Source organism: Castor canadensis, chromosome 10 (genome assembly GCF_047511655.1).
Source record: "Castor canadensis chromosome 10, mCasCan1.hap1v2, whole genome shotgun sequence".
NCBI classification, from domain to species: Eukaryota; Metazoa; Chordata; class Mammalia; order Rodentia; family Castoridae; genus Castor; species Castor canadensis.
The window spans coordinates 63600706-63744884 of NC_133395.1; the positions used below are offsets into that span (position 1 = coordinate 63600706).

The following is a 144179-nucleotide window of genomic DNA, read 5'->3' on the forward strand; positions in this document are numbered from 1 at the left end:
CAAAAGAAAAGCAATATGTTTACCTTTCATCCTCAGATTCTGGGAAAAAACATTTGGAATCAGCTAGGATCACAATATGTGGGATTAAAAAGTCTTTGATTACTACTAGCACTTTTTTTTAGATAGGAGAGGTGGCCCCACTCCACAAATCCAGTTTGTAATTCTGTTAGAAAACAAACTGTGGAGTCTTTTGCTCCTATTTCCTGTGGGGGGAACAAGAAATGTTTCTCTCTCTTTTTCTCTCCCCCCGCCTTGTCTATATACTAAAAAAATCCTTGCTAAAACTGCAAAAAAAAAAAAAAGCTGTACATATACACAATAATCTCCTAAATACGCTGCTGTTTCTATTATAAACTTTTAAGGGAGAAGCAGCATTACACTTTATTTTGGTTCTCAAACCAGTCATCACTGAACAACAGGAAACAGTTTTCCCTAAATATGTGAAGATCATTGTTGCAAAAAATAAAATCACCTTATTTTTTCCCAGCTCTAAATGTCTAAATGTTCAGGGAAACCTGCCAGAATACCCACTTCCTCCTTTTTTTCACAAGACTTTGCTACTGCAGTCAGAATATTTAGAAACAGTAAGAAGAGCTAGACAATTCTACATGAGACTTTAATAATACTGTACTTTGAATTTACATACCATATAGCCTTGGCACATCATAGCTCATTATCATTTTAAATTTACAAATCAGAATAGGAAAGCACAAGGTTTAGAAGCAACACATCCTGCCCAGCAGTTTGGAACTCATAATTTCTGAAACACGTGATCCTGCAACTAAAGATAATCTCATAGCCGAGAGTGAAGAGCCCAGCGAGTAGAAAATGTTAATAAGGTCCCATTTATTCAAATGATGTTTAAGAACCATGGGGCTTTAATCGTATAAATAACCATATTAAACTTTATAGTCTACATTAATATGAATATAGATTAAGGTATCATTCCACCAAAACTAATAACATGAAGTATATACATATATAATCAAATCAATGTCACAAAATGAAATATATTTCAATCAAAAAGTCAGCAAGTAGGTCAACATACTTAAAAAATGAGAACTACAGCTTTAAATTTTTTTTTTTTTTTTTTTTTCCCACTAACATGCTGTAATTACGGAGGCTACAGTTGCCACTGGTGGGTCTGCTACATGTGCTATCAAGTCTCCTTGTCGAGAATGAAAACATCCATTGTCTGTTGATTCAATCAGGAAGGTATGGTATGCAGTTCTCTTAACAGTGCCAACTGTGGCTTTACTCCCAATGTCTTTCACACTCATGTGTCTGGGAGATTCTGTAAAATCTGTCTCAAAGACGCACAGGCCACCACGTGGGCATCTGAAGGAAGATTAGCGAGTGACTGAATCAGCTTCTTAACTATGGTCTTCAAACACTGGTGAGCAGCATTCAAGTCTCTGTCAAACTGCTGTCCTTCGATTTGTAGAGCCAAATGACTGCAGATGTTTCTAAACTCAACACTATCCTGAAAGGAATTGCAAACAGACAGGAAATCAGATAAGTGACTGGAACATTTGCTGTGTTTTGCTTACCTGGATTCCAGATTTTTCTCAGAGAACCACTCCCCTTCATCCTCAGCCCACTTGGTTTGACCAAAGCTGACCCCACCCACACCTTCAGGAATCAGGCCCATCAGAGCATATCATCACCCAGTGGTTGGTCAAGAATGGACAGGTGATGGAAACCATGGGCCACAAGCCCACATCTGCAAGTCTGGGAAAGAGAAGCCTTCCTTAGCTTGGGCTTTTGGGAAAACATTTTGCCACCAGGACAGAATGCTAATGATGATGGAGCCAGCACAGAAAAAAAATAGAAGCAAGAGATTAAGAGACAGATGCTAATTACCTTTCCTGAGCATGTAAATCTAGCTATACTTGAACGATAGACCCCAGGATTTTTTAGTTGCGTTAATATCCTTTTTTAAAAAATTAAGCCAATTGAAGTTGAGTTTCTGTTACTTGTTTCTAAAAGAACTTCCATAAATACACAAATAGCCTTTGTTCCTAATATTTCATATGTGCTGCTTTGAAGATTCCAATACAAAACTCATTACTTAATGGACATGGTCTCAAGAAATTTCCAATGCAAATTTAGAAAGAATAGCTCCCAGGTAGTTTAAAGGAGTGAAATCATTCAATAGATTTTAAATCCTCAAATCCATTGCAAATAAATAGTATACTGAAATTCTTCCACGTTAGAGAAAATGTTGAATATATGGTTGCTTTTAAATACAGGAAAATTATTTTCCCCAGCCTTCTGCTTCTGGCAACACAACACAATTAGTTTCCTTAGGAGCTCAAGTGGTAGAGCGCCTGCCTAGCAAGTGTAAGGCCTTTAATCCAAACCCCAGGACTGCCCAAACAAAAACAAAAACAGAACCTTGCTACCAGATTCTTAGAATTCTAAAATAGAATAAACATCCTGCCTGAGATTGCAAAAAAAAAAAAAAGAGAGAGAAATGCCCCAAGGTCCAGAATAAAGGAAAGATTATTTTCGCTGCCTACTAGTACCATCAAGAGAAGAAAGTCTCTCTTGTGCTGGGTTTGGAGTGGAAGTTAGAGCTGTCCCTGAGAATGTGTTACTGTGGATCTATAGTACACAGTAGTTTCAGTTTGGAGTCACCCTCTAGACCATTCTCATATTCCTCTGGGAACACCCATGCTAACAAATTAATGTAAAACTTGGAACTGGGCTGAAATATGCCATATGGTCACATGGCAAAAGCAAATAAAAACCTATTCCTGGGGAATAGGTCTAAAACCCATGTCCCAAACATAGTATTCCCATAAAGTTCTGTCAAAGATGAAGTCAAAGCCGGGTGCTGGTGGCTCACGCCTGTAATACTAGCTAGTTAGGAGGCAGAGAACAAGAAGATTGTGGTTCAAAGTCAGCCCCAGGTAAATAGTTCACTAGACCTTATCTTTAAAAAACCCATCATAAAAGGGCTGGTGAAGTGGCTCAAGGTGTAGGCCGTGAGTTCAAGCTCCAGTACTGCAAAAAAGAAGTCAGAAATATGAAATTTAAAATATACTCAAACACGAGATGGCAAGATTAAATTTCAAGAACTTGTGATAACGACTATAAAAATGTTTAAAATGATGACGATACAAAGAAGTAATAAAAAAGTAAGGAAAAACAGCTTATAAAAGAAAATCAAATACCACTTTTAGAAATCAGAACTACAGCAACCAGTTTAAAGCTTAACATGCAATTTAATCACTTGATTAGCTATATCTGAAGTAAAAATTAGTACACTGGATGATAAATATGAGAAAATTATACAGAATGCAAGACAAAAAGTTAAAGGCATGAGGAATATGAATGAGAGGTTAAGCAACATGCACGACAGGATGATAAGGTTTAATAAACATATTTCCAGGAGAGACAGGAGAGAGAAGGGGCAGAGGAGATGTTTAAAGAGAATAATGGATGACAATTACACAGAATTGATCCAAAGCACGAATCCTTAGAGTCAAGCAGTAAAACAAGCCTAGTGCAGAGTAAGTTAAATGAGATCTAAGTCTAAACTCATTGAAGCAAAGTTCTTTTTAAAAGCAACCAGGAAAAAGATGGGTTCCAAGAAATGACAAGACAGAGGAGCCGACTTCAACAACTGAAGATACAAGATATTTTAGACTAGTTGTCAACCTAGTTTTTTTAAACCTACCAAATTAACATTTAAAACTCTAAGCAAAATAAATACAACCTCACTTAACAGGACAGAAAGAGCTTACTATCAATGTTAAGTCTTTCTAAAGATAATTCAAAAGAAGACATTCAATTTAGAAGGAAAGCATGAGATGCAAACAGAATGAGCAATAAACCTGAAAACATGGTATAAATCTTAAAAATTTATTAACTAACTTGCAGCATAGAAAAGCAAAATGGTTCTAAAACGCAGACATGTAGTGGAGTGTGGAATTCTAAGCACTGTATTTTTTTTTTTAAGATAAAGACAACAGCTGGTGGAGTGGCTCAAGTGGTACAGAGCCTGCCTACCAAGCATGAGGTGCTGAGTTCAAACCCAGTGCCACAAAAAATTAAAAAAGCTGCAAAACTGATAAATTCTTCATACATGTATGAAGAATGTAAGGATTATCACTAAAAGTAGAGAAATAATACATAAAACTTTAAAACCAGCAGAGGGGAAAAAGGTACGTTAAAATTCTTTTGATCTAATCTGTAGAAAGATAAAAATGGAGAAATAAAGGCACACAAATAGAGCAAGGTAAGTAGAAAACAAATAGGATGGTAGAAATGCTTATCAGAAAGCACAATAAATGCAGATAGTGGTTACCAGACTAGGTTTTTCAGTTTTTAGTTGCTTGTTATTTCAAGCAACAGTTTTGAAGCTAAAAACATGCAAATAAATGGATATACTAAAATATATACCAAGCAAAGAGAAGCCAAAATAAAGCTGGAAAAAATTATTATTAGGGATGAAATAAACTGCAATTACTAAAAAGGATGATGTCCTCCCCCTAAAGATATGCGATTTTGTACTTGTATGTACCTAATAAGATAACTGTAATATGCATTCACACTGTAAAAATAAGAGCCCAATTTAACCCACTTTCTCCAAAACTGATAGGTCAATCAACAAAACAATCAGCATACATAGAAAAGACTGGAAACTCTAATCTCAAGTTTAAGCCAATGGAAACAAGAAAATATATATTATTTCCAAACATGGACGGAATATTTATTAAATCTATATTACAACATTGCAAAGAAATTCTCAATAAATGTCAGAAAGTCTGTATCTCACAAATCACAATGCTAGTTAACAAGAAGTCAATAACACATTTACCTTCTCAAAATAGGTACATCTTTAAAGCTCCACTTCTAAATAATTTATGGGACAGCAAAAAACAACTGAAAATTTAAAATATTCTATACTGAACAATAATGGAAATATTATGTCAAAATGTGTGGAATGTAGGGAAATGTGTAACTTAAATGCTTATATAAGGAAGGAATAATCACTGAAAATCCATTAGCTAAAACTGAAACTCAATCATTTAGGAAAAGTAAAACAGATAATCCCAAAGAAAGTGAAAGGAAGAACTAGAAGTTGAACCAAAATTTGGTCAGGGGTAGAGCTTTCTTCCTAATTTTGTACAGAAGGCTATTTTTCCCCCTATGCAAAACCTTGTCACCTGAATGAGGACTTGGGTTTCCCACCACGTGCTTATTTGACATCTCCCCAAGAAACAAAGCAAAACAAACGTTTAGCAAATAATAACAGCAGGGCAGTATGGGAGTCAGCTGCTGAGACAGAAGAACCTATAGTCCCTGAACTCTAGTATTCCTGGGCATGGTACTTATTTTTGCTTGTTTTTTTCTCTTTAAAGCATTCGTGCTTCTCTACCTCCAGGTGTCAAGAGACTCCTTACATAATCTCCCCCGTAGTTTATGGGGTAATCTGCATTGCTGAAATATATTTCTTGGGAATAGAAAATAGAGAGAAAATCACTCTGAACTATTTTTCTCCAAATTCACATACAGGGAAATTGTCTGCTTGGTTTATAGAAGGAATCCAACTCTGAGTACAAAGAGGAAGGATCAAAGAAAACATGCTAAGAGAAACTCAAAATAGAAGGCACTATTGAAACTTGTGCTGACGTGTGTGTTCGCCAGTCTGCAAAGGCATTCATCACCCAACGAAGTTTAAAATGCCTTTAAAAATATATTCGTGGGCCTAAAATCTGAAGTCAATTTCACGTTTACTGTAAAGAATCAAAGGAGGCGTCGTTTGGGGAAATTACACGTATAATAAAATTCAACTGCTGGGCTGTACGGCTCCCTGAGGCCCTGGGCAAACTTCAGATCTCTGGCAAGCTTTGCAAAGTCTATTTTACTATTCTAGTACAGAATTTCCTTTTAATCCTTTCTCAAATATATTAACAGTCAAAGAAAACAAATTAATAGGAATAGACTTTCCATGGGACTCTTAAGCCAAGGGAGGAAAAAATAAAGCAGGTGATTGCTTCTCTTCCTTTCTAGAAGGTCTGAAGGCCAACTGTGAATCCAATAATCATTATCTCCAACCAAACCTCTGCTGCTACTGTTGGGGAAGGTGGGGGTCACAAGTCACAAGGTCAAGGTAACAGTCTATTAAGTGGTCCATGTCTTTCAGTAGACACATAATCAATACTGGCGATGATTTTACTTACAACGCTTTCCAGTCAATGACAGAGCATCCTCCCTTTGACTGCTATTAGTTAAGTCCCAGATGCTCCCAGAAATGATGTAATATCCTATATGGAGCTTTGAACACTTTGCCAGAATTACAACTATGTGGTTGAGCAATCTAAAGCAGGTTTTGGAACTTCTAAAACCTTGTGTAATTTCAGACTCTGGATATGAAAGGTATTGATTGCTACAGTGATCCAAATTTATGGCTAGCATTTACTTTTTAAAGGGAATTAAAATTCTCTCCTAGAACTTGGTTAATCTACTGGGATAATGGCCTCCGTCTATTTAACTTAGTTAATGAATTAAATTTGTTTCACACATGTATCAAGCTACATAACTGACTACATTGGATAAAAGGCAGTAATACATGGTACCTGATCTCTAAAGAGTTTGTAACCCAGTAGGAAGAATAAAACACGTAGATCATTCATCTAAACTTCCCATGAAATATGATGCAGCCCATGGTAAAATTCCAAAGATATAATCCTATGGAAGAATAGGCATTTACATACTCATAACCTAAACCCAGCATAGGTCCCCACAAAGCTCATTCTGATGTGTGTATCCTTTTATAGCCTGCCTGATGTGTTCCTGTCCAAAATCTACTTGGATGTAATAGAGAAACTCATGTACTTAAGACGTAGTTGGTTCAAAGAGCTAGCTCTAGTTTTTAAAACATTTCTTCCTATTTTTGCTAAAATCAACCCTGTGGTAAGCAGAAAAATAGCCTCCCCAAGAGGAGCACATCCTAACTCCAGAACCTGTGAATTCGTTACCCTACATGGCAAACTGGACTTTCAAATGTTCCTTAGGATGGGCAGCCCTCAGGGCAGCCCTCAGAGCAGCCACAAAGACAGGAGATAACATACAGCTCATTCTTTCCAGAGCAATGCACCTGCCGTCAGCGTGCTGGTTCTGCCTCTTTAGTAAGCCATCCTTGGACAAGCCATTTTAGCTATGGAAAACTCAGTTTTCACATCTGTAAAATGTAATCAACAACAAGCTGCCACATGAAGAGATTGCAAGAGTCAAGTTAGCTCACGGTAGGAAAGCTCCTTGTATTTGCAATTCACTCTGTCAATCTCCAATTATGAATAAGTAATCTGCCAGATGCTGGGAGCTGAGTAGAAAGAGAGAAGGGGACGGGAAGGAAGAAAGGAAAGGAAAGAAAAGAATAAAAAAAACCAAAATGCTCTGTAGAAACCTAGAATCTAATTGGTGAAGTGAAATCTACTTGAGTGTTTCTTAGCAATGTGACACAGAATAAGACTCAAGTTGACAAAGAATGGCTAAAGTCCTGTAGGTGCTACCCCTGGCCTCTGTAGAAGAGAATGAAGGCTTGGAGGAGGCATAAGAGAAGCAATACAGGCAAGACTACAGTGGATACTACAGACAGGCAGTGTTGAGGAAGGCAGTTATTGACTCCTAGGGAAAAGAGATGACCTCTGTAATGAGAATGAGGAACACAAGCACAGGTCTAGAGTCAAGAAGGGGCTGGGATTGGGTGTGGGGGACGGGCAGATATCGGTCTTATTTTGTGGAACAAGATATAAGGCTGCATGGAAAGCCTTCCAGAGTGATGTCCCCAGACACTTCCAACAATGGGAGTGACATGACAAACTGGCATGTTAAGGACACTGGCTTTGAACCTGAGCACCTAGTAGGAGCCACACAGCGAGCTCACACTCAATGCTCACAATAATCCATAACAGATAGATAAAAAGAAATGTGTTTGGGGACAGTAAATGATGGCCCTTAGTCGTGCAGCAAGTGAGAGGCAGCACTGGAATTAACCTCTATTCCAGTGCTCAACTGTTCATCTTCTATGGTCTTCCCCAAAAATCAAGTTGGGCTGGTGATATGATCACTCACAGAGCAGAGCTCACCGCCCAGTGTTGGGTACAAGACTGGCAGGCAGAAATTACAGAGCTGTAGATGGGCAGAAAGAGGCAATAAGCTAGCTTTGGGGGTGGAACTAAAATGCCTGCAAGGCAACCAATCATTTCATGTCTCTTTCTTGACCTTGACCATGTTTCTTCTTCTTCAGGAGAGAGATTTTTCTTAAGATTCAGTGCTCTGAGCATTTTGAAGCTCCAATTGGCAATGACAGACTTCAAACTGAAGACAGGCCTGCTAGCTCATCCCTCCCGCCTGCAGTATAATCATGAGACCTTGGCCATTTGAAAGTTGTTCAAGACATGGAACCGTCTACATGCCCAAGTAAAGCCACCCACCTAGCTAATCAGAGACCTATCCATGAGAGAGCTCTCTTAACTCTCTTTTCTCCTACTCCAGGCACAGAAGTCTCTTAGTATTTTTCTGCATTAAAAAAAAAAAACAACTCTTTAAGTTCTTTGTACCTGCACTGTCCAAAAAAGGGAGGAAAAGTTAAGCCCATTTTTAGTTTCTTACTGAAAATAAACTTTCCCATCAGAATCAAAGACTTGAGGACAAAAGGAATCTGGCAGTGGCAGTCAGTTTCAAAGCTTGTTTTCTGAAAGCAGCACCAATGGCTAATAAAGTCAGAAATATACTGTGACATGCCTGTACAGTACAGGTAATGTTTGAACAACCCACAAGTGGTTTTTTTTTTTTTTTATTTCTTTCTCATTGCATCACCTTCAAAACCACTACTAGATCTACATAAACTATAAATCAGTTCATACTCACTTAACTACACATGGCTTTAAAGTTCTCTTTCTTCCACAGTCACATCTCGAGCTATTGCCTCCAGCTTGGCCTCAAAAGCTTGTTTCTTTCATTTTCCCCTCCAGCTCTCCCTAAAAGTGTCTATAGGGAGAAAAAAAAGAAAGGAAGAGAGAGAGAGAGAGAGAGAGCGCTTTGCCCCAGTTGTCTGGGACAAGGCCTGGTCTTATACTCCTGCCTGGCCAGAACACTGTTTTTTACCTCAGTAACCCAGTACAGAGCCCAGCAAAGGAACACAAATCCCCTTCCTAGATGAGTTAGGATCCTCCACACTGTAGTGTCCTTGAAATGGGGATGATATTTGTCTGTTTTAGAGGGACACTGTGAACAACATGCTATCACAAACTAGGAACTGCCCCTACTTCCTCTGGCCCATCAACATCCTGCTTTGAGCTGGGAATTCGCTGGGTGCAGAGGAGTCACTGGTTACCTGAGCTCAAGGTCAGTCTCAAATAGATATGTAACTGTGTACTAATAAAACACCCAATGAAGAACCAAAGTATGTGCCAGTCACTGTAAAAAGTCTATCGTCCACAGGAAATTAAACATTTTTACTTGTGGTGGACCCAGTGGAAAAGCTCACAAATAACTACAGTTCCTTATGCTTTTGCTTGGGGTATGGAACCACTTTCAGTTGAAAAGTCCAGTGAAAAGCACTTTTGTGATGAGTACAAGCACTTGATTCAAAGATGCTCACACGGCAAACCCCCAAATTGTAAAATAAAACACTGCAATATTTCCTCCAAGCTGACAAATGTACATAGTTTTGTCTCAGAGACTTTCTAGAATCACCTTCCAAATTTTTATCTCACAAAGCTTTCATGTCTTGATTTTCATGTCATTTACACTGCAGGACATTACAAGCTATAAATAAGCTATTTCTAGAGCAGTCTCCATATCTGTGGAGTGGAGTGAACAACAGAAATTCTATGACTAGTCACTGAACCTGAAGGTACAATATTGTCCCAAATAATAAGCAATCCCCTAGATATGGCTACTGATAAGATAACCATAAGTATTTATGTCTTCAATAGTATGTGAGTAATTTTTGAAGACACAATTTCTGAATTTACAGAAATTGGCTTCACTAACTGATGCTGATAGGGAAAAATAGCACTCATCCTCAATATTCACACTTGGAGTTTGTAAGGAGCATTAGCAATGACTGTGAAGCCAAAGCCAACAGTTTTATGGCTGCTGCTCTTGCTCTGTAAAATGAGAAAACCAGCAAGGACTACTGAACGTGACAGAATAATTGATACCAGAATGAGCTCACTGAATGGGTGAGCTCACAGGCAAGATTAATCGGTGATGATGAGAAAGTTCTTCTGCCTCTGAAAGTTGGCATCAGCTGTAGTTTCCATGTGACTTGCTTTAGAACAGAATTCTTGGAAACTATAAATGTTTTTAATCCTCAAAAGAAGACAGACAAAACTCAGAATAACTTTATAATTGGCTTGGCTAATAACCCCTATATAAAATGATCATTTTGAGCAGTTCAAAAAATTCTACATGAGCTTCCTTTTGGTGTTCTAGACACTTCTATGTTCCCTCTGTGTGTCAAATGGCTAACACACTCTCACTAGTATTACTAGTTTGAAGGATTTCCTGATTTTACCTGGTGCCTTTGGTCACCATGTAAGGAGACCTTCACAGAAAGAGACACACAGATCACCCACTGTTATGAACTCAAATGCCCCCTTCCAAAAAAATTCATATAAATTCATATGCTGAAGCCTTAATCCCCAATGTGACTATTTTGGGAGTATCAGCCTAAAGGAAGGTAATTAATGAGAAAAGAGGCACCAAAGAGCTCTCCCTATCTGCATGCACGCAATGAAGAAAAAGCTTTGTGAGGACAGTGAGAAGGTGATCATCTGTGAGCCAGGAAGGAAGTCCTCACAAGAAATCAATTTGTTGGCACCTTGATTTTGGACTTCATCCTCCAGATCAGGGAGAAAATGAATATTTGTGTGTGAGCCACCCAGTCTATGGTATTTTGTTATAGCAGCTGAGCTGACTAATATATTCACTCTATGATGTTAGCTATCACAACCTGACTAACGTGCAGTGCACAGCACGCACAACTGTGGCTCTATTTACCATATATTATAACATACATTATATTAGCACCATGTTCACAATACCCCTGTGTGAGAGAAAGCTTGTGTTGTAAGTAGCTTGAAAGTAGGATAAGCTGGATAAAACTCATTTCCTGGCCTCAGGGTCTCAAGCTGAGTCCTAACTTCCTCTGAGCCTCAGTTTCCATTTGTTAGCAATATTTTCTAAGCTGGTTAACTCCATTTTCTGCACTAAGTTTAAGAAGACTCAGTTTTGACAATCATTTTTATCTACCATGAAGAAATTCGTTTTCATGTTTTTTGCATGTGTTTGACAAGTTCTAAATGTTCAAAAGGAATATTAAGTTTTAATTTCTTTTTTGGCACAAAATACTATAAAAATGTCTGTTACTATTGTGGTGAAGGTGTCTGTGCCTTTGAACCTAAACATTTCTCTTCCTTAAGCCTGAAGTGGTTTGATCCATGAGTCACTTGACAATGACACACAAAGTCACTCATGGGGCACTGGGCCAAGTGACCTCTGTAGAGAGGTCATCATCCTAACTCTAATTTTTATTAACAGCCCCAATAAAGGAAACACAGTTCATGGATCAGATTCACTCATATCAAGAATGGAACTCAAAAAACAATAGTCAAAGGGAGTGAATATGGTCAAAGTATGTTACATGCATGTATGGAAATATCACAATGAAACACCTTTGTACAATCAATGTACACCAAAAAGCAAATAAATAAAAACAGTCAGCCAGACAAGGTGGCTCACCCCTGTAATCCTAGCTACTCAGGAGGCAGAGATCAGAAGGATGGTGATATGAGGCCAGCCTGGGCAAAAAGTTCTTGAGACCCTATCCCAACAAAAATCTGAGTGTGGTGGCATGCACTTGTCAAAGCAGCTAATTAGAAAGTGTGACCTGGCCATAAATGACAAGATTATATTTTTAAAAATACCAAAAGCATAAAGGACTTTAGGTAGAGTGTCTGCCTAGCAAGTGCAGGGCGTTGAGGTCAAATCCCAGTACTGCCAAAACCAAAAAAAGTCAGTAAGAATTCCTGAGCAATCAAACTCATTAATAGTAATAATGATAACAGCTAAAATACATGGAGACTTACTGTGGGAGCCATTGACTAAGATTTTATGTGCACTGTCTCAGTGACCTTCTATATCAGATACCACTTACAGAAGAGGAGACTGGGGCACAGGAAAGTTAAGTAACTCACACCAGGGCAGGAAGGGGAAGAGAGGTTTGATATGCATCATGGGACTAGACTGCTGTGTTGTACTGTCTCCCATTCAGGATCCCTAATGCCTATCTTCCAGGCCTTGGCTTTAGTTAAGGTGAGTCCCTCTCCTATCTTCTGTAACAAGTGACCTGATATGGAAGGTTTCCACACACTTCTAAGTGACTCCCAAGTATTCTTTCTATGAGCAGAATTCCTTCTGAAGCCATGCTGGTGTAGAAAAACAATTTACATGTTCTTAACTTAAAAAGAGAGAAAATACCCTTCCAAATCATTTGAATCAACACTAGTATAATGAAGCCAAGTCTGCACAGCCAGCACCTTGGAAAGAGAACACTGTCTTCTCAAGTCTATACTACAGAAATATTCAGCTAGAAGCCAAATGGAGATACCGCCTTTTCTCCAAACAGTGTGCCAACCAAACTTTCTAGACACTAGCTGCTCCTGCTCTTCGCCCTTCCAAAGGCACTGGCTGTCCCTGGGGACCCTGAAACTCATCACTTGTGCAGGTGAGAAGCAGCCTCCAGCAGTGGGAGTGCTGAAGATCCATGTTTCTTCTGAGTACTCTGGATACTTCTAGAAAGTAGCAGCAACACATCCAGAAGTTTGCAAAGTTTGCTCAAGACAAGGAAGGACAAGACTGTGACTCAGGAGGATGGATAGGCAAAGGACATTTTGAGCTTGTTTACAGACTCAGAGGCATTGGCAGGGAAGATGCAGTAGCATATACGGTGGTGTCCTCCTTTTTCCAAGGTTTTACTTTTTCCAGTTTTAGTTACCTGTTGTCAACCAGGGTCCAAAAATATTAAATGGAGAATTCAGAAATACATCATCTGTAAGTTTTAAATTATGCACAGTTTTGAGTAGTGAGATGAAATCTCACACTGTCCCACTCCATCCTGCCCAAGACACGAATCATCCCTTGGCCCAGCGATTCACACTAAATACACTACTCATCCGTTAGTCATTTAGTAGCTGTCTTGGTTATCAGATTGGCTGTTGCTATATAGCAGAGCTTTTGTTAAAAAAAAAAAATGTAGTAGCCAATGCTAAGTCACAATGCCTAAGGTCTTTTATCTCATCTCATCATACAGATATTGTATCATTTCACATCATCTCAAGAAGAAGGATGAGGGGCTGGTGGAGTGGCTCAAGTGGTAGTACCTAGGAAGCATGAGGCCCCCAGTACTGCCAGAAAAAAAAGATTAAAAAAACTTTTTAAAGAAAGAAGGGTGAATACAGTACAATAAAATGTTTTGAGAGAGATCACAGTCACATAACTTTTATTATAACATATTATTATAACTGGTCTATTTTGTTATTAGTTATTGCTATTAATCTCTTACTATGCCTAATTTATAAATTGAATTTTACTACAGGTATGTACATAGGAAAAAGCAGTGTGTTTAATAGGGCTCAGTACTGCCCTTTGTTCCAGCCATCCACTAGGGGGTCTTGGAACATATCTGCAGAGAACAAGAGATGACCCTACTGCATAAGGAGAGAGGAGGAAATTGATAGAAAAAAGTCTGGGGGAAAGTGAAGGATTTGCCTCAGTGCTTAAAAGAAAGAATTCAGCCAGACACTAGAAGCTCATACCTGTAATCTGAGCTACTTGGGAGTCTGAGCTTGGAAGGATCACCATTCCAGGGCAGTCTAAGCACCTGTCATTCTAGCTACAGCAGGAAGCATAAAATAGGAGGATAGCAGTCCTTGCTGACCTGGGCAAAAAACAAGACCCTATCTCCAAAATAGCCAGAGTAAAAAGGGCTGGAGGTGTGACTCAAGCAGTAGAGCACTGCCTACTAAATGGGAAGCCCTGAGTTCAAACCCCTGTACTATCACTCACATGGGAGAAGTACACCGCGTATTTATTTATTTATTAGAGACAAGAATAACGATGAGTGGAAATACACTTGTTCAGGAGGAGAGGAAGATATTTATGTCAGGTAGTTTAATCTCAGAAAGAAAGAGAGGGTTGAAGTTTGGATAAAGAAAGCTTAGAGAGGATGGAAAGTGTTTAGGACCACAAGTCAACAAGAACAGGCTAAATGGATCACCAAACAGAAGTTACTGCTGCGTTAAGCAAAAGGCATCCTTTCAGCTACAATGACTATTAGAAAATAGTCACCAAGGCAGAGGACACAGGTTCACACCCTCACCACTGACCTGTGTCAAGCCCCCCACTCCAACTTGTCTTCTGATCTCTCAAACTGAAACCTAGTCATCCTGTGGTTTCTGTGACCTTGGCTTGCAAGACAATCCAAGGTCCTTAGCATGCCAGGAAGGTGTTTCCCCAGCTGACCCCACTTAAGGCTCCAGGGTCATTATTTGCCTTCTGCCATACTGAACTAACTGCAGTTCTCGAAGGGTCCTAGAACTTTCTGATGCTCTGGCCCTTGGATCGATCACACGGTTCCCATTGTATGTTTTTTCCTTTCAATGTCTGGAGAGCAAGCACTCATTTTTTTAAAGGTTGTTTCCTCCAGGAAGAAGCAACCGAAGGCCGGGCGCCCATGGTTCACACCTGTAATCCTAGCTATTCTGGAGGCAGAGATCAGAAAGAGTGAGGTTAGAAGCCAGCCAGGGCAAATAGTCCATGAGACCCTATCTCAAAAAAAAAAATAACCCTCACAATAAAGGGCTGGTGGAGTGGCTTAAGGTATAGGCCCTGAGTTCAAACCCCAGTACCACAAGAAAAAAAAAAAAAAAAAAACAACCGAGCACTTCAGATTTCATCAATTCTAACTAAAACGCACATTTTTTCACATCCTAAAAAAACCCACAACATTAGAATGTCACTTACAATCAACAGTTTGTCACCATTGAATTGACAGGATTTTAAAATTTCTTGGTACCCCCATTAGGCAAATATCTGGAGACGTTTTTGCTTGTGTTAACTTGCGGGAGGAGTGTACTACTACTTTCCAAATGACAGAGACTAGAGATGCTACTAAGCATCCTACAGTGCACAGGACAACCCACTAACAAAAATTAGCCAGCCACAAATGTCAGCGGTGCTGAGGTTGAGAAACCCTGGTGTAAAAAAGCAATACTTATTTGGATGTATAACATACTTCATTATGTTTGATTGAGATTAATCTTGTACAGTACATAATGTCACTTAATACATAGCATTTTTTTCCCCCAAACCTTGGCTGGCAAAGCAAAAATAGCAACTCTGAAGATTGCTCCAAGCCTTCTTCAACACCTCTCCCTGTCTTCCTCCTCTAACCCCCAAGGGAAGGACTGGGGCAGAGCTCCTGCTCAAAATCTGAAAGCCAGAAGGTCTCCAAGAGACTTGATTAGCTGATGGCAAGACTAGGACTAGAACCCAGACCCAGGGTTTCCAAATTCCAGTCAATTCTGGCTAACAAACACAGTTTGGTGCCATATATGGAAACTGCCCTACAATTAGGAGCTGGGTGACTTAGCAGGAGCTCCTATTAGTATTCAAGCTTCAACATCTGGGACCCACCCAACCCTCACCCCATTTCATGAGAATGCAGGTTAACTCTTTAAGTCTCTTTGGGGAATTGGATTTATGCAATAATTGTGGTTCATAAGTGTGAAGAAACTTTAAATAAAAGTAGATGGTTTCATCATACAAAAAAAATGCAGAAGGGGCTTGAGATGTATATTTAAGGCTCTGAAGGAAGGGTCATTAGTTTGGAGGGGGAGAGGGCCCCGTGGGTCCAGCCCCCAGCTGCCCAAGTCCCCAGAGTGTTGTTCTTCCTGGAGGCTTAACAACACTGGGCACCCCGCCTCTCCCCCGCCCTCGCCCCCGCTATCCCGACCCCGTCTCCATTCTGGGGACCCTCCCTTGGCGCCCCAGGGGATCGCGAGACCAATTCACCTTCAGATGGATGGGGAAGGACCGCTCCTGCTCCAGAGGCCCCAGCAGCGTCTGCTCCACGCTCACCAGCTCTGAGGTCGAGTCCACCACGCGGGCCAGCGCGCTGCGCATCGCCATCCGAGCCAGGGTGCAGGGCCCGCGATCCCGGGGGAAGGGCAGCAGCTCCGCGCCCCCCTCAGCACCCCGCACCACCTCCACCTCAGGAGAGCTCGCCCGAGCCCTGGCTGCCCTATTCCTGACCCCTCCGTCCCCGCCCCGATCCTCGCATCGGGGTCCTGGCCGGGCCCTCATCGGGCCTGAGCGACAGGCGGGGGCGGAAGGCACGTGGTCCGGGCTTCGCGGGCTCCCGGGGGCCCCAGGACCGTCCCCCCAGCCCCGCTCCTGTTGCAGCAGCTGTAGGGTCTGCAGAGCCACCATTTGGTGGCTGATGGAGGCCACTAAGGGCGCGGGGCTGGCCATCGCCTCTGTTGGCAGCTTAGCGCGGCTCAGCGAGCAGGTGGAGCAGGAGCGAGGGAGGCGGGGGCGTTTGGAGTCACCAGGGTCACATTTCCTAACTCAGATCCTGGGATCCGAGTCTCTCAGCGTGTGTGGCCAGCCCTGGCCCGGCCTGCAGTCGGTGACCCGCGCTGGCCCCTGCATTCGTTTCAAGTCCGATGGGCTTTTTTTTTTTTTTTCTGACCTAGGGCTGCTTGAAGCGCTGCACGCTGTGCAGTTGGATATCAGCCAAATGCTGAGCGCTGCTTCTTCCTTCTCTCCAAGGATTTAATAGGAAAGCGTGCTGCTTTGTGTGGATGCATCCATCAGCAGAGATACCCACCCCCTTCTCCTGTGAAGGATGTCTGTCAAGGACTACTTAAACCTGGGATGGGGGATGTAAAAGATCCATCCACGAGTGAAAATGCAAAGGACCCAGCAAAACTAGCAGAAGGAAGTTGCTGGATCCTCCTCCCTTCCCGTCCCAAACCTAAGGGCATTTTCAGAAACTTATGAGTAGCCTTCAAGATCTTGCATCCCCCCAAACAAAAGAGGTGGATTTGTGTGTCTCAAAGTTCTGCCCTTCTTCGGTTTTGTTACATCCCCGGTGGGCACCAATGGCCAGTCTGCAGAAGTGACATCATTGTGCAGCAGGCAAGACCAGTCCCTGAAGCCCAGGCCTGGCACTGTCCAGATGAGAAGCCTGAATAGTTTTGTATGAAATTCCCAAAGGACTCAAGCACAAGGTTGAAATAAATCCTTTTATGAGCCATGAACCCGGGGACAGCTGTACAAATAGTTGCTGTTTTTAATTAAACCTAATATGGCCACTTCCTTATGTTAGGGGAAAGAACTGGCAATTTTATGCTTTAGAGATTCCAAACCAATGGTGGATGATCACACTTAAAAAAAAAAAAAAGAAGAAGGGTTGGGCATGGTGATTCAACCCTGTAATCCCAGCTAGGTGAGGTCAAAGTAGAAAGATCATGGGCCCAGGTGGGGCTGAGAAAAAAAATGCAATACCCTATGTGAAAAATAACTAAAGCAAAAAGGGCTGTGGGCATGTCTCAAGTTTTATGGTGCCTGCCTAACAAGCACAATGCCCTGTCTTCAAACCTGGGTACCAGCTCCCCATGCCTCCAGGGAAACAAAAAGACATTTGAGGGGAAGAGTATGAAGATCTTCCCATGAGGAAAACCATTTAGAGATCCCCCACAGCCCAGTAAATGGGTGAGGGTGAGAGAAGGTGCTGAAGCAAGAGATGAGTGGGCCGTGGTAGACCTGTGGGTAGGACTTCATTCTTTCTTTAGAAGTGAGAGTCCAGTGGAGTCGGATCTGGAATCAGACATGGGACTCTTTGAATGGAAGAGCCACTCCAGTGTACCTACTGAAACTCTTCTGTACTAACTGGAAGAGATAAGGGTAGGGACTCAGGGTCCCTTAAGGTTTCTCTCACTCTGGAATAGAATGACCCCACATAATCATCCCCACCCTCCAGCAAAGGTTCCTTCTCATTCTCAGTGTTTTCTTCGCCTATGAAAACAAATCAGAATGCCAAAGTAAAGAAAACCTTTCTTAAGCAAAAACGGGTAAGTTCACACTAATTATAACTGAGTAAAAATGCATGGCTGTGCATTGACAGAGGAAATTACTTTGGAGGGAAGTAAATAGTTTAATGTTGATTAGGATCTGTAGCCATAAAGTCACTTAAGTTCATAATAAAAATACAGTAATTCTTCCTTTTTCATTTATTTTTTTTTAATCCTCAAATGTTGAAGTACGTTGGGTTCAGCAGAGACTCACTAGGGTTGGTTCGGCACAAACTAACCCTTAATTTTCACAGAGCATGTCGGATCTCCAGGGCTGCTCCTCTTTCCAGATACACAGGAAATCCAGTTTCATGGGCTAACCCTTCCACTATCAAATGGCTGACTGCAAAACTTTCTTGACAGATGGAATTGCAGCCAACAGCAGAATTGAAATCATTACACAGAGCCTGCCTGACCTGAGGCCCCCCCCTTCTACATAGTATGCTCATCCTGAGAGCCATGAGACCAACTGAACTTCAAGGGGGGGGGGGCGGGTGAGAGATGAGGGCCAGGAAAACCATGGGGCTGGAGGGATGGTACATATTGTTTAAAGGATCAGCCTGATTGGTCCAATGTCCTTAGGAAGCACTGGATCATCCAGCAATTCAATGCTTTATCTGTCTTAACCATGGGGTCACATTCTTATTTGCAGTAACTGCAAAATGGCTTGTGGCCCAAAGCTGGAGACATGAGAATCTGAGGGGAACTGAGATATTTCAATAGCATAGCACATCTGCCTTTGGTCTAAAAACACCTTCAAAGTTACATGTGCTGGACCAAGTAACAAATTACTCACCTCTTACCCAAAATCTGAGGCCACTGTAGTGTAACAAAAGGCTTATTCATATGGACAAAGTATTGCAAATCTGATATTTGTGCTTCACAGCCTCTATCTCACTATCTTATGGAAACATTCTCATTACCCAGTGAATAGTCCTCATCCACCACACTCAGTCCATGGGGTCATATGGGATGAACCCACTCCACTCCAGAAGGGCCCTGGGTCTTCCAGGCTGAGGTCAATCACACATCACATCTCCACAATGAATGGCCAAGATTTGGTCCCATGAACCAACTAGAGCTGGCAAGACACCATTGTTTAAGATGATTTCAGCTGGATGTATTGTAAAATAGAACTAAAGAATGTAGGATAAGAGCACAGCAAAAAGAGATCAAATTTTCATTCAAAAAGAAAACTTCAACATAAAATCATTTAGTTAATAACAATAACGTACTGTCCCACACCACAAAAAGTCTGAAGGCAGGGTGGCTCCTGGATTGGTTAATATTGCTGCTCAACAATGTCATGAAAGCCCTTGGTTTCTCCCATACTTCTGCTTTGCTATTCCCAGCACGTCAACTTGGTCCTTGATCCTTGGGCTAGTAGTTCTCCTATGGCCACCAGATAGTGGCAGTAACTCTTGATATCACATCTGAACAATAGCCTCTAGAAGAGGTCATCTTGTCCTTAGTGTTCCTTCGCAAGAGCAAAGAGACATTTCCCAACTCTTCAGCCCACATTGCCTTGGCCAAAATTATACAGCATGTTTGAATTGATTCAATCATAGTCAGAGGAAAGGGACTGCCACAGGAGCCTTAGGTGACCGAGAATTCAATCCAGGCGGTAGGGCTGTATCTATCTTCCCCTGAAACACATGGAGGATGGAGAGCACTTCATATGAATCAAGGTTCAGTAACCAGAAATGGCAACAATCGAGCACAATGGGGCTTTGGCAGGAGCTCTGGGTAAAGAACACCTCATATCTCCAAGGTTGTTCCTTTTTCCAGATCCACAAGAAATTCAGTTTTGTGAGGCTAATCCTTCCACTATAAATGCTATTGTAATGACTCGTGTGCAAGTGAAACAGAAGATACAAGTTTAAGTTCAGGAGCCTTTGTAGCCATATTCTGAGTTTGAGTGGAGAGTCTTCCTATAAGCGAGCCAGAGAGAGAGAGAAAGAGAGAAAGAGAGAGAGAGAGAAGCCAGTCTTCATATAGCACCATTTGAGCTCAAAAAGACAGCCCACCTCTGAACTTCTCAGTTATACAAGTCAATAAAATTCTTTTTGTTTGAGCTGCTTGGGATTGGGCTACTGCCCCTTGCAACAGAATCGAAATGGAAATAGCATGGCATATATCACAGGAAAGATAGCATGTTAATGGAGTGACCCTGTGAACCAGTGTCCCTTAGGCAAAGCACTTCTAAGTCCCTCCAACAAACCACTTCCAACAATACTTTTTGCCATTCATCTAACCTTTCTACTCTTTCAACCACTGCCTTAAAAGCACTTTGAGTGACTCTGGTCACTTCTGACAGTTTGTGGGAATATTTAAAACTGAGCATCAGAAACATTTAGACCCTGTGTGGTGGGGAAGGGAAATAGAAGGGGGTAGAAATCTCAGTGAAGTGAGAAACAACTTTCCACCTGTGAATGGACAAGGTAGAGTGTCATTAGATAAACAAGGATTCTGGCACTTCTCTTAGTCCAAAGGTTCCTTTTCCACATGAGCAAAAGATGTGAGGCCTTGTGTGGAATGGTTGAGAAGGCGGGCATGGCAAGAATAGAAGGGATCTGGCAGGAGGCACAGCTATGTGGAGCCTTCCTCAAAGGATTTGGCAGAGCCCAGATACATTTGAGCCCTGCTTATATTCTTTGGCACTTTTCTCCAAAAGGGATCCAAGAGAATTCCAGAAATGGAGCTGTTAGCCTTCAACACACCCTGGTGAAGTTCATGGGTGGGAGCAATACAAAACATGTCCAAAGAGTTATTATTCTTGAATAAAAATTAGGATTGAAGAGAAAAAGATGCCGAAGAGATAAAGTACTGTAAAAGAGAAAACAATTGAGCTTGGAAAAGATATGGGCCCAGAGAAGAAAAAGCAAAAATGATCAAATTCCCTTTTTCTAAACATACAATTGTAATGTTTGAATATGCCAAGTCATAAAAATGTATATGAAGTTCTAACTTTGGCCTAAACATTTGCTTTTCAGAAAAAAAAAATGATGCAACCCTGCCATGAAACTTCTGAATTGCCAAAAACAATTGTTTACATAGGACAGTGTGCTTTCAGGATATCATATGTGTACTGCCTTCCCAGACTTTATTAAGCTGGTGAAACTAAGTGAAGCTTTGTGAAGCTAGTGAAGAAAAATAGGAAATCGTAGGTAAAGAGAGGCTTTAGAATATGAAATGTCCTTCATAAGGCTCACATTTTAAAGGCTTGGTCCCCAGCTGATGGATCCAATCATTGAAACATGGATGGATCATGAGGGCTCTGATCTAACCAATGGATTAATCCATTGATGAATTCATAATTGAATGGTAGACATTGTGGAAGGTGGGACCTAATTGGACGATGTAGGTAGCTGTGTGTGTTCTTGGGGCTTATTTCTTGTCCTTTCCCCCGTCCCCTTCCCTACCCTCTGCTTGCTGGCCCCCATGAGGTGAGCAACTTTGCTGTGCCACAACTTTCTGCCATGATGTTCTACCTCAACACAGGCCCAGAAGGACAAAGCCAAGTGACCTTGCATTGAAACCAAAGCCAAAATAAATCCTCCCTTAAGTTGTTTCTCTCACACATTTTATCACAGCAACAAAAGTCTGACTAACAATAGCGGGGAAAGAAAAGTTGGAAATGTTGAGCCCCACCTGCCTGCCCAGACATGATCTGATGTGCATTTGCCACACTGCAATTTGCCTTCTCAACACAGAATGCAATTCTTTCTGGACATAAAAATCATTTTTATTTGGTTCCATTTTAAAGAATTATTTCTGGAAGTGATTCTTAATGTTGGCAGAAAAAAGTCAGAAACAAATTCTGAAAAAGTACATGTAAATTTTTTTGTAATTATTGCAGCTTTGGTAGATGAGTTAGTTTTTTTGTTGTTTTTTTTTTTTAACTTTTATTTGCGTTTACTTTATGCTGAATTTATTCCTGTGAGGCAAGTTTCTGTTTCTTCAGTTTTTTTCTGGGATATCCTTTTCTTTTAGGCAACTTCCTCTTCTGGTTTGCTCCTTTTCAGTGAGGATCATCTCAATTGGCAGGGTTTTCTCATGTTTGGGTTGATCTGATAATGACCTCTGTAAGTACAGTGGCACATCTTGAGTGTTCTGCTCACCTGGATATGTTTAATAACCAGAGAATCGACATCTATACCCTTAAGTTCAGCACTACTTTCTGCATTTTAAAGGCATGTGCAGGCAACAAAATTCAGTACTCTTTTTGGGCCACAAAACGTATCTCCAACACCACTGTTTGGCCTTGACACACCCACCAACTCCACCATTGTAACATCGGAATGAAACATATTGCTTCTTTAAATTGACATCTTTCAGATACCTGGTGGTTTGGGGGTGTGCATACCCTTGATGGCCTGGGCAGTTTCTTGGGTGTTCTTAACGTGAACACAAAGATATGAACCTCTTAATTTGCTTGATTTTGTGGGATTTTCTGCATCGAGAGTAGTGAACCATTTTCACAGGTTACCCCAGGTCCCTTACAAGAAGAAGATGATGATTTATTTTTAAGAGCAAGTGGATGGCCCTGAATTCTCAAGCTGCCTCTACCTCCCTTCAACAGGATAACCTTGCTGAACTTGCCCCTCCATTACTTATTACAAAATGTCACCCTGAAGAATAACTTCTTCCTCAGAGGGAAAAATTAAAGGGTTGCTTTATTTCCTAAACCATTTTGATTCTATGTATATATGGCTTATAATACTGACATGTCAAAAGAAATTTTGAAGTAATGATAAAAAATGGGGAAAGGACAAGACAATTTGTGCTTGTAATCTCAGCACTGGGGAGGCTGAAACAAGAAGATTGCCAGTTTGAGGTCAGTCTGGGCTACATAGTGAGACCCAGTCTCCAAAAGGAGGTGTTGGAAAGAGACAAAGAGAAATGTACAAGTGGTGTCAACTGGATCCCAGGATCTTTAACCTTAGTGGAAAAAGAATGTGAACACCCTTATCAATTTCTAGGATCACCTTGTATTTTCCAGTTCCAGTAGATACCATTTTAATGCAATTGAATAAATACTTGACTTGGGTAGACATATTAAATTTTTTTTCTAATCTTCCCAGTTCCTTTCCTTACATTCATTGTGATTCCCTTACATACTTTCCCCCACCTAAAGGATTTTCTATTCTTATTGCTGATGTTTTTTCTGTTAGGCTCTACGGTTGAACAGGCACAGTGTTCTATCTACTTCTCCTCCTTTCTATTTTTCCAGAACTTTCTTTCCTATGGTAATAGTAATGAAAAAGGGAGGGAGAGCTGGGGGGCACACAGTTATTCTGCTTAGCTTTTGCTACCCTATGGGTATGATTCAATGAAGTCAAAGCTTCATACTGAAACTCTGAGTGCAGCACAAAAGATCTAAACCTGTTTTGAGACCTATGCCAGTTTTTTTTTCCCCTCTTTGGCTCTCTGTGCTAAGAAAACAAGAGAAGCCAACAGATATGCTTATTTTATTTGTTTGGTCATTTTAATCACTCTTGTTTCAAAATATTATTGAGAATTGTCTTAAGAGTTGAAATGAGGCAAAAGATGTTTTAAAAATAAAGATTTGTTGAACATGACCAAAGTTAGGGGGGAGAGGGAGGGGGTGGAGTGGATGGTAAGGGAAGGGTTGGGGGCAGGGGGGAGAAATGACCCAAGCCTTGTATGCACATATGAATAATAAAACAATAAAAAAAGTTACCCTTTTCTCCCCTTGGAGGAAAAAATGCAAAATATTATTAAATTTATGTTTATGAAAAATTATACTACATAAATTACATAAATAATTAAATGTGACACTTTAAAATCTCTACTGTTTCTCTACTGTTCACTGTTTGTTCATTAGTAAATGGTATTTACAAAAGCCGATTTGACTATAAAGACCAAATGGTCCATAGAAGTGATCAAATTTCAATTTGATCAAGCTTTTATTCAAAAAGTCATATGTAAATTTTATTTGGTCTGTACTTCTCAGGATGGACTGAAATCTCTGCAACCATGACCCAAAAAAAAATCCATCCTTCTTTAAATTATTTCTCTCAGGTATTTGGTCACATTGACAAAAAACTAATGAATTCAGAAGCATGGTACCAGAGAAGTGGGGCTATTCCTGTGACTGTGGCTCAGAAGCATTTTGAGCTGGGTTGTGGGAACAAATGTGGAAGAGTTTGGAAATCAGACTAGATAAGCCCTAGAATACTGTAAGAAGAGCTTAACAGGTAGCTCTGGTGGGAGCTCAGAAGACGAGAATGCTGAAAGGAATGCACACAGTAAATATTATGCTCATGAAGTTTCAAATACAAATGATAACTCTATTGGGAACTGGACTAGAGGCCATTAATGTTATATTCTGGGAAATAACTTGTCTACATTTTGTTTGTACCCTGAGACTTTGAGGGAGGCTGAGTTTAAAGGTGATGGACTGATTAACTTGGTGCACAGAATTTCAAGGAAACTCAGCATTCAGATGATAGCATAATTATTAGTAGCTGCTTTTAGCCACATTTACTGTGAAAATCAGGAGAAAAAGGTAGAGCAGGAAGAGTTGAAAAACCTTCAGTTTGACCAGAAATGGAGCAGGTTTGAAGTTGGGGCCAAGGAAGGCATGAATGTTAAAATCATTAGCACCATTAAAAAGAAGCTGAGTATTTCTACACAAGGACAATATGATAGAGTCTTTGAGAGCATATCAAGAATGGGCCAGAACCCACCTGTCACAGGCTAAAGGGGGTAAAAGTATAAATTCATTTGAAATATTTTCCCTTGAGAAGAGAGCACCAGTGTAACACCCTGTATGCACAGGGCCACTTAAGAAGTTATTTCCCCAGGATTCATTTCATTGTACTCAACTGCTCAGGCACTCAGAGACTGCTGCAGCCCTGGTTTAAAAGGCCTGAACACTGCTCAAGCTGGTGGCAGACCTTATCATCCATGTAATGCTGTTTCTTCAGGCCTGCAAAATGCAAGAATTGTGAAGTCATCAAAGGGAAGCATAGGAAGCCAGTATGAAGGAGGATCAGGTTTCCTATAGGCAGCCATGAGAGGGCAATGCATGAAGCTGTGAGAGTGAAGCTGAAAATGCAATGGAGATCCCAGGAAGTTAGAGATACCAGGTACATGGAACATCTGCCAAGGAAGGCCATTGGAAGTGAGCAGAGTCAGCCCTAGAGAGAAGCCACCTGAACTGCAACCAACAAGACCAAAAGGACAGGGCTGCCCAAGTCCTTGGAAACTCACATCCGGCCACCGTGTGCCACAGATGCTGGACATGGAGCTACAGGATTTAATGTTTGCTCTGCTGGGTTTCTGTCTTGCTTTGCTCTCATTCCTCCTTCCTCCAACTTCATTCCTCCCTTTTTGAATGGGAATTTTCACTCTATGACATTGAGTTTTGTAAGTTTGCCTTAAGTCTCAGAGGAGATTTTGAACTTGGACTTTTGAACAATGTTGACAGTTTTAAGATTTAGGGTATCTTTGGAGATAGACTAAATGAATTTTGCATTATGAGATGGACATGATCCTTTGGGGGGCAAGGCATGGAATGTTATAGTTTAAGGAGATATGTTTGGGAGTGAAGTTGACAAGGGGTAGACTTCCAGTGTTTAATCTTGATTAATAAATTGATTAGATTGAGAGATGCCTAAGAGATTAGTAAAGCACATTTCTGAGTGTGCCTGTGTGGGCATTTTCAAACAGGATTAACTAAGTTCTGCTGCTCTAAATGTCAGCAAGACTATTCAATAAGCTGGTGTCTGAGTACAATAAAATGGTAAGAAAAAGGGAGCCTATTAGCATAGGTATTCTCTCTCTGTCTCCTGCTCACCATAAGGCGAGCTGTTTTGTCCTGCCATACCCTCCCCACTATAATGAACTGAAACCATTAGCTAAAATAAATCTTTCTGCCCTTGTTTTGGTCAGGTTTTATGTCACAGCAATGAAAAACTGGCTAACACATGTTCTATAAGCTATCATCATTTTAAATATGTAGAAATGGTACAAAAAATAGTCAAATAGATCAGTGGTCTGTACATATATGTATGATTTTATTTATGTCAGATAGTGAAAAATAATAATCAGTGATATGATAATTAAAATAGAAAGTTATTTCTCACAGTCTGGAGGCTAGGACTACAAGGCCAATCTGTTAGTAAGTTTGATGTATGCTAAGTACTGCTCTCTCTGTTTCCAAGATAGCACCTCATTGCTCTAAAAGGAAAAACCCTTCTGCCATGTGAAAAAAGGACAAACTCCCCCTATTAGGCTATTTTATAAGGACCCCTAATCTCATTCAAATGAGAGCAGAACCTTTATTACTCAATTACCTCCCAAGTCCACACCACCCAAAATTGTAGCTTTGGGGGTTAAGTCTCAGCAGCTATCAATTTGAATAAAAATAAGGTTACTTGTGTTCTCACTCCATGGGCAAACATAAATAATGGATGGACTAAATAGCTAAATTTAAAATATCAAGACTATAAAAGTACCAGAAGAAAATAATGTGGGGTACATTTATAATCATTGAGTATGGAAGCATTTCTGAATAAGATACAGTATCAAGACACTGTGAAGGAAAAGCTGGATAAATTTTACTACATAAAGCATTAAAACTTTGTCTTGATGGAATATGGTATAAGTAACATTAAAAAAACAAGTGGCAGTCTGAAAAAAACATTTGCAAGACGTATAGAAAAAGGCATGTGAGTATATAAAGAACAACCATAAACGTTGTAAATGGCATGGATTTTAATTGAGTATAGGCAAAATAGTATAGAGGAAAACAAACATTCAACAAACATATAAAAAGATATGTAAGCTCAGTAGTAATCAAGGAAATATAAATGGAAGCAACATGCAATATGGCCCTCCCAACCCCACCCTCTCACTGGCAGAAATGAGAGCTGATTAATATGCTATTTGTCAACAGCACCTGCATGTAATCGGTCAGCTTTCCAAGAAGAAAAGAACAGAAAGAAAAAAAAAATACAAGAACAGTGGAGTTCTTATTACATGTCTTTGGACAGATGCTATCATATGACCATCCTGAACTGGAAAAATATCTGTGAAATTGGTCTTTGAAGCTTGCTGGTTTAGGGTGCTTGTCTAGCATACAGGAGGCCTTGGGTTTGATCTTTATTACCAGGAAGAAAAAAAAAAAAACATTACAAGTATAGGAAGACCAAAATAAGAGTCAAAAATGGAAGTTAAGTCAACCATGCTACATTATCTGCCACACAGAGTAAGAGAATAGAAAGTGATGGGAACGTTTTGTTAGATAGCTTGGGCAGGGCAGTGACCCTTGAGCAGAGAACTATGGGAAGTGGGGGAATGAGTAAGGTAGATGTTAGGACCTGAGGGCAGGGCTAATATGAGAATGTGTTTATGGTATTTGGGGACCCATAGCAGAGTGGTCAGAGCAGAATGAATGCTGGGGAAGTGGACACAGAAAAAGTGCTATAGCAGTCACATATAGGGCCTTCTATAAGGGCAGTGGAATTTTTTTTAACTTTTCATTTTGAGAAAAGCAAAACAGAAAAGTTGCAAGAATACTATAAAGGGTTCCCATACATGCTTCATCTAGTATCTTGTTCACTGCTTAGCATTTTGTCACATTTGTTTCATCTCTCCATCAATCTCTCTTTTACACCAAACCTTTTTTAAACCTACTTGAGAGTAAATTGTGGACATCCTGACCCTTAATCCCCAAAGACTTTTTGTGTCTTTTCAATATAGGGACATTACTATGGTTTCCCCAAAGGCTCATGAGTTAAAGGCTTGGTCTCAGTTAATAGCGCTATTGGGAGGTAGTGGAACCTTTAGGAGGAGTGGCCTGGGAAAGGAAGTTGTTAGGTCCTGAAGGCATGCCCTTGAGGATGATATTCTCTCTTTCTCTCTCCTCTCTCCCCCATCTATCTGGCAGAGATATGAGTAGCTTTTGTCCACCACATCCCTGTCATGATGTTCTCCCTCATCACGGGCTCAGAAACAATGGAGTCAATGGACCACGGACTAATCTTCTGAAGCCATGAACCAAAATAAACCTTTACTCCTTAGGTTGCTTACCTTAGGCATTTTGTCACAGTGATGGAAAGCTAACACAGATATGCTCTTACATACCCATGGTATATAGTTATCAAATTCAGGAATTAGAACATTGACAAAATACCACCAATATATTCAGTTTTCACCAATTGCCCCATACTGTTCTTCAGAGACTACCCCCCCCTCCACCCGCCCTTTCTTTCAGGGATTAACTCCTGGTTTACATGTTACATTTAGTTGTCATGTGCTTCTAGTCTTTTCTAAACTGGAGTTGTTCCTTGGTCTTTATTTTCCATGACATTAATTTTTATTTTAGATAATGGGGATTGAACCCGGGGCCTCCTCCTTGCTCAGGAAGCACTCTGCCACTTGAGCCATGTGCCCAGCCCTTTGGCTTTTTGTTTATTTTCTGGATAGGTATCCTGTTTTTGCCAGGCTGGCCCCAGACCACCATCCTCCTACCTCTTCCTTCCAAATAGCTGGGATTACAGGTATGCAACACCAAACCACTTTTAGGGCGATATTTTGAGACAGTATGAGTATCCAGTTCCCCCAGTAAACTTTGACCCAAGGTCCTAAGGACTTTGGATTTTAATGATGGGAAGCTTCTGGAAAGGTAGTAGTGTGATTCAAATATTTTTTTGGAAATTACCTATGTATCTAGGGAATAGAAGCCAAATGATGGTGACCTTCTACATTATTGAGGTATTTTATAAGAAAAGCATGTCCTTGAATTTCTAAAATGTAATTTTTTTTGAGACGGTGTCATGCAATGTAGCCAAGATGGGCCTCAAACTCATGACCCTCTTGCCTCAGGCTCCTGAATGTTGGGATTACAGGTGTGCACTACCATGCCCACCTTCTAAAACCACTTTTTTTTGTGGTAGTGATAAGGAAACCCAGAGAAAGATCAAAGCTGGGAAAAGAACCAAAGATGAGTAAAGCCCTTCCCCTTAGCCCGGGCCCCTGCATCCAGCTATCTCATTAGAAACTATGGATGGACTTCGTCCACAGCTGTGCTGACATGATATATTGTAACCTTGAACAGCTAACTGCCAAGTCTGCTTCTGCACTCCCTGCTTGCTTGCTGCTGCTTTTCTCAGTATAAAAACCTCAACCTCCCTGAACTTGGGTCCTGTGCCATTTTGGAGATATCCAGGTGCTGGCCCACTAGCATAATAAACCTTCCTTTCCTCCAACCACCTGGGTTTGAGAATTATTCTCGCTGGTCAGTCATACTTTCTGTACCGTTCCTGTAACAGTAGTACTGGGGTTTGATTTCAGGGACTCACGCTTGCTAGGCAGGCACTCTACAACTTGGGCCATGCCCTCAGCCCTTTTTGCTTTAGTTAGTTTTCAAACAGGGTTTCATGTTCTTTCTGGGGTCATCCTAGACCACAATCTTCCTTTATACCTACTGCATAGCTAGGATGTGGGTTACCTTGTCCAGCTTATTGGTTGAGATGGGGTTTTGTTAACTCTTTTGCACAGGATGACCTCATCTCTGCCTTCTGAGTAACTGGGATTATAAGCATGAGACGCTGCACCTACGTTCTAAAACCATTTTAAAACACATAAGTAAGTTCTGTGCCAGACAGACATGGGGTTTAGTCCTACAACATCTATTCCTAGCTGTGAAAACTGAACATTTTACTCATGCTGACCGAGATTCAAGTTCCTCATCTCTAAACTGGGGATAAATATTAATATTACACAAACTAAATAAGAAGACATGTATAAAGCGCTTGGCACACAAAAGAGTTGCTGCCTTTCTTTTTAAAGATATTTCCTTTTCATTAGTTTGCAACTACACTCTTTATACTGGCTTCCTTCAAATATATTTCTTATTTTTCACAGATTAAAAATTCCACCTTCCCTCAATCCAGATTGCTTCCATCCTCCACTCAGAAGACCTACCTATCCCCCTTGTGCTCACTACCACACTTCTAATTATATTCTCATCCTCTATCCCCTCTCTGCTCCAAAGGGCTCTTCTTGAGATCCAGGCAACCTCTTTCTTGCAGATTCAGTGGATTCTTGTCAGTCTCAGCCATTCCATTCTTAAAAAGCTCTTTTTTCTACACACAAATACAAACATGATCATACACACAGACACACCCAGACACACACACACACACACACACACACACACACACACACAGAGAGAGAGAGAGAGAGAGAGAGAGAGACAGAGAGACAGAGAGAGAGAGAGACAGAGAACATGTTTGTAATAGTGGGACTGTTGAGGGGACCAGGTGGAGGAGGGAGAGGAAAAGAGAAGGCTAGAGAGTGAGTAATATAGGATCATCCTGTATAGGATGATGGCATAATGAAAGATGTTGAATAATAGGGGCGGGGGAAAAGGACAAAGATGAGTAATGGGGGGTTAGACTGATTAATGTATAATATATTTATGAGTGAAATACCGTGGCAAAACCCCTTTGGACAATAAATATACACTTCAAAAATAAAGATCAGGAATATGAAACAGGATCTGTTAAGGGTGGGTACTAGTGGGAGAGAGGAGGGTGAATGGAGAGGTGAAGGAAGATAAGCATGGTCTATGTGCTTTATATATTTGTGTGAAAATAAAACAATAAAACTTGTTGAAATCATTTTAAGTAGCGGGAGGGATATGAAATAGAATGATGGTGGGTTGAACATAACTAATGTATACTGTAAGCTTATATGGAAATGTCACAAAGAAAGCCCCCTGTACAGCTAATATATGCTAATAAAAATGTTAGATAAGAAAAGTAAAGCTCTCTTCCCATGACTTTTGCTCCCTTTGTCTATGAGTTTTTCTCCCAGCTTCCTGGCTAGTCCTTTGTGAGATCCTTTTTCTCTTTGGCCAGTCTTCCTCTAGTTCCAAGTGTAGCATGAAGCAAAGAGTGCATTTGGAATATTTCCATGGTGTTTTTGAAAGTTACTATTAACAACTAAGATGTGCTATTAAGAACATCAAATATATTGACAATATTAGAATCTGGGAAATGCGCACATTGGAAATTCCTTATACTATTCTCTCTTATTTTGTATATATTTTTAAACACTGACAAAAATTAAATTAAGAGTTAAGTATATGGGATTACTAGAAAGAAAAATGTGCATTATTATCTATAAATTCAAAGCTTAAAAGTGTATGTTCCAGTTTGGTTCAGTGGTTGTTGATCTCAGGCTGATTTCAACTCCTCTGATATGTGTGGCTCCTGCCCTCGTGAGGGGACCAAGCACAAGAGGGACTATGGGATGTCTCCAAGAATAGAAACCGGTTCCCTTGGGTTATTATGACCATTGAAAGAGTTAAGATAAGTAGAAGTATGAAAACAATTCCTGTCACAGAACAGTTCTCTATGTTGGCTAATACTATGGCTTCTAAAAAATTCCCAGATCTACCTGTTCCATTTTTAGTCTCTTGTGCTTACATGCATTCCAAGATCAACTCCTCTGGCTGCAACATCTCCAACCTGTGACATGGAAGAAAATATTGGCAAATCAAATATCAGATAAGGGGTAAATATAAAACATATATTTAAAAAACAACAAGTCAACCACAAAAAATCAAATAACCCATTTACAAAACGGGTAAAAGATTTGAAAGACATTGATCCAAAGATAATATGTAAATTGCCAACAAGCATGAAAAGATGCAAATTAAAATTATAATGAGACATTACCTCATACCAACTAGGATGGTTACTATTTTAAATATATATATATATGGATAGAGACATTGAAATCCTTGGGATTATAAAAAGGCATAACTGCTCTTGAAAACACTGTGAAGTTTCCTCAACAAATTAAAAATAGAATTACCATGCAGTCCGGCTCTTCTACTTCTGCATATATTTCTAGGAGATTTGAAATCAGTTTGTCAAAGAGTTACTTGTACTTCCATATTCATAACAGAAATATTCTCAATAGCTAAAAGGCAGAATCAACCCACATGTCTGTCAGCAGATGAATGGATAAACAAAATGTGGAATAGTCATACAATGGAATATTATTTAGCCTTTAAAAGGAAGGAAATTCTGCCATGTGCAATGACATGGATGAGCTTTCAAAGCATTATGCCAAGTAAAATATGCCAGTAACAAAAAGAAAAGTATTACATAATTCCATTTACATGAGTTACATAAAGTAGTCAAATTCATATAGACAGAAAGTACAATGGTGGTTACCAGAGGCTCACAACAGGGGAAAATGGACAGTCAATGAACGTAGAGATTAACTTTTGTAGGATGAAAATTGTTGAGAAATATGTTTCACAGCAATATGAATATATTTAATATTACAAAACTGTACACCTAAAATGATTAAGATGGCAAATTTTGTGTTATATGTTTTTTCCACAATAAAAAATCACTCCCAAAGAAAATGAATGAAGAGAAACAATTTTTGAATCAAGTTATCCATCATGCATGACATTCAAAAGTCAATTAGATGAATAGAAATAAACTTCCTTTACTTTGAGGCAGCACCTATCAACCACCTCAGGTGACAGGAAAATCACAGTTATGGGACCTTTTAATATCCCCAGGATCTTTGAAAGAGCCATGGGAGGAGAGCACAATTTTAAATATCAATGATGCATGCTGGTTCTAGAGACATATGAGGTGCTAGCAGATACAAAATTTTAGCTCCAACTTAACATTTTATGATCTTTATGGTTTTAGAGATGTGGCCAGGTATGTTGCTTAAGATAAAATGTTAGGTATTATCTAAAGAGTCGGGTAAAAGTTACAAACATTGTTAAGTAAAGATATAGTTATATATAACAAAGAGCAGGGGAAAATACAGCTACCCTTCTCTCTGAGGTATAAGAAGGAAAATGGTCAATGCGTAGAGATTGGCTATGAGACATTCCCCTCACTCCTCATTGCTTAGGAGTAGAGAGGCAAATGATTTTAGTACAAAAGAGCTCATGCTCTTAACAGTAAGGCTATTTTTCATGTACAAACACAGAATGGGTCTATATATACATACAATATAGATAGATATATTAGATAGAGAATATAGATATAGAAAGATAAAGTAGTATGTTGCACAAATGCCAATTAATTGTTAATTGTGTGAGTCTCGGTTATTTGTTAATTTTTTATTTGTTTGTTATTGAGACAGGGTCTGGCGATGTGACTCAAGCTGGCCTTGAACTCTTGATCCTCCTGCCTCTGTTTCCCAAGTGCTGGGATTATAGGCCTATATCACTACACCTGACTAGTAATTTGTTCATAAAGTTTATTTGCTTTAGCCTCATCTATGTAATTAGGAAGATGGGTGGATATATAAATTATAGTATATCATACTTAAGAAATACACTGAAAGCATTTAAAAAAGAATGATATTAAGTAGTGACATGGAAAAATAGCCAAGGTATTCTGTGTTTTGTTAAAAGTCACAGAACACTTTTAAGTCACAGGACTTAATACGATGATTCCAGCAATATTTTTAAATTACACAGATGATAAGTATCAAGTGCTACTTCTGGTAACAACAGAGAAGTGAAGTGATCACATGAACCCTGTCTTTAAATACCATTTATAAAAACTGGAAAATAGTGTAAACATATTTTAAGACAGTAGAACTGTCTTAAAAGTGTGTCTGACTGAAGCTGCAGAAGAGTTTAAGCTCAGAAACTGCAATTAGAAGAGGTAAAAATTATAAGTTTGTGGCTTTATGGCTCAAGGGTATTGCCAATCCCTGTGGCTATGACTGTGGAAAATTGTGGAAGAAAACCACATCTTTATTAGTTAAAGGTGCCAGAGATAAGAGTTGAGGGATAGAAAAGCAGCTGGAAATTTAAAAAGAAAATCTTGGCACAGAGAGAACCAGAGAAAGAGTAAAACACAAATTCTTCCCAAACCCGAACAACTGAACTCCAAAGACATGAAGGGCAGCCTAGGGGTCCAACAAGTAAGCATGCAGGGGGAAATCTACTTTCAAAAGACAAAGTCACATGAGACCAGATCTATGAGTTGGCCATTATTTTTCTTTTTTAAGTTAGTGCATTTCTCAACTATGCAACAACTTGGGCAGCAGAATGGTGAATCCTTATAGGCCTAAAATGTAAGAAAAGAGCGTACAGTCAGCAGAGCAGCTACAAATTAGAGGGAATTCCAGAAACAAAGAAACCACGGAGGGGATGAGCCTCATTTTGTGCCTAAGGACTTGACTCACTGACAAATAATGCATACACGGAAGAGACCAGACTAGAAAGTAGCTGTGGAAAGCCTAAGAACTGAGGAAGCTATCAGCTATCAACTGCTGTATTCATGGGGGAAAGTGTGCAGGTCAGTCATACCAGTTAACTGCCTAAGAGAAAAAACAAAACAAAACAAAAACCAGATTATCTTCAAAAGAACTCCACTGAACCTAGCGTTCCTACAATGTATTAAAGAAAGTGTCCAAAGGGTGCTAAACAGAAAAGTATGACCATACTAAGGCGATAAAGGTAATCCATGGAATAATATTGTGTTCATTGGTCAAAAGAGTCAAAATCAAATATTGTTAAAATGCCAATCTCATTCGAAGTATCATATAAATTGACCAGCTGACAATAAAATTCATCTGGAAATGTGATGAACCTAGAAGAGCCAACACAGCTTTAAAAAAGAATGATGTTGATTTCAAGACTGTATAAGCTGCAGTAATCAAGACAGTTTAGCATTGTAATAAGCTAGACAAACAGATCAATGAGACAGAATACAGTCCAGAAGTAGTCCAAGATACATGTGGTCAATTGACTTTTGATGAAGTACTATTAACTGGGGAAATAAAATCTTTTCAAAAGTAGTGCTGGAATAATCACAAAAGATTTAAATTAGCCAGAGCCATTCTGAAAAAGAGCAATGAAACTAGGGAACCTATATTACACGTATATAGTCAGCTGAGTTTTTGACAAATATGTCAAGCCAATTCCAAGGGGAAAGGAAATTCTTTTTAATAAATAATGCTGGAAATGTTATAGCTCTTTTAGAATTTATCATTAGAAATGTAAAAATAATAAATGTTGCTAGAAAAAAATGGGTATCTATGTTAAAAATAAACTTCAGGATAGGTGCAGAGGCTGAAGCCTGTAATCTTAGCTGCTTTGGAGGCAGAGATCAGGAGGACCATGGTTGGAGGCCTGCCTTGGTAAATAGTTTGTGATACTCCACTTCAAGCAATGAAAGATGGGTGTGGTGGTGTGCACTTATCATTCCAGCTACCTGGGGAAGCACAAAAGAAGGAATGTGATTTAGGATGGTCTAGGCATAAAACAAGACCCTCTCTCAAAAATGAACAGCACAAAAGGCACTGCTTAAGTGATAGAGCACCTACCTAGCAAGTGAGAGACCCTGAGTTCAAATCCCAGTACTACCAAAAAATAAAATAAAATAAAAATAAACCTCAACCCTTATCCCAGTCAGTAGAGAAGATTAATTTGATATTTATCATAGCCTTAAATGTAAACAAGTTATAACTGTACAGCTTTGACAAAGATAGGTAAAATAATTTTATATGTGATTCCAAAACTACTAAACATAATAAAATAACTGATAGATTGAACTTCATAAAAATTAAATTTTTTTCTGCTATTTAAGAGCCATCTTTGAGAAAATGAATAGGAAATTCAGACTAGAGAAAATATTCCCAATATATATCTGACAAGGGACTTTATCCTGATATATGCGAATTAATAAATTTTGAATTCTGATATTTAAAATGGTCAAAAAATTTGAAAAGGTTTGTGAACAGCCAACAAGTGCAAGAAAAGTAGCTGAATATCATTAGTCATCTGGAAAATGCAAATTAAAACCACAATGTGATATGACTTCACACCCACTAGAATGCCAAAAAAAAAAAGGCTGACAACTGACGACCACAAATGACAAACGCGGGGAGAACATGGGGCTATTGAAGCTCTGACACATTGCTGCTGGGAGTGCAAAAACTGGTACAAGCAACTTGGAGAAATGTTTGGCAGTTCCTTATACAATTAAACATACATGTCCCCTCTGACAAAGCAATTACATTCCTAGGTACTTACCAAGAGAAACACAAACATATGTTCACAAAAGACTTGTAAAAGAATACTCATAGCACTCTCGCGCACAAAAGCCAAAAACTAGAAAAACACACATGTCAGTCCACTAGGAGAATGAATAAACAAACTGCGACACAGTCATAGCATAAAATTCTTCTTCAGAAAAAAAAGTTTAAAGCTACTCATACTTGCAAAAATATGCTTGAATCTTACAGATGTTAATCTGATTGAAGCAAATGAATGAAAGAATATTTACTATAGATTTTAAAACTGTCCTTACAGCCTTCGCCATGTTGTAATGCCTGTGAATATGCTACGCCATGTGGCAAAAGGGACTTTGTAGATAAAGTTACCTATCAGTTGATTTTTAGATATGGAGATTATTCAGGATTATTTTAATCATGGGAGATTTTAAGAGCAGACACAGAAGGGGTAGTTCAATGGATTCAAAGTTTGGAAAGAACTTAGACTAGCCTGAAGATGGAAGGGTCCATGTGGAAAAAGTGAGAAAGAGATTCTGTCAACAACTACTGCTTAGAAGAGGACTCTGACGCCCCCATTGAGGACCTCAGCTCAGTCAGCATCTTGATTTTGGCCTTGTGAGACCCCGAACAGAGAATTCAGCCCTGCTCTGCCAAATTTCTGACCTATGGAAACTGTCGGATAATCAATGGCTGTTGTTTTAAGCCACTAAATTTGTGGCGACTCATTATGCAGAAATAGATAACATACATGTTGGATGAGTGCATTTGCTTGAATTAGCAGAACAGGCAGAATTCCATAATGATCTCAGTCAGAAAGTAGTGGCTTCTCAAAAGGGAGAAAGAATTAAAAGAGGAACACTGGACATTTCTGAGGTAATAGAAAAGTTGTATGGGTTGTTTTACATGATGATTCCTTGGTTTCATAAAATGGTAAAAACTCATAAATTTTATGTCTTGGGTAATGACACACATGCACACAGAGAGAAAGAGGGAGGGACACAGAGAGAGAGAGAAAGAGAGAGAGAGAGAGAGCACTCTATGTGCACTAAAATAGCTAATATAAAGTTTGACAAGTGTCATATGAATTACAAGAAATGGAAGTTTCATGCAATGCCAGAGCAAGTATAAAATGGTACAACCAGTTTGGAGAAGTGCTTGGCAGTTTCTTATAAAGTTAAGTAGACATTATCTCCATAACTAAGCAATGCCACTCATAGGAAATTATGTAAGAAAACTGAAAACTTAAGTCCACCCAAAAACATGCAACGACATTTCTACCAGCCTTGTTCATAACGGCCTCAAGCTGAAAATAACCTCAGATTCATCAACAGGAGAATGAATGAACAAATTGTAGAACACACATACAGCAAAAGCCAACTCTGTGGTAAAAAGAAATGACACCCAGAACTACATGGGTGAGTCATAAAATTTGTATATTGAACAAAATGATGTCTTCACAAAAGAATGCATCCTGTTGATTCAACTTAGGCGAATTTGATGAGTAGTGAATGCTTCTCTGCTGATTAGAGAATGATTGCCTTTGGGTTTCAGGGATGGGTAATTAATTAGAAAGGAACACAAATGGGCTTTCTGGGTTGGTGAAAGTGTGCTATATTTTGTTTTGTGGGGTGACAACACAAATAATAATTTTCAAAATTCATTATGCAACAGAGAATGGAAAAGAATCCCAAATATATAGTGAATGCTTAAAAATCAAGAGGAAAATGAAGGGATAAAAACAAAAACAATGAGGAGAGATCATCATCAAGCACTTCACAGAAAATAAAGGAAGAATAAGTGATCTACATTAACAGACATCTCAGACTCCTTAGCAGCCAGTGAAATGCAAATTAAAACTATAATGAAAACTATTTTTATTCACTGGATATTAAATTTTAAAAACTGATAAAATTCAACATGTATTTGCATGTATGTGGAATTTCATCTTGTTTTTCATCTCAAAGAAAATAAATACAGAGGGAGTACTAAAATCTACCTGAGAGTTACAGGCATTCTGAAAAAGAAAATTTAGTCATGGGGAAAGTGCACCTTACAGAAACAAGAAATGTATACATGGGTGTAGGTGAAGAAGTTATCCAGAGAATTTAAGGAAAATGTTGCCTTATAAATTTGACCCTTCCTGGAAAACTTTTTGAATAAGTGTATCAGCCTAAAGAAAGAATTAGGAAGACAGTTAAAATTTTGAATAAATGCCTGTTATTTTTTCATGAAGGAGAAATTTCTCCAGCAATTGTTTTAATAATCTTAAATAAAAATAAATGATAAAGTTAACAAACTCACTATGCTGAATATGCAAGTCTTATAAATTATGTTGTCTGTAAAAAACGAAAGAAATTGTAAGAAAGGAGAAAGAGTATTTATTAGTCATTATTTACTATAGCTAATCAGTTCAGTACTGGGTGCCTACTGTTTACCCAATCCTTGCTAAGGCCTTATGCAGGAAGACCATATTGGTTTGATATTCTCTGTCCTGTTATCTTAACAGATGTTTCATATTGCTCTATTCCTTCAGAAGAATTTTCATCACTTAAACAGGTCTTTATTATTTGATAGTGGAAAGTTACATATTGCAAGGATACTATCAACCAGAATCCTTCCTATCTCCAACATCTATGATACAAAACAAACTATAGCTTATTTTCATAGAAAATGGAAAATTGTGTGTCTAAGGAATGGTTTGACTAGAATTCTTTTTTAACCCAAACTTCATGAGTTTGAAAGCTTTGAGTTAAGCTGAAGGAAAATATTAGCCCATTTTTATTTTTAACTTTCATTTATTTCTATTCTGGCTGCATTTATCTACTGTGGACCATTTACTTGCTGCCTCATTTTAAGAAGATTCATTTTAAGAATTATATTATGGTGACTGTAAAGATTTGAAAGTTTTATGGAGATCCCAGGGATTGCTAAAGAGATATAAGGGTTATTTTAAAATTCCATTTTGCCTGTGTAAGGCATTGTGCTTCAAAATTTAAAGCTGTTTCCTGTTCACAAAGGGAGAAATACCAATGACCAAAAAGCATATGACAGAAGTTAAGTCATTATAATAAAAGAAAAATCAACTAAGAAAAAATGCTATGATTTTGTCTCTCAGAATTTTTGTAAAGTGACAGTATCCAGCTGGAGTAGAGCATAGATTGTTAGTGGAAATGTAAATGAGTACAGTTTGGGAGAGAGCAATGTGACCATATGTAATAACAGGCTTTAAATACAGGCAGACCTTTCTTTGCACGGTGCTGTGTTTAATAGAAGTGCAATCATATTAGATCCTTTGAAAATGAGAGTGTTTGTAATGTTTTAGATCCAGCAATTCTACATCTAGTAATCTATTTTAGTTAATAAATAAGGATGCATAAAATATTAACATATAAGTTTATTTATTAGGATATTATATTTTATTTAAAAGTGGGAAACAACCCACATATCCAACCATAAGGAATTGGTTAAGTAAATTATGATGTTTCTATATAACAAAACACTATGCACTCATAAAATCATGTTTTCCAAAAATAATTAAAGATATTTGGAAAGGAAATGGTAATGACATAATATTCAGAGTGCTTTCAGTTTTATGTGCATGTAGACAACCGTGCTCCCACACTCATACACATATGATCCTAGTTGAAGTTGAATCAAAATGTGAAGAAGGCTTTTTCTGAGTGATGAGATTATGGAAAAAACTGCAATTTTGCCTAAAGGTTTCTGTCCTTTGTTAAAGAAAAAATTATTCAATGATACTTATTAAATCACAGTAAAGACTATCAAGGACCCATCATGTTAGATACAGAAACCACAGCAATGAGGTCTGGCAGTGGGGGACAGGACTGAGCTCTGAATATAACATGGGAAAATAGGATTTAGAGCCAAGAAGCAGGGTAGGGGTCAGTGAATAGAAATTTTCCAAGAGGAAATATCATGGGATTCTTGCTGAGAACAGGCCAAGGTGACCAGACATCTCCTGGGGGTGGGGAGTAGTGGAAGATGAGAAACCTAATAAGAAATTGAAGATGATCAGATATCAAGAGCAATAGTTCTTGCTAACCTGAATTTGCATTTTTCCTTGCTAAAAGTGGACTTTTATAAGAAAGTGCACAGAGGAGCCTAGGACAAGGTTCAAGGAGCCTAACTAAAGTTTGGCCAACCAAAGAATCTTTGCCAGCTTCCCCAATCTTTGTTAAAAATCTTGATTTTTAAATTTTAGATTTCATTTTTATAAGAAATAAATTAATATACTTTAAAAATCTGGAACTGTATAGAGTAAAATAGGGAAGTTCCCTATCTATTTTCCTATACACAGTGTCCATCCAATGCATTTTCTATGTATTTGCAGATGTATAAAGGTAATATCCACTTTTCCATTAAAGTATAACCTACATACAATCTTCTGCATCCATTCAAAGTGTAATGAGTTTGACAGATGCACATTCCTGTTAAGCCTCCATGATAATCAAAACATGGAACTCAAACAGTTTGTTTATGCCCTTGTAGTCCCAATGCTCACTCCACTAATCAAGTTTTTTTATTACAGCAGCTTAATTTGCTTTTCTTAGAACTTTGTATAAATGGAATCATACAGTGTTTAGCTTTTTGTATCTAGCTTCTCTCACTCATCAGGATTGAGATTCATCCATGTGGTTGTATATATAAATACTTCCTTCCTTTTCATTGATGGGTAGTGTTTAATTGTATGGATACAGTGCATCCTGCTTATCCATTTACCTGTTAAAACATTTGACTTATACCTAGTTCTTTACTATTATAAATAGGTCTGCTATAATCATTTGGGTACAAGTATTTGTGTAGACATGTGTTTTCATTTTTCTTGGGTGAACACCTAGGAGTGTATTCTAGTCTTGGTTATTAAGAGAAACAGAATCAGTAGGATGGATGGGTTGTACTGTAAGAATTGTGATTGCAGAGGTAGAGATGACCAAAATCTGGAGCTGGAAAGCTGGAGAGTCAATGAAGTAAATTGTTTGTCTTAGTTTAAGACCTAAAACAGAAGAAAGTTGATGTTCCATCTTAAAGACAATCAGAGAGAGAAAGTGAATTCTTTCTTACTTGGTGTTTTATTTTATTTAGACCTCTAATGGATATTGCATGGGACCCACCCACATTGGGGAGGGTCACTGCTTTATTCAGTCTACCAATTTGAATGTTAACTTCATCCAGAAACACCAAATACAATGTTTTGACAAATATCCAGCAACTCCTGATTCAGTCAAGATGACATTGAAAGTTAACCATCATGGAGTAGAATGATTAGGTTATGTGGCAGTTGCATGCTCACCTTTTTAAGAAATGATCAAAAAATTATCTAAAGTGGTTGGACCATCTTACATTCCATCAGTAGTATATGAGAATTGTATTTCCTCGCCTTTCTCCCCCAACACCTGAAGCACTCTTTTTAATCTTAGGCATTTTAATAGGTGTGGAATATTTCCTCATCGAAGTTTTAATTTGCATTCTCCTGATGACTAATGAGGACATGAGAACAGGTAGAGCACCTGTTCATGGGTTTATTTGTTATTTGTGTATGTTCTTTGATAAAGTGTTTGTTCAGTTTTTTTCCCAATTTTTAATTGGGTTGTTTCTTTTCTTACTATTGAGTTTTGAAAGCTCTTTACACATATTCTAGATGTAAGTCCTTCATCAGATATAAGCTTTAAGAATATTTTCTCCTAATTTATGTTTTTCTGTTTTATTCTATTGACAGTTTTCCTCCAGGAGCAGAACTTCTAAATTTTATTCTAGTTCACTTTATTTTTTTCCCTTTGCGAATTGTCACATCTCAGAAATCTTTGCCTAACTCAAGGTAACAAAGATTTTCTGTGTTTTGTCTAGAAGTTCTATAGTTTTACATTTTATACTTATGTATGAGATTCACTTTTAGCTAATTTTTGTATGTAATGCTGACTACAGATCAAAGTTCTTTTTTTGTATATTGATATCCAAAAAGCTATCCTTTCTCCACTATTTTATTTTGCACTGTTGGAAATCACTCATCCATATACATAAAAGTATTACTGGACTCTCTGTCATTTAGACCTATTGTTTGTGTCATTGTTTCTGCCCAAACCCTGGCTATCTCCATTTCGGTCTATAACATGATAAGGAATTAAAGTCCAAAAAGTAAAAAAAAATTGTGATAAAGAAGGTTTGATACACATGTCTAAAATTTACTTTTGCTTCATTTTTCATAGTAATTCCAAATGGATGTCATATGTCCTGGATTACACTGTTCTTTTATAGAGCCTCTGATGGGTGTTTTTAATGTCCTGTTCCTCAGAATGTAGGGTATGCAGTGTGTGCCTCCTGTACATTCAGCAGAGGCTGGTGGGTACAGCCTAGCTCTGTCACTGGAGCATTTTTTGATTCTAATCTATTATGCCAGTCTATACACAATCATTCCAAATTTGTTTAAAGATAGGCTGGTTTCATGGGAAGGGGACCAGAAAGTAGTGAGGAGGTCAGGTAGAGATGAATCAATTCGGGTTGTAATACACTTGTGCATGGAAGCAATGCTAGCAATCTCTCTATATAACTATCTTTATCTCAAATTAGCAAAACACTATGTCTTTCTTCTTATTATTTATGTTTTCTCTTCAACAAAATCAGAGAACAAGAAGGTGGAACAGGTTCTGCCTGGAGGGTGGGGGAAGGGAGGTGGCCTAAACAATGTATACATATGTGAGTAAATATAAAAACAATACAAAAAAAATAGGCTGGTTTCTCACTTCCCTCCTGTGATCTTTCCAGTATGTCTCTAGGGGTGAATACCACAGTGGGACACTTCTCTTCCAATAAGGGCTTGATCTTTTCTGAAATGTAGTCAATGTAGGGTTTTTCTTTTTCTCTTTTTATCTCCTGGACTGTATGATGGGTGTAAAACATGCAAATAAAAAGAACAACAAATGAAATTATGATTTTTGTGGTGTTTATGGCCTGTTCTCATTGTTAGTGAAAGAGTGACATGCTCTTGCAACTTTCTGTGTCTTATTCAGTAATGAAGTCTTGTCCCCCCAGGTTTTGTGCACTTTCTGCAGGCCATAAATTGTGTATCTGTTAATAAGTTACCTTAAAATGCATGCATATGAGTACACACACACACACACACACACACACACACACACACACACACCTCTTTAAAAATGGCTGAGGGTAGCTCCAAAGCCTGTAAGTTTAACATGCACACCAAATGTGAAGGACCTTAAAACTTTTTTGGTGTTTGAATTCCTCTTAGGGGAGATCCTCCACATTCATGATGGAACTCACATGATAACTTTATCCAATAAACATTACACACCTACTATGTGCTAAGGACTGCTTCAGGACCTAGAAATACAAGCTAAGATTCCCAAGGAGCCTATGTTCTCATGGACTTCTAGAAAAATGGAATGCTCACACAACATGCAAGTTCACACAGTCTAACATTTGCAACAGCCATTTCAGGAGCCAAATTATTAAGGATAATTTATTCCAGATCTCTGCTGAAATAAACAATGCTCCTGAGTTCTATACAGATGTGCAGCCAGCAGGGAGATGCCTGACTCCATCAGTTTCTAGACTTCTTTCAGCAAAATCAAAGCTCCACATGGAAAAGCAATGACTTGGGGTCCTCTGTGCACATTTAGTCATACCTGGGGCCTCTGGCTAATGAGGAGCTTATACTCTTCTTTGTGTATAATTTTTTCATTGATGACAGATTTAATGTGGACAATAATGTTCACTTAATAAGCAACCCAGTAGGATTTAACAGAAGTTACTAAAGCAAGTTGAGTCTTCATCTATAATTTTAAGAGGGTCATGTGTGTCACAGAGGAAGACAGTGGGTAAGCTAACCCTTGAATGTCTGTACAGCTATCATTTCTTTTATTTAGTGAACTGAGTCTATGAAAAGTGGAAAAATGCATTTCAGGGTAGATATTTGAATTAAAGCAGGATGTGGTGGTGTACATCTGTAATTCCAGCAATGTGGGAAGATCACTGTCTGAGGCTGACCCCAGGGAAAAAGTGTGAAACCATTTCTGAAAAATGAAAAACTAAAAGAGCAAAAAAGTCTAGGGATGTAGCTAAGTGATACAGCAGTGCTCGCCTAGCAAGCACAAGACCCTGAGTCCAAACTCCACAAAAATTTTGTTTACCACAAAATAAACAATAAATAAACAGAAGTATGTAAGATGCATTTCAGCCAAACGCAATATGTAGACCTCATTCTGTGATTTCAACAGAACCAAAAATATTTATATTTGAGGAAATCAGGGAAATTTGAATATGGATTAGATAATAGATAAAATTATAGAATTAAGTTTAATTTTATTAAATTTAATAATGGGATTGTGGGTTTGTGGGGTTTTTTATTGTTTGTTTTTTGTGGTACTGGAGGTTGAACTCAGGACCTCGTGCTTGCCAGGGGGAGTTCTATCCCTTGAGCCATACCCCCAGCCCTTTTTGCTTTAGATATTTTTGGGATAGGGTCTCTCATTTATGCCCAGGCCATCCTGGACCAAGATCCTCTATTTACACTTCCCATGTAGCTAGGATGACAGACACATGCTACCACACTCTTAGTGTGAGATGAGGGGGAGGTCTCACCAACTTTTTACCCAAGCTGGCCTCGAACCTTGATCCTCCAGATCTCTACCTCCCAAGTAACTGAGATTACAGGCATGGGTCACTATCCTGGCTCTGGATTTGTAGTTTAAAAAAAAAAAACCTTATCAGTTAGATTTATATACTAGTAAAGTAATTACAGGTGAAACAATATGATGCCAAAAACAGAGGCAATAGATAAAACAAAATGGATGAGTTGGGGGGTTGCGACCTGTGCTTTGTGCATCCTGAGTGCCCCCTGTCAATTTCCTAAAAATTCCTATTGTAAATGTGCACTTGTTTTTGTACAAAGTGTCCAATATTCTAGTGTTGCATTGTGTATAAATAATATTTTTTGGATCAGTTGTGTGAAATACTTAAAAGGAAAACATGATGGGCAGAATGTTTAAAATTGTTGAACATGATTACCATGCAAATGAGGCTCATCATTGCAGTTCCTCTGCTTTTGGGTGTTTGAGAATTTCCATAATAGAACAATTTCAAATGTCCAGGAAATACCAAGAAGTATTAGAAAAATAAAAATTATCATCTAATACTGATTTTCAAGATGTTCTGTTTTTGTTTTTACTTAAGAACAATTCCTCTTAAAAGTGAATTATATGAAATGAAATATATACAATGGATACTTGGAAGATCTCTGGCTACAATGGAGGTGGGGCCAACTCCTCTTCTGGTGCTATGATGTGAATACAGTTCATCCCCTCTAAACTCATGTTGATAGTCCCCACTAACACAGTATTGAGAGATGGTAGGAACTTTAGGAGGTGAATAGGTTGTTAAGAGGGGTTAATGCAGAAGCTCGTTTTAGTTACTGTGAGACTGAGTTGTTATGAAGCAAGACCACTCCTTGTGTTTTTTTTCACACTTGGCCTTCCATTTTTCCACCACGTCATGATAGCACAAGGCCTTTTAATCAGACATAGCAGCAAGATGAGAGACAGCAGCCTCCAGAACTGTGAGCTAAATAAACTTCTTTACTTTTTAAATTATCCAATCTCAGATATTCTCAGGTATAGAAACAGAAAACAGACTAACACCCCACCTAGCCCTTGGAGGTAAAGAACACATAATTTGAAGTTAGTTCTATGAGTAACTATTTTTTCATTGTCTACTAAGTCCATGATTCTCAGTCTCTGGGTATTTGCTAGATACTTTCAAATACTAGAACTCAGAGTCCCACAATTCAAAGGACTAAAAAGTTAAGAGTGTACTGAATTTATCAACCATAATGGCACTATGACAGAAGTGCAGGAACTCAAGATAGTCACAAAAGACATTTCCAATTAATATGCTACTCACTTGGTTTCCTAGCACAGGATCACAGGGTCATATATTTTTGTACTCAAACAATTTAAACTCAATTGTTTACTGCTCTGTTTCTTTTTATTAAGGGAGAAGTTCCAGTGTGCTCCAGTAAACACTCTTCATTTACCTCTGGAATGCCATTACCTCTTTCCAGTGACTCCTTTCTTCACATTGTCACATATTATAATCAACTCAGTGTTTTACATTGAACAAAAAGTTAAAAATTGTAGCAAAAATAACACTTACACTTTGATAAAATGTAATGGCATCAGATGTGAAATACTTGTGTCCCAGTAGCAGATTTGATCATCTTAAAATGATATACCTGGATTTATCATGCAGATATATTTATAATCCCAGGTATACCTTAAAGAACTAGAAGAAACATGAGTTGTTATTATTAGGCTCTTATATCATTTTTGATATAAGCAATAACAGAATAAAATTGTTTGCATCTTTTTTGAAATCACTATAGAAGATACTGTCCATTCAGTGATTCCTATAAAATTATTTAAGTACTACATAGTTTGTACATATGTGATGCCCCCAACCTTATTTATTTTGGGGGATGCAGCCAACCTCTGCCTCCCAAGCTAGGACCATAGTGCTTGTCTGAGGCTAGAGTGTTTGCCTAGCATAGTTACAATGGGAATCCAGGAAACTAGGGAAGATAGTCTTTTTTCTTAGACCAGTGATGCCAGATGCCACAATCTCTAAGGCATGGAGAGAGATGGCAAAGAGAAACACAAAAGCCAGAGTCTGAATGAGATAAATCCCAGAATCTGGTAGCACTTGCCCCCAGACCATCTACTGCTGGCTGTCCATCCAACAGGTAGGTTACCTAAGCCAGTAAGTATCCTTGTGGCTTCAGCTAGTTTCTGACACTTGCAACTAAAAGCATACTGCCCAATACAGAGTACTTTATCATGAGTGATCTTAAGCCTTTTAATAGATATAGAAATATCTATATCTATAGAAATAGATATAGGAGGGGTAATAAAGTAAAACTATTATTTAATTTTTTAACTTATTTATTTTGTATAAGTAGTCTATTCCCCATTGATTTACAGTATTTTAAATGAATGTACAGATATTGACTCCATCCGAAGCATTCCCAAGAAGTTTAATTAAATTACCTGTAAGGTAATTATGCTTCAACTTTTAAAACACTCAACCCTTTCTAGGTCCCCAGCTTCTCTGGTGACCCATATAGTGATGTAGTTGTACAGCACCATTTAAATGTATCCAGATACATAGATATTTAAAGGCAAAAGGAACTTCTGAGGCCCTGTAGGCAAACTCATCATTTCTTGCATAGCAACTAAAACTCAGAGATGTGGAGCTATCTACCCAATAGCACACAGCTTTATGTCAGATTCCAAATTTGAACCTAACTCTCCAGGCACGCAATTCAATGGCTTTTCCACTGTACCATGTTCACAGTCCTTTCAAGTCCGATATTAGGAAAGAGGTAGACTTTGTTCTTCTTTATAAAGTCATTGGGGCAGACTTTCAGTTTTTTTGTAAGGAAAAATGGATCTTGCCCATGTATGACAAAGGTCCTTCAGTCTAAAAGGCCACTATATAGAAGTACTGCTTAGAAAGAGATCTGTAGAGGAGAAAAAGTTTTATCTTTTTTTCACCCACTGCAAGGTTCATGGCTGATGCCTACAACAAGACAGCTGAATAAGAGAAAAGCATACAAATTTACATAATATAAGTTCTGCATCATGCAGGAGGCTCAGAAGTGATGACCCAAAGTTAAAGAGAAACTGTATTTTATGGACAGTCACACAAGACGTCTGGAGGATATCAGGATGTAACCTGGTAATCATTAACTGCATTAACTGGGGGGACTTAACAAGGCCTGTGTGTTCAATTCTATGTTCAGATATAGGGATATTTCTTTCATGTGGGTAGAGGAAGGGCACCTCTCAAATGTGAGCAAGTTCATGGAATTCTTTAATGACCTGATTCAGAGGAGAAGGCAGGGAGAAGATCAGAGTGACTTTCCTGCTGCAACAGTTTCCTCAAATGCCAGGGAGCCATGTTCTGGGGTAGAATGTCTTGAACAACATCAGACCTCAGAGCTGGACACCCAGATTGGTGGCAGGAAGGGGTAGGATAAAGCCTTTTGGGCCTGGACTCAAAGGAGTCCATGAAGGTCCATATCTTCCCTTGTGTTAAGTTTCCTTGTTTATAAAGTGAAGAGAATAATAATACCTAATCTATTCTGCTTTTCTCCCAAGATTATTATGTAGGATCAAAAGTAGCACTGTGCATAAATGTCCCTGGTAGGTGAGAAAAGAATGTTCTGTAGTAGTACAACAAACCTCCTGTTATTGAAGTTATCATGCAGTCTCACTGACTGAGAACCTGTTCTGTCTTTTCCAAAAATATGCCAGGTCTATCCAACCTTCCTGCCCACAGTGTCATGAACCCTCAACATACTTTGGGTCCCCTCCTCTGCTTGGCTGCCTTCCTGAGTGGCCTTCACTGAGTCCCTTTGGTGGAATTTGTGAATCACTGTTGCATGAAGCTTTCTCTGGTCACTATTTTGGGTCTCTTTCTCTCTGAAGCCAGGAGCACTATGTGACATATTCTCTTCTCCCACAGTACATAACAAAAACAGGGGACCTGCAGAAGGTAAAAGGTTGTGGAGTGGTTTGATAATTTCCAAGCTAGCTAGTACCTGCTTCCAAGAGCCATGTGTGCACATCACTCTCCAACTTTGGATTTAGCAATGCCAAGTGGATAGTTTGAAACTACAGTGCTGGAAGTATATACACAACAGGAATGGGCAAAGGCTACCAATGAACATTTACAGCACACCACGTACTAAGGTAGAGAAGTGAACACAGTTCTTCAAACAGAAGTCACAGCCAATATAGCTCTGGGCAGCAGGGTAGATGGAGCCCCCAATATAAGATGTCCTTATTCAAATTAGATCTCCATAGTCTAAGTAAATAGGAAAAAGTGGCCAGACCTTTCTCTTTTAGCATCAGTGATCTCGTTTTTATCATAATAATCATGCAGGGGATAAGGTGTTTCTGTCATCATTGCCAGGAATATAGAAACAAAAACTTAGTCAAAAATTTTTTGAAACTATAGCTGAGAATTATGTCATTAGTGTTTGGGCAATATGTGATGGCAGGGCCTTCATATTTGAGTCTCAACACTCTTGACAGGGCAATATTTTTTCTCAATATTAGTATAAAAGAGATTTTATTTTGAACCAAGGGAACATGAGAGCTGGTAAGAGTTCATCATGGTGCAAAATGACAGCATAAAGAAGCAAGAGATCATGGTGACCAGCCAGGGGATCAGAAGATAGTGGAGTGTGGTGGAGCTGTCCACAACCTTTTCCATTCATTTAGCAAAATCTCTTTTCTTAATGTCAATTGCTCATTACACAAAACACTATAAAATTAGAAATGTTTTTTCCTAAATTAAGGAATAGGATTAGTATATATCTTATGTCTCACTAACATGAATGAGTAAAACAAAAAAATAGTTTTCAAAATACTTTCCTACAATCTCTTAGCACCTTTGTTGTCGGGCTCAGCCCCCATGCACCCGCCACTGAGCAGACTCTATTCTCTGGACCAGAAGCTGAGGCTCGGAAAGGTGATGCTCTTTTGCTTCCTGGGTTTTGCCTTTGGTGGTTGGAACCTTACATGGAACCTACAGGACACTTTAAAAATACCATCAGAAAAAAACAGTACTCTATAAAAGAAATGAGAACAAAGGAGAAAGAAAATCAAAGAAAGCAGGAGACATGGAAGAGAGAGGCAAGAAAAGGAAAGATGAAATAGAATGTCTGTGGTTTTGAAACACAAAGCCATGAAAACAGAATCAAGAAATAACTTTTTAAAGGCTATGAAGTGAAGTAATAAGAGAAATAAAATCCCATAACAAATAACAGAAGAGTGACTCCACTCTTTGGTTGGTTGTACCAAAGGGAGGTTTGGCCTACAGAGCCTCATGGTCACTGATGTCTGTTAAATAGGGCTGCAGCTGCAATTCTGAAATGATGAGAATTGCATGAGGAATCTGAGAGTGAGTGTGATGTACTTTTGGCCAGTGTAAGTTCAATACATTCATTCATCAATGTGCTCGGCAACTTTCAGTTAACATTTCATATTCTAAGAGACCATTAGAATCCCAGCTCTGCCTGGAGCTCCCTCACTTGCTAGTGTTGGTACCAAAGGCTCCCAATTGTGGCTTGTATACAGCAATCAGCAATGCTAAGAAAGCAATCATTGTAAGAAAAATTCCAAAGAGAGTGGTCACATAAAATGATGAATATGCCCAAGATATGAAAAGTAAAGACAATTATTACAAGATGCAATAACTCTGAATGTTTGCTTTTATGTGACAGATGTTTAAGCAAACCTCAACACAGGCAGTTAGGGTACACTTCTGACTTTAATTGCGTGCTAACCCCGTCTCATACTGATGTCTACTCACAACATCTGTGAAGGCTCTGGAACCTGAATTTGACAGGAGAAAGTGAACAGCCTGCTTTTGGAGAGGTTCCATTAAGTCCACGTAACAGACTGTTAACAAAAGTCTTAAATAGCTGTCCTAATCATCAACAGCAATCTTACACAAATTAAATTAGACCCAAAGGGCCCGATTAACTTTAAAATGCCTTACAGGCATATAATATAAATTTAACTTTTTTCCCCCCTTTTAGAATAGAAATAGAGTTGTTCAGTGTGAGTCATGTAGTTAAAAAACAAAAAGTTAGCTTGCATGTTAGGGTCATAATGATATGGAGACAGGGTTTCATTTTCTTTATCTGGAAACCACACTTATGTGCATGGAAAATCAGTTAGGCCCTGGCCAGATCTCCCTGTTTACATGCAAAGCGGGTGCTTTCAGAGAGGCAGGGTTTTCACAGATGGTACAGCCCTTAATCGGCTTAAGCAAGCAGGTTGTATTATTAAACAAAGGAACCATTTGTTAATGGCCCTAACATTAAAATAATACTATGGCAGAAGGAAAAAATTGAACTAGAATTTCTGTGATTCAAATCCACCTACCAAAAAAAAAAAATACATTAGATTCATGATTTAAAGCATAATGATACCACAAATCAAGGGAAAAAAAAACACTTTTAAATACGTCATCATTCTCTATTTTAGCCAAGTCTCCAGAGGTCTATCCAAAATATATTTCTTGAATTTTCATTCATCCAAAATCTCAGCCAACAGTTTCATCATGTATTCATTTGCTATAGTCTCCAATCCTCACGTATGCTTGGTAGCTTTTCCTAGACAATTTCCTTCCAGATGCTTGGAGCATGATTTCAGTCCAAATCTATAGCAGTGAATGAGAAATTCAATTCATCCTAAAGAATAAAATCTATTGGAATTACCAAACTACATTTCGGTGGGCTTATTTATTTGAGGAACACATGTCCTTTCAACTTTTACAAAAATATTACAAACACCATCCTTGTCAACGACCCAGTTCTCTGGTGCCCTCAGATAAATGTCTTTATCAGCTAGGAAATACCTGCTCTCTTCTCCCACCAGCCCAGATGCCAGATCAGTCGTGGAAGATATTCTTTGCCTGAAAAATATTCACTAACACCTTATAGAACCAAAGTAGTTTTCAGAAACCTACTTCTCATATCTCAGGTCCCTCTGACCCCATTAGATCACCAAGGATAGAACCTGTTTAGTTTTAGCCAAAGACAATCCCCATCAACTGAGGTTAAGCTAAGAGTATGTACATAGTAAGAGATGGGATTGGCAGAGTAAAAAAGACTTATATTTCATGCTTCTGTGTAAACCATAAGGTCTGGATTCCCCATAGCAACTGGCAGCCACATTGGGAGCATGAGAACTAGTCTTAGGATGAAACCAGTGCTACTCTACCTTTGGAATCCAGTTGTGTAGATAAACATTTTCATTATTTATACCAGCTTAAGTCAAAAATTTGACTCACTGCAGTTGAAACTACTTGATGAGCTGAAGTGGTCTTATGAGCCATTTGTACTTCTTTTTTTCTAGAATCCAACCACTGCTTTGCAGGGACTGGGCCAGAAGAGGTTTTAAATAATGCAATATTGTCCCCTTTCACCAGTGCTACAGAAGTGTGATTAATCCAAGTGTGTGCTCAATTCTCAGAAAGGGTTATCTTCCCAAGAGAACTCTGTCTTCATGTGACTAGACTTTTCCTACCCACCTGTCAAATAGGCAGGTTATACCCTAGAATGGGTTATACCCTAGAATGTCAGGTTAGACTTAAACTGGAACCTCAGATGCAAGGAGAAATCTACTTTCACATAAAGGATTTTTTTTAAATCCAGCTCAATCCCCCTCTTTTTAGGTGAAACCAAGAATAGGGAAAGGACTTGACTAAGGAAACAGCAGACTAGAGATAATGACAGGACAGAGCCCAAGGTTCTGGGCTCAGCCTGATGCCTGATATCTTAAGGCTGTAGACTTAGTCCTAATGGCCTTTCCCAATGGCACATGAGAGTTGTGTAAGCATTTCATTGCGAATTTCAAATAAAACTGTTAAGATTCTATAGCTAAGAAGTCTGAATTATACGTATCTGCCACTTTACTGCTATTACTGTCACCAATATTGTTTGAAATTTCAAAGGACAACATACTAGAAAAGGTTTTAAGTATGAAGTTAAAGTTCAGCATAAATTGTCTAATGGATGAGATCATTGAATTATACTTAGGCATCTTTTCTTAAGTGAGGTCTAAAATAATTGAGTAGTCAGTTAACATCAAAGTAACCATTATATAAAAAAGAAGTAGAAAAAGCAAGCTGATCTTTTATTATATACCAAATCCAAATAAAATGCCTATAGTAAATTATGAAAATTGCTCTGAAACCACTCTTTGAAACACAATTTTCAATATATCCCTCCCTTACCCAAGAACACACATTGGCTCCTTTCCCCTTCCACCTTCAAGTCCAGATATCTCTGGCTGATTTTCAAAGCATTCTGTGACCACACACCACTGTTTTACTTCATCACCTCCAGAACTCTCTAAAACATTTGCACTCAAGCCAGAATCTCCATTTAACAACATGTTCTGATAATCAAGAATATCCCTCCTTTGGGGTTTCACCTACATCTGAAATGCCCTCTCAACTCTCCCAAGACGGTTAAATTTCACCCCATCCTACGAGGCTTGATATAAATCCCTCCTCATTCACCATGAGCCAGCTATTTTCATACCTTCAAGAAGGCTATCACTACTGAACCATCGATAGCTCTGTTACATCTTTCTAACTACTTCATACAAATGAATCTTTATGAATTTGATCACAAACTTTTTAAGAATAAACAATGGTGTCTTTCTTATATTCGTTCTACAGAGTGCCTTGCACAGTGTGGAATTTGAAAGCTTGTCTTCAGATGCTTACAGATTGATGGACAAAATAACAGTGAAGGATGGCTTCTCCAGAGTCCCTGTTTTCCCAAAGCCTTTACAGCTGCTAGTGCTGCCAGGGTACTACTTGCTTCTCATGTTAGGGCAAGCTTGTGAATACTGAGCACCAGGATTTCTTGTTCTATTCCACAGCATCCTTTCTGCCTTACTACAGATTTTGAGTAAAACAGCTAAAATCTTTATACCTACAGAATGGGCAGATAGAATCTCAAATATCAAAGGACATTTATGACATTGATAATCCCTTCTACTTCCAAGTTGGATTGGACTTAAGCTGTTTCAGCAGAGTTTTTGTTCTCAAAATCCCCAGGCAGTCTTGAGTGTCTTGCAGAGGTAGGAAGTTATTTCTAATGTCTAATCTAAATGTCTTTGGCTACAGCTCAAATCTGTTCCCTTTATCTCATCTCTCAGTGAAAACAGAACTAGGGCTTTCTTTGCTGAAAACTGTGTCTACACCATACAACTGTTTTTGAAAAATGTATTTACCAGTCTGACTTTACAAGTTAAGGACGTGGTGTTGTGTTTTATATCTGGTCTCAGTTTTAAAATGAATGGCTGTCAGCAGTACTGATTGTAAAGAGGAGAGACCTTTAAATCTCCAAACATACAGAAATAACAGAGAAATTTTGTGATACCTGTTTTAAATATTTTATTTTTTAAAAATCAAGATATTATCATAGATATAGGTGATACTGCCTTCTTACCATCACAAGTCCCCTTCCTGAGGGATAATTATTATTCTGAAGTTAGGTACATACTTTTGTTGGCTAGTTTTAATTAATATAATATAATGTATATAATATAGTATAATATAATGTAATATAATATATTCATATGCCATATACATGTATCATGTATGTCTAAGTTATGGCATATACATATATATCCCATGTACAAAATGCACCATTTTTTATTGTTCATATTCTTTACCTAAATAATATCAGAGTAAATAAATATCTCTGGAATTTACTTACATGTAAGTGTCCTCAAGACTCACTGGAATGGAGCTCCCAGATGCCTCTGAACCAGGGGCCTCGAAGGACTGCAGTGACAGACCTAACTTATTGTTTTGTGTTTCCTCTTTATTTATGGTCCATCAAGATGCTTATCTTGCTTTATAACAAGAGATAATATGTCTTTTTAGTTTTTACATCATATCTACAAATGTTGGTTTGACTAGTCTGAGTGGGGACCTGGGTGCAATGAATTTACAGTGCAATCTTGAACTTGCACATCCCTTATTTCAAATCACTAAGAGGGCATCCAGAACACACATGGAAGGAATGCCTGAGTTTAATAACTAGTATGAACTTGGCACTAGAGCTGAGTGAAGGAAAGTTTGCTTCATTAAGACAATCTGAGAACTCGAGGATAATCAACAGATTCTTGATTGTTGAAGATTATTATTTGTACTTTAAAGGTTCAAAACTGGTTGATCTTCATAAGTCAAAGTAAACAAGAATTTATAACAGTAATATTTTTCCTTTTATACTTATTCTATAGCAATTATTCTATTGTTTTAGATTTCAAAAAATTTAACCGAGCTTTGATTATGTGCCAGACACTGTGCTAGGAAAAGTGAACAAGACACAGGATCCCCATCCTTATGGAGTTTACAGACATTGAGTAACTACGTAACCAAAGGGCAAGATTTACCTATGACTGTGGTACATGTTCCCTGGTATCCTTCCTTCCAGTTATAGACTTTACAAATACCTTTTTCCACTCTGTGGTTGTCTTTTAACTTTACATCTCCTACTTTATAACTTTTCCAAAATGCATAATGTAGTGGAATTCACCAAGCTTTTCTTTACAAGTCTTGCTTTTTAAGTTTTACTTTAAATTAAAAACAACAGCAAAAGGCCACATATGTAGCTTCGTTCCCTGTAGTCTCATTGAAAATGTCACTTCCCCTGAGAACCTTATCCTCATCTGCCATCATTCTGTGATCCAGCTCTGCACCTCATTTTATCTTAAAATTTAAATTATTTTAAAATTATTTAAATAATTTAAATTATTTAAAAAAATTTTTATTATTTACTTTTTAACAAGTCTATCATCTCAATGAGGCTGCAAGTTCCACAAGGACAGCTTATCTATTTTGTCTTGTCTATTGCCTTTTCTGTCATTCCCCAGCATCCAGCAAAGTACCTGACTCAGAGCTGGCACTCAACAGATATTGGCTGACTAACCAATTGAATAAAAATGAGTGGGTGTTAGTCAGGGATGGAGGTGGGACCATGAGAGGAGTGTTGAAAGGAAATAGAAAGAGGAAATAAATTATGTCAAATCCTTGAGGGGAAGGGGCCTGGTCTGCTGGAGACTTGTAAGAGGATCCAAGAGGCTCTAGCACAGTGGCCAAGTGGCTACAGGGACCAACTCATGATGGCTGAAAATGACAAAATAAGGATTTTAGATTTTGGTTGAAAGGCTGTTGGAAGTCACATGGAGGGGTTAAAGCAAAGAAGTAACTTGCTCTATTTTAAAACTGTGTTGTTTAATATGGTAGCCACTAGCTCCACATATCAATTTAACTTTAAATTAATTGAAAATAAACTAAAATCAACAGTTGGGTTTCTCTGTCACACCATGCACCTTTCAAGAGTTCCAAAGCCACATGTGGCCAGTGGCCACCTCAAGAGGCAGCACAAAGGCAGAGCACTTCTGTCATTGCAGAAAGAACCAGTGGGTAACCCTCTTAAAAAACACTGGGCATGGCTGTGTGGTAAGTGTGCTGGAGGGGATAATACCAGTGTATTATAACACCTGAACTCATCCAATGGTAAATCTAAGAATGTTTTTCAGTAGGAAAAAAACATTTAAAACTGTAATTTAGTTGAAAATGAATGCTGAGTTTTGAAAAATTCCAGTGTTTATATACTCAAAAATAATGCTGCTCTCAGTTTTTAAAACTCTCAAAACATTTTGAGATACAGCTTCAAAATTTGCAGTTTTCTAAAAACTAACATATCTAAAGTCTTGGTCTGGAGATAATGAAGAAAAAAATCTATTAGCAAATTTACTAATTAAGGTCATGTCTATTCTTTTATGGAAACATTAACCATTTATTTATTTGAAGTAAGATCTCTTTAGCCAACTCCCATAAATATTGGCTGCCTGTCAGAAATGATGTACTTGAATTTCACGTTTTACATTTCCTAGTGCTGACCCACCCCACACAATATTTTCATATAATGACAGCTGTCACAAAAAGGGGAGTATCTTATACATACACTGGATTTTGATTAATGAGCTAATGGTGGTTCCCTGTTCAAAGTCATTAGCTGCAATATGGTTTTTAGCCACTAGCTGCAATATGGTTTTTAGCCAAAGCATGCTCACAGTTGACAGTGATGTTGATTATATGTTATCCTCATGTTAAGGTAGAACGAAAGTAATTCTATCACCAATGGCAATGCTTTCTCAACTGCAGATGGCAACCATTTACTAAGCTGCGAAATCATTTTAGTCAATTTTATTAGTGTTGAATAAAGAAACTTAATAGATTGAAATAGTACCAAAAAATACTATTGTGTACGTTGAACACATGTGTGTAGGTTCTGGTTGGTAAGATCTTTGTTTTAACCATGTGTGTGTCTGTTGTATTATATTTCTTTTTCTTTCTTCCCTTCTTTCTTTTCTTTCCCTTCTTTCCTTTCCCTCCTTCCTTCCTTCCTTTCTCCCTTCCTCTCTCCCTCCTTCTCAGTTGCCTTTCTACCCTCCTTCCCCCCTCTCTTCCTTCCACTTGTGTTTTGGTAGTACTGGAGTTTGAACTCAGGGCCATGTACTTGCTAGGCAGGCACTCTACCACTTGAGCCATGCTCTCAACCCTTTTTTTTTTAGTTATTCTTCAAATAAGAAATAGCTTTTTTGCTTGGGGTGGACTTGGGCCTTGGACTGTGATCCCTAGGCTTCCTGGATAACTGAGATTACAAGCGCATGCCTTGCTTATTGGTGGAGATGGGGTGTCTTTTGTTTGCTCCTGCTGGCCTTGAACAGCAATTCCCCTGATCTCCACCTCCTGAGTAGGTAAAGCTGCAAAATGTATTTCTGATTGTGGATTACAGCAAAAGTATTTTGAGAAACACTGGATTTCTTTCAAGTTTTCATTTGAAACTAAAGTTGTTTGAAATGTTTCTCTTGGCCACATAATGATCAAAATGGTTTTTTTTATATGCTATTTTGCTTCTTTACCCTTCCTTGGTCAGCCCTTTGGTGGATCCCATTTTAGCCCACTTAGTGGTGTGCAAGAACCTCACTTCTTCAACCAAATCTCCCTGTGCAAAAACCACACTTCAGAGCCTTTGTTGGTGGTTTCCTTTGCCTGGAACAGCCTTCTCATGGACATTCTCATACTGAACTCCTTTTCTTCTTTCAAGTCTTGGCTCAAATGTTATCTTCTTTATGAGGTCTACCCTGATCACTTTATAATCCTGAAAATCACAACCCTCATACGAACACCCTTTCCCTGCTGTATATGTTTTCCTCCATAGTATTAGTCACAGTCTATCGTACTCTACAATTTATTTTTCATGTAGATTGCTAGTCTGTCTTCCTCTACTGGAGGCAAACTCCCAGAGGGCAGGTATTTTGTAGGTTTTGTTTACTGATATAACCCAAGCGACTGGAACATGATTTATCAGAGTAGGTGTGGATAAGTAGTGTTGAGGGAGAAAGGAGCACCAAATACAAATTTGCACAAAGTTGATTTTGTATTCTTACATTGTTTCCTACCTTTAATCAAAAACTTTTGACTCTTCTATAAATCAGGTATTTTGCTTTTTTTCTTCTTCTAGGGCCTATTCCTTATCTGGCTCTACAGGATTAAAATAAAACCTTTTTCTAACTTCAAGGAATCCATCCTGAGGAGTGTATTGAAAGTTTAAAAATAAGACTCTGGTTATGATTTATAGTCAGACAATGGAAAAATCTAGGCAAAACATGTACCTCTGATGAACTTACTTATCCAACATGGAAGATGAAATAGCAAAGGAAGTCAGAAGATAAATCTTGAACCTAGTTGGTTTACAACATAAAACTAAAAGAGAAAAGTAACAAGATCCTTGCAATGGACCCTGATTTTTACCTCCTTTTTCCTGGAGCCACCCAGTTTTGTGAATAAACTGTAGAGCTGGCTCTGCAGCTGAGGCAGAAGGGCTATGGGCTTGGAACATCTCACTCATTTGTTGCCTGAAAATTTCCAACATGGCTAGAAAAAGAGGCCACCACTTGTACCAAATTAAGTCCACAATGCTGTTGTGTATATGCACCACAAAAGATAGTTGGAGTTAGGCATTGTTATAAGGGGCATATGTGAAGTAGTTTCTGTTTTTAAAGAAATAGGTCATTCATACATAAATCATTGCTGAAAAAAATGGTAGAAAATCACTTTTGAGTTATGTGTATTGTAGTTGTACATGATCATTTGTATGCTGGGCCACAGAACACACATCTGATGCTAAAACAACAAAGGCAGGCAACTTAAAGTAGACTGACATGATGTAAATATCAAACAAACAAAAAACTCACAAAATCTCAGTAAGGGATGTCAAAAGAGTTGACCCCTTCTAGTAACATTGTTTTAACCAATGCTTGTTTATTTCATGTACTGTTACAGTTATATGAAAACCTGAAAGTAGTATTTTTTTTCCTTTATTCACAAATTTATACCTCCCTTCTCCCAGTCTGTACTTACAGTCTGAACAACTTGAACATAAATTCAACTGTAAAGCTCCCTTTAGCTCGGTGTTTAACTCTGAAGCCAGGAACATTGCATCATAAAGCTTTTTTTCTTAAGAAAAAATCGTGAGACACATTTTAAATAAATGGAAACAGGTCTGCAGAGTTCCCTTCCACAAGGAAGATGAAAAAGTCAGTTTCCTTATAGACTGGTTACTTGTTAGTCAATTTAGTCACAATTTAATCATTCATCACCAAAACTATAGGACAAATATTGCAGTTTTCAGTACAGGGCAATACTTTCACATTTAAAATATTATGTCCTTTTAAAATCTCTTTGATTTCTTCCCAACTCCAGGATGCTTGATTTGTTACAAACAAATAAGAAATAAGCAAGACTCATTTTCTCTGGCTAGAAGTTTTGATAATGACATTTTACAAAAGTATGCTTTATGTCTATGCTTTAAAATAGGGAAATTATAAGCATTTTTAATGATAATCCTTTTATTAGTCAAATTACATTCTCAAAGAATTATTTAGTGAACTACTGAAGAACACTAAATTTTCAGGAATGCTGCTCTTGTGTAATAAATATAATCAGAAAAGTCAATATGAATTGGCTATTATTCTGTAGCAGTTGCAACAGTTCCTCTTTAATCAATATTTCTTATTTTTGCTGTTGAGCAAAACATTGGGTGAAACTTTCACATTACTGGAAAAATCTGTCATTCTTTGGCAATACGTATGCCATATTTAGCAGTTTCAGTTCCTGTTCTTAAATTGGTTCAATTCTAAGGAGAAAGCAGCAGACATGGACCACTCTGATGTTATAGAGGCATGTGTAACCTTCGGTCTCTTAATCATAGAGACCATTGGTAAAAGTAACCAGGATTTATCAAAAGAGAACCAGAATATTATTGTGTGGTCTCATAAAAAGAAACACAGAGTAAAATGAAGCTAGAAATTAATAGGATTTCCACGATCAAATTTAAAATATTATCTGAACAATTTTAGAAAACATGCCAAAGTAGGAAAAAATGTTCAAGGGGAAATAAGATTAGGTCTTAGTTGACAGTATTTTATCTTATCATCCTTTGTTAGCTGTGAGCACATTCTCTGTTCAAGCTTGTATCTTGATTTTGAAAATAAATATTTAAATGAAAAATACCCAACATATTGGTATTTCCTAATTTATTAACATTGCATAGCTTTAAAAACACATCTCAAAAGCATTGCACTGTGGAAAATATTAGTAGTGTTTATAAAAGCAAATTAAGTGAAAATAACTGGGACATCAAGTTATTAAGATTCTGTAAAGTACAAGGTGATTGTTGAGGCTGACAGGCAGCAATGGGTAATTATTTGATTCTCTGATTCATCTGATTGTGGTGGCTTCTCTCTATATACAGTTAAGGCACAAAAGTGCACTTTGGAGCTTGAACCGCCTGAATTTTCTAGCTATCTTGATTTTATAAAAACGCATACACAGTATTTGAAACTGTATACACACAAACACATATGCATGTGGAAATGTGTAAACATAGTGTTATATGCTTCAGCTAAAGAACAGAGAGTTGCTTGGAATTGAACACGTTTAGTTTAGTCTTCATTGCAGCGAGGGAGAACAGGTAGCATGGAAACCATGGGTGACTCACCCAGAAGGTGTTAGGAGAAGCTTATAGGATTTGGGCTCTGGCTGGCTGGCTTGAGGGAGGAGGGTATAAGGAAGCAGGATTCACTCTAGATAGGATGTTGTTAGAAAGCAGGGAAATCTATGACTGGGTATTATAAGGGCTCTAATCTACTAAGAGGGGAGACTAGAGTGAGAATAAAGCTGCAACTGGTGAAGTAGCCATCCTAATTTTGGCCAAGACATGGGGTGTTTGGTATTCCATGAATTGTATACCTTGCTTTCGTCTGTGGCTTAGACAAAATTATGAAATGGCCTTGCTTGGTCTCATTTTCTCCTGGTCTCAGAGTAGCACTGTCAGAAGCAGGTCTTCTGAGATGGTTCATGTCCAATGGGAGAATCACAATGTCTACCTGTGAGGGCCAGGCCTGCTTCTGACATCTTTGTCTTTTTCTCAATAGCTCCAGTCATCCTTATTCTGTAACTGACAGACTCCTAAATTTATGTGCCTATGTGATACACTTCCCCTTTGGCAACAAACACCACTCAACTTTAGATTGGGTTGGATAATAAAAGAGAACAGAAAGAGGAAGAACAGCTTCATACTACTCGCAGGTCTGGTCCCCTTGCCAAGCAGTTGGCCCTTTTAGTGCTGATTCCTTTCTCCATGTCATGATTGAGGAACACGTTGCTTTCTCTAATTGTCACTAGATGAGCATTCAGTAAGAAGACAGAAACAAGACAACAACCTTTTCCTGTGATAAATAGGATAACAAGGATGTGCTTTTATTTTTACGTAGAAGCAAGCATTGTCGTTAAGTTTTTAACAATTGATAAGACAAAAAATTCTTCTACTAGTTCAGGTCCAGTCTCTCTGCTCGGATCACCGGTAAGCATTGCTAGAGTTCTTTTGACACTAAACTGTTTCCTTCTCCTCACTTTTTTTTTTCCCTAGAAAGTTAACATCTATTTTTCCTAGCATTTAGAAGAGTCTCAATGATTATCTACCCAGAGGTGTTAAGATTGCTGCTTCCCTCTTTGTCTCTGGAGAACACCTCTTGTCTCTTTGCATGTTAATGTGACTTGCACAGACTAGTATACAAATTAGTTTATGAAATATTTTATCATACACTGCATGTAAGCAGTTTGTTGTGATTTATAAGGTTCTGGAATCCATAAGTCATTGACTGTTACCATGACTGCCTATCTAGTCACATAAAAACTATTTGCCCATCACATGTTATGTGCCCAAACATCTTTGTCTTAGATATTGGGACATCAGAGAGGGAAGAAGGGAGGTTATGAGTCCAATCTCTGGAGTCCTAGGGTCAAGGTTGGAATTCCTGCTCAGCCACTGGCTGGTTGTGCCATCATAATCATGGATCTCTCTGAACTCTACCTTCTTCCTATGTAAAATATGGGCAACCTCTAATGGAGGGCTGAAAGAGATGATCCAAGTTAACCACTAGTACAGTGTTTGGCACAATTAGTGCTCAGTATAGTTAGTACTCAGTGAGTCTGTTATGTTTTTGAGGAACCGTGGCGGTGAGTTACTAAAATGCTGTCCTTCCCTCAGTGAATTGACTGTCTCCACTTACGAGTTCAGTGGAGACGTCTCACTTATGCTTGGGGTGGGCAATAGAATGTGGGGAGAAGAGTTATGGAGAAGGCATTCATAGGAGAGATCTGACAGATAAGTAAAAGTTGTTCTGGTGGTGAAGTCCCCAGAAGGGAGAGGAGGGCCCTGAGATTTGGGGACACCACAATGCCAAGTACAGAACAAGACAGAAATACAGGCAGTTCTTCTTGTGCTCAGATTGTGGATGATGAGTTGGGGGGGAAGGAGGAGGAGAAGGGGAAGGAGACAGAGAAGTGGAAAGGGAAGGGAAGAAAAGGGAGAGAAGAAAGGGAAAGGGAAAGATATGGATATGGTTAGAGGCTCTAGCAAGGGCCAGATCTCATGGATCAACCTTGGACATTGCCTTGCAGATAACATGGATCTAGAGTCAGTCTCCACACTACTATCAGTTCCCCTTTCAAGAAGATACTTAAATAATGTGTACTAAAAGGGGTGGTGGTGTCATTTTGTGCTGCTATAACAGAATACCTGAGACTGGGTAATTTATAATGAAATTTATTTGGTTCACAATTCTGGAGGCTAGGAAGTCCAAGATAAAGGGGTCAGCATCTGGGGAGGGAGGGCCTTTGAGACCTCATGACCTAAACACCTCCTTTTCAGCCCCACCTCCCAACACTGTTGCCTGGGATTAAGTGTTCAACACATGCTTTTTTGGTGGGATACAATCAAACCACAGCAAGGGATAAAGGAAACTGTTTAGATAAGGGGCACAGAATGTACTGCACCCTCATTCACGGGACACAGTGACTGTGGCCGACAAGAGCCTGGCCCTTCTCTTACTTGATTTTTCCTGCCCTTAATTACTTACTCATTTGTTATCTCATTCCCTCCATTTTAAAGACACCCACTTTTATATGCTTGAGACATGGACTTAAATATGCATCCATCCTTATAAAATATACAGTGTTATTTTATGTGTCTTTTATTAATCTTCATAGGTTAATCATTTCCTGCATCTAAATTTTTTTTCAATATAAAGCACCATGTAGCTATATGTACATCTAATTTGCTGCTTTGAACCACTGCCTAGTTCATATATAGTATACCCTGTAACATTATTTATAGTAGTAGTTTAGAATAACCTAAATATTGCAGCTAAGGAACGGTTAAATAACCCTGGTAGATGAGCAATGTGAAGTAACATGCCTCCATTAACAATGATAGTTCAGGACACAATGGGGAAATATGTTGATAACATTAAGAAAAGCAGACAAAATTGTCTGTACTATGGAAACAACCACCTAAAAATACATATTCATATAGTCAGAGAACGGAAAGAATCAGAGAAAAATGAACAAGGGAACTGTGGGTGATGTTTTCCTTATAGCTGTTAATAACTACTATGGTTACTAAGGATTTGAGATGTATACCATAGTTTTTCTTACAGAACAGTAGTGGGAAAGGGGGAAGGTCAGAGCAATACCAATCTGCTGTCAGCCCCAGAATTGGCAGAGGCCTCCTTTCTATTCCTGGGTGCTGTTGTCAATTTCAGCTGCATTTATCTCACTAGAATAGGTACTTAGAAACTGCTTTTTGTTGAAAAGCACTGACTTACTCCTCACTTGGCCCACAAGTTAACTAAAAGCAGAATAAAAGCCTGGCATTCCAGGTTTCATTTTGCTTGGTTTCCTTTCCCTTAAAACTTTGGGTCAAACTCCTGCTTAACTCTGCACATAAGCATATTACTCTCTCAAGGAGTGTCTGTCTAAAAACCAGATAACTAACCTATCTCAAACCCCTTCAAGGCTGAAGGCACAAAGATAAGAGTAACTGAGGCATCTTATAGTCATCTTTTACAGTGTACTGTTCCAGACGCTCAAGGAGGCACTTGCAAAGTCTCCAGTCATTGTTCTAAACCTACAGTCACCTAGATTCCAGGAGCAGTAGAGCCCTGTATACTGATCACCCCCTGAAGAGGTCATATTCCAATCAGAAGCAATCATCTTATGAGAAGTGTCATAATCATCAACCAGACCACAGTTCAACCAAGACTGCTTAATTACGTACACTTCTTTCTCTATTTAAACCTAAAGCTTATGTCAGTACCAGAAGATAGGCTGAAATGCTTTCTATTTGTCTTCCCCAAATGGCTATATTGACTAAACTCCTGTCTTGCCTTTTCATCATTACTTTTATCTGCTTTTTGGAGAGGAGTGGCACCCTGGGTAGGCTCCAGGCCTCGGACTTCCCTTACATTACCCCGTGGGAAAACAGTTAATCTACTAAAATTAAACTATTCACTTAAACTATAGACTGAGAGTTGCAAAATTTAAAGATTCAACAAGAAAAGCAAAGAGCTTAAGAGTTACATATATTGTTCTCCTATTTTTATTTGCATGGGAAAAAAATCTAGAAAAACAGACAAGAAATATTATCATTAATTGTCTCTGAGGATTGGGGAGCTGAGATGGAGGTAGATATACTTTCGTTTGAAGTATAAAGAAATATTTTTTAAAAAAGAGTATGAATGAACCATTAATATTTCAGTTAAATTTTTATTTTTTAAAGTTTGAACTTCCCAAATTCCATGACCCTAACTTTTAAAGATCACTTTTAAAATGCCTTGTTAACTCATCAGAGTTCAGCAAACAAATTTATATTACAAGTCCCAACTGTGCACCACTTTTTTGGTGATGAGGGCCAGGCCTAATGCTTGCATGCAAAATAAATCACAACCTACCGAAATTAACTCCAACGCGGAAACAACTGATGATCAACACACAGTCATGAGGAATAGGGGCTGCGCCTCAGTTACTTTAGGATTGGGGTGTGACAGCTATTGTCCTTAAAGTGCATTAGCTTCTGGCGAGTACCCGGTCCTCGGAGTGCGGTGGGCGTCATCTGCCCTCCTGGCCCTACAAGCCAGGGCCCGAGGCACGACTGCCCCTCAGTGTTAAGACACAAGTCCGGGCCAAGGCGCCGCCGCCCGCCGCCGCCGTGTCCCCAGGTCGCCGCCCCGCGCGCCGCCGCGTCACTCTGTGCCCTGGGGCGCGCGGTGAGCACCTACCACCGGCGGGGAAACGCGGGGGAGAGGCGGCAGGTCGCCGACTATTTGGGCGCCCTGTGCCTGGCGCTAAATTTAAAAACGTAACTCGAACGAAGGCGGGTTCCGGAAGCGAAACCAAGCTCGCCCCGCGAGCCGCCTCCCTGGCTCTGCCAGTCCCCCAGCGCGCCGCGCCACCCGGAACAGCCCCTCCTCCCGCCATTTTCCGCAGGGCGCGCGGCTGAGGCCTGTGGCTGCCGGGCTCTGGAGGAGGAGGAGGAGGCGGGTAGCATGGCCGCGGGCGTAGACTGTGGGGATCCGGCCCGCGTGCGGCAGCACGTGTTCCTGCTTCCAGGTAAACGCGCCGCCTGTCCGCCCGCCTGCGCGGGGGCGGAGGCACGCGGGGCCCGGCCGGGAGCGCGTGGGGCCGAGGCGGGAGCGCGCAGGCTGCGGACCGCCGGCCACCTGGCGGGCTCCCACTGAGAAGCCCGCAGCCCGCGTACGCGCCGCTCTCTCCCGCGCGCGCCACGCCGCGCCTCTGCGGCTCCCCCGCCCCGCCCAGGGCGCACCGCCGAATGCTGTCCCGGGTGCCCTGCTCCGTGTGCTCGGTCACATGTCCTAGCCCGCCGCGGCTTTCAACCCCGGAAGCGCAGAAAGGACCCATTCTGATAGCCTTGGGATCGGATTGGCGGGACCGAGCCGCCCCCGCTTGCGGAGGGTGCGCTGGGGACACCCGAGGTGGCGACCTTGCTGATAATTGGTGTCTCGCCCCCGCCTTCTACTGGCAGCCTGGCCAGCGCCTGAGATTTTACTGGTTCGGAACCAGGGACCCCGTGGTCCCTGGGGAGGCCTACGAGACTGCGTTGCGGAAACAGGGCTCCTGCCCTGGACAGGCCTGGGATGGCCCGGCAGTAGGGAATCGGAGCTGGGGTCGCGGTTAGGCAAAGAGTGGTTCAAAGCAATTCTAGAGGGTAATGCCCACAGGAATCTCAGAGCCAGGTCTTTCAGCCTCCCTGTGTATGGTGGGCAGCCATTCTGGTCATGCGAGGGGCGTGGGACAATGGGACTTACTAAGTAGCAGAGTAAAAGAAGTTTGAGCTCAGAAGTGTTTGGCTGTTTTATAGATGGTACATTTGATGGTACAACATGGGAAGGAAGGAAAATATCTTCTTCACTGTATTTAATTTTGAGATTTAGCTCAGCAAACACGATGTTTTTCCAGTAACTATACTCCAGTATAATACAGTTGCCCAGTAATCTAAATTTTTATAGTTGTGCATTGGAAATTGTTGCACAACAGACTGTCAAGAATGCTTTTTGCATGGATGTGTAACTCCCCTCCTCTTTTGTGAAGAGTTACACATGCAATAAAATGTACAGATTTTAGGTGCAACTCACCCAACTTTTCATATGTCATGTCAAGAGGTAGAACTTCCCAGCAACTCCTCCTGCCTCCTCTAGGTAGCCCCAGTTACCTCTGTGCTGACTTTTGTCACCAGAGATACGTTTGGCCTATTTGGATACCAAGTATGCCCCTTTGTATCTGGCTTCTTTTCACTCAACATCATGTCTGTCAAATTCATCCATGTTGTGTGTAGCAGTGGTTTGATTGGCTGGCTTCTTCATTTCTGCTTCTAGTTCAATGTGTGAATATCCATACTATTTATTTCCTCTACTGAAGTTGGAGTATGGATCGTTTCCAGTTTGTCACTATGGATGTTAGCACCTATTTCTCTAGGATGTATATATCCTGAAGTGGAATGGCTGATCCCAGGTGCTTGTATACTTAGCTTTAGTAGTCACTGCAAAATGGTTTTCCAAAGTGGTTATACCGACTGACCACCTGCCAGCCGTGAATGAGAGTTCCTGTTCCTCTACATGCTCACTAAAGGTGTTTGGATGGTAAAGCAGTTAGCTAATTTTTACAGGGCTTTGACAGAGCCTAGAAAAGGGCTACCTGTAGACCTGCTTTTCATTAGAAAAAAATCCTTACTTTTGTCACATCACTACAACTAGATTTGCAAAGTAGGAACTTTTAGCATACTTTTGGAATCAAGTGCATTGTTATTCAGATATACACGATAGCTGATGATAATATGAATATCTAATTTTGTTTAATTAGTATTGGCAGCTTCATTCTTAAAGCATTTGTATCGTAATTATATTAAACACAGAAACCCTCAAAAGAATGAACCGTTGAATACATCCCTGAAGTAAATTTTGATATAGCTACTGCAGGGTGGTGAGAAGAATTTCAGCCTCTTCCTGTTCAAAACTGAGATGTACTGTCAGCTTTTAACACATTGGGGATGGGATTCTGAGTGACTGTTAAGGAGCTAATAGCACTGTGTGGTCAGTCAGTGTGTGTATGTGGAGGGGTTTCTGTTGTAGTTGAAACTTAAGCTTCCTTCCTTCTGTTCTTCCAGTTGGCTTTTAGTGCCCCCTGCAGGCTCTGGGGATACAAACCTGATTTGATAGCTGTTACAGAATGACAGTGGCTTGCAAACTTAAGGGGTTCATTCACCTGGGAACCAGGCCCCACCCCAGAGGTTCTAATTTAGAAGGTCTGGGCTAGGGCCCAAGAGTGTATAATTCTAAGATTCCCAAGTAATGCTGCTGTAGGGACCCCTCCTGGGAACCACTGCTGGGAGGATGAGAACTTGGGAGCTAGATTGGGATGGAGGCATACCAGCCTCAGGTTTGATTCTCTTTGAGGTGGGTCAGGCTTTGCGTGGACAGGAAGTGCCTGGCAGTGCTGGCTATGAGGCTCGAGTTCATTGTATTTGTGTTTTTTAAAAGCAGATGGAAAATCATCCCAGTTAGTTACACATTCAGGAGCAGGAGACTCCTTGGCTGAGCAAGCACAATAGCTATAGTGAAGTTAGGCCCTTAATGAAGAAAATAAAGATTATAGAAAAGTTTCAGGAATATTTGGTGGAGGCAGTGTGTACTTAGTTTTAGAAAACTTCTGGGATCTAGAGAAGTCACTTTGTGCTGAAAAATGAGAACATTATCCAACTGATCAATAGAACTTTAAGGGGCTTATTCACCAGAAAACGTAAAGCCACCTAACCTTGCAATGTTCCTTTTCCCCAACATTTAATTCATATTATTTATCAAGTTGCCTACCACAGCCATTGTCATATATCATGAAGGATATATTTAAAAGTTGGATTCAGACCACATTGCCTTGAGTGTCTAATTTTGCTCTGGGAAGCTGAATATCTCAGACACACAAAAGCTGGAACTTGAACATCAGGCTGTAAGATGTTCAGAGTTAGGACCTTGATGTCATAAGCAGGTGAAGACAGAACCACTTCTCATTTCAGTAAGGTAAGCACTTCCTTTCATTTGGGATGATCTGACGGGTTTCTCTAGAATGGCTTAGAAATGCTGGGCTATTTGCAGTTCTAGTTGCTGTAAGAGCATCTTTACTTTTAACATCTTTACTTTTTGGAACATATTAGAGGTTCCCACCCCTTTCTGCTGTCCTGAAAGGAAATGTTTATGTCATATTTTTTATGTTTTTCTCTAGTTGAAGTTTTTTACACTTGCCAGCTCTGTGAAGCTGGGATGGACCCGGGTGTGAGGGTCGGCTGGCAACACATTGACTTTGTGTAGGATAGATGACTGTGGGCGTTGCTACTAGGGGTGAACCATGAACAGGATTCACCTCCCAGGCAATGTTAAAACACTGAGAAGCCCTAATGTTATATAATGAAAAAGGGAAGAATGGGTATGATTTCCACACCATTTTAAAAAACCCAAACTCATTGGGTCCTCTTAACCTGACCAAAATGTCCCTTGGTTAGCCCCCTGAGTAAAATGTCCCCTGACCCAACTGGACTTTTAGATCTACTCTTCAATTGTAGACAAGTTCTGCAATAAAGTTATCTCACTTTATTTTATGGAAATACATGTTTAAAGGTGTTTTATGAAAGACCATGCTTGTTATTTATTTTCTCACAGGGCGTACGAATGACAGTTAGTTTCTTGTGAGTAGAGGATGGGAAGTTTTTTGGGAGGTAAGAATCCTAAGATTGCCGACATTAGACATTCCAAGTATAATAACAGCTTTTTAGGAAAAGGAGTGTCCTGATAATCACAAATAGTGATATCATAGTTGCCTCTCCAAAATAGAAGTGAAAGCATTGTAAAAATTCACACTTTAGAATTAAGTTCTCATTAAAATATTAAAAAAAGAAATGAAATTTAAAATGGAAAACTAATTTTCCTATTTAATGCTGAAGAAATTTGTATTAATGTAATTTCTTTTTTTTTTTTGTGGGATTCCCGTTTGAACTCAGGCCACATTATTATTTGAGCCACACCTCCAATAATCTGGTTATTTTGGAGATGTGGTCTTGTGAACTCTTTGCCAGGGTTGGCCTTGAATCTCAATCCTCCCACTTTCAACCTCCCAAGTAGCTAGGATTATAGGTGTGAGCCACTGGTGCCTAGCCTTAATGTTTTTCTGATTGTATTCTTGAAGCTTTTGATAAGTCCAGAAAAAACACATCTTGTTTGGAAGGGAAAAAAAAAAAGAGTAAAAGTGTAAAGTGTATAGCAAAAGAAGGACTACTGTAGACCTCATTGACTTTTCAGGGACTTAAAACACAAAACCAGCTTTTTTCCTCTTTGACCCAAAGGGCAGGCACATGGTTAATCTCAGAAGAGAAGTTGAAGTTGGTTTTTTTCTTGTGTCAGTACTGTTTGCTTATGTATATGTATGTATATTTGTATGTATATTGTAGAAATATGTTTGTGGATTGAACAGCTCCACACACCCCTTGCTTTGAGAAGAACTTATTCAGATGGGAGGAAACTGCCCTTCCCTTAGCAGGTAGTAGAGAACCTGGTCAATCCAAATACAGACTGAATAATTTAGCTGAGCTTGGAAGATATGGCATTGACTCAGTGCTTTCCTGCAGGCAGTCTCTGAGTTGTCTAGCATGGAGCAAGTTTAACAATTTCCACATGAATCCTGAGCCTGGCTTTGTCTTTACAGAACATTTTTTGGTGGGGCCCGGCTGACCTTTCTCAGATGGCCACTGGATCTGCTCTCCTGGCTGGCTGAGCACATTCTGAAATAATGGACTAAATCCGTTGCCAATTGGTGTGATCAGGCTGTTTCCGGAGCCTGATCTTGTCCTCTCAGTAATTGTTCCAAAAGACCTGGAACAAGTAAGAACTCGTGACTCCCACATACTTATCCTTCAGGGCAGAAAAAAAATTCATAAAAGGAAAGTCAGCAGCATTCATAATTTTTTATGTGAATAGCTGAATAGGGACTGTATGGGTTCTCCCATATTCTCTGAGCTTTAACTGTGATAAAAACAAACAACTCATTCAATGCTCTAAAGCCTGGCTATAAGAAAAGATACCTAAAAGCTAGGTTTATGCTATTTATTTGCTCTGTGTCCTTGGCCAAATTGTTTCCTTATGCAGAGCCTTTGTTCGGCATCTCTGCAGCAGGAGACCAGTACAGTTTGGTGGGGTTGTTGTCCGTGGTTGAGACCTAAGTTGTCTGCACCTCAAGCTTTAAGTAGGGCCTGGACAGAGTGAGGTTTTGATAATATTTACTAAAAGAATATCTCACTTCCCATTTCTTCCCACAGTGTCTGCTTACCCTGTATTTTTTCATTCCCTTCCACTTCTATCCAAATTCTACCTTTCCTTCACAGCTTGGCTCCACTGTACTTTCCACAAATGGGCCAAGCCATTTGCTTTAGCCCAACTTCTCTTTCTTTGAATGCCCCTGGCTTTGTGTCATCCTGGAACTCTGCCTGCCAAATTCCTATTTTTTTCTTGAAATCTGCTCAATGATCACCTCCATCAGAAAGCCTTCCCACTGGGCCTCTCCTCCAGGTTAGTGGAACCTCTTTGACCACCTGCAAATGTCATGATCATTCAGTTGTTACTTTTGTGTACGTATGTATTAAATGACTAATATATGCCAGGAGATAGGGAGAATCCAGGTGTGTTCCCCCCCTGCAGCTGTTAGCTTCTCAGCTCCTGAGCACAGCCTTTCCCAGTGCCTCTGAACAGTGGAATGTGCTATTTAGGATCTCTGGATTTTTGTTTAGAGCCTCCTTTGTGACATTGTTTCCTGGGGATGGCTGTTTGCTGAAGTGGCATGACCACCTAGTGAGATGGCATGTGAGGGATTCAGATGTGCATGGCTGGTACCTGTTTCTTTATCTGGCCCTGGTCCCTCCTGCCAGAGGGGACTCTCATGAGGTCCTAGGTTTGGTTAGACTCTGCGGCCCACCTTGCTCCATTGTTTCTAAACTTTTGTTTATTGTTGTTGCTCTTTTAATCTCGGCTTTTGACCCATTGATTCTTCACTTACTCATTTTTCTCCCAGTGGTATTTTTAGATAACTTAAAAAAAAATCAGGATAGTAGTACATATGCAATGTGGAAATTTTAGTAATGCAGGGAAAACTGAAGAAGAAAATAACTGGCCATCCTTCTCTCCCAGAACTTTAGAGATAATTTCTTTCTAGTCTTTTTGTGTTATATGTGTCACAAAATGAATTCCAGTATTCTTAAATGTTTTTCCTTGGTTTTCTTTTTCTGCTTTTATTTTGTTCTTTATTCTTAGTACTTATTATAGTAACACTAAAACACTGAGGGGTGTTGGGGTTACACAAGAGTGCTATATAGTACTGTTTACTTCTATGCAGAATTATAGAAAGTTGAATTGGTTTAACAAAGAGCTAGGAGGCTGGGACATTTTCTCTTATTTTGATAAAAAAATCTCAAATATGAATTAAGTTGGCAAAGAGAATTTGTAAATATACTTTGAGTTAAGGAGGCATGAGTTTATGCTATAATAATAAGCATTGCTTCACACAGTAAGCAATACATATTTGGAGTAGATGATTGTTAAAAATGGATAAAGATTGGGAATATAAATGGGCACAAGAGAGGCAAAGGGAATTCCACAGAGCTGTAGTGGACATCATGGCAATGCAGGATGTTTTGAAAGCCATCAAGACAGGTAGAATTTTTGAGGGCAACCTCCTGCACACCCCTGCGTGCACTGGCATAAACAGGATGCTAGTTTTGAGTGGTCTCAAGTCTGTCTTCATCTGTGTGGTACGTTGCAAAGCCTGACTTGAACTCTAGGAGTTCCTGAGCAGCTTCACATTTTCCTACGAAGGGCTGGCTGATGTTGGGACAGGGCAGTGAGTGTGGAACATGTAAGGACATGTGGAACTAGAGTGTTGTAGCAACAGGTGGCTGAGGTTTCTGCCTCTGATCCTTAACTTCCTCTTCTCAAACCAACTTCCTCCACCTTTTAGAAAACAGGCTGTGCCCTGTGCCCTGTGCCCTGTGCCCAAGCCTTAAATCTGAGGGGCCACCTCTCTTCTTCTAGTTGCAGTTTGAAACTTTCCAAGACAGCTTCTAACTGGCCCCACTGGGGTCACAAACCCCACCTCCCCCCTGCCACACACACACAATTGTGGTTCCACTGTAGACATGAGGTGGGAGAGGAGGAGGACAGAGGGGACTTGAAGGTGAGGAGTGGTTTTTAGAAGAAGGGATGGCTGTAGGATAAATAGCACAAGAACCAGCTGCTGGCGTTACTTAACTAGTGGGACTGTAAGCTCTGGTCAGAAGCCTTGACCTCACATGACCTGGCCTGCCCAAGTCCAGCATTCGGGGTGTCTGTTATTGGTGGTCTCTGGCTTGTGCATAGATGTCAGACATTTTATGGAGAATTAATTTCTGGAGGATTGGTTGTAGTACTCCTGTGAATACCAAGTCACTTTATGTAAAGTCACTTTTGTCATAATATTTGCATGTAATTTACACACAATCTCCATATATTATAAATCATTTCACATTACTTCTAATGCCTAACACAATGTAAATGCCATGTAAATAGTTGTTACATTGTATTGTTCAGGGAATAATGACAAGAAGAAGAGTCTGAACTTGTTCAATACAGTTTTTCTTCTGAATATTTTTGATCTGGGATTGACTGAGTCCAAGATACAGAATCTATAATATGGAGCTATGGGATATGAAATTTCCATGGATATTTTGCTCACCTAGATTTCCCTAAGATTTCATAATTTTTAGGAAACCTCTCTTTTGTCTTTGGTTCTTGTAGGTCCTGTACATTATAGTATACTTTCATGTGTGTTACTATATTTGACCCTCAGGATGATCTTGGGCAGCAGTTAAGGCATGCTTTATTATCACTGTTTTACACATCAGGAAACCAGGACACTGAATGAAGTCAACTCATCTAGCAGGGAGTAGGATTTCAGTTTCAGACTGTCAGCTCTCCCAAGTCCCCTAGGACCCCTACTCTTGTACCAAAGGTCACCCTCCTACCTGAATGGTGGCACTGCAGCATGGTGGGAGAGGGAAGAGGACCAGGAAGGATGGGGTTCCCTCTGCTCTCTGTTTCATGACCAGGGACCAGGCATATCTCCTTTCTTGAGCTAGCCCTGGTTGATACTCCAATCAGTCTGTCCTTTCTAATTCTCTAGATTTTTCCTGTTTCTAAGATATTTCAAGCTCCATCTCTACGTGTTGATGGTCTATGTGGTTCTGAGCTAAATGTGAACCTGAAGTTTTTCACCAGTTTCTTCTCCAGTGGCAGACCATTCCTAGAAGGATTGCTGTTGACAGAGACAAACCTGAAAGATTGGAGACTGATTTCCCTGGTCTTGATGAAGGCCAGTTTTTGTTTTTGTCCCCAAATCTTCTAGAGAAAGTTACACTTCGAGGAACACTTGGAAATCATTACCTAATGTATGGCTCCTTCACGCCTTCTTGATTCTCCTCTTAACAGCCTTTGAAAACACAGCGCTTCAAAGCCAAGAAAATGATCCAGGTCTCTTGGGTGGTGGTGCTAACATTTTGGGAAGGGGAGGCATATAGTTATTACTGAAATTAGCATTCCCAAGGTGTAATGAACTAGAAAATTATGTTGGTTTGTCTTGCATGCATTATATTTGTATCCCATCAAAGTGTTTCTAGGGAAGTTGTTGTCCATCAGGCAGGAGCAAACCAGAGGTTCTGAATACCAATGGCTAAAGTCTAAATGAACTGAAGCCTGTGTGACACAGTATTACATGAGCATGGAGTGATAATCTCATGATTTTTTTTAATTGGATCTTCTTAAGAAACCTGACTAGCTTTGATAAAGTGAATGATGCTCTGATGTCTGTCCTTTTTTTTCCATGTAATAATGTAGGTGTGTATTTCTCAGAGCTTATCTCTTCTGTGCCAAAAACCAGACAGGGTCCTGAACAAATGTCCATTGCTTCCAAGTCATAAGAACACTTGGCAGAAAGGCAGCCCCCTCTTTCTCCTGTCTCATGTCTTCAAACTTTAAACAATAGAAAGAAACTTGTCTTAACCACAAGAGGGAAATGAAAGAACTGCCAAATTTAAACAATGTGTTGGTAAATAATTTCATATAAACTGTGCAGCAACTCACGCTATACAGTCTGCAAATGAAAAGTAATGTACCATTTTGGCTTGCACAATATTTTAAGACTAGCTTTTCACAATTACAAAGTGAGCAAGTCTATGTACTAATACATGCTGTGTACCCTATGATTTAAGAATTAAAATGTTACAGGTAACTGAGGAATGTATCCAGCTATGTATACAATATTATAATCACTAATAAGATCAGTTTTCTTTTCTTGCCATCGATCAACCCTGACTTTATCTGTTTTCAGATGTTTCTTTTTTCCCACGACAAATTTCTGTCACCCTTTTATGTATTTTTTGATCCTGTCCCTTTTTCTTTTTGGCTTTCCTGGCTCTGTGCTCCTCCCCACCCCACACCCCTTTCCTCTGCTATTCCCTGTAACTGTGGTCTAGTGGCTGGGTCTGTTAAAGAAGTAAAGTCAGTGGTGGTCCATTTTCAAGGCAAAGCATTTAACTCTGACCACTTGCTTGAGTATCAGCTTGCAGATGTAGGGAGAGAGCCTGCTGACAAGGGAACTTAAACAGGGAGGGGTAAATCACAATAGAACTAGGAAATGGGTAAAAACTGTATGTACCAGAAAGCACATATCACAGGGACATCTTCCCATTACAAAGGAAGGTAGATATTACTTTAAGCCTGCTTCTAGAATTTGACCAATCCCCAAACAGGCATATTTTAAAACAACCCAATAGGAAATTTAGGCTACATACAGAAGAATGTACACCCCATAGTACTCAGCCAATGAGGAACCGGGGCGGGGGTGGGGGGGGATTTCTTATAGGTCAGAGTAGTGCAGCTGATTAGATTTTCTGCTCCTTAATGCCAAAAAAAGATGCATGGTGAAGACAGAGAAAGGAGGTTTATTACATGGTTTGGGGCGTGCTGTGGGCCCACAAGATAACTAGTAGCAAGAGAAAAACATGGCATCTGTCCTCCACTTTTTTTTTTTTTTTTTCAAATTTTGCGCTCATTGGACACAGTTGTCTCTTTGTCAGTGGTATGTGTTCCTTAAAGTTCAAATGTCAGGAAAGTAGCAATCAGTTTCTGTCTTGTTGTGCTATTTAGATCCAGGATGGTCAATGGATAGATTTGTTTCCAGAGTTGGTGACCAGTGAGATCATGATTGGATTCTTGCAGAGACCACAAGCAAACTGGTGTTGAATGAGCTTGATAGAAGGAACCAGAGCAACAGGCTTGAGATGATTGGGAAATTTAACATTATTAATAAGTCCAAAGTGGCTAGCAAGACTGACTGCTGCTTCAGATTTGCCTGAATTTTTTCTCTTTGCATAAATACTGCTTTAGCCAGCATGGCTTCTGTCATCATTTGTGCAAGGGAAAGGTCAAAAGGAGAAAGTGTAAAGCTGAGTCTTTTAAGAAGTCTTGTGCTCCAGTATAATTTTGGAGGAAGGTGTCTCATTTGGGTACATTTTCTGTGTAAGTGCAGTTTGACTTATTAAGTATCAAAAACTTGCTTTTCTCATTTTTGTTATACTTTTTCTAAAATTGAAGAACACATGTTTATTGAGCACATTTGTGTGCAAGAAATTCTGCTGAGCATTTTACCATAAATTATCTTGATTCTATGCAAAAAATACATTGCTTTCTGTTTTTAAACCAGGTATACTGGCTCTAATTTAATCTTTTCTAAGAAAGCTAATTGTCAGCCTCTAGGTAGTTTTTTGCTTGGAATTTGTGGCTTCTATATTTTGATCTTTTATTCCCTACATATTTTGAATTTCTCCTGTAGTTTTAGGAAGGGGAACTGATTGAATACTTATTACATGTCTCTAGGCACTTTCATATATATTTCATTTCAATCTAACAAAAATCTGTAAGATAATTTTTGTCCCCATTTTATAAATGAGGGAACTGAGGCACAGAGAGGTTGAGTATCTTGCCCAGGGTCATGCTGCTCGGTAAAAGGAGAGGGGCTGGGGTTGGAAGCAGATCTATCAGACTCCAGTTGTAGTGTTTAATTCTGTACTGACATCATTGGACAAATAGCTGTGCACCCTCTTCACAGGCCCCCTCTCTAAATTTTATGATTATTTCCTATTGCTGTAGAAGCAGATTTTCCTTGCCTAATTAATTTTTCTATTGTTAACCCTAGCTAGATGCAGGTAAAAGAGAATAGAAGTTAAAAAAAAAAAAAAGATGGGGCTTCCAAGCTTTCTAGGTGAGGAGCTATCCAATGTGGTATTATTCTGGGCTTTTCAAATTTAAATGAAAACTCTTTGACGTTGATAGAGCCTTTAATATCTGTAAGCACAAGTAATTTCGTATGCCTAGTACCAGGTACAGATTAAGGAATTAATCAGAGATATTGTAGCAGTATAGTTCTCTGTTTTCATAGTAAGCCTTCAAAATACAGAGAGCAAACCCACCCCTCCATAAGAAATGAAAACACTGGCAAAGATAGTCAAAATCAACTTTTTTTGCAACTCTTGAAGTGAGCCAAAGGCTTCCAACACTCTGAAGAATGTTTATTCAAGGAAAAGCTGCTGAATCTCATTAGGAATGGCAGGGTTTGTGGCATTGTAACTTGAACTATTCCCCCCTTCTCTGCTCCATTCTCCAGTAGCCTTGAAAACTAGCAGTCTTGCAGACTTGGTACTTGTGAAAACCAGCAGCCTTGCAACTGCTAGACAGGACAGACCTGATTTGAAGTTCCTCAAAAAGTCCCATTCCCAGAGTCTTGTCCCTATTTGACCTGTGTCCCAGCTCCCTGGAAAAAATCCATTTTCAGGACACTTGTTATTTGACCTGACTTGGAGCTCAGAGCTTGCTCTTTGAAAAAAGCCTTTTTTTCTCCCCAGGGCATTTGTCAAAAACAATGGCAGTTGTTTAACCTTGCAGCTTCTTAGAGGGCAATACCAGTTGGGTAAATAATAACCTGGCCAAAACTTAAAGGAAAGATATTGGGAACAAGATGTCCATATGGGACTTTGGAAAACAGATAAATTCCTAGAGATTTAGAAGGCTGCACACATATGGAGGACTGTGTGCATGCCTAGGAAAGACCTGAGAGGATCTCAGTCTCTCACTGCTGACTGACTTTAAGGCCTTGAAAAACAGTAAATAAGCTAAGGCAGAAGTTTAAAGTGCTTGAGTGCTGAAGGCATGCTCTCTCTCTCTCTCTCCCCCTCTCTCCCTCTCTCTCTCTCTCTCTCTCTCTCTCACACACACACACACACACACACACACACACAGAACCCCTTGGCAAAAGTTGGGAGAATCACTAGTTCAAAGCATTAGTTGACCACTAAGGTAGTTGAACAGAGGCATCAGTGGCTGCACACTACATTTGTTTGGAAAACGCCGCACACCGCACACAAAGGAGGCTCACGAGAGGTATCTCAGGTCCAAAAGTTTAATAAGCAGGCTGGCTGGCTGAGAAAAAATGGTGCAGCAGCTTTTCTTGGCGGGTCTGGCCTTAAGTAGCATTTGGGAGAAAGCAAGGTCTAGGCGGGCAAAGGAAGGTGGCGGGAGATAAGGAACAGTGGGCTTCTGTTCTGCAAGGGATGAGACCAGCTGAGGCTCAGGCTGCAGAATGGTGGCAAGGGACAGTTCTTATCAACAGAGAATACAGATTTTGGAGAATTAGTCTAGGAAAGTCACTAAACAAGCAAATGTCAAGAACTATAATGACAGTTTAAAAAAAAACAACAACAGCAAATGCTGGCAATTAATAAAACAAACCCAATAACAAGTCCTGGGAAGCTAGAGGAAGAGTCTAATTTTAAGGATAGCCACATTTATTGTTGTTATGGTTTAAATATTCAATGTGTCCCACAAGCTCATATGGTGACTGGTTGGTCCCTAGCAGGTGGCTCTTGGAAGTGCTGGAAGCTTTAGGAAGTAGGGTATTGCCGGAGGAAGTGTGTTATACTGGGGCATGTCCTTGGGGATGTATCTTTCTTGGGCCCCTTCCTGCATCTCTGCTTCCTTTCCACTATGAAGTAAAGAATGCCCTCCACCATTTGTTCCTGTCCTCATGATGCTTTGTCTTACAATGGGCCCTGAAACATGGAGTCAAGTAACCATGGACTGAAGGCTCTAAAACCATGAGCCAAAATAAATCTTTCCTGCTTTAAACTGTTTCTCTCAAGAACTTGTCACAGAAATAAAAAAACTGACATTACCTAAAATGTCTAGTCTAAAAAAAAAAAAAAGAGAGACACAACAGAAATGTATGGCCCATACACAGTTGAGAAAATTAGTGATAGAGGCTCTTCTTGGGGGCTGAGATTGTTGGAATTATTCTATAATGATTTTAATCAGGTACTAAAACTATTTTCAAATAACTAAAGCAAACTATGTGTGAAGAATGAAAGAAAGGTATGACAATGAAATCTCACCAAATAGAGAATACCAAAAAAGGAGAGATAGAAGTTGTAAGACTATGTAAATTCTGGAGTTGAAAAATTACAGCTGAATAAAAAATTCACTAGTGCATGCAACAGCAGGTAGAGCTGGTGAAAAGAATCAGAAAACTTGAAGATAGATCAATTGAGATTGTCGAGACTGAGGAATAGAAAGAAAAAAGAATAAAGAAAAACTGAATATACTCTTAGGGATATCATCAAGCATACCAGTACATGTATAATGGAAATTCTGCAGGAAATTTCAAAGAATTAATGTCCAAACACTGAAAGGGTGAGGGAGGCTGAATGTAGTGGAAATATTATGTACTCATGTATGAAAATGGAAAAAGGAGACATGTTGAAACTACTCCAGGAATTGGGGGGGGTGGGGATAAAGGAGAATGATGGGGGGGGTGAATTCAATTATGGTATATTATAAGAACCTTTTTAAATGTCACAATCCCCAGTACAACAATAATAAATAACCCCTCCCTCCAAACAAAACCCCTAAAATAGTCTACACATCTAAGGAGTTTAACAGACTCCAGTTAGGATAAATTCAAGGAGATCCATGTCTACAGTCATCGTAGTCAAACTGTCAAAAGGCACAAAGAACTTATTGAAAACAACAATAGAAAAAAGTGACTCAGCAAGTAAAAGGGATCCTCTATAAAATTAACAGCTGACTTTCCATCAGAAACTATAGAGACTGGAAGTCAGTGGGATGACATACTAAAGGTGCTGAAAGAAAAGATTCTCAACAAAGGGTTTTGTATCTGTCAAAATTATCCTTCAGAAATGAGGAAGAAACCAAGATATTACCAGATAAATATTACCAGATAAAGAAAAACTGAGAGAATTCATTACTAGCAGACTTACCCTAATATACCAATAATTATGTTAAATGAAAATGCATTAAGCACTCCTGTTAAAAGGCAGAGATTGGCAGAATAAAGGGGAAAAGCATTCCACAAATACTATAAAAGGTCTTCAGGTTGAAAGGAAGACACTAGACAATAATTTGAATCCACATGAAGAATAAAGACCACTGGTAATGATAAAGGCCTAGATAAATATAAAAGATAGTACAAATGTATCTGTGTTACATCTGATAGAGAATTACAATAGTTATAAAACTGTTAATGAGCTTATATATAAGTATGTAATTTGTATGGCAATATTGCACAAAGGAAGAGGAAAAGGAATATATTGCAGGAAAGTTTCTAAAAACTATTGAACTAAATTAGTATTAACCTGAACTATATTGTTGAAAGGTGCTAATTATAATTCCCAGGACAACTAACTTTTTTTTCTTTTCCTTCCTTCCTTCTTCCTTCCTTCTTCCTTCCTTCCTTCCTTATTCCTTCCTTATTCATTCCTTCCTCCCTTCCTTCCTCCCTCCCTCCCTCTCTCTCTTTTTTGGAAGCATGCATTTGAACTCAAGGCCTCCCACTTGCTAGTCAGGTGCTCTACCACTTGAACCATACTGTCAGCCCTTTTTTGCCCTGGTTATTTTGCAGATAGGATCTCCCTTTCTGCCTGGGCCAATCTCCACCACCATTGTCCTATTTTATGCCTCTCACTGGAACCGAAATGACGGCTTGTGTTATCATACCCCACTTTCTTCTGTGAGGGCAGGAGCTTTGTTTTATTCACTGCAGTATCCCCAGTTCCTGGAACAGTGCTTGGACTGGTAGCAAATATTTAGTAGTATAAAAAAGATTAAGCAATTTATTCAGCACCTGATATTTACCTAAACCTGCTGTGGGTGCATAGAATCTAGCAGTTTAGGGAGGGCAGACATAGCATTTGGTAATCATCTAATCATGAGATTGCTAAAGGAGGCCAAGAGGAACCAGATCTTGGTGGGTGCCATTTGTCAATGTGAGTTTGTTGTTGCCAGGGTTTTCAGTTGTGAAAGGTAAAATCTTTGCCTAATAACTTTTTTTCATATTTCAAGGAAATATATTTATATTTGAAATTTGTGCTGTATGTAAAACTATTTGATTTTTCAGTTATCAGCATCTAACTTAAAAAAATTTAAATGAGCGTATCCAATAAAATCTTTCTCCATTCTGCAGATTCTCTTCACTCTCTTGATTGTTTCCTTGCTGTGGGGAAGCTTTTTAGTTTGATATAATCCCATTTGTCTATTTTTGCTTTTGCTGCCTGTACTTTTGGGGCCAATCCAAAAAAATCTTTGTCCAAAGCAAAACCCCGTTTTATTCTTCTAGTAGTTTCATAGTTGCAACTTTTACATTTGACCCTTTTATGTATTTCAAGTTGAAATTAATATGTGTTGAGATATAGGGGTCTAGTTTTACTCTTCTGCTTGTGGAGATTCCATTTTTCCAGCACCATTTTTTGAAGAGATTTTCCTTTTCCCAATGTGTGTTCTCATACCTTTGTTGAAAATCAGTTGACTGCATGTTCTCATGCATGTGGAAGCAAAAAACATTGATCTCATAGAAGTAGAGTAGCATTGTGGGTACAAGAGGCTAGGAAAGGTGATTGGCTACTGGGGTAGAAAATTCCAGTTAATAGGAGGAGTAAGTTCTAGTGTTTTATGCCACAGCAGAGTGACTACAGTTAACAATAATTTCTTGTATATTTCAAAATAACTAGAAATATTTGAGGTGTTGGGTAGACTAATTACCCTGATTTGATCATCACACATTGTATATATGTAATGGGATATCAAATTCTACCTCATAACTATGTATAATTATTATGTATCTATTTAAAACAAAAACCTTTCTGTGGCCTAGGTTTGGCCCAGGAGCTAGCTAAAATTTTAGTGCATAATTCTCTTGTCTTCTTAGCCATTAAAGCAGACACCTTAAGCAATTCTAGGCATAGGGAGCCTTGCCACACCTCCTCATCTATCATAAGGTTTCATAGTCTTTGTATTTCTTCTTCTTAGCAGTTATATACATACAGTCTACCTTTGTGTATAATGATTTGATTTAAAAATTTGCCTCTTCCCTGAAGTTTCCATAAGCTCTATATGAACAGGTGCTTGGTCTGTTTTTACTAGTTGATCATTGATCAATGAATAAGTGAAGTAGACAGGAGGAACTAATCTTGAAATGTATTCTATAGTAAAGACAGGAACGTGAGAATAGCATCTCACTTGGAATTCTGTGTTGAAGGATTCAATCCAACAGCAAGTTGTTTTGTCTGCACTGTGTGAGAAAAGATTTCGCCCCCACTAAATAGACATTTTAGTGCTATCTACATTTGCCTATCCCAAAGCATATTCCAGAGAGCATCAGCATTTGCAGCATAACACATTGATGTCAGTATTTATTTGTATTTAGTAATCCCAAAAGTTCTTATAGCTTGATATTTTAGTCTGAGCTAATCCTCTGGACTTACTGCTCTTCGTGGGAAAAATATAAACACTGCTTCCCTTGGAGAGTTAGTAGAAATACATTTTTTTAGTTTGGAATTTATATTCCAAACTAAATTATTTTAAATTATTTTAGGCTCTGCAAAAATGGGACAGTTGAAGTAGAAAGTGTAAGGATCACTATCTCCAAAAGTTTCTGTTGAAAAAGGAAATAAAATGTCAACAATAGTTCCATCAAGTGAAAGCTGAAAGGTCTACTGTTGTAGTGAAGCCAGATAAAGTGATATATTACTAACACAGAACAAGCTCACCTTTTCTATGCCTGGAGCTCTGTGATGATAGGTGACGCCGGGAAAGTGAAAAACAGCAGAGGAGAGGAGGGGAAGCCACAACTTGTTTGTATTTTGAAAAAGTCTTTAACTGTGCTGAACTTTGTCCTCTCCATTTTTATCTGGAAATAAGTTGCAGAAAGGAAAGTCTTATATCTATATGATACCATTTATATAACATTATCAAAATGGCAAAATTATTGATCTGGAGAACAGATAGTGGTGGTCAGGCACAAAAAATGGGGCAGAGAGTCCCATCAGTTTTTGCTTTGTGCATCTTAAAGCTCTGTATTTGGTGTATAGACATTTATGAATATTATATCTTTTTAGTTAATTGAACATTATAAAATGTCCTTTTTAACTCTGTAATATTCTTTGTTATTAATATTGCCACTTTCCTTTGGTCAGGTTAACAAGTACAGTATGTCTTCCTTTCTTTTACTTTTGTTTGTTTGTTTGTTTGCAGTATTGGGGCTGGAACTAAGAGCCTTGTGCTTGCTAGGTAGGTGTAATACCTCTTGAGCCAGCCCCTAGTTCCCTTTCTTTTACTTTATTCTATTTGTGTCTTATTATCTGAAATGCATCACTTACAGGTGGCATAGAGTTTTCATCTTAAGTTTTTTTCATACATCTGACAACTTATGCTTTGTGTGGGGTATTAAGACCCTTCATGTTGAATGAGATTTGTTGATGTGGTTGAAGTTGAGTCTGTCATCCTGTTTGTCTCATCTGTTCTTTGTGACTTTTACTTCTTTCTTCCTTCTTTTGGATTAAATATTTTTCATGATTCAGTTTCTTCTCTTTTGTTGTTTTATTGGTGACAGTATTTTTTGTTTTGTAATTTTTGTGATTGCTTTAGAGTTTATTGTATACATAGTTAAATGATCACATTTACCTTCAAGTGGTATTATATCACTTCACATATGGCACTTACAATACATCTCTCTCTTCCTCCCTGGCCTTTATGTTGTTATTCCAATACATTCTCTGTATATGAATGACGTAAACTTCACACTAAATTTTTATTTTTATTCAGTAATCTTTAAAGACATTTAAATGATAAATGAAAAACTTATTTATTTACCCTTATAGCCACCATTACCTTTGTCCCTTATTCCTTCATTTAGGTTCCTATTTTCATCTGGCAGAAGGAATTCCTTTAGCATTCCTTGTAGGGTGGGTATATTACTGATTGCTTTTTTCAACTTTTGTATATCTGAAAAAGTTTATTTTCCACCTTCATCTTTCCAAGGTAGTTTCTCCTGGATTATGGTGTTTTCTCTTAGTATATTACAGTGTTTCTCCATTGTCTTTGGGCTTACATTGTGTTCTCAGAAATTTGCTGTCATTCTTAGCTTTGGTCCTCTGTACATAAGATGCTCCCTTCCCCAGACTGATTTAAAATATCTTAAGTTTTGTTTTTATTACTGGTTTTCAACTATTAATTATTACATATATATAATTACTAATTTTTCTTGTTTTTCTGCTTTGGAATCATTGAGCTGCTTGCATATGTGGGCTTATAGTTTCTATCAAAGTTGGATATACTTCATACATACTTTCTTCAAATATTTTTCTGTTCTCCTTTCTCCTCTCTTTTGGAAACTTCAATCATACGTATATTAGAATCTTTGAAGTTTTCCGATAGTTCACTAATACTCTTCTTTTAAATTTTTTCTCTTGTGTTTTTATTTTAGAGAATATCTGTTACTATCCCTTTAAGTTCATTAATCTTTCTTCTGCCATTAATCCTGTGTAGTATATGTTTCATCTCTAGAAATTCAATTTGGGTCTTTAAAATAATCTTCTACGTCTCTACTTAACTATACATGCCTACTAATATTTGATTAGTTGCCAGACATTGTAAAGTTTACCTTTTTGGGTGATGAATATTTTTATAAATACTCTCAAACTTCTAGAATAAGTTTTTTTGGAAAGATTTTGATCTTTTTAGGTGTTAAAAACTTAGTTTGTTGACACCAGAGCCGTTTTTAGTCTAGGGTTAATTGTTTCTTATCTAATGACCTATGAATTATGAAGAATAGGAGTAGATGGGTTTGGGGGTTCTGAGTGAGTATGGGTTTTTTTCCCTCTAATTTGTTCAGTTGGCTTTTTCCCTGTCCTTTAGTAGTTTCATCACATGCGTGTCCTGATCAGTTCCCTGTTAAATACTTAGTCCTTCCTAAGTATCTGTTGCAGATCTCCAGAGGTTTTCTTTCTTTTTCTCTTTCCTGTTTCCTGTGAGCTGATTTGTGAACTCCAGCCACTTTGGTGTCTTGGAACCCTCAGCTCTATCACTTCACCTCAGGGAGTCTGCCCGTTTTGCCTGGCTTCTCCTCTGTACCATGGCCTGGAAACCATGTCAAGATAGTAAGCCAAGTGATGCTTGGGCTCACCTTCTTTGTTTCCCATCCCTCAGGGATCACTCTTCAGCATGGCTTGATATTCAGTATCTTGAAAACAGTAATTTCATATGTTTTGTCTGATGTTTTGTATTTGGTTATTTCAGGTTGGGAGTTGAATTAAATTCCTGTTACTCTATTTTGATTGAAAGAAGAAATCTCAAGATTAGATTGTCTTTTTCTTTATATTTTTAATAACACAATTAATTTAAGGAAAAAGTTATATTTTAACTATTTATGGGTAAGCCAGTTTCTCTATATGCTTGCTTTATTGAAGTGTATGTAGATCTGAAGTGGAGATCATAGAAAATAAAATAGAACAAGCTCCCTTTTCTTCCCCCAAACCTTTTTGTTTTGCTTTTTTGGTAAATTGTTGCTAGCTTGCCTTATAGTCATTGCCCCTTTGTTCTTTTTGGAGAAGGACTCAGAGTTCTATGAATGTACCACTCACAATTTATGGAGAATATTATCAATAAAATTGTCTTGGTCTTTATGTTTTAATCTACATGATTAAAAATTTGACAATCAAATATTATAGATGAAACATAACCAGGGGACTTGCCTTACTATGTATTAAGTTAAAATTAAGTCTATGATATTTTGTAATGAGTTTATTCAGTATGTGGTGTTGGTAAAGTTTGGCCAACTCAATGGAAAAATATCATATCTTATACCCAGGTATATTCCAGATAGGAATATAGTATTTGAAGAAAATACAGGTTACATACTTTTGAAGAAGACAGGTCTTTCTAAGGGTATATAAAGGGTGAAAACATAGTGAAAAATATTGATATAACTGCACAATGATTTTTTGTTTTCTAATGACAAAGAAAGATCATTATGAATAGAGTTAAATGTATGATGACTTATTACTTACTGTATGATGACTTCTCATAAAGTAGTAAAAAAACCCAACCAACCAAACCAAACAAAACAAAAACAGTGAATACCTCACTAGAAAAATGGGCAAAGGTCACCATTAAGTAATCACAGTCGGGTAACAAACATAGGGATAAATTAAAAGTACCTGAAGTTCCACTGCTACTTAACAAACTGATCATTTAGTCAAAATCATACTGCCTATAAGTGATAAATTGAATTAAAAATTTTAGAAAGGCATATTATAAAGTAGAAGAAAGGAAAACAGTATAATGTAATAAGGTGAACAACAAAGAAAATACATTTTACAAATTCACTCTTTCTTTTCAGAACATTTAAAAGATGCTTCAAAGAAGATGAAAAGTGGCCTTATGTTTGTAAAGTTGGTTAACCCATGCTCAGGTAATCTTCCCCACTCTGTTCTCATCCCATCTCCTCTCTTTCTTGAATGTTTTTTCATTAACACTGTGGCTGATAAGTGTGTATGACACTTATTGCCTGTGTGTCTTTTTTCTGAATAAAGCTTTTAAAGTTGAAATGGCATCATGAGATGATGACATTACTACTCTTCCCAGATAATTCATTTGACCTAAACATTTAAAAAAAAAATCTCGTCTTATAATTTTAATCCATAGAACTTTTTAGTCATTCGAAATGTTGGCAAAACAAAAAAGTAGCATGTTTGAATTCTCTCTGAAAACAGATTAATTTTCTTTGGCTTCCCTAAGCCAACTTCTCTCAGAATAGTTATCTAACATTAGCCTCCATTTATGCTCATTTTATGTTATAAAGTAAAACAAACAACCAGAGTAAAAAAACAGAAGGCTTTACTTGACATGCCAAGAATTTGATTAGTTTCAGTTTTAGCTTTACTTTCTTTCTTTTATTCTGACCAACAAGTAGTACTTTTTTTTGTTGTTGTTGGGGTGATTTTTATTTTTTATTAAAAGCATTGTGTGCTGAAGAGATTCATATTGTATTTGGAAGGAATTTAACTTTGCTTTATCTTCTAATTTTCAGTTTTATTTTAAGGCAAAAATATTAAAGTATACTCGAGTATGTAGTGATTGGTGATATTTATCTTTGTGTAGAATTGTTTTCTATTTATTTATAAGGTTTTGAATAAAGATACCTGATATTTAGCAAATTAGAGCATTCTTGTGGTGACCAAATAGAGATATCGAGGGACAACTGACAAGTAGTGCCTTGTTGGATATGTAAATGAAAGCAAGGGGAAAAAAACAAACAAACAAACCTGACTTCCCCAAAATGAAATTGAGTATAATCATTAGCTATGTTATTTGGACCTCTTTGTTATGCATAAGCCTAAGTTGTGAGAAATATTTCTTCAAGGGAAGTTTTTGGTAGCAGTAAAGGTTCAAAAGCACTTAACAAAAATAAAAGTACAAAAGAAAGCCAGCCTTCTTCTAAAATTCCTGTTTTATCTAAATGTGGTTAGATTACACAGGAACAAATATTTTTATTTGCTATATTGGCCATGAAAAAAATAAGGGCCAAGCTAAGCACTTACAATGTTTTAAGAGATTTACATGTATTATATATTTTCACTCTGGAAAAGTGTGATGAAGTTGATTCCATATTGCCCCATATACAGATGTGGAAGCAGAGAACCAAAAAGGTTTATGTAACTTTCCCAGTGGTGACACCCAGCATGTGCCAGAGACAGATTCAGAGTCCCGGAGATTGTGCTATGGTTGGAAAAAAAAAAAAAAAATTGAATCAGGGGATAAAACCACAGGCTTTACCCCTCCTATCTTCTCCCCTCCCCTTTTTAGAGAACAAAGTGGAAAAACCCATCCAGTTGACTAGGGCTTGTCTGACTCCCTGTGGCCTTGCCTTTCTCACTTAAATGGGCCTGCAGGGTCTTAGGGCTTGGTCCTTATTTTAGTCTCTGTGTTGGAAACCACATACTAGTCTGGAGACAGGAACCCTTGCACTAGCTCAGACCATCTGGCCGAACTGTTAGGGTTTGGTAGTTTAGGAATGGTTTTCCTTACTAATCTGATAGTAGGTTCAGTTAGAGGCTTTGTAGCAGTTAAGATAAATGACTTGCATGTTCTACTTTTATGGTTTAACTTCAGTGAGGATTACAGAGCTGGGAAATAAGCACCCAGGTATAGTAGCCAAAAGCTTTCTGTGGAGTCAGTCTGTATAGAGTATATGTATGTATGTTTATGTTCATATTTTGAATATTCCTCAGAACTGTTGGATAGACTTTGATGTGCATGTGTGCATGTGAGAAAACTTGGAAATAAAAAACAAATTTGTCTTACAGGAGAAGGAGCCTTGTACTTATTCGACATGTGTCTCCAGCAGCTGTTTGAAATCAAAGTTTTCAAGGAAAAACACCATTCTTGGTTTATAAATCAATCAGTTCAATCAGGTAAGTGACTAGTGTATATATTCCCAGTAACTAAATGTATACTTTAGCTTTTCCATCCTTCTCACATGGGGTTTGTGAGTCCATCCACCTGGTCTGGCATGTGGCCAATGGTGTAGCCTTTAGTGCATCAGAAAGGGGTTAGTCCAGGGGAAAGGAAAGATCGTTTGAGACTAAGTTAGGTCATCGCTGTGTGTCTCAGAGAGTGGAGAGTTTTAAACTAACAACTCTGATTTGTGTGCTACAGCACCAACGCATAATTGAGCAGATGACCTTTGAACCATGAAGTGCATGTTGAATTGACTTCAAACTATTCTGAGGATCTTCACGTTTTTAACATTTCATTTCCTGGAGCATACTAATGTAGCTTCTAAAACATTAGAATATGACAACTTTTGAAATGCTTTGTCATCTAAATTACTGTCCCTTCTATAGTAGTCAGCTTTCTGTTACTGTACCAAATACCTGAAAATAGAAGCTCACAAAAGAGAAAAAGTTTATTTGGGTTTGTAGTTTTGGAAGTTTCGGTCTGTGGCTCATTCACTCTGTTGCTTTTGGCCCTGTGGTGAGGCACACATAATGGCATCCTTGATGCCATATGGGAATGTGGCAACCACATTCTCCTTTTAGGGTCCTCCCCGCAGTGACCCAAACCTTCCACTAGGCTCAACTATAAAGGTTCTACAGCTTCCCAATAGGGCCACTCTACAGAACAAGCCTTTAACATGTGGTCCTTCAGAGACATCCAGATTCAACTATAGCACCCACACCCACCCACATACATACATACATGTACACACATGCATACGCATACACAACACCACCATGGCCAAAATTCTAAGCTCAGTGGGGAAAAGGATACCAAGAGAACCATGTTCTGATGCATGTTCTGGCAGGTTGGTGTGGGGCAGTGGATGGATATCTGCAGCATTCTGAATTCCCTCTGCCTGCACCCTCATTGTTTCCAGAAAGTGCTTTCTGCTTCTCTATACATCTTCTGCATTTTGTTGGCTCTGTCACCACTTAGTGCTGAGGAACAAAGACACCTTTGCTTGCCTTGTAAGATAGTCCCAATGAAAGATTATTGCTTGTGATAAATTTTATATACCTATGTACATGAGAAATTTGAAACAGTTTTCAGCTGCCAGATGGAAACTGTAGTTTGCATATATCCTGGTAGGTGGAAAGCGTGTGCTCTCTGCCACTGTCGTTGCCATGATTATTCATTCGGCAGTGTATGAGTTAGAACTTCTAAGGCCACACATTTGCAGTTGGTGCTAGCTAACAGATACAGAAATACCCAGATTGAAACTGGAAAATTCTGGGATTTAGCAATTCATCCTCTGTCCTGAACAATCTGTGTTGGTACCTGCCTTTTTAAAAAATTTTTCTTCCTTTAAAAAAAATAAGACTATTTCTTTAGAGCAGTTTTAGGGTGGTAGCAAAGATACCTGCTTTTTCTTTTTGTTTAATCACCGTTGTCTTCTTTTTAAACTTAATCATAAAGAAGGAGCTGTTTTTAAGAATAGCCACCACAATATTATTGCTAGACCTAGAAATCTGTTCCTAATTTCTGCATATAATGGATGCCTCATGTAAAATGAGCTTAGAGTTTCTGATAGGCTATTTTCATGAATTTCTGCTTTTTAAAAAAATAATCACATGGTGTCATAATATAAAATTACTTCCTTAATTTTTTTTTTTTTTGGCTTACTACATACATATAATTTTAAGTACAATGCTTCCTGAAACCAAAATAAAAAGGTTGGGTGAAGTAAATGAATTGTTTATTGTTTTGATTCTGAGGAAGGAGGGCCTGGGATGCTTGAAGAGGAGTTTGGTAGAAGAATCTTGAGAGAGTTGGGAGCCTTTTTTGTACTCGCCTGTTTTCCTTTCTACCCAGAGAGCAGAATTTTCAAGAGTTTGCCTGTGTTTGATTGACTGTCCACTTGCCTTTCTCTTGTGCGCAGGGGCTGGGGTTGGGTGGGTCTGTCGTGGTGAGCTCCATGATGAGCTTTGAGTCATTGGCACTTTCTCTCCTACTGTGAGCCCCAGACCATCCTAGAAGCTACATCAGGAGAGTGATTGAGCTTTCCCATGATGTCATCCTCAAAAGCCTCTGATTTACACTTCCCGGCAGCTTTACAGGTAGCCTGACTTACACAGGCTTCCTAATGTTCTCTGGATCATACTGCCTCTGTGCTTCTCCCAACCTCCACTTTTTTGGGGAGTAGGGAAGGGGAGCTCTCTAAAAAATGATATTTAAAGAAGAAATGGAAAGTTAAAATTCTATTTCAGGGTCTTAACTCTTTTCTTCACCCAGATTTGAAGCTCTTTGCAGTAAAATCTCAAGGAGTGCATTCTATCTTTTGAGAGATCTGTTTGATCATGAGAGACTTTAGATTTAAGGTAGAAATCTAAAGGCAGTAAAACCTGAGGAATCTGATCTGAAGAAAAATGAGAACATTGAAATCAAGCTATTTCTTGTCACTTACTAACCTAACAGAAAGTATGAGAAGCTGTCATGCATGCTACCAAATGAGTAGATATTTTAGGCCTGTGTAAGAGCTTCTGAATTTGGGATTTTATATATGTATTTCAATAAATGGTTGTCATGTTGAGCTTGAGGTGAAATAAGCAAGTTGTCCTTTCAAGGAGTACAGTTTTCTTCTTTCCTTTTTAATTTGCAGGAGGCCTTCTCCACTTCGCCACACCCGTGGATCCTCTATTTCTGCTCCTTCACTACCTCACAAAGGCTGGCAAGGAGGTGAGCTGCCCAGTTTGGGGCATTTGCTGTGAGGGTACAGAAGAGACTCTGTGTGTGTGTGTGTGTGTGTGTATGTGTGTGTGTGTGTGTGTGTGTGTGTGTGTGTCTGTATGTGTTGGGAATTTTTTTTTGTTTTATTAAAATACATTAATTATACAAAGGAGTTTCATTATATTTCCATATGTGCATATAATGTATTTTGATAGAATTCACTTTCTATTTTACTCTTTAGAATGGGGAATAGTCACCTTTATCCCCTTTTATGAGCAATTTTCAATGGGCCTCATTTTTCTATTTCATACATATGTATAAAGTATAAGAAGAGACTATGTTACTTGATCTCGCTTCTCATTTTCTTGATTCAAATGTAGATTCCCAGTACTTCAGATTCATTTGGTTATTGTAGAAACTGTGTATCATGTGTGCTAGTGTAGGTCAGAGCTCCCCATATAGGCCCTGAGAAGCAACACCTTGATCTTGATCCAGTTTGATACTAGCTTGCCCACTGTAAACTGGCCTGTTCCCCATGCTGTGTGCCCTACTTGTGACAGAATCTGGCAGTGAAAACTTCTATTATGAAGTACTCACATACAGATGTTAAAAAGTTGGCCATGGGCCTAAGGAAGAAAGATTTGTCTTCTTTTGTGAGACACCTGAGAAGGTAAACTTGGTGCATGTCTAGTAAAAAGTTCATTAATGGGGAAGCTATAGTTGAGACTTAAGGAATCTGATAGGTAAAATTTACCTTTGTAATATAAACAGAGAATTTGCAAATAGTTAATAGTTTTAGCCAGAAGTTCTAAAACATTTTGGTCTTAGGATATGGTTAAACTTAAAATTATTAAGTTTAATAATTAATTAAACTTATTATTATCAGTAATTATTAATTACTGATAGTCTAACTATCAGTAATTTACTGTGCTAGGAATGAAGACTGAGAAACTAAAAAACAATAAGAGCATTTCATGTTAACATAAATAACACATTTTAACAAAACAACAAAATTTAATGAGGCAGGTAGCATTATTTTACAATTTTGCAAATCTCTTTAATGTCTGGCTTACACGTGACAACTGGATTCCTATTCCAGCATTTCCACATATTGTTTTGATGAAAGTATATGAAGAATATGAATAGATGTGGTCAGAAAAAACCTTTTCAGATAATTACTGATATTCTTCTTTGATACTTCAAAAATAAACAAATAGCAGTTTCTTAACTAGGTTAGTCACAAAACAATCTGAATCCTTGACATTGTCTATTACATTAAAATCCATTGGTCTGTCTTGCAATTAGAATGGATCTCTTTACCCTTGTATGATTTTGTAACATTATACACTGGTTGTTTGAGTTACACCGTCCTTCCAAATGTTAATACATCTCATTTTACACAGAAATACACACTTTTGATAATGATTTAGTTCATTTTTCTCTTGCTATAATAGAACACCCAAGACGAGATAATTTATAAGGAAAAAAGGTTTATTTTGGCTTATGGTTTTAGAGGCTGGAAAGTGTCAAGAGCATGGCACTAACAAGTGAGAGCCCTGTGTTGCTTCAATTCCTGGCAGAAAATGTGAGGGTGAGCAGATGTGTGCAGCAGGGAGAGAACATGAGGTAGATTAACTTTATAATAAACTATGCTTCCAGTAACTAGTCCAGTCCTGCAAGGCTGGGAACTCATGCACAGAGAAAGGAATTGATCAATTCAGAAAAGCTCTGCTCCCCCACAACCCAAATGGTTTCCCTAAGCCACAGTGGGATCAAATTCGCCACTGATCTCATCAGAATTAAATAGTGAGAAACTGTCATAGTAGAAAATACAAGTTTTCCACCATTTAATTTTTTCTTGAAAAATTCAAATTTTATTATTAGCTACAGGTACTGTGAGTCTTTCCCTTAAACTTACAGACTTCCTTCATTTGCATTTTGCCTAATACCCAAGTCTGAATAACAGTCATTCATACTAGAATTTTCAAGTAATAAAATACCTGAGGAATACATCAGCTTCAAGGAGGAAAGGTTTATTTTGACTCACAATTACACAAGTTTTTGTCCACGGCCACTTAGGTCTGTGGTGAGGCAGACCATAATGATAGAAGCTCGTGGAGGAAGAAATAGCTCACCTCATGGTGGTCAGGAAACAGAGAGAGGGAGGAATGGGTGAGGGTCCCCATATACCCTTCAAGGGCGCGCACCCCCACACCACCTGCCCCGTGACCTGCTTCCTCCAGGTATGCCCACCTCCTCCTGACAGTGCCGTCAGCTGAAGCCAAGCCTTCAATGCAGGAGCTTTTGAGAGACATTTAAGGTCCAAACGTCACATCAGGAAAATGTGCTCAGCACTCAGTCAGTCATGCAGGAGCCTTTCCATAAGGTAATGACCTGTGGTGCGAGCAGAAATAATTAGCCAACTTCAGTCACACAGAGTGTTAATGAGACTTGTGTTCAGCATCAAAATTTAAGTTAGTCACTCTTGCTGCGTGGTCAAGGACGTCTTAGGTGAAACTGGCATCTTTAGAACTGCAAATATGTGGCAGTAGAACAGTCGGCTGCCACTGCCCTGACTCCAGCTAAGGTGCCAGCAGTTTCACTCCCATTGTATTTGATCGGTATCAAATCAACATGGTAAAAGTGCAAGCAACTTCTTAGCATTATTAAGAAAATAGCTTTGACCTTGGGGACTCCCTGAAAGGAAATTGGGGACCTTTAGGGGTCTATCAACCACACTTTGGAAACTTTAAGGAACAAGTGTTACTTGAACTGCTTGGGAGAATCTGTTTTTTTCTGGACTCTAATGTTTGCATATAAATGAAATGCTTGAGTTCATTTTATTTGGTCTATAAGCCAAATTCTAAAAACTTCTGTTTTGTAGCTAAATAAATTTTAAGTTGTTGTAAATACTGAAAGTAATAAAATCTATTTAAAACTTTAACTCATACTTTCTCTCGGTGCAGCTTACATTCTTTTATTCTCCCCCTTTTCTACCCTCTTCCCTTCCTAATAGATTAGTGAAGTTTTATTCCATACTTTAATCATGTGCCCCCTTACCTGGAAGCCACCATGAATGCCAGTGTAATTAGGGCAAATATGTGGTGTGTCTGTAAAGAATGGAGATGGTTCTGGTCACCACCAGGAAGCCCCGGGACAGCTCACTCAGGGAAGAAATGGAAAACTCCAGTTGCCTCACATGTGTAGTGTTTTCTAGGATAAATTAATAGGGAGAAATACAATGCAGCCTCCGTACATGTATTAATGCGTTAAATCCCTCCCCACTCTTGGTAATGCTTTCCCATCTCCCATGAGAATTGTGACTCCTGACCCAGGTGGATTAAGCCTAATCCTGGCCCCCTGGGAGCCTGTGGGATGTTGCAGCAAGTTCAATTTGACAAATGCAGAATGAAGCACAAATGCTGCTCAGGTTAGCTTTTTTTTTTTTTTTTTTTTTGGTGATAGTTCTAGGGTTTGAACTCAGGACCTCATACTTTCTAGGCAAACAAAGCACTACCACTTAAGCCACGCCCCAGTCCTTAGGTTGGCTTTTGTTTTAAGCCAGTATACTTTCTCTTCTCAAGTTGCAGAAATACTTTTAAAGTAATACATTGGATGTTTAGTTATTTCCTCCCTTAGAAATGTGGTCATTTCTTATTTAGTTAAAAAATACTGATTTGCACTTTTGAATGTGACCTGTTCTTTTTTCATTACAAGATTTAATTTCACATCAGTATAAATAACTCCTCTCTGTAGTTATCCCAACAGTTATTAAATTTGTATTCAGAGCAAATTGCTTGTGTTTCTTTTTTATGTATATGTGGTAAATTAGAATGAAGCACTGTTTCATTATGAAACTATTTTATATCCTGAGTGTGTAGTAGCCTATTACATAGGAGTAGAGTATGTTTTAGAATAGTTAGATATTTAAAATATTGCTTGATCCTGGAAAAGTATAGATTCAAGGTAGAAATCTAAAAACAGTAAGACTTAGAGAATCTGTGGTTTGAAGGAAAATAACATTTCAATCAGGATATCAACAGAAAGTATGACAAGCTATCATACATGCTACTGATTGAACAAGATTTCACCATGAAACCAAAGAAAGCTGCACTTGCAGAAAGAAAAGGAATCACACAGGTTTTCTGTCCTCAGAAGGTTTTGTCCCAGAAACAGAAGAGCAGAAGTAGGATCTGGGCAAAACCATGCCTCTGTTACAAAGCCTGGCACCCCAAATCAGGATTGATGTCTTCACTTACATAAATGCCATCTCCTCTGCAATTAGTAAAGTTAAGGAAAAAGTTCCTGACAGAGAGGAATATGGTTGTTGAATTCCGTGGTCTGCATGTCTTGTCCTTTGGCAGCCAAGCCTCATAAACATATCTAGCTGAGTCTGACTTAGCTGTCTATACCTTTATTGTACTCATCCCTGCTATTTTTCTTTTATTCTCTGTCTGAAGCTTTGATAGTAGGTTCACTTGGGTGTTTTTCTTTTCATGGCTTTTCTTTCTTCAGCCCTGGAGCGAGGACTGGGAGGCAAATGGGCTTGGGCTGGACTGGTTTTGGGCCTGTGTGATGGTCACGACTCCTGCTCTGTGACTACAGCTGACTCTTCTTCAGATTGAATGGATGGGCCAGTCTGAGGTTATCTCCAGCATCTTTACCAGGTTCTGTGGCTTTCTGTGCCTTCCCAGGTTTTTTCTTCTACTTCATATGGTGGCTCTACTCCTGAGGTAGGGGACATGTTTCTTAGAACCCCAGTAATCACAAGAACTTCCTAAAGAGAGCTGAGAGTCAGCCTAGTCCTAGAGCCCATCCCAGTATAGGGGTTCCTTAGATGGAACAAAGTGTCCCTGATCAAGTTTAAAGGCTTAGCCTTGAGGTAATACATCTTTTTGTTTCTTTTTGATTTGCAACTTTATTCATGGGAGTGCTTGTACGTTGACTGACTGAAGTGTTTTTTTCAGGGCAAGTTTCAGCCCCTAGCTCAAGTTGTGATGGATGATATATTTCCAAATTGCATCTTGTTGTTGAAACTTCCTGAACTTGAAAAGTTACTCCGCCACGTGACAGAAGAAAAAGGTATGGTATGTAGGCCTTTGAAATCAGGCAGGAGTTGTTAGAAAGTCTGAGCCTTTGTCTGAAAATGTAGCTGCTTAAAAAGGCTCCCTGCCTGTAATGCTTATTCTTAGTCGGTGGTAGGGAAAGTTGTCACTCAGGGTGGCTTCCACTATTTACTATTTGTGTCTTATGTTGCATTGCTCATCTTTGTAGCTATACCCAGTGAAATATGCTGGTCTTTCACAGACAAGGCAGGAATCACAAAATGTGGCTTTAGTCTCAGTTCTTCTTTGAACTAGTTCTGTGACTTAAGGCCTTAGAGTTCCCTTTTGTCAAATTATATAAAACTGTACTGCTATTGAGTGCCTTTTGAGAAAGCATATGTTACACACTAGTGCTAGGCTTAGGGAACAGCTAAGACACTGTGCCTTAGCTTACTTTGAGTCTGGTGGAGGCAAATGACAAGCAGGGCAGTGACAAGACAGAGTAATGAAAATAATATGACAAATGGAAGTATTTCTGAGGATATATAGGATGGACCTGGACTGGGTAGGGAGGTACAGGTATGTGGGTACAGTGTTGTTTTCTGGGACAAAATGACCACTAATTTCAACCCTGAAAGATGAATCAGAGCAGTGATGTAACAAAGGCAACAAATGGACATGTGGAAAAGGTAGTTCTGAGGGTAAGTTCCACAGACCTCTGTGTAGCTAGAGTGTAGGGTGTTTGGGGGGAGGGGTGGTTGGAATTTGGACTGGTAAGGATTAGGGAAGGAAAGCTAGGGAAGGGTCCAGCTGGTAAGGGATCTTTCATGCATCTGAACTTGACCAGTTGTGGCACATCACTTCCTGGTGAAGTTTTTACCAGGACATTGCTACAGTGTAGAGAACATATTGGAGAAACCAAGACCAGGTCAATAGGGCTTTTGTGGTGATTCTCATAGAAGATCACAGGAACCTGAGCTTAGGAGATGGAACTAGAGGGAAACAACAATTTAGATACAGAACCAACCATATCCGATAGCCAAATGGTGGTCAAGGAAAGGAAGGAGTGAAGAATGACTTCTGGGTTTGTGCCTTGACCCAATGGATATGCAATATGGCATCCTGAGGACAAGGACTATGGGCCAGAGGAGTAGGCTGGAGGAATGAAGAAGTGGACTGTAACTCTAATTCATTTGAATTTTGAGAGGAGGAAGTGAGCCAGTGTGGAGTGTGTGTGTTTGTGGATGTGTGTGTTTTGACAGTTTGACAGGTTAGAAACAATGTGCAAACTTAGCATCGTTGTCTCAAAAAAAAAAAAAAATCCAAATAGTTTCAGGGTTAATCTGGAAACACAGTATGGGAACCAGACAAACCAATAAAGCTGTGGCTGTTTGGGGTCACAAATGGTCTGGCCAACTGTGACAGTTCTGGGACCAAGAAAGTAGTGATTCCAAGAAGTGTAAGCTTACACTGAGAAAGCAGAGAACCTCACTGGTTACATTTCATATTCGAGGAGTCTACTAATTCTTACTTGGACACTCTTGGGGCTCCAGTTTGGATCTGGGGGTGCGTGGCACCAAGATTTTATCAAAGCAATTCCGTTAAAAACATTCCCTGATGCTGAGTTTATAGGAGACAGCAATCTTTGTGGGTGACAAATGAAATAGTCCATAACCAATTTTGAAAACTAAAGTAATGAGGAATAATTACAGGTCATTTAAATTTCTGTCAACTTAACACGAATTGAAAAATACAATTAACTTACCCAGAATTCTGCCATTAGTTGTATAAAAACAGTCATCTTAAAGCAAAACCCAGAAACCTGGATGCCAAAACAGGATTAATGCTTGCCTATTTGTTTGCTTCAAGTCTGTGTCTTAGAGCAGGGGCTTCTCTCTTTCCCAGTCCTTCTTTCTTGCACCCCAAATGCCTGGCCAGTTGTTATGTCATTACGTGAATTTCTGTGCCAATCTCTTTTACTTTTCCACATTGCCTAACTGTTGGAAGATCTGCACTTCCTTTTTCAAAGTAACTATGTTATTAATCTTTATATAAATATATAAGTGTAGGGAGTGCACCTCCATACAGCAGAACACCTGCAATTATTGTGTTTTACATATACTATTACTGAATCCTTTAGTAATTCTCTTTCATTGTTATTATAACCTGCATCTATACAGATGAGGAAACTGAGACTCAAAAAGTTCCAGGGACTCGTCTGACAAGTAGTAGATCCAGCATTTGAACCCAAGTCTGTCTGATAGGGACTCCTGCTCATCTGTCCTTCAGCTATGTGATACTTCCATTCCGCTAGAGTTTTTAGTTAGTATCTTATGTAAAAAAGAAACTTTTTTTTTTTTAGTCACAATGATCCCCTTCTAGTAAGATAGTGACAGGAAGGAAGTCAGAGACAGCAGAGAGAGCTTTCTGGAGTTCTCGAGCATTGTACATCCTACAGGTCATCTTTCAGTGATTGTGTTGAGTGCTAGTTGCTTGTTTGAATATGGATTATTGTCCACTTAGAAATTAGTGTTTGGCTCCATTATACCATTATTTCTAGATTTTTAAAGAAAGAAAGACCACTACAGAAGGGTCCAGTAATGTCCATGACAGGCAGCAAAGGTAAAGAAGAAAGCTGTTTTTTTTCTGGACTTCCATCCTTTCCACAAGCACTTGTGCAGATTGAGTAAATTCTGAAATGTCATCATTCCTCTCCCCCTCCTAGCTATTGGATGTTAACCCCAGAAACAGGCAGGAACACGTGTGGCACTGAAGATCAGGTCAGGTCCACTAGGTATGCGAGAGCCTGCTCCTCCTATCTTCTCCCTGATGAAAAAGCCCAGCCACAGTCACCGGTGTCCTGAGAGAAGATGACTGTGTCCTTAGCCTGGCCTGCTTCCTTAGTGGTGAAGATGCTATGTCTTTATTCTCCCACTCTGTGGCTCAGCATGTTCCTGGCCAAAGAAGCTCACACTCAGTGGAGAGATGACCCGGGAATGGACTAGTAAAGGGTCATGACCTTGCCTTGAGTGTAATACCCTGTGTCACTTTGCAAGCCCAAACTGCACCCACCGTGCTGTCTGATGGGATTAGCAGGAAGAGCCAGGAAAACTTACCTGATTAAAATACCCTGAGTACAGTTGCCAAGAGTCTGTTCCCTGGAGATGGAGAAACAAGAGACCATGTGAGTTTCTCAGTTCTGGAAAACATCGAGAAAGTAGAAGTGAAAATGCGCTTTAGGCAGTTTGTTCAACAATACATCGGGGAAATTCAAGTTTGTGAACCGATTACCCAATTGCTGAACATGTTATTTAATTGTGGGCTTACTTCTATTCTATCTTTATTTTGTAAACCCAATCTTTCCAGATGTTTGAGACCAGTTTTATAGGCACCAGACACATAAGGGAAAAAACCCTTCCATGATATGCACATATTGTCCAACTTACTGACTCTCACAAGTATTAAGTGTAGGTCTTGCATGAACGTGCTATGGTGTTTTTCACAGCTATGGGTTGTCTGTGGCCTTCTAGGATTTAATGATCATTTTGTCCAGGGAATTTTTAATTTAGAAATAAATTTATAATTTAAAAACTTTCTAGAAGGAAAACTCCAGGCCCCCACTTAACCTCACTAGTGAATTCCACTGTACTTTAGGGAAGAAATAATATTCAGAACAATAATACTTGTTCAAATTCTTTCAGCAAATGGATGAGAAGGGAGTTTTGTGATGCTAATTTTCTGAAACCAGAATTGCCCCATTTGTCAATCCTTTCTCTTAGTTGCAGAGTCATTTAAGTTCTATTTAGAAAGTTATTGCCTATGCTTGTCAGTTCCAGTATATTCCCTGCTCTTTCCTGCACTAGCTTCAAAGTTGTTAAAACTATTTCAGCAATGGGAGGAGGGGCGATAAAGGAGAATGATGGAGGGGGTGAATTCAACTATGATATATTTGATACATTGTGAAAACTTTTGTAAATGTCACAATGTACCCCTAGTACAACAATAATTAAAAAGAAAGAATTGCTCAATACCAAAGTCAAAATTATTACAAAAAGAAAACTAGACCAATATCCTTTATCATCATAGAATGAATGGTACTAGAAAGTCAAATATATAAAAGTCAAACACAGAAGCTCCAAGTGGGGCTTATTGCAGGAATGCAAGTTGGTGTAGTGCTATAAAATTAGAGTAATTCACAAATTTACAAATCACAAATTACAGAAGGAAAACTATGTGGTCATCTCATAGATACAGAAAACGCAGTTGACAAAATTCAATCATGAAACAAATTCTCATTAATTAGGAATAGAAGGAAACTTTCTTAGTCTGGTAAAGGACATCTATAACAAACTTTGAACATCTTCCTTATAAAAGACTGAACATACTTTTCCCCAAAGGCTGGATTTCAACAAGAATGTCTCTCCACCAGCTGTTATCAGTTCTGTTCATTGTGGTGGAAGTTCTAGCAGGTTCAGTAAGATAAGAAAAAGAGAAAAGTCATTTGCCTTGGAAAGTAAAATGTCTTTATTTGTAGACAATATTGTCATGTATGTAAAAATTCAAAGGAATCTACATAAAATGTAAGTACTATGACTTATTATAAACAAGGTTTCAGGATGCAAGGTTAACATCTAAACATCAATTTTATTTCTATGTGATCATGCTTCACTTAACTATGGGGAATGTTTGGAAAAATGCACCATTAACCAATTTTACTGCTGAACATTGTAGGGTGTACTTACACAGGACTAGATGGCATAGCCCACTACATATCTAGGCCACGTGGCATGCAAGTGCTCCTAGGCTATAATCTTGTACAATGTGTTACTGTGAGTACCATGGCACTGTAACACCATGGTAAGTAATTGTATAACCAACCGTACCTAAACATAAACAAAGTCAGTGGAAATACACTGTTTGGGACACTTCCTATAGTGAAGCCTGCAGAGCTAGGGTTACCCTGGGCCAGTCACAAATGAAGGGAGCCTGAACGTGAAAGCCTAGGATAGTACTGTGCCCTACTCTAGCCTGTTAGTATGTACATACATACTAACTTTTAACGTCTTTTTTCTTTCTTCAATAACACCTTAGCCTTCGCTTGCGGTGACTTTTTGCTTTATAAACCTTTTAATTTTTTAAACTTTTTGACTCCTGGGTAATAACCCTTATCTTGAAACACAAACACATTATACAGCTGTGCAAAAATATTTTCTTTATATCCTCGTTCTATAAGCATTTTCTAAAATATTTTTAATCTTTACAATTTTGTGAAGAACTAAGACACACACACACGCACACGCACGCACGCACGCACGCACACGCGAAGGCCTATATAGGGTCAGATCATCAAAATCACTGTCTGCCACCTCCAGAGTTTGGTCCATTGGAAGTTTTTTGTTTTTTGTTTTTTGTTTTAAGTTTTAGCAAGGATTTATATTAGTGTAACAGGATAAAGTAAGACAAGGTCTGGGTGAGAGAGAAAAAGAGAGAGAAACATTTCCTGTTCCCCTTGCAGGAAATGGGAGTAAAGATTCAAAATAGTGGCCCCTGTCTCTTAGTCTTATAATGCAGAACTGGGGGAATACACTTGGTTAAAGATAATGGATTTGGGTGGCTAAGATGGCTGTTAAAACAAGGAAGGGGTCATCCTGGCCTACCCAAAACACAAAGATAATAGGTATTCAGGTATGAGTTAGAACTTCCCTTTGCTAAGCAGGATTATTCTCCACCCATCCAAGGATCCCTGCAGCTTGTTAATATCTCAAAGAGGAAAACAGAAGCAGGTAGCTCCTTTATGTCTCTCTGTTCCTGTAACTTAGCATCTAAAAGGAGATGAGAGGGGGCTACCTGCTCTGGCTCTTCAGCTTTTACTTCCTTGTTCCATTGTCAGAGTCTGGCCCTTTAAATACTTATTAAAATAATGTAATTTCCATGCCTTCTCATCTGTCTCTCCTGCCTCATTCCCCCCTAAATGACTTTGGTCCCCTTTAATCTTAAAAGGGGTGCAGAGGGGTGACTCCATTCCTCTATAGCTGCTTCCTGCTGAGTTTGGGTGCTAGCCATACCTAGAAAGGGAACCAAAAAGTTATTTCCCCATCTTAAATTTAGAAGGAGACAAGGGAACTTTTCTTGGCAGAAATTTAGTTGACTGGTTTTCAGGATCAGGACCAGGAGACATCAAATTATTTTTTTTCAGGGCCATAATTGTATGGACTATATTCTCATCCAACTAACAGTACAATAGCTTTGTTTCCACCATCATCATCATAAACACATGTAATGCTTTGCACTCTAACGTTCCTATCACTGGTGATAGGAATTTTTCAGCTCCCTTTGTAGTTGTCTAGAATCTCATCATCATACAATATTATGTTGTCTGAAATGTTATTATGCATTTAGTGAACAATTGGGTAGTAGAATAAAAATATACCATTTATATTATCAAAAATTATGACATATCTAGGGATAAATGTAACATTTTATGTGTAAATCCAGCATGATAATGAACATTATAAAACACTGCTGAGAAAACTTAAATAGAGAAATATACCATGTTCATAGATTAGAAGACTCAATTTTGTTAAGATGTTTGCTCTCTCCAGATTATTCAGTAGATTCAGTGTAATGCTTAGCAGGGTTTTGGGTTTTTTTTTGGTAGAAATTGATAAATTGGTTTTAGAATTTATATGACACTGTTAAGGACCTATAATTACCCAAACACTTTTGTAAAAGAACAAAATTGGAGAACTTAGTCAAATTAATTTAAAATGTTATTAGAAAGCTATAGTAACCAATTTATATAAATAAATGAAGCAGTATAGAAAATCCAGAAGTGGATCCACACTTACATGGTCAATTGATTTTTTTTTCCCAAAGGTGTCAAGATAATTCAATGGTAAAAAGGATAATTCTTTTCAACAAATGTTGGTGAAAGAATTGAATATTCACTGTGCATGGTGGTATAAACCTATAATCCTAGTACTTGAGAGACTGAGGCAGGAGGATCATGAGTTTGAGGCCAGCCTTAGCTGCATAGTGAGACCCTGTTGCAAAAATTTTTAAAAAGGAAGGAGAGAAGGAAGGGGGGAGAATTGAATATCCATATGGAAAATAATGAACATTGACCCTTCGAACTGTTGGAATTAAAGACCCTTTGGTGCCAAAAATAGACACACAAGAGACAGAGAAAATCTTGACAAGGCAATTTCTTTTGATCAAAAGGGTGCAGGTGTGTATTCACTTCAGCTGAGCGGACACGTGAGCACAAAATGGTTGACAGTGGCTTCTCTTTATAACTCTGACGAAGTTGTACCTGCCCCTTATATGGGATTTGTCCATGTCAAAGGTTCACAGTCTTTCTCGATTGGCTAAAAGGCTTGGGGATGGATTAAGGCATGTAATTTGGCGGGCAATTTTCATGGGCAATGGGGCTGTATAAGAATCTGGAAGAAAAGAAACAGGAACCCTTTAAACAATGCAAGTCATTAAGATGGCGACCTGAGGAATTTTAAGTAATCTAAGAGGGTGACATATACTTTGATAGAAAAGATTGTTTTTCTTACAGCGTCACTAACTTAATGTAAATGAAAACAATTGAACTTCTAGAAGAAAATGTAGGATAAAATCTTTGTGAGTTTGGGGATAGGCAAATATTTCTTAGGACAAATACCCACTTGCCACAAATAATTATAAATTGCACTTTTATCCAAATGATTATCTTCTGTCTTGGAAAGACAAAGTTATGAAGCCTGAGTGTGAGACAACTGGAACCTACCTGCCTGGCTGGTGGAAGTGTATAGCGATATAACTACTTGACAGATTCTTATGACTCAGTAATTCTATTCCTAGGGATTTACTTACTCAAGACTTATGAAAATATACATCCATGTAAAGACTTCCATAAGAATGAAGCCTTTTGGGTTTATAGCAACTTTTTCACAATAGCCCCAAACCAGAAATAACCTAATACCAGTTAATAGGTAGACAGGTAAACAGTGTGCTATATCTACACCCAAGATACTGCTCCACAACAAAGGAAACATTTCTAGCTGCAACAACATGGATGGATCTCACAGAAACTGTGTTGAACAAAAGAAAATAGACACACACAAAAGTATACACTGTATGACTCCATCTCTGTGAAGCCCTAGAATAAACCAAGAACTAATATATAATAATAGCTTAATGGCTGCCTGAGGTCTGGGGGCAGGATGGGAGAATTGACTCTGTAAAGGTTCTGAGAACTTTTGGGAGGGAGTAGTTACATGACTGCATAGGTTTATGTAAACTCCTCAAATGTACACTTAAAATGGGTGTATTCATTTATTATGTGAGAATTACACCTAGATAATGTTAATTTTTTAAAAAATGAAATAGTTACTGATCCAGTACTAAAAACTGCCTCCTGATTTCTGATAGTATTTTTTTTTAAACCACCCCTCCCAAAATGATGTTGACTTTTTTTTCCTCTCCTTAGTCTCCCATGGGATTGAGTCATGCAGTGTGGGAGGCAAAGCAGGAATGAGCACTGACTGAGATTTGAGCCTGGGTATCCAGGAGCAGGTTTGAAAGGAAGATGAATGGTTTGGTTTTAGACACACTGAGCCTTGGCTCAGGACTTTATGCTTCCTGGTTGGTTTTGTTTTGTCCTGTTGAGCCAAGATGGAGTCATCTCAGGAGAAAGGTCCAGTTGACCTTGGAGTAGAGGGAAGCAGAGCTGGGACACAGAATCAGAGAAATTGTCAGAGCCATAAAAACCAAAGGAAATCAGTTTTGTGGATGCCATGCCAGATAAGCTTTTTCAACAAAGAATGGGGTGGGTAGAAATACCTAGGAGGGGTGGACCTCTTTGTTCTTGGTAACAGTGAATATTGGACCCATGACTGGGAAGTCAGCGTGGGTCCAAATGTTCCTGCTTAGTTACTAGTGACTTTGGACAATTTACTCAATGTCATTTAAACCCAGTCTTCTAAGAAGGTATTTTTTAAGATAGTTTTCATCTGAGATTCATTGTGACCATCAAGGAAAATGTATGTAAAGAACCTGAATAAAGCTATTATTAACACATATCACTGTCATCAATCTTTTTCCTAGCTAATATTAAATTTTGTGTGTGTGTGTGTGTGTGTGTGTGTGTGTGTGTGTGAATGTACTATAGGATTTACACAGGTTATCTCATTTCATGTTCAAAATAGTCCTCTACGAGAAACCCTCCCTTTACACAAAAGGAGGCAGGTTTCTAGTGGGAGGTGGCTTCCCAAGGTAACAACACATACTAGGGTACACATAAGCCCAGGCAAATAGCACAGTCTGTGTCTCCCACCTCCTCAAAGAGAGGATTTCCAAGGGGATGGGAGAGGCCCATCCAGGGGACTTTGGGAGTGGGAATTCATTTGGGAAATTTGGAAGTAGGAGCAAGAGAGTTAATAGCAGAGACAGGATTTCTTGACAGATTTAAGCACTGAGCTTTTCTGGAGAGACTGGCTCAGATGGTGAGTGGAACTTCTTAAAAGCCACTCAACAGCATGCATTTATTGAGTGACTGCTGTGTGCTCTTAAAATTCCTTATTTATGCATAGAGTAGAACACTGTCTGCAGAGAAATGGAGTTAGTCTTATGGGCCTTCCTTCTACAGTGGACTATTTGTCTAGGTAGTCCTGGCTCCAGGAGAGCAGGTGTTCCCAAATTTCTGATTAATGTCACATGCAGTTGTCCTTCCAGTAACACAGCCTCTGGAGATGTGGACAAAGGTCCATCTAGTCCCCTCTGTGTCCTGCCTTATCTTGTCCACCTTGTAAACCACAAGCTAAAATGGGGAGGAAATGCACCAAGCCTAAGCCTGAGAATTCCACCCCCTCTCCCATACAAACGGTTTAACAGACTGCAGAAAACCACCCCTAAATAAGCAATTTCCTCTCCCTTGAAATTGGGGGGAGGAAGGGAAAGCAGTGTTTTGTGTAGCACACAGATGGTGAGTTTGCATTGGCCTTAGGCTTTCCAGTGGTCATAAAGACGACTCCTGCATGGTCATAAAGGAGGCCGGCATAGGAGGGCTGCCCTTGCTAAGTGCACAGGAAGAAGAAACTCCACTAGTGAAAAGTGCTACAGAGGAAATCCGGGTTTAATGACATTGTGTAGAAAGCTAGGAGGATTGTGAGGAGAGGAAGTATAATTTATAAGAGGTGGAACTTTTATCCCCATAAAGGGCCAGGTTGATCCCACTGTAAATCTGAATTATATTGATAATACATTAAAAGACAGCTGTATCTGTACTTTTATGCTCTACTAATCCCACCAGAGCAGCACTAAGTAGTTAATAAGATTTTTTCCCCTGAATATATGCAATGAACTTCATTGGCACCTGCCTTTAGTTTTTAATTTTTTCCCTTAGGATTTCCATTTTAATTTTAGAAAGGAAATATTTCATTGATAATTTTGAGTTAAAATTATCCAGAGAAATTTAAGATCGCTTAGCATGTTAGTTCACTAAATTTTCAAAAATTACCTTTTCTATAGAGTTGTTTCTATAATTTGAGGGTTTTCTTAAATCTCTGCTCATTTAATGGTAGGATGACTTCTTACATTTTTAAAAGATGTCTTATGTAGGTTCTCAGGTTTATGAGTTTTTTAAGAATATAAACTACTGTGGAATTTTTTTAAGTTGTTAATTTGTATATGATATTACCTTATGAGTTTTGTTCATTTGTTTAACTCACAGTGCTTTTAATTTAATCCAGAAATAGGCAACAAGAAATATTACAAGTATAGCAAAGAGAAGACATTAAAGTGGCTGGAAAAAAAGGTATAGTAACCTCTCTAGTGCCTTATAGTTAAAAATAATAATAATGTTGTTTCTTTAAAAAATCTTTAGACAAGGCAGTAAGACTGGATCCCAAGACCATCCTGCATATCCAGCCAAAAGAGGAAAACTATAGAGAGAGATCCAAAATTGAGGAGAAACTTGGTGTTTTAACTTATATCATCCTTTCTCCCTGGTTCTACCAATGAATGCAAAGATTCCTTGCAGTTAGTTAGTGTAGATTTGAGCCTCCCAAGCTCTTCACTGCAGTTAACCTGCAGGTGTCTCCAGGGTGATGCTCACGCAGTCAGGCAAGAGAGGGAGTGCAGCAGGCATTCAAGCTTGGAGGAGGTATGTCCATTCTAAGTGTCTCCATGCTGAAGAGGGGTCATATTCTAGGCGAAAACCATGCATATTTGTCTTACCATGTTATTGAGCACATTGGGAGTCTGGAAATGTGGAAATGAACCCTATAGAGTTAGATTCTTAACATACAAAATAGTGAAAATGTTTAAAAAGTGCCATCATGTTCCACTTCTGATGTGCTATGTGGTAGCAGTATTCTATGCAAGTAAAGCACTGAGCAAACTCTCAGCATTTTACATTTGCTCTTAGCAAATGATAATGACATGACTATTGATTGTGTTTCCCAAGGCATGGGAAATATATATATTTTTTATATATAAACTTTGTGCCAGGCTCTGTTCTAAAGGCTTTACATGTATTAACTCATTGAGTCCTCACAGGAGTTCTATGAGATAGGTACTGTTTATTCTGACCATTTTATAGATAGAGGCACAGTGAGGTCAAGTAACTGGCCCATGGTCACAAAGCCCCATGGTCACTGTTCTCAGTCACCACAGTATGCACCTCATCTTGCCAAGGGGTCAGAAAGTCCATGTACTGGGATCACCAGAAATCCTCCTACCACTCAACCTCTCTCCAAATGTAGGGCCATCTCATTCTCTGATACCTGGGGAAGATATTTCTATGTTCTCACGTACTTCTTCCCAGATCTTCAATGGATCAAGGGCAGCCTGGAAAGTCATAGAGTCCTAAAGTTAAGTTGCAAATACCCTGACTTTACCTCTTGTGGTTGCCTCTTAGGTTAATCAGACTGTGGCAGCTTTAAAATCCAATAATGTCAATGTTGGTGCCCGGGTCCAGTCAGCTGCGTTTTTCCCTGGTGACCAGGTTTCCAATGATAAGGAAGGTAAGTAAATCATTTCATCAGAAATAACTTTTGTTTGGAGTAAGTTGCTTCTGTGCAAATGCTTATCTAAGGATTTGAAAATCTTCCTGTCACAGAAGCTTCATATTCTTGCCAATGTGCTTATAGATATTGGGACATTACTGTTTCTACCCTAGATTACTTTTATTGCTAATTGGTGCTTGAATCATGTATTCAGCAAATAGTTATTTTACACTAATAATAATCCTCAGGACCCTGGCTGTCATTTATTGAGCAGGTATGATACACAAAGCCCTTAGCTAAGTTAACATATAACAGACATTTTCTTATCCAAACCTCCAGGAAGTCTCAGGAGAGTCAAGGCTCTGCCCAGAGTGACTCAGCTAGCTAGTGGTGGAGTCAAGCTGCAGGTGGAGCTTGTCCCACTCTCAGGCCCACACTCTTTACCCTGTCATTGGGCTCTTCCCCTGGCACAGGGTTTCCAGTGGGCTGTATCTCGCACTGTTAAAAAGGAACTTTATTTTTTCTTTTTCAGTATACTATCCTTTTATTTTTATATATATGGTGAAATAAAAAGTTATATCATGCAATTAACATTCTCAAATAGTGGGATAGACATTATTATGACTTTCAGTTCTAATTCAAGCTGAATTTAAGCTTCTAATTCCCTAGTTCAGGGTATGTAACTCCCAATATCTGACTTCAGTTATTAGAATAATAAACACAAACACAAAAAATAGACATGAGAAGAGGTGGCCTGCTTGTGAGTCATTGTAATGCAGGTGGTCTTTGGTTTGCAGAAATTTATGTTTACAACACCTTGCTTGTAGAAGTAGCTGACTACTGGGAGAGGTAGGTGACATGCTTGCTGTGCTGAATTCCCAGCAGCCAGTGTCTTTAATGGCTTAAGAGAAGGAAGGATTTAGTAAAATGGGTGGATCGATAAAACTATAGAATTTTCTTTAAGTAGTTGAGTAAAAAGATTTAGACAGATCTTCTTACTTTAAGGGTGGAAAACTGTGGTCTCAGAGATAGATGACTTATCCTAGCTGATAAGCAAGGTCTTCTGCTCTGACTCCAGTGCTTCTGTCAAGATTCCCCATCTCAGGCTTTGGACTGGGCTTTACTGCCATTTAGTGTCCAACTCATAAAATAATCTGTGCACACTTTACACTATTCCTTTTTTAGGTCTTTAGCTTGGTATGGTACCAGAAGCAGCAAATGAACTGCATATTGGCTTTCTTAAGGTAGTTTTCTTTGTCCTCTTCATGACCCACTGGATAGTCACTAGGCCAGATTCATGAGTATATTTAAGAAGGATCCAGTGGTAACTTTGAGTTCCACATTGACAGTGAAAATCTTCTACTGAAGACCTTTTGAATTCAGGTGGTCATCAGGCGGCAATCATTTTCTAAGTAGTGCTGAGACGCATTGCTACTTGAGCTTGAAGGCAGAAGAGGAAGGCAAAAGCGAGCGAACATTCCAGCAGCAAAACTGGCATCTGGTTTTGGCAGATCATCACTGGTGGTTAGCCCATCCTATGGTTAAGTTTGATTGTCCCCTATATTCCTTACACAGTGCTGAATTAAGAAATGACATTTGAAAACAGATTTTATTGTCTGTGTAACTGTACTTAATTGATATCAGAGCTGCATGTTAGTGCTGAGGGTCCCAATGCTGAAAAATTAATGCTTATACGTTGTGCTGAGTAAGTTGTTTTTCTTTTTGAAAAGGCGTTTTATTAGTTTGTGAGTATATATAATCTTCGAGGCTCTTATAAAACAAATACCTAGTAGAAGTCATATAAATGATTTTAACGTAATATTTTGTTTTATTTCTCCTAAATGAGCATACTCATTACTATCCGATGATTAGATTTATTCTGTATTAAAGCAGACTTAAAATAATATCCTTAAAAGAGACATGAACATTTCATATTGTTAGAGCTGAATTTTAAATTTATTTGTACTCATATATCTCAGTTAAAGCAATGTTGTGTGTTTTCTGTTGTTGATTTTTTGTTTTGTTTTGCCTTTGCTGGCCTTTATGGACATCCATTGTGTTATCACATCTTTGGTATTGTCTTCTATCATCAATTGTATCTTTCCTCTACTCTGACAGATAAATATTAGGATTACCAGTTTACCAATGAGAAAACTGAGGCTAGAGCTTAAGTGAATTTCCTAAAGCCAGATAGAGTGAGAATTTGAATTCAAGTCAACTTGACTCTAAAATGATCATAATTGCTACTAATTTTTTCCTTTCATTCTCTATTCTCTTTCTTTCAGAGGATTATATTCGTTATGCCCACGGTCTGATCTCTGATTACATCCCTAGAGAATTAAGTGATGACCTGTCTAAATATTTAAAGTAAGTGCCCTTCACCTTTCAGCTCCCTGTGCTGCCTGGTGTCCCCAGCAGTGGGCTTTCTTGGTGGCCCTTTATGCCACTGCTGTGAGGAAAGATAACTCTTGAGCTGCGCAATGTTTTCTATGGACTGGAAGTGAGTTTTAGTGGACTTTGGTTGGGATGAATTGATTTGGTGGAAACTATAGCAACTACTGAGTTAGAATGGGAATTATAACTTTGTATGATTAGAGAATAAAGTGTGTTAAAATCCTAATGAGACTTAACTAACTTGGTGCTTTCTGATCATCTTAAGAGAAAGATGGGAGATACATTTGAAGGACAGATGGAAGTATTTTTGAAAATTATATCTTTTTTTTAAATTTTTATTGTTTTATTATTCATATGTGCATACAATGCTTGGGTCATTTCTCCCCGCTGAAAATTATATCTAAAAGTTCCATACTCTTTTCACTACTGTCACCAGATGTTCACCAACCACCTTTATGAGGCCAAGTACTCGAAACTCAAAGTCATACGAAAATCTCTGTCCCTGAGAGAGAAAAGAATGGTTTCAAAAATGACTTGATTTGTATTTCTTCCTTTATAAAACCTTTAATAATATAGACTTTGCTTTTCATGAAGAAATGTCTATTTTCAAGATTTTAGCAATTGTCAAGACTGTGTGTGATGATTTAATAGCTTTTCCTGGCCCTCATTAAATCCTTTCTCTTCTTTAATCCATAACAGATACAGTTTTATTTTTAGCAAATTTCATAGGTCCTACTTTTCAAAACAGCTCATGGAAACTGGTTTCTATAGGCAAAGTATGTTGGAAGCTTGTTTTAAATCAATAACCATTCTTTTGTTTTATATTTCCCTAGATTTCTTAGACTTTGTACTTAGTCTTTGTATTCCATTATTTGTTTAGATCCTTTTCTTTCTACTAGAATTTTTAAGTTTGGGTTAAAGATTTTTGGAAAAGAAATAATGCCAATTAAACTTCTCTTTAATGGAACAAGGTAAAATTCATGACTTTTCTCAACAGTTACAATAATTTCCACATTTAAAGAAATGCCAGCATCATCATTTCTAGAGAAAAAACACTCCAATGCCAGAACACAAATTCTTGGGGGCTAAAGAAAAGCAACCCCATTGCAACAAATGAATTCTAATTTTATTTTTTAGTTTAGATAATTCCCATATTAGTAGTTTGGTAACAAAATAAAGGTTCATCTTAGAGAAGTTTCATTCTTAACTCTGAGGCAAGAAGGAAGATATATGGAGGTAAAGCTATTGGAAAAGTGGGACTCATACGTCTTACATAGGCCCACTCTATTTGCTTATCTATGAAAACCATGACTGTGATTCTTAACTTTTAACTTCCTTAGGCTTCCAGAACCTGCAGCGTCACTGCCAAATCCTCCATCAAAGGTAAGAAACTGTGACCAAGATATCTTTGGGGACTTAGAAAAATATGCTTTTTACCACATGAGATTAGCTTGTCCTAGTATATTTTAAAGCATGCAAAATCCATCTTGCACGGAGTGATGCAATGTGGAATGTAAACTGTACTGGGCTCTCCATCAATATTTCTTATTTTTGTAGATTTTACCTTAATGATGAATACGTAGTTGGTTTTAGCAAGACAGACACCTGCAAAAATATTACATCCTTTAGATGATTTTTTTTAAGATAGGCCAAGACTTGCGATCGTCTGCCTCTGCCTCTTAAGTGGGGCGGATTATATGCACCACCATGCTCAGCTGAAATCTTCTTGAGTTAGATTACTTAAATAATTTTATTAATCACCCAGACTACTCTCTGTAGAACTGAAACTCACTGGCATGAAAGTGCACAGAGCATGATTTTTGTAACATAAAGAATCCTTTGAAAAATGATGACCACATATTTTTCTGAATTTGAAATGAATAATAAATCTGGGTAGTTGTCATTTGTTAGTGGGAATCCTTTCCTCTTCCATACATTCTCAAACTGTTACCTGTGGCTTCTCTATAGCTTGTGTTTACTTCCCAGATCCAGAGACTAGAGAATAGAAAAGCCAGTCTAGGCCAGATCTCAGATGAGAAAGTGCTGTTCCTAGACAGGTGGACACACGAGAGTGTTAAACAACTTTCGTTTTTCCTTACATTCATTCCTTGGTCTTCGAGGAGGCTAACAAGCTTCAGGACTTTTTTATATTAGGTCCTGTCAGGTGGCAGTTCAAAAACATGACTTTGAATGTTACTTAAAAGTTGAACTAGCATTGGTGTTAGTTTGGGGCCATGTCCAGTAGATTGTCAAAGCAGGTGCATCTTTTACTCTTTTGAAGAATAGCACTGAGCAGAAGTCAGTTGCTGTAGGATCTTAAAAAGTGCATTCTAATCCAGACACATGACTTCTTCCAGTCCAGGAGCTAATCTACAATAGTAACTCCAGGGGACAGAGAGAGAAATAATAATTGTCTCACTATAATTAAAAGAGTAGATGTTCTGAAAGTGCTTATTTCTCTCCCTCAAAAAATTAAATGTATTTCTTTCTTCTAAAAAACCTATCTTCTTCGGTGACTTAGAGATCATGCACGAATTGATCTAAACTTATTCTTGGATGTTTTAGCCTTTGATACCTTCTAGAGTAATGCATCTCATAAGTTAATTTTTCTCCATTCCAGTTTTCTTATTTTAATTTCCAAACTTTATGTCATTTGTGGCTTCATTGTTTATGAGTTAGATCTAGGGTCAGCAAATTCTCTGTAAAGTCCAGATAGTAAGTATTTTAGGCTTCTGGAGCACAGTCTCGTAATGAGGAGACAGTCACAGACAATATATAAATGATTTAGCATGGCCGTGTTCCAATAAATTTCATTTATTAAATCCAAGGCCAGATGTATTTGGCTCATGGGCATTGTTTGCCAAACTCTGATTCACATTTCAGTATCTTGTTGCTTCTGACCCTGAGCCTCATCTCCTGGATTATGCTAGTTGTTTTTCAGGGTCTCCATTTCTGTGTGTCTTCCTGGGATTCTGGTGTACACAGAACACCTTGTACTGGATAATGTACTGTAGTTTAAACAAGTGTACTTTTATTTCTTCTACTGGTTTTCCAGTGCATACCCAGGATTTGATTGATTTTTACAGCAATATACTTGATTGTTTTCAGGAAATACCTTCCAGCAGCCATCAGGAGTCCTTGCCTCTAGCTGAAATGGCTCACACAGACCCTGTCATCCTTACGTGTTTCGTACCACTTTCTCTTACCATCACATGTCTCTATGCTGAAGCTCAGCTTCTCCCTCACTCTCCCTTAGGTCTTTTGAATTTGTGACTGTTAGCTAGGGAAGCTGGATGCAACCAGGTGTTTGGAGATGTTCCTGTGTTCTGTCTTGCAAACTGTTTGTAAGAGTGATAAAGAGCAGGCCTGACATTAATCCCTGCGGTACCCTGTTTTTCCCTGTTGCTGTCTTTCCAGAACCATGCCCCTTTAGTCTTGTCATTTGTACTGTCTTTCTGAGCCACTCATCTGTTTCTGCTGAAACATTCTTCCAAACCATAGTGAGTTAGTCTCATAAATAACAAGGTATCAGTAAATATTACAACCCTACTTTTTCCAGTATTTTCAACAACATGTCAGGAATAACCTGAAAACTCCAACTATGGGCAGAAGGTGCAACAATCATTTTCTTTCTTTTAATAAGCATTTGTGATTGGTGTCTTCTTTGAAAGTGAGCTATTAAAATATCCACCTGACCACGTCATTCCACTTACTAAACATGTCATATTCATACTTTGTCTTAAGCTCTAGCCATGAACATTTTCTAATTTGAATGATCAGGAAAGTGAATAATGTCCAAGTGTTTATAATGACATCTGTGTTGGAAACATTTAGTCATAGAGAAGGAACACAGATATCCTTATGACTTTACACTCTTTGAGTAAAGAAACAATTACAGTCTTTAGCATTATGAGCTGTGAGTTCTACTCTATTGGCTGAAGGTAACTTTCTGGTGAAAATATGCATCCCCACCCACCCTTTGCTGTCTTTATTTAAATATGAAGTATTCTTAAGAAAATTACATGCATCCATTCACTTGCTGGTCAGTCATTCGTTTAGGAAAAGTCTTTTGCTTTTCATGATTAATTTACTAGAGGTCGCTGTGTGGCCAAGAGAATCCCCAGGATATCATTCTGTTTTTTTTTTTATAACAAGCAATTTTTAGAATTTCATACAGTTTTATCTTCTTATATCTTGGGGGCTGTGGCATCTTTTATCACCAACTCCATCACTTCTTTGTTTCGCAAAGGCAGGGAATGAAGAAGGAAACTGGGAACAGATCTGTATTTTCTAGGGGAGAGCCATGTTGACTCTTACATACCTGGTGTCTCCAGAAAGAACTTGAAGATCTGTAAAAATCTAAGCTAAATCTCCATGTAGTCATTCCTCTTTGTCAAATAAGATTCATTTGCCCTGCTTTGTAGCTTTTCCATGAAGAGTGCATTGCCCCTTCTTCTATATTATGATCATTAAGGCCACATTCCAGCCCTTGATAGGATTCTCATACATGCTTTGATGCAAACTGCTCTTGTGAAAGGTGAAAATATGCATAAAGATTCCAGTTAGCTGCCTCAAACATAATGGAAAGGGTATCTATATAAAAATTGAGATCTCACCCCATGTTCTCTGCCTTGTGACCTTAGCTAGTTCTTCATTTACTCCCCTCTCCTATTGGCTGCTTGCTGTGTGAGGTCATTCTTGTGGAGATAAGAAAATGAAGGAGATAAGAGTATACAGCTATGCAAAGATAGTAATAATAGATGATGACGCCCCATATTCATCATGGGCAGTAAACCAGCCCAGAAGGTGAGTGAAGTGGGATTGCAGCTGTACACCTGGCCCCTTCATCTTTGATGGCTGTGCTTTGCATTTAGTCCTTGACTGTCCTGAAGTCTGCAGCCACCTTGATGCCCACTGTAGTGGTTATATACAAAGTGGGTTTATATTATTGAGGGGCTTTTTCTTCAAAGTAGTGTGTGACGTGGTCCCCTAGACACTTGTCAAAATGGAAAGGAGTTTGAAGGTAAACATATTGCCAGGTCCCTGCTCCATTTGACCTCTGTGTGGGTGCAAATTGCACACTTGGTTGGTTTTAATGGATTGGTGTAAGTGGCAGGGTAATATTTGACACTGCTTCACTGCTCTAACATTGCAGAAACTAAAGTTATCAAATGAGCCTGTAGAAGCAAAAGAAGATTACACTAAGTTTAACTCTAAAGATTTGAAGACTGAAAAGGTATGTGTGTCCAGGTGTAGTGGTGTAGTGTACAATCCTTAGTGGGTGGTACAGGTATCATTCAAAACTGTTCATGACAATGGAAGTGTTCAGGCATTGAGACATTGTACAAATCAAAGAAACACATGCTTAGCAAGAGTGTGCCTAAGCTTTGCCTTGTGTTCAGAGTGATGGGTTGGAGGTGAAGGTGCCACTACAGTAATTTTTTTTTGTCAACTCTCCTGCCCAGAGGCTTCCCAGAAACTATGGTGATAGCAAAAATCACTAATAACTCCACTATTCACCATTTAACCTGCAAATGTTAGTTTGGTAACATTTCTTATTCTTACCGAGTTTTATCTTATATAAGCATAAGTTTCATCTTACATAAGTAACATGAAGCTTTTTAATTGGTATTATAACTTACATGGCTTTTGGTTCTTCCCTTTAGCATTATATTACAAAAATGTTCACATTCCACATTCTTTTAGATATTGATCATGGTTTCATGGTATCCAATCATGGGTCTTGTATTCTTGACCACATTGAGTATCATTTTTATTCTTGGAAACCTTTGCCTATCAAATCAGGCTACATTTCTTTAACTAAAAAGGTTTGTTTTTTCCAGTTGCTCAGTGCCAGTTTTCTTTTTGCATATTGTCAGTTGTGTCCCTTGTTTGTGTTTATGTTGGGCTAGTAGTGATTTTCTGTTGGTTTGTAAGAACTTATCCTAAATTAAGGCCATGACATATATAGGGTACCAATAATTTTCTGGTGTGTTTTTAGCCTTTTCATTTGATTTTTTTAACATTTTTAATTTTTTTCTGAGGTTAAGTGTAGAAATTGTTTTCCGTTATGATTCTTCCATTGTTTTTATGCTTAGAAAGGCCTTGCTCACTCAAGATAACCTAACTTCCACTTAGATTGAACAATGTGTTCCCCATAGAATTTGTTTTTATAAATTTTATTCTTTTGTCTATGCACATATATCAGAGAATTACTCAATTTAGGATTTATCTCAATATGTGGCTATCTCAATGCTCTATGCAAAAAGAGACATTTTGAATTCCACAGAGAAATCTTTCTGCTCTACCTTCAGTGGAAATGCTGCTTCTCAGTGTTTCCACTTGGCCATATCACCAGTGAGAGAAGAGGATTGAACCAGATGGCAGTTAAATGCAGGGACAACTTGTCTGAAAGAGACTGTCACTTTTCACCATCCAGCCAAAAATTAAGCCTACCAAGTTACAAGTGGCAGAAAGTGAGAAGCAAGATTTCAAAATCATATATTGTGCCCTTAAAAGATATTTGGGTAATGAACTTGTCTGATAGTTCCTTTGGAGACAGATTTCTTTTTCTTTGTGAATTCCCATCTTGATTCTTCTGAACAAGTTGTGATGCATCAAAGTAAAATCAGCTGCTACTTACCATCTTCTAGAGTGTTTGATGGGACATAGAAAGAAATACAGTGACTAGACAGAGGTAGAAATTTATAGAGCAGAGGTTTCTGGAAAGCATTTCTTTGCTAGAGAAAACATGGGCAGCTATCCTGCTGGCTTGGGATGCCTAGCCATACAGGTTATCTTTTGAATGTGATAGGGTTGCCCTTGGTTCCCCATAGGGTGAATAAATAAAATCATGGTAAATTGGTATGAATTATTCATCATGTAGTAAGACAAGGCTGTAATTCCTCTCCTGACAGTTGCCACCATGTCAGTCCCATTGTTTGTGTTATTACACTTAATGCACCCTCCAGAATTCCCCCATAATTAACCAACAGTGGTAGTATTCTACTCCTTACAGGCGACAGTTTTGTCTCAATGTATTTTCTCTCTGAAGTCTGTGTTCTGAATCAGTACCAGAACTTTCTTCCCTCCTGTATGAAACATGTTAGCAGCAGACTCTTAATCTCCCTGAATAACCGTGAGGCATGCACAGTCTTCTGTGACTTGCATGCATGGTTTACAAAGGTTACATTTGTAATAAGTTTTCTCTTATTTTTCATTAACAGAAAAATAGCAAAATGACTGCAGCTCAGAAGGCTTTGGCTAAAGTTGACAAGAGTGGAATGAAAAGTATTGAAGCCTTTTTTGGTGCAAAAAGTAAAAAAAAGAAATGAAAAGATTTGCAAATAAAGTCTAATAAAGCAAAAAGAAAAAAAGCAATTTTCAGATTCCCTTCAACTTTTCTTTGGATTTGATTTTTGTGTTTCTGAACGAAATATGGGAAAGTAATTGGGTAACTTTGTGGTCTTGATTTTTGGAGTCTTTGTCATAATGAAAAGTAATCAAATGAATAGAATTAACACGTAATCACAGTTTCCTCAGTATACTGACCTGTGACATTTGACTGTATTGCCTGCTAGTTTGTGCAGCTTTGCCACATAGTAGCTTTAGCAATATGATTTTCAGTGTACTTAAAAAGTTTAACAAAATTGTGAGGTTTTGGTAAATCTTATATTTAGTGTTTTTTTGTTTTTTTTTTTTTGCTTTTATGAGTACTTTTAAAAAAAAAAAAAAGAATGAAACAAAAACTATAGTCTCTCACCTTTTCATTACCCAGAGATAACTCAGTGCGTTTTCTTATAATAAAAATATTTTAAGGAATTATAACACCAGTTTTATGACCTTCTTTTTTTCGAATATCATTTTGTAAGCACTTTTCAGAACTACTAGGTTTTGCTTAATAAATACGCTTTCTCTGGGGCTGGCGGCTCAGTAGTGGAATGTTTGCCTAGCATGCTCAAGGCCTTGGGTTCGGTCTCTGGTACCACCAAAATTAATAATTAGTTAAAAATAATTAATTAAAATAAGTAAATGTTCTTTATGACAAATTAATTTCCAATTGTTTGGATATTTGATTATTTAGTAACCATGTCTCCATTTCAACATTGAGATTATTTACAAATGTTCAGTGTTTGGAGAATCAGATTATATGTAAATATATGTCCCTATCTTTTGTTGTTTCCTTAGAACAGATTTTTAGATGTGGTTTACTGGTTCCAAAATACGTCTTTCACAAGCTGGGCATGGTGGCACATCTGTAGTCCCAGCTATACTGAGACAGAGAAAAGAGGATCATGGTCCAAGGCTGGCACAGACAAAAACAGGAGACCACCCTACCTGAGAAATAAACTAAAGCAGAAAGACCTGGGAGTGTGGTTCATGTTCAAGTTTCCTACCAAGTGTGCAAGACCCTAAGTTCGAACCCCAGTACTGCCAAACAATAAGTTTTTCATATATATGTATATATATATATAAATATATGATATTTCCTTCTATACGTTCAAGTATTCAGTGCTACCTTGCTAACTTTGAATGGTGTCTTTACCATTGTCCAATGGGACAAGGCATTTTATTGTAGTCTTAAGTAATGTTTCTTTGATTAGAACTTTAAGTTTCCTTGGGGTTTAAATTAGTAATTGCTGTTGATTGTCATCAAATTTTTTGATCTCTGTTGTTTTGGCCTGTAGTGTATTGTTCTATAGCGATACAACTTTGTTGAGTTTTTGTCTCTATTACACTGTGCTTAGTTCCTACAATAAACCCTACCTGGTGGTAGGTAAAGTGTGTAGTGGATGCTCTCTGTCTAGTTTAGCATTTTTTTGTAGTTCTATTTTTCCCTCACTTGGAAAATTTTCTCCTGTTCTTCGTCTACTTGACATTTTTGAAGAATACAGGCTACTTATTTGGTAAGATGTTTGACTTTGGGTTTGTCTCACAGGTTGGAAATTGATAAAATCCAAATTACACACTTTGGGTACCACAGAAGGTGTCTTTCTCGATGCACCATGTCAGGAATCACAGTTTGTCCCAATGCCATTTGTTAACTTCAGTCACTCAGGGTGGTGTCTACCAGCTTCTCCCTGTGAATTACAGTCAATGATCTTTATAACAAATAGTAAATATTCTGGAACTTTTAAAGTATCCTATTCCATATCAAATGTTCACTCACTAGTTTTAGGATTTACTAATTTTTTTAACCTCCATTTCTTTTGCATTTATCAGTTGCATCCTTCTATAAGGAAGAGCTTTCCCTTTTCCACTTACTACTTACTTATTTCTGAATTTAGATAAGCATGGGTTTGTAGATTTTTATTTTATCCAGTGAGTTATATGATAGTATTATTATTCATTTTGATGCTCATGTGGTTACAAAAGGGCCAGTGGGAGACCTCTCAAGCTTGCTCCTCACTTCAATCATTCTTTAATACTTCCATCTGCAGCAGGATATTCTAGGCTCTTCTTGTACTTCCATGCTCAATCCCTGAATCAGCCTTTTCCCCGAAGAGCCCTATTCCTTTTAGAGATCACAATCTAGGCAGTAGGTTTGCTCATTGCTATTGGTTTGTCATCACCTACATCCAACCTTAGGAAGCGTGTGTGTGCGACATGTTGCATGCACAAACTATGTACTCATATCAAAATTTCTGAATCTACATGTCAGTATCTATGTATGTGTTCATTTTTTTTTTTTTTGTAAACTTTATTTGGTTGTAGAAGTATTTGGTAGAGATTTCTGGGGGATTCCAGGGTGTGTCCTCAACAGTTCCCCTGCCCCTTTTGCAGTCCCCTCTTTGATTGGTTTAACAGGACCATTAGCCACAGACCTCAAATTCACCATTTATATACAACACCTGGCAGAGCACATTCCTGTGGTTTCACCATTAGGAAAGAAACACATAGGTCAGAGACATGATTCCCCAAAAGAATGTATTCCTCATGCTGTTTTTGGATTCTATCTTAGATACCAAAACCTGACCTATGCCCCCTGCCCCAGCAGGATATACACTCTCATTCCATAGTATCCTGAAACCCCCTCTACTCAGTCCTTCCTAGGACAATCCATCCCCTGTCCATGTTGGCCCTCTTGGCTGCCCTGGGACCCTTTTCTGATAGATCCTGTTTGAATTTGAGGCCCTCAACTCCTGGAGGAGAGCAAGGTACCTGGGTCATAAAATGAATAGGTGAAAAATTGGTCAAGGTCACACTGGTAAAGGCAACCCCAATCTGGACAGACCAGTACCCTCCCCCAGCCATGGCTGCTGGAGAGGAGGAAGGGAATGAGAAAGGGACATATTCAGGGATGAGGATTAATTTCCCGGGGATACCTGGGAGTCAGGTCTTCAAGATGACTGACTCCCTCTCCCTTTTCCAGATAGAAGCTCAACTTTCTCCAATTCTTGAGGGATCCACTCTCACCTGCTTACTAAAGCACTGGAAGAACTTAGACCCTGAAAGTTTGAGATAAAAGATCCTCATTTTCTAGTGCACACAGGCTTGGCCTCAATACCCTTGGGCTACCAGAAACACTGGCCAGAATGGGGAAGTATCAATTATATCACCACCCTACAGTTGGATTTATTCTGTAAGAGGGAGGGGAAGTGGGCTCAAGTACCATATGTTCGGCCTTTCTTTTATTTGAGGGACCACCAAGAATGGCTCAAGTAATGTAGGCTAGATTTATAAGTGGTGGCTGCCTTTGTAAAATGGGCGCCCCCCCCCACCCACTGAAGTGGAGGATCCAGAGGGACCACTGGATCCCCATCCCAAATTAATTCATCAGAGAAGAGGTCCTTAGAGACCCAGGTGTAGCCACCATCCCCACTGGTATCCACACCTCCAATGGCCCCAGCAGGCCCTAATCTATACTCAAAATTGGAGGGCCTAGAGTCTGCCTCAGAGTGGGCCTGCTCCACCCCCCTCCCACCCCTATATCAGGGAGGCTTCAAGTACTCAGGTGGGGAATTTCCTTGGCCTTGTCCAGGGAAATGAGCAGTACCAGAGGGGGAGTTCCTACATGTCCCCCTTTCTCTGAGCAAACTCAAGGAGATAAAGAGGGACTTAGGAAGCTACACTGACAACCCTGACCATTATGTCTGGACCTTTCAACAGTTAACTCAGATTTATGATACGGCTTGGAAGGATATCATGTTATTATTAGGACAGAACCTCACCTCCCTAGAAAAACAATAGGTGTTGGGACAAGCCATCATAGTGAGGAACAATTATTATCTCTCTTGTGGTCAAACCCAAAGGAAGTGTCACAATATTTCCATGGTGTCCCAAGCAGTTACTCTGAATGACCCCAAATGGGAAATGAGTATGTAAGATATATGAATAGAAAAGGAGTCACTTTATATATTGTGTCCTGGAGGGGCTAAAAAGGGCCAAGGTAAAGGCCCTAAACTACTCTCAAGTTACAGCAAGGGGAGTCAGAACACCCAGAAACTTTCCTACTGAGGCTCAAGGATATCATACAAAAGCACACTAATTTGGAACCAGGATCACAGGAGGAAGAGATCATCCTAAAGGACAAATTCCTTATGCAGGCAGCCCCAGATATCCATAGAAAATTCCAAAAACTGGAGGCTGAAGGGAGCAGGGACCTGGACCAATTGGTCCAGCCGTATTTTATAATAGGGACCTGGAAAAGGAGAAAAGAAAGGATAAATGACTGGAAGCACTAATGGCTGCCATGCAGGAGACTTCCTCTGGAGCAGGCCTTACCCACAGGCCTACTTCCCATGTGGACAGGAAGGCCATTTTAGGAGGGCGTGCCTTTGGAAGCACAAGCCACCTCCTGGATCTTGCCCCATCTGTAAGGAGAATAATTGGAAGGCTCAATGCCCCTAACTCGACAGAGCTGGGTTCATGGCCTTCTGAACAATGACGGGTCCCAGGACCTCCCATCTAGGCTCCTGTAACAGCAGTAAGAACTGAGGAGCTCCAGGTCATGATTATAGTTGAGTAGCACAAAATCAGCTTCCTGCTGGACACCAAAGACCATTTTTTGGCCATACCCTTTTCTCCTGGACCCAGGTCCTCAGATAAAGTCAGTTTTTAGGGCATATTGGGCCAGCCACTAGAGTGTTATTTCACTCAACCATTCACTTGGTCCTGGGGAGATCTCCATTTCTGTCATTCCTTCCTAATAGTTCCTGAAACTCCCACTCCCTTGCTGGGACAAGAGCTTTTGTCTCAACTGAAGGTCCAGCTCCTTTTGTCTCCTGGGGAATATTTTTATCTGCCATTAATTAAGTCACAAGTAGATCCAGCTGTGTGAACAGATGGACATTCAGTGGAAAGGGTGGGAATAGCAGCCCTGGCCCTAATCCATTTTAAAGATCCCTCTTAGTTCCCTCATCAGAGGCAATATCCACTGAGGCCAGAGGCCAGGGAAGGCCTAATTCCTACTGTCAAGAGACTTAAAGAACAGGGACTCTTGAGTGTGCCAGCCCCTATAAATGCTGCTATTTTCAGGGTCAGGAAGGGGCCTGACAAGCAGAGGCTGGTTCAGGACCTCCAGTTGATTAATGAGGCAGTAATCCCCCTCCATCCCATGGTTCCAAACCTGTATACTCTCTTTGCTCAGATACCTTCTAATACTATTTGTAATCCAGTCCTGGACCTTAAAGATGCCTTCTTTTGCATTCCTTTGCATCGTGACAGCCAGCCCTATTCACTTTTTTGAGGACCCAACTCAAAAATCAGGATAAGTCACTTGGACTGTCCTCCCCCTGGGGTCCAGAGACAGGCCTCACTTATTTGGACTAGCTTTAACTCAGGACTTGGCAGAATGTGCCCATTCTTGAACCACCCTGCTACAGTATGTAAATGACCTTCTCCTTTTCAGGTCTTTAGAACTCACAGGTTCCTAGGCCACCAAATCCATTTTAAACTTTTTGGTAGACCAAGGCTATAAGGTGCCCAGGGAGAAGGCTCAATTGTGCTGAACCCAGGTTACCTACAAAGGGCTTATTTTAGTAAAGAGACAAGGGCTTTGGGAAATGACAGAACACAGCCTATTCTGGCCTTCCCTCTCCCTGGGACCCTAAAACAACTAAGAAGCTTTCTGGGTGTGACAGGCTACTATAGAATTTGGATCCCAGGCTATGCTGATCTGGCTTGACCCTTATACCAGGCCCTCTGAGAGGCTCAAAAACATTCCCAGCCTTTTATTGAGTGGAATTGCTCTGCCACTAATACATTTCATCAATTAAAAAAGGCTTTAACAAAGGCCCCTGCTCTAAGCCTACCCACCAAGAATGTATTCCAACTATACATCCTTGAAAAAAGGGGACTAGCCCTGGGAGTGGTGACTCAACACCAAGGGCCTGCCCCTCAGCTGGTGGGGTACCGAGCAAAGAGTTAGACCAAGTGGCCATCTCTTGGCCTGGATGCCTTCTAATCATCAAGATCCAAAAGCTCATCCTGGACAGGCCCCTGACAGTTTACACTCCCCATGATGTCGGGGGAGAATTTTAAACTTCAGGGGAGGCCTGTGGCTATCCAACAGTCATCTCCTCAAATACCAGGCCCTCTTATTAGAAGGAACAGAAATCACCTTGCAAACCTGACAGAGCCTCAATGCGGCCTCCTTCTTGCCTGAGGGGAGGGAAAACAAACATTCATAGGAAGAAGTGCTTAGGAAAGTTATGCTGCTAGGCCTGGTCTTAACTGACCATCCCCTGGACAACCCTGACTCAGTATCATATACAGATGGCAGTTCATTTGTCAGGGATGGGACCAGACACTCTGGATTTGCCATGGTGTTGGAGTTTGGCACAATTCAATCAGGTCCCCTGTCCCCTACCACCAGTGTTCAACTGGCAGAGCTAGTGGCTCTTACAAAGCTCTAGAATTATCAAAGTGCAAAAGGGTTACTATCTACACTGACTCCAAGTATGACTTACTAATCCTCCATGCTCATGCAGCCACCTGGAAGGAAAGGGGGATATTGACCATTGAAGGGTCCCCTGTTAAATATTCACAGGAGAGGCTCGCCCTCATAGATGCTGTACTGCTCAAACAGGTGTCAGTAATTCACTATCTGGGCCATCAAAAAGGGGACGATAGTATAGCTAAGGGAAATTGGGTAGCCGATGAGACTGCAAAGAAGGCAGCCATGAGAGAATTTCCAGCCAGTCCCCTCCTATGGGAAGACTCCCTGCTTCCCTCAGGGAGGTCCCATTATCAGCCTGAAGAAGCCCAACAGTCTTCAGTCAAGGTGGCCAGTTGGATCAGTGTGGCTGGTGGGTTTCCCCTGAAGGCAATTTATGGCTTCCAAAGACTCTCTAAAGGAAGGTTTTAAAGTCTGTCCACCACTTTATCATTTAGAGCTAGGAAATACTTTATTCCTAACAAAGAAGATGTTTAAGGGGATGAGACTCAAGGACACAGCCTAACCGGTAGTACAGGGATGTGAAATATGTCAGAGGATGAACCCCAGCAACAGGTGCCTCCAAGTCCCAGGAACACAAAGACAGAGGATTTATCCTGGCAACGCATGGCAGCTAGACTTTACGACATGCCAGGGAGTCCTAACTCAAAACTATTACTGGTGCTAGTGGATACCTTTACAGGATGGGTGGAGGCTTTCCCTTGTAAAACAGAGTGAACTAAGAGGTGGTTTGTATTCTAGTTATGGAGATTATACCTCCCCAAAAGCCTCCAGAGTGACAATGACCTGCCTTCAAGGCTGAGGTAACCCAGGGACTCTGACAAGCCTCTGGAATACATTATCACCTCCACTGTGCATGGTTATCCCAATCCTCCGGTGGGGTAGAAAAGATCAATGAACTCCTAAAGTGACACCTAACTGAATTTATTCAGGAAATTCATTCCCCTTGGATTAAACTGCTGTCCATTGCAATCTCAGGCTCAGAAATACTCCTGGATAGCAAGGCTTGACTCCCTTTGGATCTCTGTATGCCAGGCCATTTCTTACTAGTGACCACCTTCTTGACCCAGAGACGGCTCAGTTAGTATCCCATGTTACCCACCTTGCCAAGTTTCAACAAGTGCTATCTGAAATAAAACACAGTATTCCCAGGAGACATACACAAGCCCCCCCCCCCTTTTGTCCCAGAGACCTGGTCCTAATTGAATCTTTGGACCCTGTCTGGAGCCTAAACATCCCTCCCAGGCCTCTATCCAGTCAGCCTGTCTACTCCTGCAGTAGTACAAGGAGCTGGCCTGAATTCTTGGATTCATCACTTGAGGATAAAGTGCTGCTAGAATACACCTGTGATGATCAGTGCCCGGCAAAGCTTCAGAGCCAGATCCTAAGACCCCACATATTTCCTTCTCTTGTGAACCTCTGGAGGGACTGAAGCTCCTCTTCAAAAAGAAAGTCCTGGACATTTCAGATAAGTAATCCATAATTTATCTGTCCATGTCCTTTCTCGTTCTGCTCCTGGCTGTACTTGGGGTAGGATTAGCAACTTACAGCCCCACCTGATTGGACTTTCCCTGAAAGAATGTTACTTGACTATTTCTTTTACTCACTAGCCACTTTACTATGGGGGCTAGTCTTCTGTTTATAAGCATCCTGGCATTATGGGGACAGGAGGAGGCCCGACCATGGAGTGCAAATGCCTTTCTCAGCCTTTCTTGGATGTTTGCCTATCCTAGCTCCCCACTTAGAGACTCCTGAGTCTCTTATGAGGAGCCCACCTACCCACCTGGGTCCAACTCAGTTTCACCAACCATTGCTGAAACCCTTGGAAGCAGCCCTGCCATCCCCTTGTGTGCCCGAGAAATGCCAATCATCTATATACACTGGTTCTCCTTACAGGGGTCCTTTGGAGAAATAATCCAAACTCAACATTTGGATGGGATTTCTTCACATGGTGCACTACCATAAACGCCTATAATAACCTTACCTATATCCCAGCTTGTCCAACTTCCCAGGCACTGATGGGTGCAGACTTTCTATCTAAGGAGGCTGATGCTCTGTTAATTTTGTAGGCACCATCCCTTTAAGCCTTCAGACTGCAATGGGACCCTACAGAATGTCATAACCCTTCAAACTGGGATGAAACATGATCTATCTGTCATTTGATGGGAAAGGATACTTCTGGCTATAACACCACTCTACAAGTATATAAAAATGAGATCAATGGAAAACTCCTGTAAGGGGTGTCTGTCCTGAGGAACCATGCCTTGTTAGTAACCTCGCTAGCAGCTTTAATGGCTTCCCGGAAAGAATAGCCTCATTCCTGAGCCTGACAAACTCTTCCAACTTCCAGCCTTCAAGGATAGTTTTTCTAGAAGAGGGGCATCTTTTTAATGGGCCAATCAAGGAACCGATCCCAGGTATGGGGATTATAATGTTTACACCAAAACCACGCTTGGGGAATATGAGCCATTCCCCAGGTAGTGCCCAATCCTGAGCATATCATCTTCTGGAACAATACTGTGATTCAACAAACCAGTTCCCATATGGTAAGGGAACCAACTCCCCAAGAGCTAAGACAGAACTAGTGACTCTGATAGTTCTGGGTATCATGGCCTTAGTAGCAGCCCTAGCTGTGATAACATATGGGATTGTAAGTAACCAGATTACCATCAAAAACTTAACTGAAATAGTAGAGGAAATAGCAGAAGATGCGGGTCTCAATTTTAAGGACCTACAAAGATTCCTAAACTCATTGGCTGAGATGGTCCTAGATCACTGACTGACCCTAGATTTCCTTCTGGCTAAGCAGGGAGGGGTATTGTGCTATGGCTAATACTTCCTGCTGTATATACATTAACACCTCAGGAAGGGTGGAGGAATTCACTGAGAGAATCTTACAAACTAGCCAAGTGGCTATGGAACAGTCTCTTCAGTCTGTTCTTCTGTCTTCAGTCTCTTCTGTCTCCTCACAGGTGTGGGGACAGATAAAATTGTGGCTGCCCTCTATTACCTGCTTTCTACTTCTTTTGGGTCTGCTAATCACTGTAATCCTTCTTCTTATTTTTGGTCCTTGCCTTTTTAATCTCCTAGTTAAATTTGTCTCCTCTCACTTACTCTTTTAAACTACAGATGATGATGGAACTAAACCCACCTCACTACAGCGGTCCACTGGATGGTCCTCCTTGAGGCCAGCCCTGATTCCTGGGGCCCCTTACCATCACCCCTTCTCAGCAGGAAGCAGCTAAGAGAAAGAGACACCATCCCCACTCCCTAATGGTAGTTAGGGTGACTTCTGAGAGGGGGGACTTGAAAGGGGAGTCACCTTCAAGATGGCTAGGAGAGGAAGTACAGAGGAGCTGTTCTTTTCCCAGAATGCTATGAGAAGAATTTAAAGTAAGCATGAGCTGCTTCTCTAGGCTCCTGCTGGGCTCCAGATCAAATCATTAACATCATGACAGAACCAGTCAGCCAGAGACAGGCCGGCATGTCCCTGAAGTGGGGGAACTAATCCAGGAACCACAGTCCCTGGGTGGACAATAAAAGACCCAATCAGAGACAAAGAAGGAGAGGGACTTGAGGGGAATAAAAAGAAAAGCTCCTGGGCTCTTGAGTGGACTACCATTTCTGGATCCCCTTCTGGTTGGGAGAAGTCTGTACTTCTGCTTTAAATAAACTCTGCTCTCTGTTTCCTGCCTTTTAATTCTTTAATAGGCAGAGTAAAAGAACTCACCTCAGCCTTTAGACAGTATCAATTCCACTTGGTCTTTTTTATATGTTCCCATTTTTCTGCTCATCTTACTTGTGTTTTCCTTTAGATAGTACATTATCGTTAAAATAGCTGCTTAAATGACCTTGTTTGCTAATGCTATCTTTGTCTATTTCTATCTGAGTCTATTTCTGGTTCTCCCTCTCCCTTTAAAAGTTTTTATTTTGAAATGATTTTTGCCTTATAGGAAAATCACCAAAAAGTAGTAAAAATAGTTGATGTCTACCCTTCACCCAGCTTTCCCAATATTAGCACTTTATATAACAACCATAATACAATGATCAAAACTAAGAAATTTACAATGATAATATGATACTACCAGCTAATCTATGACCTTACTGGAGTTTCACTTGTCTTTCTAGTAATGTCATTTTTCTGTTCCAGAATCTAATTCATGATCTCACATTGCATTTAGTTTTCATATCTTTTCAATGCTTTTTAATCTGAAGAGTTCTCAAGATTTCTTTGTCTTTCAAGGTACTTGGCACATTTAAGAGTATTGTTTATTTTGTAGAGTGACCTGTTTTTGAGATATCTTTAAACTTTGCTAGTATCCTGTTTTACACATGATCTTTTATTCCATACTACTAACAACACTAATAACAAACACTGTGTGACATTTCTGTGCTTAGCACTTGTGTAAGCATTTTGTATTCAATCCTTAGAACAACTATAGTTGCAAGACAAGGTGCCATAAAAGCCAGGAGAGTAAAACCCTAACCAAAGGGAAAAGATGAGAGCAAAGGCTAACTGTGGCCATTATTATCCCTGTTGGAGGGGGGCTCCCTACATCGGGAACTCTGTACTATTCAATTTTTTGTTTTACACAGTGTGGGCACAGAGTATACAGCTGGTGAATGTGGACTGTATGATAGGCAGACAGCTTGAGTAATGGATCAGTATCCTCACTAGTTGAGACTTGACTTTTTCCCCAAGAAACAAAGGCAAGATCTTTATCCACCTTAGCTTTTTGTAGTGTCTGAGGTATTTTCTATCCTTTTTGATCCTGGAAAATGCAAAGATCCTCCCACACTGGTACCTTTGACTGATGTTTCTCTATCCCCCCTTCTAGCTCCTTAAATGACCAATTTCATCTTGTCAATATCACTTATTTCAAGGATCATATTTTTAGAGGCCCAAACTTCACCTGCCTCCACTCTGCTCTTACTCAGCCACCTTCCATCCCATTTTCCTGCTTACTCTTTTCATAGGATCTTGCCTGACTGGCTGACAAATGCATACACAGCACCTAATGTGGGATTGCACAGATATTTGTCACACAAGAGAATTAACCAATTGATGCATTTATGATGGACCCTCAGACAAATGTTCTGCAGTACACATTGGAATCCTCAAACAGCATTATAATCAAAACTTGAACTTTATGATTCATTTTGAGAATGAGTTTTCTGTGTGAAGTCCAAAGAGATACTGATAAACTCATTCAAAACTTGTTGGGCCTTAATTTTGTTTGTAAATGATTCTGATAATTAATGAAATAGAGTCTTTAGTCTCTCTGGATAAATGACTGGACTTTCTTCTGTCATTTGACTGAACTACACTTGCTGCTGTCACTTTATCTGTGTCATAGTGGCTGCAACTAAAATACATTTGTTAGCTGGCTCAAGTGATAAAATACATTTGTCCATCAGTGTGCCTGTGCTAACAATAATAAATTTGTTTTTACATGGCACCTAGAGATGATTAATATCAAGCCCACAACCCACATCATTAAAGAATATATGTAATCTTTATAAAGTGTTGTCTAACTAAGAGCTTTAAATAAGAACTCACACCATGACTTGGCCCCAGATAAAATGGGAATTGGAGGAATCAGCTATTTTGTTTCCTTGCATCTTGGACTTTATCTTTAATACCAAGAATGACATTCCTGATTTCACTTGCGATATGCAACACTAACCAAAAGTTGGGTAATAATGAAAAAATGAAAAACCAGATGCCAAATGCTGTTTGGGGGAATAATATTAGGGAAAACCATTACGGGCTTCTATATAAAACACATATCCAAACACACACATCCTAACCTTCTTTCAAACGCTGAGGAATTTCACACAACAGCCACTTTACACCTTACTATACCAAACATTAATTAGAATATTTTAGCTTTTTCAGTCCTTTGGCTCTTTGCTTCTCTTACATCATTTTTCTGTTTGATTACTATGCTGAGTTTGGGAAAGCTTCAGAAAAATTCTGAAAACTTTAAAACCACTTGGGTACACACACAAGAGTCTCTATTATCAAACCATACCTATTTCTGAAACAGATCCCAGATTACCAGCATTCTTTCTTTTTATATGTGTAATTTATCTTCAACTTAAATTTTCCTTACACTCTTAGCTCTCAGGCCTTTCTTCTTTTGAGGTTGTACATTGGTTCTGAACTCTGGCTCGCCTTCGTGGGTTTGATGTGGATATCAGAGCTGTTGTGTAGTATGCTGCAGTGCAGTCATATTTCTCCTATTTGGGCCTTCTGAAGACACAAATGCAATTTGGAAGTGAGAAACTACAGTGTATCCCTTATTTTGTATGCAAATTTGTAACAACAGTAAGCAGATATCTTAATCCTTTTTCCATATTTCTATTAGTGCATATTAATGGCACAGTGTGGGAATATTCATTGTGATATTTCCATACATGCATATAATATGCTTTAATTGTATTCACCCCCTTTATTTCATGTAAATGAAGTAAAAAAGGGGGACTTCAATGACCGACTATGTTTCAGTACTAAGAAAAGATTAATTAATTTAAAGTAGTTGGATTATTCCTGTTTAGAGTCTTGTTCTGCCTTGACTTTCTGAACTTTGGACAAATCACTGGCATTGCTGGACCACAATCACCTGTCCTGTAAGCTGGAACTGTATTATTGAGTCATTTTATGTCCTTTCCAACAAACACTGTTCTTGAGGAGCCTTGTCTCATTTATATCGTGGAGGAAAATGCCTTTAGAGTTAGCATTCAGGAAGTCCTGACTACGAACCAGGCAGTCCTCCAAGCTATTTGTATAGATCATTGTCTGTTTTGCTGGAAGAAAAGTCTGGAAGGAAATACATTAAAATGCTCATGCTATGGTAGTGTGTGTGATGTGTGTGATGTGTGTGTGTGTGTGTGTGTGTGTGTGTGGTGTGTGTGTGCGTGTGTGTGTGTGTGTGTGTGTGCTTTCTTGTTTTCATTTTCCAAAAAGTACATGACTCTGCAGTGGAAAGAAATACAAAGAGCACAATTACTGGAGAGTAGCAAAGACAGGCAAAGTGCTTTACAATTTTAAAACACCTTTCTCATAAATTTATGTGCTTAATCTTTCCAAAAACCATATGGCACAAGCATATTATTTCTCCCATTTTACAAATCAAAAAGGCAAGGTCATTCATTTGCCCAAGGTCACATAACCAATAAATAACTGAGTCAGAACTTGAATTCCAGGTCCCTGACTCCCAGATTCTCCATCATACCAGACTCCCTTTCCCAAGAGGCCCCACCTTTGACTGCTGCTGTACCCTAGGAAGTCACCTCCTCACAGATATGAAAGATATCTTCACATAGCTTACAAATTGACTTTCTTTGTCATAAAGCCGGTCTAATTTGACTAGCCACCTTATATCTCATATTTTCACTGAAACACACCTTTCACCAGGACTAACCCACAATTTGGAGATCCCACAGAGTTTGCTGCATTATGCAGCATAGGTCTTCCCGGAAGACAGAGGTTCAGGGAGGTGACTAGAAGGACATTATTGTAGCACTTGGAAGACGTCCAGTGACCTTGACCCTGTCTGAATAACCAAAAGAAATTATTTGATTTTTACAGCTTTTTATACACTGAGATTTACACACTCCTTAGGTTTACATACTCTTTGGGCCCATCAGGCTGACCAGAAGTTTTCCTAGCTATGTTTAATAGTACTTAACAGTTTTCACAGCAATCTCATATCAGTATTTAAATTAATCTTTACAACCCTCCAAGGTGAACCAGAAAGGGGGTGGCATCACTGGTTTTTGGTGGTCAAAGTGAAGTCATACAGACTGTAGGTGGCAGAGTCCAGATACATTCCTTCTACAGCCAAGCCCAGACCTCTGGGCCTTTCCAAGGTTCTTACTCATGCCGTATCTGTATTGCTTATGGCCACTTATCCTTAACTAGTCTGTTTTAATTATGAATTGTATTTAAGAAAGGAAAATTCAGATTTATTCTGCTCAGTTTTCTTTCTCTGTTCTTAATGGATTCTACTTCAGGTCAAACCAGAATTTAAGTAAAGCTACTACTTAGCTGGTATGTTTGTGGGTCAAATCTTTAATTCAGCTGTCAGCTCTTTAGCATTTACTATACTTTTGTTAGTAAATGTTATTTTGTTGCTCTCCCGCTAATCAAGCATATTTGAGAGGGGGGAGCACCAAATGAGATTTACAAAGGAATCAGAGTCTTTGTAGACATTAAAGGAATTGTTATCTTACACATGTATTTTAGTTAGAATATATATAATCAAAGTCATATTGTTAGTTTTTGCAAAAGAAACAAAGCCAAGGAAGAAGCTTGGATTCTCTTTTTCCTTTAAGAACATGCTCTGAACACCTACTATGTGCTAAATGCTATTCTAGGTACTGGGTATGAAACTGACAATGTGGCAAACAAAAATCCCTGGCCTGGAGAAGTTTCTATTCCAGGGCAGGCAGACAGATGGCATGTAAAATGGTGTGGGGAACTATGGGCAAAGCTGAGTGGGGAGGAGACAGAATTCTGTCTGTGAGGAAAGGCCTCCCTGCCTTCACATCTTATCCACCTTATGGCATAGAAATCTGATTTCTGTCAACCTATTTTTTGTTACTTTCAGCCCCAGAATGAATTATTTTTAACCTTGTACTCAGCAAGAAACCAACTTATAGTGATCACAGTCATTCAATTATATTTTCACAGGAATGCTTATCTATTTTGTTATACATTGGAGTTTCATGCTTTAAAAAAAATAGATCTGCCTAAAGACGAAAAAAGGGAAGAAAACAAAAGAAAAGTGGTTTAGGAATTATTCATCTCGGAAACTTGTTTTTGTGAATTTATTATTTTCATTTTTCCTAAAATAATGGGGACTATTCCATTAGTTTGGGTGTATGAATATTATTTTGTATTTTTTACATTAGTTTATAAAAATATACTTCTTGGCCAACTGTCTAGGAGTCTAATATTAGCTCTAGAATGCACTGGCTAAGGCTGGTGTTGATGGGGTCCCCTTTCTTCACCCAAGGGCTTCTCTTGGAAGCAAAAATGCACAGATGCAAAACCTCCAGACAAACCAGTCACCCTTACTTTTTACTTCTAGAAGGTGCATATGGTGCTGGGCTTTCAGGTGACAGTTTCCCATTCATCTCTAGATGGCAGCACAAAGACAGAAAAAGGGCAAGTGACCGGGCTCCTTGGGGCTTGGATGCTTCCCGTGCAACTTCAGACTCCACAAAGGGCTAAGACTTCAGCACTTTCTAAAAAACCACCAAATGCCGAAGTATGTTTTAGAGAATCCATGATGAATGCTTGATATCTTTTATGGACTTTCAACTGGAGCTTTTGGCAAAGTGGTTCTGTCCTGGAGTTTGAAGGCACCCAGAGTGTGAATCTGAGTAATTTGAGACACTTCACCCTCTACCTCAGTCTACTAGTTCCCCTAAGTGTGGCTTTTTCTAGTATAAGTGCCTCCTATTTCAAAATGTCAAGAAGAGAAGGCCTATTGAGAAATTTGGGTCATTTCTTAAGCCTGACCATGCTGACTTATCCTGATTGGGTCAATCAGCAGGTTTTAGGAATGTATGTAGGGACATAAGCACGTGATTATACACTAAAGGCTCTGGGGAACTAGGTTTCAACTCTTTAAATACTTATCGAAAACCTGACCTTCTTTACTCCTTACCAATTTGGCAGCTTCTAATGTGTAACCATACATGTGCATTTTATGAGCTCTTGGAGTTATAAACATTGCTTCATTCTTAAAAGATTTGTGCAGTAAATGTATTATTGTTATTTTTTTAGAGTGAGAGCATAGGATATGAGGGAATGTTGAAAGTAAATGCCAAAAAGTAATTTAGTGGGGAATTCTGGTGCCTAGGGAATATGTTTTAGGAGGCAATGGGCAAGGGGGTGTTGTGCAAATACGTACCCAAGGTTTGAGTGGGCTCACCCACTAGACATGCGAGAGGAATGGGGTGACTGCTGCTCAATCTTCCTGAATTCACATGGGACCCCCAAGCTCTTCTTCAGGAAGTAATTCTGTTTCTGAATTTCTTACTTCATCAGGTAAATTGAACCCAGTCTGGCAAACAGTCTGTAACTTTTCCTCATCTCCTTCCACATGTAGAATTTTTTTAACCTCAAGGGACTTTCAACATTCCTGTGCTTCTATGCTTGAGAAGAAAATCTTTCTCTCCTAAACCTCAGATCTACAAAATTAGTGTGGAACTCTGGATTTATCACAGGCTTCCAGGAGGGGGACACTCCACTGAAATGATCTTCCTGAAATCCATGCCATTTTGGTAAGGCTCAGAAGCCTGACCCACAGCTCCACCCCCAGTTACAGAGTTGAAATCTGGCCTTTCTATCCTCTTTTAGTACAATACTAAGCACTATAACTGGAGATCAGTGTACATTTTGGTCCAAAGTAATTGCCAGCACTAGAGTGCTTCTGCTGAATAGGTTCTGGGTCTTTGAGCAAAATCATTTAGCCTCTCAGAAGGTCATCTCAAGCAGGAGAACCTGCTTGGGTAGTGGTTGTCAGGTGCAGGTGGAACCCTACCCTCTTCTCTCCCCACCTGCAAAGGGCCCTCTGCCTGTTCCCACTGTCCCAGATGTGTGAGTCTTCCCCACTTTGTGAGTGACTGCTGGTATATTTCTACCACTGGTTCCACCCTATCAACCACATCTTTACCCCTCTGCTTCTCTGTCTTCCTCCCCTCTTCTCTCTTCCTCTCCCTTGATACATACTCCAAAGCCACTAGACACTGATGATGTCCAAGTTGTCCCCAGAAACCTGCTCTCTCACTTGTGCCCTAAGTTCACATTCCATTGGCAACTGACCTTTGAAGGAACTAGTAACATGTCAAACTCAACACACCTAAAATTACAAAAATTTGATTTTTTTTCCTTTGTACAAGTAATTCATGTACACGCCCACAAAAAAGACAGCCAAAGCAATCCCCAACTCTTACCAGCACCAAACAGACTCCTTTCAGTAACTGTTTTGGACCCCTGCATTGGGTCCTTTCCTTAGTTACTCAATTTCTTAGCTAGTTTCTGTCCTTTTTCTAGCAAGCAGACTCTAGTCACTGTTCCTGCATCACTTCATTCCTTTGTCTAAGAATCAAATCTTATTGAATCCTTCAGAAATACCTCATGGGAAAATTTAAAACGTGTATAAAGCCTAGATTGCTTGTTTTTTGTGTTTTGTTTTTTGCAGCTATGGATCGAACTCAGGGTCTTACACATGCTAGGCACGTGTTCCACCACTGTGCTACACTGCCAGTATTAGCCTGGCACTTGCAAATAAGCCCTTTCAATTCCACACCCACTGCCACCAAGCCTGAGGCTTTCCCAGCTGGATCTCCAGCTCTTAACAGCAGAGACCATATGGCCCAGGGCGCAAATAGAGGTGTGTGGGTCCCCCTCCCTCATCTCCAGAGCATGTTGCATGTGTCCCACATTGGCGGGTGAGTCACAAATGGACAGATAAAGTAAGATTCCCCCTCCCTACCAAGCTGTCAAGGACTTTTAGAAAACAGTCGTGCTTGGAGCTGCAGAGGAGGTGGGCAGTGGACCCTGAAGGTGAGAATATAAAAGAGTACAGCTTCTGGAGGCCAACACAGAAATAAGTCTCAAAAGCTTGGAAATTCTGTGTCCGCTTTGCCTTAGCAACATCCACTGTTAGAAATACAATCTTAGGGGGAAAATCATGAATGTGGGCAAAGATTTAGTTATAGGAACATTCATTGTGGAACTGACAATATCATGTAATTGAGGAGAACGCTAAATTGGAAGGATGAGGGAAATTATTTTTTAAGAATTAGTATTGAAAGTGAAAGTGATCCCCTTTACACCCACCATTTTCTTCTCTCTCTCTCTCCCTTTAGAAAGTTTCTATGATAAACATTGTACTATTGCTATATTAATACAAAAACAATAACTTTAAGATAGTTAATTCATACTATTAGTTCCTTTAAAAGTTTCTCTCTCAATATTATAATCCTTTTAAAATGTTTTGTATTTTAGAAAGTTTCTTGGAGAAAGAATTGTTCTGTGTATATTGCACTGTTTTATGCTTTCTACTCAAGTGCACTTCAGATCCATACTATGTAATTCCTGCCCCATTCCCCAGTAAAAATATGATTGGCTTTAAGTTGTGTGTTTGGAACATGTTATGTGAATGCCAAAATTAATTAATTCTACCTTGAAGGTGTCCTAAGCATCCTAGAAATAAGTGCAGATTCTTTAGAATATATCATAGTCAGGGCTGAAAATTGCTGTTCCTGTGTACAACACTGAGGAGAGAGAAAAACATACCACCAGCTAAGGAAGACGCAGAAAAGGATATTTTGTGTTCACTGAAGTTCAGTGATTGTGTTAGTTTTCCCCAGCAGTAACCAAATTTCTTGACTTCACAGCAAGAACTTTAGGGACTCCATTCTTGAATGCTACTAATTGGTTCTTCAAAAGAACTTTCTAGGGATGAGTTAAGATTAATTGTTACCGTGCTTTTAATGATTTTGAAGTTATTTGAGCCACTCTAGAAATACGTAAAACTGTTTATCCTAAATTAATATTGTATTTTCCCTCATATTTTGTGTAATTTGACAATTTAATAAAGGAAAGTTATGAAACCTCATCATTATTGAGGCATTTTTAGGATATTGAAACACATTTTTCTTTGTATGGATGTTGACAGTTTAAATAATGCAAGTGTTCTATGAGAAAGAAAAGTGGTTGAGATAGTCAGTGGGTTGTGCCAAATTCCATAAACATTTTTCCTAGTTAACTTTGGAGCACATATCTTAATGTACATTGTGAAACTCTTAGAAATGGATATAATTTTCAATATTCCCAAATATATTTTTACCACTGATCCCTTTTTGTCATACAGCAGTGTGTTGAACTGGTGTTTCATGAATGCCTACCATGTTGACATAAGCAGTGTGGTTTATGCTGAACACCTGCTTTCTTTCTGAGGCTCAAGCATTTTGGTACATACCAAACAGAAGATGCCTACCTGACCAGTTCCCCCCTGCCACCCCAAATACTGCTAGGTATGAAGTCTCTAAAGCAGTTCCCTGGGAATAAAGTGGCAGGCATGGTGCTGGATTGTCGTTGCTGGAGTGGGAGTGCCTCCCTCTCATGGGAGGCAGAGATTATAAGGAAGCCTGGGCATGGATTTTCCCAGACTCTGCTCATGTTCTTCTCCTCTGGGATTGGGCTGTGCATCCTCAGCACACCCCTGGAATAAATATTAACTGTAAATCCAACTATATACCAACTCCTGTGAGTCCTTAGTGCAAATATTTCACCATGGGAATGTCTTATGGATCCTCCACACACCATTGTATTCCCCAGCACCTTGTCCGGTATTTGACATTTAATAAATTGCTTGCTATGTATTTTTTAAATAAAAATGAAAATTACCTCAGAGAGTCAGGGCTAAGTCTATCCTGTGGAAATTCTCAAAAGAACTAAGAAATATTATAATTTATCAGCTACATCCTACAATCCAAATAGAGAATGTGTATCTTTCTGAAAAAGATGGAAAAATGATTGTGGGAATTTAGCACAGTGGAAGCCCATCGAATGTTTTTCTCATGAAGATGGATGGTCTGTGGCCATGAGGAGAGATGAGCCACAAGCCTCTTCACTCTAGCTGTCTTACTGTCTTCTCCCTCCCCATCATGTGTTTGCGTTATTGACCATTGGATCTTGGAGGGTGACATCTCAGTATGGGTTTGGGGGAAGAGCAAGTGCTTCAACATTGGCCATATGTTGTGTATAATCAGCAAAAATTTAATATCCTGATGTCAAACCTGCCCCCGAGACATGCTGTTATCATCAGTCTGAGATCTGTTCTCAAACTGGGTACTTGGGTGGACATAGGCACTCCTTGTGACACCCTCACTCCCCTCCCCTTCTCTTCCAACCCCTGCTTTTGACAATCAAACTTCACAAGGTCCACACTTCCACAAAGTGTTTAGTTTCTAAACACTCTTGAAATTTTCTGTCTGATTTCCTACCTCATAGTGTTACAGTACACTGTACCTCAACAGCACAAGCAGATTAGGGTAACAGGGACAAATGGATGGAACTCAAGACTATGCCCATTAAGGCTATTGTAGCTGGACTTACTCCTAAGGAGAGTGCCAAGAGTGCAAAAGAGATTCATTCAGAAGAGGGTTGTTTTTAATAATGACCAGTAGTCTATACTGCTGGTTGCCCACTCAGAAATATACACTTCATTTTCATAGGATGAAGTTAATCTATTTTGCAAATTTGGTAACAGCTTATCATTGTGACAAGGTTGCATGTTATTTACTTATACAAGGGAAGCTCTCTCCTCCAATAAATGTAAGTCAATCTGTTTGCCATTTTTTTACCCTTCTCAGGCAAGACAGACAACCATGAGATAGATCAGGTGTTAATTTGCAGAGCTGATTTATCTTTCCTATGTAGCACCCACCATGACTGCTCAGGGAAGGGACTGTGTACCTGGAAGCAGCGAGTATTCTCAAATAAAATAGAAGAGACAGAAAAAGGGAGCTTCATAAAGGGAGGGCTTCATGGAGAAGGTGGGCCAGAGCTGGAATGAGTGGGAATCAGGCAAGTGTGACCTAAGTCAAGCCCAAGGGCAAGAAAGGAACTAACAGCATGTTGGCCTTCTGTGCGTCCCACCTTCCTTTCCCTCAGAATCAGAAGCATGAGAACTCAGGAATGAGGCAACTTCAGCTCTTAGGGTTTGGAGACTCTCTTTGGGATATAATTCACTTTTTCTTCACCAGGTGTTGTAGTCTAAAGGTATAGTGAAAATCCCAATTTAAGTTGTGGTTAGAACCACAAGGGCTGGCTAACCTGCCAGCAGGGATGCTGCTTGGTAGGATAGCAGTTGTCTGGGGACCCTGGGGTTGGACAAGCCCAGGCAGGGCAAGTGCAAAGTCAGGAGACTTCCTTTACCTAGGTGTGAAGATAGGTGTCAACTTTCATAATCACTCAAATCCCTTTCCACTGTTAACGAGCAGACCAGACGCAACTAAACTACGTGGAAACGAATCATTTTGCTGCTCATTTATTTTCTCAGTCAATGCTTTTCAACACAAGTGTGTACCTTTCCAAAGAATAAAGACTTGTAAAAGGAGTGGTATAGTTCATGACTGCAGGAAACTGGTCCCACTTTTCTCTGCTGACAGGTTTATAAGGCCAAGGAAAAATTCAAAAGACATAAAAGAAATTCTAAGCAATGTGTTTTTAGGAAATGCGCTTTTATCTTTTTATAAAAATATGAATCATTTGCATTGATTCCACTAGTGAGTCATGACAAATGATAAAAATCTTACTTTTAAAGAGTTTTGTTAAAGTTTTGGTAAGTGAATACCCTCTTGTTTAGAACACAATTTCCTGAACAATGGTCCCCGCAGGCTGAGTGCAGTAGCAGAACGGATCTAGTTACTTGGGTTATATTCATGATTAGAGGCAAAATTGGTATAAGAAGTGTTAGAGGGCCTGGTTTTAAAATAATTGCCAGGAGGATGGGATGGAGAGCAGGGGGACAGAGGGTGGTGGTGACTGGAAACACGAACATTGCCTGTGAATTTCAAGTGAGACAGGCCTGCATATCACTTTGTGTTGCTCTGGGAAAGAACCCTGGGCACCAAACAAAGCCAGGATTTCAATTCTGGCTCTGCCATCATGAAAAAGTCCTTCAACCTTTTACAGCCTCATTTTCTATGACCTCCATTTTCTATGGAGCTGGTATTAATACCTACTTCTCAGGAATATTGACATATATAAAGTTCCTAGAACAGATCCAAACTTCTCCCAGCCAGGAGTCCCCAAGCTTAAATTCCACTATCTTGGAGTTAAATCTTGAGTTGTCCACTCTGTCAAGATTTTAGGAATACTCTCTTCAAACTCTTACACTAGAAAAATAAGGTCCAGAAAGATTAGATGACTTTTCCAAGTGATAAGCTAATAAAGTATCCTGAATACTTAAGTGAAGCTTTTACCAAGTAAAATCATCTTACTTACTTAACCCTGTCTCTAAATAAATAAATGCATATGAATAATAGCATATGAATCGATATGCTCAGGAAAGGGAATCCCATATTATTTGTCTTTGAAAGATTTTCAAAATTAACTGTCTTTAACCCACTAGACTATTCACACCGAATTTTTAAATATGAATATCCATGTTTGCGGTTTGGAGATAGACATAGAAAATCTGTCTTTCCCCGTCTCTTCCTTGAGACCATTCAAAACAAAAAGAAAATAGGAAATGAAACCAAAAATTTCGTTTTCAGCAAAGCTAAGAAATAGTTAAAACCACAAACACAAAATAGATGCAGAGACTGTACAAAGAAAGAAAAAGGAAGAATCTATAGCTGAAGAAATCAGACCAGGTCAGAAATACAAACTTGTAGATAAGGAGGGCTGAGGCAAAGGAAAGAGTCTAAGACCATTTTTATCACAAGGGAACAGTGTACACACTAAGGTAGCCAAAACTCTCCTGCACCTAATTTAGTTATGAAAAGCAAAGGTGACAGGGTTGTGAAAGTTGCTGATACCCAAATGAAATCTTGTTTGTGAGATCCAGACAAAAGTGGAGTCAGGAAATCATGAAAGAGAAGAGCTCATGCCTGTTTGTCTGAGATAATTACTGCTTCAAGGACTTTCAAAAAAATCCTACAAGAAAGTCCTTCACATTCTACACACACCCCATGTTTTGCACGCCTCGCACGTAGCATGGTTTTCTATAACAAAGTTTATCTTCAACATTCTTTAAGACTCCAGCAATTCAGATAAGATGCCCTGACAGAGCACTTGTCCAGAAATGGCACATCTACCAAAATGCTGACGCCAAGACCAGAGAATACTGTACCCAAGCAACTTACATGAATGTCTCTCTTTTTGCTAATAAAAACTTCCTTTTGTCCCAACCTCTTTGAACACCTACATAGTTTACCATGGCAGATGTGATCGCATTACAATGTCATTCTCAGATAAAGTTATTAATCTTCAGGGAATAGCTTTGTTATTTAGTTTTTCAGGGTTAAGTAAGTAAGATGCTTTTACTTGGTAAAATTCAACTTCTGTTATTGATCTAAAAAAATTCAATGAAATCAGAATAGATGGTTACTTCCTTAGTACAAACCAAACTGAAAGTCAACATTATATTTAAAGGGGAAAATACCACTAGCCTTCCTACTGAAGTCAGGAGTAAGATAAGAATGCTCTAAAACAGATGAGAGGAGAAAAAACAGATACATCAAAATTATTCTATGCTTGGAAAACTCAAAAGGATCATCTAAGAAAGATGATGAAATAAGATTTCAGGAAACTGGCTTAACAGAAAACCAACATACAAATATCAAAAATTTTCACACACTTAAACAACTACTTATTAGAGGATGTGATGGAAGAAAAGACCCTTTTACACTTACCAGAACAATAGAAAAGCTAAAATAATCCAGGCATGATGGTGCACACTTGTAATCCCAGTACTGGGAAGGTAAGACAACCATGAGTTTGAGGCAAGCCCGGACCTACATAGCAAGACCCTGTCTCTAAATAAATAAATGCAAGAAATATTCCAGATGTGTATGAGGAAACTTTAATCCTGATAGACACAGAACAGTCTTGAACAAATGCATTCATATTATATGCTTGGATAAAAAGGAGTGAACATCTCAGATACCAAATCTCCCTAAATTAATCTATTGACAATTATAATTAATATATGAGCTAAATATTTTTGTAACCCAACAAGTTTATACTAAAGTTCACATGAGAACATAAATTGGGATGAATAGTCAGACAAATTCTTCCAAACAAGAATGACCTGGGATGCCTTATCTAGCTCAGATATTAAAATATATTTTTAAGTTACAAAAATCAAAGAGCATGGTATTAAATAAATAGATAAGAGTCAAAGTAGAAAGACTACAGACCATTCCAAGGGCATTCTAAAATTTCGTATATGATAAAAGTAGCATTTCAAATCAGTAGCCAAAAGATGGATTAATTCAATGAGCTGCAGAGCTAAACTCTAAACCCTGTGGTTCAGCTCCAGTGCCAAGCACTTCTGCGTCATGGTGAAAACCCACCAACCACAATTTAGAGAAGCATGAAGAAGAGAAATAAAATTACTCATAATTCTTACTCCTAAAATGACCACTATTCATATTTTAATCTAAGACAATGGCTTTCTACTATTTTGCCACCTCCAGTGCATCTGAGCCCTGTGACTCTTTTCCAGGCATAGTCATTGCTCACTCTGAAATGATTTCTCTGGGCATGAAGTATAAGCTGAAAAATCCTACTAGCTATTTTATATGACATACCATATATGTCATATATTAGCTATTTTATACCATATAAAATAGCTAGTAGGATTGTATCCCTCTAATAAATGGCATGGGTTTTAAAGTCCACAAAGCCCATGATCAGGTGTAAAGAAGTTTGATATGTTTTTATTGGAATGATTAATGGAAACCATTCTTTGCTCTGTTGCAACCATACAAATTTTTCTGGACCATCTCTTGTAGTCATTTGCTTTACTTTTCTTAAGCTATTGATGATTTGTGTAGCACACATTCACCTGTATAGTCACAATATATATGGAAAGGTTGATTTGTATCCATACACATGAATACACATACACACTCACACACACACTCACACACACACACACTCATATATGTATAATTTGAAAAAGCTGAATCAAAATAAATTCTGATTTTGCCAATTGCCATCACTCTGAAAAAAGTCATAATTATAAGATTACTATACTATTTTTAAGCAAATGTATTATGGAAAATCAATTCATTTTTTATCAGAGGGTTTAAAAATATATCATAAATTGATGGCTAAAAAGTCTTGAATTGTTTTCTAAATGATCTTCTATATTAAAAAATTCAAATGACTAATGATTGGGTGGGGGTGTGAATACATTTTTGACATTTATCAGCCACCAACAAGTTAGCTGGCATCTCAGGTTTCGTATAGTTAAGTCATCTCTGTAGTTAGTAAGCCAACTCTCTTCAAGTTGTACATCTTGAACTTCAAAAAGGCACTTGTTGAATCTTGGAAAGTGTTAAGAAATCACATTATGGTTGTACTGGGGGTACATTGTGTCATTTACAAAAGTTCTTACAACATACCATAGTTGAATTCACCCCCTCCACATTCTCCATTATCCTCCCTCCCCCATTGCTGGAATAGTTTCAACAGGTCTCTTTTTTCCAATTGCATATATGAGTACATAATATTTCCATCATTTTCACCCTCTACACCCTTTCATTATATCCTCCCCCTCCCACTGGTACTAACCCTAGACAGGACCTGTTTTACCTTCCTGTTCTCCATTTTTGAAAAAAAGCTA

At 39.0% G+C, this 144179-nt stretch overlaps 3 protein-coding genes across 8 annotated transcripts; 1 reads left to right on the plus strand and 2 right to left on the minus strand.

Moving 5' to 3' along the window:
* Positions 1 to 581: 581 nt before the first annotated feature.
* On the minus strand, positions 582 to 17444 carry Dleu7 (deleted in lymphocytic leukemia 7). 2 transcript variants are annotated; one of them, XR_012436240.1, is made up of 3 exons: positions 16099 to 17444; positions 8887 to 9006; positions 1344 to 1483 (listed from the first exon to the last, which is right to left on the minus strand). XR_012436240.1 is itself a non-coding variant. In XM_020157835.2 (2 exons), exons 1-2 carry the CDS (start codon positions 16555 to 16557, stop codon positions 1277 to 1279), a joined length of 666 nt encoding a protein of 221 aa, XP_020013424.2. In that variant the 5' UTR covers positions 16558 to 17426; the 3' UTR covers positions 582 to 1276. The 2 variants fall into 2 exon arrangements, 1 of the variants encoding a protein (XP_020013424.2); XM_020157835.2 differs by lacking the exon at positions 8887 to 9006 and having other exon boundaries at positions 582 to 1483; positions 16099 to 17426.
* A 523-nt stretch (positions 17445 to 17967) lies between these two features.
* On the minus strand, positions 17968 to 66173 carry LOC141411364 (uncharacterized). Its single transcript, XM_074042849.1, has 3 exons — positions 65207 to 66173; positions 31599 to 31669; positions 17968 to 19807 (listed from the first exon to the last, which is right to left on the minus strand). Exon 1 carries the CDS (start codon positions 66171 to 66173, stop codon positions 65382 to 65384), a length of 792 nt encoding a protein of 263 aa, XP_073898950.1. The 3' UTR covers positions 17968 to 19807; positions 31599 to 31669; positions 65207 to 65381.
* Rnaseh2b (ribonuclease H2 subunit B) lies at positions 65732 to 118274 on the plus strand. 5 transcript variants are annotated; one of them, XM_074043449.1, is made up of 12 exons: positions 66102 to 68842; positions 70518 to 70693; positions 86634 to 86705; positions 88600 to 88707; positions 91395 to 91471; positions 96430 to 96544; positions 107244 to 107308; positions 108413 to 108518; positions 110786 to 110867; positions 112235 to 112277; positions 116050 to 116130; positions 118121 to 118274. In XM_074043449.1, exons 3-12 carry the CDS (start codon positions 86660 to 86662, stop codon positions 118226 to 118228), a joined length of 831 nt encoding a protein of 276 aa, XP_073899550.1. In that variant the 5' UTR covers positions 66102 to 68842; positions 70518 to 70693; positions 86634 to 86659; the 3' UTR covers positions 118229 to 118274. The 5 variants fall into 5 exon arrangements, with proteins under 5 accessions (XP_073899547.1, XP_073899549.1, XP_073899550.1 ...); XM_074043446.1 differs by lacking the exons at positions 66102 to 68842; positions 70518 to 70693 and adding an exon at positions 65732 to 65864; XM_020157834.2 differs by lacking the exon at positions 70518 to 70693.
* Positions 118275 to 144179: the final 25905 nt, after the last annotated feature.

Coding starts and splice junctions, on each gene's coding strand:
- Dleu7 (XM_020157835.2), bottom strand. CDS start 16,557: ATGGCCAGCCCCGCGCCCTTAGTGGCCTCCATCAGCCACCAAATGGTG. Junction 1,484..16,098: donor CCTTCCCCATCCATCTGAAG/GTGAATTGGTCT, acceptor AATTCCTTTCAG/GATAGTGTTGAGTTTAGAAA.
- Rnaseh2b (XM_074043446.1), top strand. CDS start 65,801: ATGGCCGCGGGCGTAGACTGTGGGGATCCGGCCCGCGTGCGGCAGCAC. Junction 65,865..86,633: donor GCACGTGTTCCTGCTTCCAG/GTAAACGCGCCG, acceptor CTTTCTTTTCAG/AACATTTAAAAGATGCTTCA. Junction 96,545..107,243: donor CCACGTGACAGAAGAAAAAG/GTATGGTATGTA, acceptor AATTTAATCCAG/AAATAGGCAACAAGAAATAT.
- LOC141411364 (XM_074042849.1), bottom strand. CDS start 66,173: ATGGGTCCTTTCTGCGCTTCCGGGGTTGAAAGCCGCGGCGGGCTAGGA.